This window comes from Saccoglossus kowalevskii, chromosome 10 (genome assembly GCF_978046115.1).
Source record: "Saccoglossus kowalevskii chromosome 10, keSacKowa6.1, whole genome shotgun sequence".
NCBI classification, from domain to species: Eukaryota; Metazoa; Hemichordata; class Enteropneusta; family Harrimaniidae; genus Saccoglossus; species Saccoglossus kowalevskii.
The window spans coordinates 24,850,199-24,994,377 of NC_140650.1; the positions used below are offsets into that span (position 1 = coordinate 24,850,199).

The 144,179-nt window shown below is 33.9% G+C and overlaps 1 protein-coding gene across 1 annotated transcript; it reads left to right on the top strand.

Moving 5' to 3' along the window:
* The first annotated feature begins 29,805 nt into the window (after positions 1-29,805).
* On the top strand, positions 29,806-112,072 carry LOC102805119 (RNA-binding protein 41-like). The gene is made up of 8 exons (XM_006815405.3): positions 29,806-29,889; positions 33,208-33,266; positions 43,419-43,595; positions 48,378-48,579; positions 87,923-88,139; positions 99,454-99,905; positions 107,788-107,935; positions 111,117-112,072. Exons 2-8 carry the CDS (start codon positions 33,226-33,228, stop codon positions 111,206-111,208), a joined length of 1,329 nt encoding a protein of 442 aa, XP_006815468.1. The 5' UTR covers positions 29,806-29,889; positions 33,208-33,225; the 3' UTR covers positions 111,209-112,072.
* The last annotated feature ends 32,107 nt before the right edge of the window (positions 112,073-144,179 follow it).

The following is a 144,179-nucleotide window of genomic DNA, read 5'->3' on the forward strand; positions in this document are numbered from 1 at the left end:
TGCATGTACAGTGGTGCGCGTCGTAGCAACGTGGAACGTCTTGTGACGTAGCTCCGCCTCGAGGATACGCTTACAACTATTAAGCTCTTTGTACAAATTACTGGCGAATAAAATAGCTGATTACATTTTACACCTTGCCCATGTCTACGAATTTACATTTTTTATTTATTTAAATTTTATTATTACGAAAATAAAAACATATGATTACAGCTTACGAAAATAACCCTTGCCGACCCTCTACAAGAGAACTGTTTTCTATTCACACACGCATAAAATAATTAATTGCGTTAGTCGCAGAATACAGATGCAGACATATATCTTTTCAAAAGCTTGATGAATGGCGATTCTAAAAATAATTACTTTTTGTAATAATCGGATTAAGTGACAATCAATTTTGTTACAAAAAGTTGTGTTAGATTTCTAGCGAATGCCAGACGGTCTGATATTTATTTTTTTGATGTGCGCCCTCATGAGGCTATGACTTAGAAGGTCATTTCTTCAATCATTCCGTCGTCAGGTCACCCAGTAATTCTGACCAATATTGACATATTTTGCACGGTGCGTACAAGTATTAGGTACAAGTAAATCGTGATAGTACTGGTAAGTCATTAATAGTGAGTTTTTCATTCGCGGGGATTCCAAATGTGAAGTTATTTTCATATTGTGATGATTTTGACGTGTGTACGTCTGCAGTTGAAACCATTGGCGCCCCAAAATTCAACTGTAGTCCCTCGACTGTTCGGATTCTAGGGCCATATTTTGACGCGACGTCATGCTTATTACATAAAATCGCCATTCTTACGATCCTTGTGTCGCGAAACCACGGTTTATATTATAGTCCAAGGCCCAGCTGATCATAAAATACTCTACTCTAACACTTCTGACATGAGGGCGTAATTTACCGACCAAAGCATCGGTCCAGGGAAAAAAAGTATTCACGTTTCTGCAAGTAAGCTTAAAGTCAATAGGACCAATGAAATACATGATTTGTTATCAAGCAAAATTGATAAATCAATTTTATTCACTGATATCCATGATATTTTTATCAATGTATGGTTTCCCCAATACTAGCAAACTCAACAGGATTAAAGAGAAAAGTATCAAGAGTTCCGTAAAGATTAGAACTAAAGGTAGTTTGCTAACATTGAAAGGTTCATCAGATCACAACATAATAATAATAATAATGGTATATTTATTAATATCAAATTTTGTAGCTTTTGAATGAGCAAATTGCCGTTGATTTACACATACAGTTGAATGATTACCGACCAGAAAAAGGTTTGACATTGTACCATAATGACAAATTTACTCCCTTCCTACTGTACAAAAAAAAAAAAAAAAAAAACATACTTCCTTGATTGAAATTTTTACTGCTTGTTAAGTATAAAAAGTGGTATGAATCTGTATCTAGCTTTCCTACACTTAACCTGACAGTGTGGCAGGGTTTGTCCTCAGCGGATACGGTGATCTAACCAGTGCGAGAAGTGGAGTGATTTTGGCAGTGATTTGGCAAATTATTGACACAAATCGCATTCTATGTAATTCAAGACAGCAGTGAAATATATTTGTCACAAATTATATTTTTTTCTGTTGGCGTCTGTTTGTGAATTAGTTATAGTTGACCTGTTTTCTCAATGTTAATATTAGAGGGCCAGACATGTGGTGTGTATTCATTAAGTGGTCTGATGTTACCAACATAGACAGTAATAATGTCATAGATAGTTATATAATATTGACTAAGTGACCATAACGTATATAGACATCAATTAACCTTTGCAAAGAATGTTATGGATATGTGATTCCATTTCAAATTCAAATGGGTGGATCAATCAAGGAACTTCAATAGATCTCGTCCAAAGCATGATTATGCATCTAAAAAAAGCACAAATGGGCTCTAAGAGAGTAACGTACAGCAAAGTTCACTTTTATGAAATGACACCTAAAATTATGTTTTTTCATGTTGTTGTTGGTACACAACTGATCAATGTCTATGACAGTGCCTCGCAAAGGTCATGTGATCAACATATTTTCAGTGAGGCTACAAGGAGTAGGAAAGAGTGTTGTTGATCATAACCAAGAACAGTAAAGATTTTAAACGCATCCCCTGGGGGACACTTGCATAAATTGGAGCCCAGTCTGGCAGATCTTCACAGTATCACACACACGGCTGTGGTCAGTCAGAAAATTAAATCCAAGTGAGGTTCAAATCTTACTAATTAACTTACCTGTGAAATTGATTGCTTTTGAAAAATTCTATAGTTATACAACAGTAGTTGTGTTACCTTTATCACAATATTTATCAGAAAGTAGAGTAGAAGACATACCCAGTCAGCTGCAATACTGCATGTGATCTAATGTTGCATGGTGCAATGTCATGCAGTAACTACCTTGTAACAAACAGGTAGCGACTTTTAGAAATGTATCTACTGTTTACACTGCATTGGTATAATACCTCAATTATGTACACAAAGCATTTACAGTTGCTGTAGGACTTCACACAATGGGGTACTTAATTCATATGCAATTTCACGTATAGTTTTAGATGGAACACCATCAGGAAGACATAATTTACCTGGTTTAGTCCTCTTCAGTTTAACATGTCTGTAGCAAGAAAGGTCGGTTAGGAGTGGGTAGAACTAGACATAGTAATGAGTAGACAAGTGGTTGTCTTTGCATGGTCATTTCACAAAAATACTGGCAAATTGCATTCCCACATTAACTTAAAGAATGTAATGGAGAGATACCAGGTATATTGATTATATGACTGGATTGCGTCTTTGATGACATCAGTTTTATGTATTTATACCAAGATGATGGATTGTCCTTATTTAGGCTCAGGATTCAATCACTGTGAAATTATATGCTTGGCTTTATTAATTGTTTGGATTATTATATTGTTTGGGTTACTGTGAAATAAAACTTGGTGTTTACAAATCATGGGTTTAACTTCTGGTGTCATTCATAGCTTGTCTTGGAAATGAACCCCAACTGACTTTGTTGTGAAGAAATGTCTTAATTCATCTTGTAGGGTGGTTATAAAGGGTGTCATACTTTTTTTAGGTGTGGTGTTCACTTCTTATACTTGAGACCATGAGTGATTTGTTATTCATCTACCAAATGAGCTGGAGTCACGAATAGATTTTACTTTATGCCTGATTGTAGTATTTTGATGATGTTGTAGTGGAGACTAACTGATTGAACTATGGTCACTTTGACTGAAAGGTAATATCACACTGACATAGTGAGGTAGGTTTGTCATAATATTGTCCAATATTGCATTGTTCCTAGCTGGCAAGTTCACCAATTGACATAGGGAGGAAGTTGTAGATCAAATCGTTTTTTGTTTTCTGTGAATTGGTGAATACATAGCAACAACACACTGATGAACTGATATTTATTGTTCTTGTCAAAAATAAAATAAAAATTATAAAACACCCAACCAAAATCCAGTGGCTGGGTATTAATTTGAGGTAATCATGGTTAAAGTCAAAAGTTAAAGTTGCACATCTTCGACAGGACCTGGTTGACACAGGGATAGCTTATTAAGATGGTAGAAAAATTGTCACATGACCATGTCACATGACCCTGTCACATGATTCCAAACATATGGTTTCTGTGACAAAAATGTGCTATATGTTGACCAGCACGCTTGCTCCTACAAATTTCAGGTTATTCTGCAAATTTCAGCTGTTTTTAAAGTTTTATTGCTGTCACTCATGGTTTTAGACATTTTGATAAGGTTTTGCATTTTAGTCATCACATGACACTAATATGTAAACAATATTTTCAAGTTATGTATACATGGAAGTATCCTGGCTTTCAAAAAATATATGCTCAATGAAGCTTTCAAATAAAACAATTATCAAAGTATTCTCCATTTGAAAAATGTATTACATGATACTCCCTATTTTAAGGAAATAAAAATATTATAAAAAAAATGATATACAGCTTTTGTGGTCTCAAATCTGAAAATTGTTCTGTGCTTGAATGCATTATATGCTTAACAGATTTTAAATAAATACATATTGTCACAGGATTGAGGAATTTCTAAAATCAACAGCAATTAAAAAAATTAAAATTGAAATTAGAGGGCATTTTAATTTTCGAAAGCAATATATTTTACATTGTTTTGTATACATTGGATAAGACCCATATTGAACGTGGTATGGTGTGACGATCGCTTTCCTCTAACAAATGTAGGTCTGGTTGACTTATCAAATATTTTTGTTGCAAATCAGAAATTTTGGTCACCATGGCAAAACTTAGTGGCCAGCTGTTTTAATGAACTTTTGACTGCGCACACATGGAATGTTGATGGTAAACATCAGTGCATGCACTCGCCTTGTGTGGTGTTGCTGTCTATCATGTTCAGTGGTGTACCTAACTCAGTTAGTGCGAAAATGAAGTTTTTCATGTGCCTTTTCTTTTTGAGAAATATTTAAAAAAAATTAAAGTAGTAGATGGGAAAAGTACTGATATATCCATCCACCCATTGCTTGAGTGAATGTGTGCCCTCTAGTGGCGAACAATATCAATACTTTTGATGTGTGAACTTTTCACACAGTTACTGGATTAAATAAAGTTGCTATAAATAGTTACAGAAATCCATCCCAGCTTGGCTTAAGATGACCATAAAATATACAATTACAGGGAATTTGAGCTTGGCGTGAAATTAATATACATAAACTCACATATACATTTACGTATACCTGTGTAGTCATAGCAACTACATCCACACTATGTAACTGCGTTGTATGCATGTTAATTAAATGCCTTGTATCTTGATATTAAATTGCATAATGATTTTGGCTCTTGTTGAGAATCAGGGAATTGTGACTGTAATAATATCTGGGGGCAGCATAGTCTGTTCTCTTAACACATGCCTGTTGATGATGCCAATTTTTCCAATTAATTTCGACAATCCTTGGGGGCTTTCAGGCGGCTAAGTGTTAAGGCATGATGGAATCCCTGTGAGTGCATCTTAGTTTGAAAGAGTTAGGGTGTTCTTGCTACATTCAATCCTTGGGCATGTGATGTACACAGGGTTTTCATTAGATTTTAGTGCAGCCTGGTCAAGTAGAGGGAGAAACTGTCATTCATTTGAATTACTATTAATTCAAAATGAATGAAGTAGCCCGGCATTTTGGTTGGTCATGGACGTCTAATGAAAAGCTTGTGTGTGGTAGAGTAAGTGCAGGAGATCATTTTATTAAATACTGTGTATCTTTGCCTTGACTCCTGGACCAGTGTCTGTAAAATATAGGAGAAGAAAATCAATCTTTGCAGTAAGAACTGTCAAATACCAGTAAATGATTCTGTTAAATGAATTATTCTTCACATTGTCACTGGGATCATTTCTATTGAGCTAGGGAGTCTGATAGCTTGTGTACTTGCATTATTCAATTGAGCTAGAGTCTGATAGCTTAATGTACTTGCATTATTTCAATTGACCTAGGGAGTATATTAGCTTATGTACTTGCATATTTCAATTGACCTAGGGAGTCTGGAAACTTATGTACTGCATTATATCAATTGACCTAGGGAGTCTGATACATTATGTACTTGCATTATTTCAATTGACCTAGGGAGTCTGGTAGCTTATGTACTTGTATTATTTCAATTGATCTAGGGAGTCTGATAGCATATGTACCAGTGTCAGCTCAATCAGTCTACTAGGGAGTCAGATACATACTAGAATCATTTCAATTAGCTGCAGAGTCGGATATCATTATATCATTTCAAATCTGTATATCATTTCAAAATATCATTTGCAGGTATTTGTAAACATATAAATATTAAACTTATATTCAGTCAGAGATTTTATTTTTAAACACACACCCTTTTTAAATAATCTCATGACATGTCGGGTATGACGATCATCTGGAATATTCAATGATTTTTTTGTTTCAGTCTAATGCTTCCACATAAAGGTGGAGTGAGGTCAAGAACGTATGACGGATGATGATGAATACTAGAAACAATATTTTCTAAAATACAGAAGAAAAATAAATAAGAGCAGGGATTTTTTTAAACAAGGGAACAGGGGCCCCTCGCCCCAGGGAGCAGATCCTCTGGCAGCCATAAAATTCTGATTGACCCGGGATCACATGTGGCAACATTCTTCAATTGTGACCTGTCTGATAGTAATTTTGGCCCCAAGGAAGCCATAGAATGCTCCATTTTAACTTAAAATGCTAGTGCACACAAACCTAAAAATCGCATTTGTTGTAGATGTATATGGAATCATCAAAATATTACTTATTTTGACCATAGATATTCCTGTAATATACATAAGTGCTTCTAGTAGAGCACATGTGGTACGTAGAAAAGTTTGAAACAGTACTGACAACAAATTAAAATCACTGCTAACAAAAAAAAATTATCCATATATACGAAACATTTATAAATTAATACCGCAGAGGACTGAAGTATGTATATTGCTAAACTGAATGAGTTTATTAAAATTTAATACTTTATTTCGGCTTCTTTATAAATATCGAGCTTGTGAATCTCCTTAAAATAAGCTAATGTATATTAAAATAAATGTTTACAAATAGGCTTGCATATTAAGAGCTTGGATGTGTTCATATCAATACAAGTTAAGGTGCGAGGGCAATGCCTGTGTAGTTACAGTACATATATTTTATGAATGTGGCTTACTTGAAGTTTAAGCTTTTCTGAAGTTAATTATGTCTGTGTATTAAGGAATGAAAAGTCTTTATTAAAAAAACGGCTTTAGTGGCACATTTCAATTAACTGTTAAATGTTTGATAGTATTATTAAAATATGAATAATAAAATATGAGCAAAAACAAACATAAAATTGACATTGCTATTCGGTAAATCCTTTATCGCGAACGTCGCTAAGTATAGTCTACATTCTAGTATGAAAAAAAAATGAAATTCATCGTTGACGATGAAGGGTGGCAGGTGTCTTAGATCGACATGCCGTTTTTCCCTTGTGACAAGTCTGGTGGGAAACAACACAGAGCATGCCGACATTCTTTTAGCACAGAGTGCAGTAATGATGTTGAATCTCTAGTGACCGCAATTTGACCTTGCCAAATCTGTTCGTGGTATTTTGTTACATGTTATCATATTTTATTCTTTAATGTAACCCGACTTTATCACTTAGATTTATGCACTGCTGCCCTCTTGTGTTATGTCAGAGAAAAAAAAAGCTTGTTTCAAACCTAATGTTTCATTTAATCAATACTTTCGCTGTTGGGTTCCACTGAATATTACGTAGGAAGTTTTATTGATATTCGCTAAATGATAAGTTTACATCTCATAGTGATGAAAGTATTAGTGTGCATATTGTCCCAGCGTATAAAATTCAAAATTCTATTGAAACCCTCTATAGGTTGGCCTGTCAATGCCTATTAATAGGTCACAATAGCGAGGGGAGTTCAACTGCCAAGGGACTTCTTTAGTGTTATGTATTTATAGTTACATATTTCTCTGCGTGAGGTGAAATGACACCGCTTTTTGTTTTGCCTTTCAGAATGGTGTCTTGGAATTTTTTCATACATGCATATCTGTTTTTGTGATATGCACTTACAATACATACATACACATCAACATTTTATTCCTTGTGTTGTATTATTTTCACTTCCTGGCTATAATTTGCCTCCCTGTACAGCATTAAATAATATTAATAATGTAATATAGCTTCATATTTATAACTGCAATAATTACTGTAACCTTCAGGCATAGAGTGGGGTCTATAATTTCTGTTAGCTTTAGCACGTCAATTGGTTAGAATAATGTTTTAAAGCTTTCTAGTAATAGAAAAGTCAAATGTATCTTCATATTTTCAATGATTATTTTTGAAAGATGATTATTCAGAAACAAGTGAAATAGGATCCCCTTGAAAATTAACTGGAGGAATTAAAAAACATAATAATGTGGGAAATACAATTTGATATTAGATGTGTATCGTAGCACTGCTCTGTACAAATATGTTAATTTTTTATGTAATTATTCTATTTATAAAGTCATTTCAACTGAAAATGCAGCTGTTTAATGAGGTTTCATCACAGTGTGTTTTTTTTCCTCAAATAAAATTATCATTCTTTGACGATAGTACCCGGTAATACTAATAATAAAAAATTAAGATCTTGATATTAAATATTTTGCAATTTCCAGAGCTGTTGATAAATTCGTTTTCCTCACATAACTCAATTCAATCATCATAATAGTATATATCACTAGGTGGGTTTCAAGGAATTTATGTCTGTTTTGGCTTTCATTTGGGATTTGGGGTTTACATTTTTTTCTATGTATTTTTTATTTCATAATTTCTTTGTTAATTTTGGACAAAATGAACATAATCTTCTATTGCTGAAAGCTCTTGGTCAACATTTATGAAAAAATATGCTGTTTTTTTCTTCACGAAAAGTGACAAAACTTGTTATCTTTTTTTTTATATTCCATTAAAATTCAACATTAAAAAGCAGATACATACAAAATAAGGCACGCCAATAAAAAGGAAGGAATTCTCTGTTTCAAACTGGTTTTCGAAAATATAACTGGTGAGGCATTTTTTTTTTCCTAAAATATATTTGCACACAAATTTTGCAGGTTTCATCATTTTGTCAACAGAGGGCAATATGCATCGGCGAAGTAAGTGAAAAAAAAAAAAGAGTTTGGCTCACACTTTTTTTGTGGTGTGCATGCTGACCCAAATTTTTTTTTATGAAATATGCATTAAATAAATAAATTCTAATAATAATAATAATAAATTCTATGCAATTCATGTAATGGAGAAAAAATAAATGGCACAGTGTTGATACTGTGTCACCCTCCAAAAATATGCCACCATTTGTAGAATCAAAATAAACAGCTATTTCTGTATCTAGAAACATTAATATAGCCTTTGGGCATGGTATCTAAGTCGTGCATTCAAATTAATTTTTATATCCTCTTGTTTCACACTACATTTAACAGTGCATGTTGTTGCATGTTATTCCTAGTATTGTTCCTGATACCCGCTAACATGATTTTTTTATGACAGGTATTTTTTTTTTATTTTTTTTTCTCATCTGCCGCTCCACACGATCTGAATGACAATCTGTTTAAACCTTTTCAGAGCTGAATAATAAAGTCCGGATATAGCAACAAAAAAAATAATATACCATAAAAATTGACCGTCCTTAGGTTTAACGATGATAATAATAATCCCTGGCTTATTCATGCAGGAAATATACGTATAAATTGTAGTGATTGAAGCTCGATATACTATGTTAGATTCTTGTCTACGCCTCAATGATTTCCCTATTAAATATATGTTATCAGTTGCTATTATCATGTCAGTTGTGCCGTGCAGTGATCATGCACTACCTGTACTTGAATTTGATTTGAAATGTTCAGTTGTTAGGTTTAAGCGCCTCCATCACTGACTCATTGTCAATATTTATATTTTTATCAATGAATTTCACCATGAATGAATTTTCTCAAATTTGTTCATTTCATTGACAATATCTGCAATTTGCTATTTTTTTATGTTATTAGTTGCTTATCATGTTATCCGTGTAGTGATCACACTGTACATGTACTTGAATTTGATACAGGATGTTGGGTTGTTCGGTTTAACCTTTTGACTCTTTGAGTGCCAAAGTCTAGGATTGCCGGTATTACCTATCAGAAATAGAACCTGAATCATTTTTGTCTATATTTTATTTTCAAAAATTATGATTCAGACCAGTTACCAATTGGAAATTATGCCGATTTGGTCCGGAATTAACAAATATGGTATCGCAAAATATACAGAAATGTGAAACAAATTTGTAGTAACAATTTGGCGCGAAAAAATGTAGCTGACTCAAAGTGTCAAGCTCCTGTCTCACTTTACAATTGATTGCCAACTTTTAGATTTTTTCACCCTAATTCTCAAAATTAAAGCCCAATTTTGATAATATTTTTGTTATATTCTGATTTATATAAGTTCTTTAAAACCATAGTAGTGTTTTTTGATCACTATAAAAGTTACCTCTCAGAATTGTAATGAAAATTGTTTTCTTTTCTTGTTAAAAATATACACATATACATGTATGTGCAGACAGTCTTAATAGCATATATGTAACTTAATTAACACCTAAGTTGGCTATCAACTGAATTTTCCTTTTCATAAAAACTTTAATTTTAACTCGTTCTTTATCGGTAATATTTACTTACAATTGTATATTACCACTATGAGAAAATTTAAATAGATTATTCTGCACGATTTAGATATGGTGGTTTTGAAAGCTAGTCGTAAGCAAGCTTGTTGTAGACAAGCTAAATGTTAATTTACACTCAAACTGTATGTCTTGCAGCTTCAACCTTTTCACCACTATAGTTCCCTCTTTTTCATCAAAAACTCACAAAATAATCCTGTTTATAATCTGTACTTTCCTTCAGAAATTAGGACAAAAATAGCCACATTTTCCGAATACAAACTGAAAATTGACTGAAATTTTGTATGTTGGCTTCAAAATTAGGGTTCATTTTCAGAAATATTGAAGAATATAAGAAAAAAGTGCAGACAAATTTGGGCAAGAAAATCTGGTGGTGAAATGGTTAATTTGAATGCTATCAGATTTATTCACTTTTAGTATTATTTACTTGTTCTGAACTGTTGACCAGGTTGCATTCAGCTGTGGGTCTTATTAGCAGTTGTTGTTCAGACTATGTGTGCATGCCATGTGTCATAATAAGTGTAGTCTCCATTATAATAATAATAACAGTCCAGAGTTAGTTTATATACATGTACATTGTGTTCATAGACTGCTGCTGCTGTTGTAGCAACAAAAACACTGTATGCTTCATTACTCTCTGGCTAGAAGTTGTTTTGTCAGAGGAATATGCAGACCGGTACCATGCATCAACATGTTAATTTTTTATGAGCAATGACAGGAAAAAAACACATTTTGTATTTCCTCTGGATCCTAAATGTTTTTTCTCTGTTTCATCACATAATTGTATCATGGGAAATAGAGAAGCTAAACAAATAACTTGTATGACAGATTTCACCGATTATTATCTTTTCAGAAACCTTTTCCAGCAAAAAAAAAGATAAGCGTTCTGTATTGTGAATCGGGGAATGTATGAATCGGATAGATGTGCTGTATTTCAATAAGGCATTGAGATATGTGTATTAAAGCATGCATGGTAAATATGGTAGCTGTTATTTTTATTCCATTGTATATGCTGGTAGTTTTAGTTTCAATATTTTGTCATACTATGTATAATTGTTGACTAGACTCACATGAATGATCAATCTGCACTATGTTTTCTTTCCAAAAGAACATGTGTTTCAAATGTTATATACAAAATGTTCTATTAGGTGTACTCTAAAATACTTTATTTTTCGCTTTGAATTCAGTGAAAAAAAAAATCCAGCCAATATACCCTTTTTCCTATATTCTACATTCAACTCATCAAGAATCATTAAAAATAAACTTCATTCAAAGCACCCGAAAGATCTTTTCAGTGAAAATTAATTCCAGCTAATATAAAGTATTTTACAGTACAATGTATGTGCAGGTCGGTCAATAATCTGAAGTAAAACATGTTTGCTCTATTAGAATCACATCTTCAATAGAAGAGCATATACTGTAAAATATTTTATTTTCGCTTGAAATTATTTTTCGCTGTTTTTGCTAAAGGAATGATTCACTGAAAATAAAATCCAGCAAATATACTTTTTCTCCTATATTTTACATTCAACTCATCAAAAATCAATGAAAATAAATTCCATACAAAACACCCAAAAAATCTTTTCAGTGAAAATTAATTCCAGCTAAAATAAAGTATTTTACAGTATACAACAAATTGGAACATTAATTAAAAATATAACACATAGACACACCTCTGTGGTTAAAGCATGTAAGCTTTTAATAGAACAAATATGGTACCAGTATGTGTACAGATATCGAATATTCAGCCAATGAGTTCCAAGTTTACACATAATATATTGATTGAAAGAAAGGTTGATCAATGGTGTGGTGAATTTTCAGTTTATATGTATCCTTCTATAATACTGACTGAAATATCTAGAACTTTTACGACATTTCATGATAATTGCATCTAGCTTGAACTTCAAAGAGGCATCAAAGGCTAGCAGTCACCAATTAAGATTCTTTACTGGTTTGCCTTGATGCCTCTCAAAATATACGACTTGTGTTTCTAGATTCTTTATTTGCACACAAATTTGAATGCACACTGGTGCCAATGACTAATGCTATTTTGTTGAAGTCGGTTAAATTGGCTGAAAGTAACTGCATTCTCTAGCTATTCTGACTCATTTTCACTTTATTCACGAATACCCGGTATATTGCCATCTCTTCAAATAAATCATTCTATGAATTGCTATTTTGAATTCCACTTCACTTGCGTGATATTTGATTATATTTAAATGTTCAAACTTGGTTGCAATGGCAACATTGAGTAAAATGCACATCCTATGAATCCTTAAAGGATAAACCTAATGGATGTATAAGGAACAAAGACGGCGTATATTATACACTAATCTTAATGAGAATGCTTCAAATCAAAGTTTGAACATAAAATCGTGTGTGTTTTGTTAATTTCATACCGCCCTAGGATGATCTGAACACTCTCAAAATCTAATGTCTGGAAGCGCACAGTAATCTACATATACAGTTATTTGCTGGGAAATTCTTACCCAGATATATGACGAATACCATAAATGTTTTATTATATGAATATGTTTAAAGAAATAAGTGACATAATATTCCTTAAAATTTGTTTAAATTCTTGAATATTTCATAACTTTGATAAATTAAAAAAAAAGAGACATTCTAACTGTAATCAAGACAATCAATTAAAATGTTTGATAGAATATATCATGTGTCATGTAGCATTTCAAATATTTAAATTTTATTCACTTTTCTTTTTCAATTTATTGATCTATTGATTTATTGATCTTTCCTATCACTATAACTAGCTGACTTTCTGCAACTTTGACATTTGCTGTGTGTTATTTGAATTAACTCTCCTCCTTAGACTATTGATTATGCTCCATTGATCCACAATAATTTGCACCTCTGTTTCAAGACTCCTTGTTAAATGAGAACTTCAAATCCCACAATGGACTCTAAATCAATACTCTATTAAATGTTGCATATCCAGGGCACTTGTTAATTATGAGCGAATTTAGTTGACTTGAATAACAAGGATTTACAAAGCTATAATATAGTGTTGATTAAGGTTTACCAGGCTTGAACTTTGCAGGAGGTCACCGTAACCCTGACCAAATTAACCTATAGGGAGTTAGGAAAGGAATTACACTACTGAGCAATGTTACTTTAAGCATGTGTGCTATGAATGCATTATGGGATACAAGTTTTATTTTGATATAATGAAAAATTATAACTTTGGAAACTAATTCAATGAAAATTAATAACAATACCATATTTGCTCTATTTCTTGTGTATGCGCTTACATAAATTACCGAGGTCAAATTTGATTCTATTGGAGATGCGTTTCTAATAAAGCATATTTGATATTAGGATTCAGATCGGTAAAAGTATAATCTTAATTTCTATGTTCTATGTCACTGAGCAAACCTCATAATTTTTTTTTGCTGTGCAAACCTTGTTAACATGCACTCAATAACATGTACACTATATGTAAAAATAAATTTTGCTTAATTAAACGGCATTAATTGCAGGTGAAGTTCAGATACCTTTTCAAGGTTTAAACAACTTTAGTGATTGATAAGATAATTCGTTCATTAACTGTTAAGAAAACAGAACTTAAATTGTAATCTTTTAATTAAAGTGGTGAACAAATTATTGAATTTATTAATTTTTTTTCAGAAAAGAGATACATGCTTCTAAAAAAATGTCCAATGTTAATATTGTGTCCATAAACTCCAGATGTAGCAACATCTAAACAATCTGAGGAAAAAAAACACTCTCAATATTCCTTCCTACACTTTAACCTTTTCACCACCAGAATTTCTCGTCAAACTATTTCAGCACTTTTTTTTATATTCTTAAATATTTCTGGAAATGAACCCTAATTTTGGAGCCACCAGACAAAATTTGGGTAGAATTTCAGTTTTTACTAAAAAAAATTTGATAATCTTTGTCCCAATCTTCTGAAGGAAAGTGCAGAACTGGGGTTGTAAGGGTTAATGTAAGATTTTGCATGAAAATTTGTTAACTACTTGGACATAATTTCTCATTTGCCCATGTTGGTTTTTTGTTCATATTTACAAATTTGGAAAATATTAAAAATACTATTTTGGGAAAGATGACTAAAGTTGACTCTTAGGTCATCAGTAATGTTATACATGTACCTATATATTGCACATATATATCTATAAACAATGACCAAGAAATAGACCTGCACTTCAAAATTAGAATCATGTTCATGCCGCAAATAGAATATCTTTTCTATATATGTATCCCGTGTCATTCACATGGTAGCTTACACTACATAGAACTGATCAAATTGTCAATCAGAATCATTAGTGTTTGTAGCATACTGTAAAATACTTTATTTTCGCTATTTTTGCTGATCATGTTCATGCCGCAAATAGAATATCTTTTCTATATTTGTATCCCATGTCATTCACATGGTAGCTTACACTACATAGAACTGATCAAATTGTCAATCAGAATCATTAGTGTTTGTAGCATACTGTAAAATACTTTATTTTCGCTATTTTTGCTGAAGGAATGATTCAGCCAAAAAGTTTTTTCACCGAATATTAATTCCAGCTGAAATAACGTATTTTACAGAATAAAAAAAATACAAATGGGTCAAACTAATTAAATTCTAAATGTATATATATTTTATCAAGGATTTATAAGATGAAGTTATGCAGTAAGCAGTTTGTGATATATGATAAAGATTTTGTGCGAAATGAAGTTATGTGGTTCACACAACAAAGCATGTAGCATTTTGCATTTTTAAATACAGCGATAATCTCGCTCATTTTTCTTCACGCAATCTAACCTTTGCAGGCATCCACTGGTTAGAAATATGTTCGATTCACACGAGATATTCACTGCATATCACCGAACGTGGATATCAAAGTTGAATACCGTTATTTTATAAATCCTTGTTTCATAACTGGGTGACCTAGAAATCAAAATATCAGTCGAGGCACTGATTACAAATACTAATTTGGTAATCATCGAAAATTGATTACAAATTCTGCTTCCCCGATAGCCTCATTAATATTTTCAATAACCTTTTAGTAGTGAAATGACGTAATACACTTTAATAATGCAGAATTTACTTAATAGCAACATAATGTATATTCATATGTGTAATATGTTAATTCATCCATATTTTGAGTCAGAATTAGAAGACATTCGTTGGAATATACAGTTTGTAAATCATGTACATGCTATTTCAGAAACTTTAAATGGAAGTATTTTAAACACTATACTGTGCATTATGCATTGTCGTGTCAATTATTGAAGTCTACTTTTGTCATTAACATACAACCATATATCATATATATAAAACATTTAATCAAAAGTTAACAAATATAATACGTATCTGGAACATTTATTGTTAAATACCAAAGGATTTTAATAAAGTTGATGCATTGTTAATCATGAGGTTTAATTTGAACATCTGTTTGCCATTTCCAGTCACTGCAAAACCATTTATTTTCATGTTTCTGATGTTTTGAGAATTTCCAATGGGTTCATGAATTTGGCAGAGAGAGTATAATTTCTATTGTTAATATTCTACATGTTCACATGGATTTAATATTAGCGAATTTTACTTTAAATTAGTGGATTTAAAAACCAGCAAATAATTACTGAATATTAGACTGTGCACATTTACTGGTAGCTATTGTGATTTTTTTTAGATTTAGAGCGCCCTCAAACAGTCGTTTTGAGAGAGCCCTTCAAAATTTGTCAAATGTCGTGATTAGAGCAATATGTAATCAACATTGAAATGTGCAGGGCTGTTTCATACTATAGCTATTATCCTATGTTGGTAAGTTAAGACCAGTAATGAATTTTCTCCTCCAAGCTTGTAATACTGGTAGCCACTGACAACAGCTGTTAATAATATAATACCCCTGACTGTGCGAAATACAAACTTTTTGAGAATAAATTGATATTTTGATTGGTGAATGAAATTTGTCAAATCTAACACTCTGGGATACATATGCAGCTGTGAAAATCAACATATTGGGTTCACTTTGGCTCACCTAAAGAGGTCATCTAAGGTCAGGGTTTGTTTATATAGAAAACGTGGGAAATCCAACTTTATATCATCATATCATTCATATGTCTGGAATAGGCACTGAAATTATTGTGTTCTTTTACCAGCAGCAGAAATCTGTCCCTACATAGATGTTTGCATGGTCAGGGACCATAAGATAGCTAGCTTATCATTATGTACAGTGTTCTCACTAGGATTAAATATGTGGAGCAGACTTGTTCCATCAGTTTAGAAAGTACAAGTCAGACAATTACCCATCCATGTGAGAATTTTTTTCCAGTAGGTAAGCAGGAATTTACAGTCAATTGTCATTTGTCTCATGAGAGTAAAAATCCAGGGGGACAAAAATTAAAAAAACCATGAGGCAACTTCTTGCGTCAGGTGAGAACAGTGTATATGCAATTATTCTTAGTACCAAAATGGGGAAAAAAATCTGTTATCCAGTGTTCCTAATTTGGCAATTTTTCACCTCATCTCTAGTGATATTAATCTGTTTAAAAATATTGGGCAAATGTACTTTTGAAGTAGTGAAAATATTAAACCCATTTCAATAAAATGAGGACCCATACTGTGTCCGCTAGATAAATTTAAATAAACATGTTACAACTAATTCATATTTGAAGTTTTTTTTTTTATGTGACCTACAAAAGATGCAGACTAAATAGAAAATCAGAAAAAATCACCATACAAAGTCAATTAACAGCAAATAGCTTATAATTAATTTATGTGAAGGTACATTGCAACAAAGGAAATGTCCAAGTTTCTTATTATGTTTTCTCTGGCTATGGTTAATAATAGGCCACCTAAGCTTGGCTGTACAAAAGGAATGTTAGTGGCTTGACCCACATATTCCTTGGTAATATAGTATTCCAGTGAAATACCTGTTGGATAATGGCATCATGCCTCAGCAAACTAGGTATATGTCTCTGTTAAGATAGACCAGCATGTAATCTATTCAACTGGAAAGTGTGTCAATGAATATAGTAATGGTAATTCAGTTACTGAATTCGTCAATCAATATGTACATGTATGTATAAAGTATGTTTAAATATGTGAAGTCTTGAGATCTTTTTATGCTAGATGACATGCATATCATATTAATTAACCTTTTCGCCACCAGACTTTCTCACTCAAATTTTTTTTGCATTTTTTCTTATATTCTTCAATACATATCATTCTGTATTTCTGGAAATGAATCCTAATTTTGGTGCCAACACAATAATTATAATTATAAATAATTATAATTATAAATTATAAACAGGATTGTTTTGTGAATTTGTGATGAAACTGGTGTGTAAATTCAGATGTTGAAGTGGACAATTTGAGCAGGCAATGACAATTTTAACCACAACTGTGTTACTGTAATTGTTACGAGTTTCTTGGTGATTTGTTATGAATCCCAAGGACTATACTACATGTTTCTTGCCCAAACAAAGACATATTTTACTAATTAAAACTAATAAATAAGATTGGTATTTTTGTTTTTGTTTACCTACATGTTGTATCTTCATGAGTAATTGATCACATTACATAATTTCAAACAAATGCTATTTCAAAAGCGTGTGAATTTGTGTAGCTTTATCCTTTTAAATCCCTGTTCAGAAAATGTGGACTTATGTTTTCACCTCTGTGCGTGCATCTATGCGTGTGTCTTCCACTCTTTCTCAGACACCCTTGGACCGATTATCTCAAACTTCACTAATATACCATACATCTTTGAATACACATGCATGTTCATTCATTTCATGAGCACTTCAAGTCGCTGAATAGCGGCTATTTTAATTTTAAAAAATAATCAAAATAAAGCATTACTGGACCACCAGAACTGGATACCAGTCATTGTATTGACAGTTTATGGGACCTTGATGAACATCTCAGATTAAAAATGGCCGGCTGGTTTCCATTTTGTTTTAGGGAATGTAGTTCTGAAGCCATATATCTCTGAATTCTCGATCTGATTGTTTATATTAAAAATTTATATATATCCTAAACTTGAGAACTCACAGGGACTATGAAATGCAATTACCGCATTTATTTAAAAGATCGCCCTGGGCGATGTTTAGGATAATGGGTCATAACCCTAACCCTAACTCTAACTGGTATTAGTGAAACAACTGTTTTCATGCTTACACACAGCATTAACACAGATTGGTTTTCTCATACAGTAGTTCGATCTACACTTGTTACCATGTCACAGTGTTATTTTTTGGTAGATTTGTGAAATTCTTGCTTAACCTGTTATGTGTTATGGTATTTAAATCGTCATTCTGATGATATTTCATTTTTTTTATTGCTATATTAATTGCAATTGCTCTGACGCCAAATGAGTTGGCCTTGGTATTTTTCATTATCTCCTGATATTTCTATAATTCCAATGCAAATTTTATTAATTTTGGCGTACTTGAAAATGCATAACTTTGAAGTTTTGTCATGTTTTAAGGAAATTTCTGAAATTTTGGAAATTTATTTCCCGTGCTTGCTATTTTAAAGTACAATGGGGGTATCAAGCCAAAAGCCTTTGAATTTATAAATCTTTGATGTATTTTAATTGACTGACCGACCAACCACCCTCCTCCTTTCCCTAACTCCAATCCCTCCCTCCCTCAGATTTTATTCGATAATCTACAAACTTTGAAATCATATCAATCACTTTAGAATGACAAACAAGTTTTAATTTTGTTTGACAATAAGTACACGTGCAATTAACATATATAAATTTGGTTGTTCAGGATTACCTCAAAGTTGAGTTTGTGCTGTTTACTTGACTCTATAGCTGTGTTCACTGGCTTGTTTCATAGCAGCTTGCACAGAGTCTATAGAAATACATGACCGGTACAGTGGTTGCATGCCCAAGCAACATATATAGATCATTCTGCCCCAAGAACACATTACAATTGCTCTCTGAATTAGTCACTCAAAGAGGAAAAATCTTGTGCTTACTGATTAGATAGATGTAATAGAAGGTAAAACTGGTGCTCTTGGGCATTTTTGTAACCTGCTATCAAATCTTAGCCTTATAGCTAGTATTTGAATGTTTTATGTAACATGCTGAAGTATTATGTAATGCAAACCACAGTGTTTACATGTATATCTACATGTATATCCTCACAGATTCAGATACAATCACAAGTGTGATAAACTCATAACAACCAATCTCGGTTGCGATATCCACCTTGAATTCATCACTTTCATGGGATATCAGTCTGCAAATTGTTCACAAATCCCGGCATGCCCACATGTTGTGAATTGTGATTGCTCACAGTGAGCGTTAGTTCGTAATTCATTTGCGATAGCTTAGGCTGTCACAACATTTACTGTACTGGCTCACCATTTGGTGTTCCCTCATGCAATAGGGATTTGTTTTGTGAATTACTCTGACCTTCAGTAATTCAGATCAACGATGAAACCCAACTTGCATATTTCTCATGAATTCTTGCTCTCTACCGGTACACATTTTTAAGATCAAATATCTCATCCACTAGACCTGAAATACAAGAATACAACTTTCTCTTTCATGCAGACTCCTCTCTCCACTCCGAGGAGGTAAAGTAAGATAACGATCTTTAGACGCGTACACCAAAGCAGTCAGCAACTTAGCTGGCAATGTTGCTGTTTTGGTGTTCGGAACAATATGGTGGTGACAGTAAATGAATAAATACAAAAAAAAACTAATTTACAAAAAAAAAAAAAAAATAATGAATGTGACCGCAACATTGAATGGTTGATAAATATAGCATGCTGCTAAATTGAATATGCTAATTTCCCGAACAATGGATGACAGTGTACATGTATGTTTTCCCTATGTGCTATATTAATGATAGTTGGCACAGAGTCAAAAGTGTTATTGCTCTTTTCTTTGTGATGTATATTGGAATAAATTTACATGGTTAATAAGCAAAAACGAGACAACATTGTATGGAGAGGACCGAAAGACCACAAAATAATAGGAAGGAATCCAGACTAGCATCATGCATAAGATGTCCACATTTCATCCTCATCTATGAGAATTATGACTGAACATGCCACCGTGAATTGTAAAAAGTATGTTATCACACATAATGTTTCCGTTGTTATCGATACTAGACAACATGGTCAGTTATGAGTTTAAATGTATCATGTTTTGTTGGGTACAAATAGAATGTACAATTTATTTCCTTAAAGACTTTCATTAACCATTTTTATCAAGATTTGTAGTGTATAAACTTTTAATGAGTATCTGAAGTTAGTCGGCCCTTGGGCATTGTAAAATCCCACAGTCTCCACAATGATCATAGCTAGCCCGCCGATGCCTACAGCAATCAGACTTTCTGAGTTGCATGGATATAAGGTCATACAGATATTAAGCTGAAAATGAATATTTTATGTATACTGGCTCTTCTCTTTACACAATACCCTCCCCACAGCACAATTCACGTACAAGTTTTTCATTACTAGCACAGTGCATGCGTTTATATACAAAGACTTACGTATGTCTATGGCCAAAATAAGTCTTATTTTAATGATCCTGGACAAGCTTATAATAAATGCAATTTATTTTCAGCTAATATGTGAACTTACATGCATGCTGGAAATGCACTTCTGACAGAGCAAATAATGTATTTATAAATTAATTGCTGGTGTTACCCGTCATAACTAATTCAGGACTTCGCCATTGTATCGAGTTCTATGATTTAGGTTATTGAAAAAGAAGTCATTATGTTCATGGATTATATAAAAGTACAGAGAAAAGATGCAGTCATGAGCATGAAATATGTAATATGACAACTATCCATCAAGATTGTAGTATCATATTTGTTCTATTAGTTACACACATATTCTAATATGAATGACAGAGTTGTCTATGATTATATTCAGTAATATTTTGATAATTTAGAAAACTATAAATGCAATGTCTGATAACATCCTAAATGCCATGCAGCATTCCTCAAACTTTGAAAATGTTGCTGAAACTGTGACCATCTTTGACATGGTGGTACATGTACATCGATCCCATGGCTATAATGGCTAGTCCTACATGCAAACAGTGGCAGCAGCACAGGGGAGGGGGAGGGGGTTTGGGTCAGAGGGGGGGGGGGGTCCCAAATCAAGCTGAAACCCTTTGTGCCAGCAAACTTTGCTTCTCAAAATGCAGGAAATAGCATTCCAGAGGATCAACATTTCAAGGTCGCAAGAGGTTGGTGAGCAGATCTCACCTCCCTCATGCTTAATTTCGTGTCGCCGCCTCTGATGCAAACAAGTGTGAGTACAAATAAATATATGTCACAATGCTCAATTTATGAACATTCATAACTTTGAGTTATTATTTTGTAAATTTCTATCAGTCCAGACAGGCCTAAATCGCCCTAGGGGATGGTTGTCTGTAACACAGTCTGGACACAACATTTTATTTCATCAAGTGTGTACAGAAAAAATATTAAAACAGGTATGGCCAACAGAACAGCAATTTCGGAGTGAGATTAAGATAAAGAAAGTTGTTCCAGGTTTTCTGAAATCCAAAGTGGCCACTGGATCGACCATGGAACCAATCATGGCAAGCTTTTATTAATCAAAGAGTTCTGATATACATGAACCAAATTTCAGATAAATTGATTCAGTACTGTATAATATCTGTATTATAGAAGCGTCATCCCTAATAGAAGTGGCACCCAATCTTTTTGCACAATAAAGAACCAAAAATTCTTCATTTCTCATATGTGTAGATGCTCTAATAGAAGCCGCATTCCCTCTGTTACATGGTATCGTTTTAATAGAAGCTGCAGCTTCTAATACAGATTTTACAGTAGTTCTTAAGAAATTTATTTTCAAGTAGTGTATGATTTTTTTTTATGAATCCAAACATGTAACCATGCAAACATAATTACAGTAATATGACATACCAGTAAATTACCACAGTCACTTGTACCATGAAGATGCAAACTCTTGACTGACTTTGCCTTGGACGTTTCAACCACTCAATTTGAGGATTCCACTGGGAATTGCTTGATATTTTCCCATTTCTGTTACCGGTATGTTTTAATCCCAATGGGTAGGGATTTTGAAAAACATGTATATTTGATGTTGCCAAGTCATCGGTGGTTTGGCTCCAAGATTCTGCATATTTTTTAAGTAAAAATAAAAAGATTAAAATACTTCTGCAAAAATAGTGAAGTAATACATGTAGTATGTTTCCTAACTTGCGTTATTTCTTTATACACAGGGGCGGAATATATTTCTATGGTTGATATTCAGTATTTATCTTCATCCAATGGCATACAGCATAATTCAGATCAAATGATTTGAGTAGTTTTCGAGTTATTGATTTTTAAGCATTTTATGCCATTTTTGTATTATGAATCCAATATGGCAGCCAAACAATGGTACTGATTCCAATATAGCAGCCATCAATGGGTTTGATTCCAATATGGCAGCCAAGCAATTGCACTGATTCCAATATAAGTAACCTAAGAATGGCACTGATTTCAATATGGCAGATAAACAATGAGACTGATTCCAATATGGTAGCCAAACAATGGGACTGACTTCAATATGACACCCACACTATGGGACTGATTCCAATATGGCAGCCAAACAATGGGACTGATCCAATATGGCAGCCAGACAAAGGGACTGATTCCAATATGGCAGCCAAACAAAGGGGCTGACTTTAATATGACAGCCAAACAATGGGACTGATTTCAATATGGCAGCCAAACAAGGAATTGATTTCAATATGGCATCCAAACAATTTGACTGATTCCAATGTTGCAGCTAAACAATTGGACTGATTCTAATATGGCAGCCAAAAAATGGGACTGATTCCAATATGGCAGCCATCAATGGGACTGATTTCAAAATGGCAGCCAAACAATGGGACTGATTCCAATATGGTAACCAAACAATGGGACTGATTCCAATATGGCAGCCAAACAGTGGAACTGATTTCAATATGGCAGCCGAACAATGGGACTGATTCCAATATGGTACATAAACAATGGGACTGATGCCAATATGGCAGCCAAACAATGAGACTGATTCCAATATGGTAACCAAACAATGGGACTGATTCCAATATGGCAGCCAAACAATGGAACTGATTTCAATATGGCAGCCAAACTATAGCACTGATACCAATATGGCAGCCAAACAATGGAACTGATTTTTCAATATGGCAGCCAAACAATGGGACTGATTCCAATATGGTAACAAAACAATGGGACTGATTCCAATATGGCAGCCAAACAATGGGACTGATTTCAATATGACAGCCAAACAATGGCACTGATTCCAATATGGTAACCAAACAATGGAACTGATTTCACTATGGCACTGATTCCAATATGGCAGCCAAACAATAGAACTGATTTCAATATGGCAGCCAAACAATGGGACTGATTCCAATAGGGTAACAAAACAATGGGACTGATTCCAATATGACAGCCAAAACAATGGCACTGATTCCAATATGGTAACCAAACAATGGGACTGTTTTCAATATGGTAACCAAACAATTGAACTGATTCCAATATGGCAGCCAAACTATGGCACAGATTCCAATATGGTAACCAAACAATGGGACTGATTCCAATATGGCAGCCAAAAAATGGGACTGATTCCAATATGGCAGCCATCAATGGGACTGATTTCAAAATGGCAGTCAAACAATGGGACTGATTCCAATATGGTAACAAAACAATGGGACTGATTCCAATATGGCAGCCAAAAAATGGGACTGATTCCAATATGGCAGCCATCAATGGGACTGATTTCAAAATGGCAGTCAAACAATGGGACTGATTCCAATATGGTAACAAAACAATGGGACTGATTCCAATATGGCAGCCAAACAATGGGACTGATTTCAACATTGCAGCCAAACAATGGCACTGATTCCAATATGGTAACCAAACAATGTGACTGATTCCAATATGGCAGCCAAACAATGGGACTGATTTCAATATGGCAGCCAAACTATGTCACTGATTCCAATATGGTAACCAAACAATGGGACTGATTCTAATATGGCAGCCAAACAATGGGACTGATTTCAATATGGCACTGATTTCAATATGACAGCCAAACAATGGGACTGATTCCAATATGGTAACAAAACAATGGGGCTGATTCCAATATGGCAGCCAAACAATAGGACTGATTTCAATATGGCAGCCAAACAATGGCACTGGTTCCAATATGGTAACCAAACAATGTGACTGATTCCAATATGGTAACCAAACAATGGGATTGTTTCCAATATGGTAACCAAACAATGGCACTGATTCTAATATGGCAGCAAAACAATGGCACTGATTCCAATATGGTAACCAAACAATGGGATTGTTTCCAATATGGTAACCAAACAATGGGACTGATTCCAATATGGCAGCCAAACAAAGGCACTGATTTCAATATGGCAGCCAAACTATGGCACTGATTCCAATATGGCAGCCAAACAATGGAACTGATTTCAATATGGCAGCAAAACAATGGCACTGATTCCAATATGGTAACCAAACAATGGGACTGTTTCCAATATGGTAACCAAACAATGGGACTGTTTCCAATATGGTAACCAAACAATTGAACTGATTCCAATAATTTTTTTTCCAGAAGAAGTGGGGCTTTTCATACATCATACATAATAAATTTAAGTATTGAATTCCTGATGACGACATACCACATGATTAAATTGTGATGGGCTTACACATACTAGATTAATGCTATACCAAAAATATTCCATTTTTACTCAGCATTATTTAATCACCTTTCCATCATCACATTTTGTGTAAAGTACTGTAAACACATTTATTTTTCACTGGGTTTTAATGTATAAGTGAAATACTATATACAAATTTACTATGTAAATATGTAAAATTATAATTACCATTTTTGCTCCATTAGAAGGGCATCTCCAATAGTAGTTTGTTAGACTGAATATTCAAATAGAAACGCCTAATTCATATTAGCACTACTATATATGGTAAACAACTTATTAATTCACTGGTTAATTAGTGAATATGTTGAAAATATCAAAGTGCAATTAAATAGTAGTGAATGTTAAGTGCTTTTACAATATATTCGAGTGCGCCATTGCTGTGCGTTCTAGTGTTTTGTAATTAAAGCTGTTTGATAGCAGTGTAAACTTGACTCAAAACCAGCTGCATGTATGTTTGATGGTAATCTTGATAAGCGCATAGATAACTAATAATTAACCTCCTTGGGGAAATAGTGATATGTATCGTAATGTTATAAAATTAATTGTACAGGTGTTTTTAAATCAAGTTGTCACTCTAGGGATATATTACGACTATTATCTATGTTGTACACGATGCAGGTATGTGCTTGCTATTTTCTCAGCCCTTAAATTATGTTTGACCTCAGTCAATCACATTGTATTCTCGGCGCAATGGTGTTTTCTCGCCATTATGAACTTTTGTCACCTCTCTTCAAGTATCGACCCATTCAAACACTATGTATGCATCCATAAAAAGTAGCGATCAATTCCAAAAGCAATATTATATCCAATAACCTTATTTTAGTCATTGCGTGTGTAAGCGGGAGTCACACTCTATTTTGAGAGACGTATTTTCACTTATTTCAGGAACAAATTTATAGCAGCGAACTGCATATAGGAGGACCTTAAAATATACATTATTACATGCAGATACAATGTACATGTACCTGCACATGGGTCTAATCTATTTCTAGAATGTAGATATTGTATGCCGTGCCTAATGAGAAATTAACCAGCACTGGAACAACAATGTAATTTGTCTGACTTAATTGTTGAGAAAGTGGCATATGTCGTAATTTGTCATTAGTGACTTGATAAGTGAAAGCCCAGTGGGTTTCAGTTGCTATTACTTGTAATATTCATTAAAACTTTTGCATTTAAAAATTCACTATAGTCAATTAATTATTAATTATGAGCATGATTACAATCTTTTTACTTTAAGCTTTTCCCAGTCAAATAAATTAAATTATTAATAAGGACTATGTCATTTATAATGATTTGTGTTATATATATTTAACACTACGATTTCTGACATTTTATTCATTGAGGTGTACTGACTGTTGATTATCATGGATCAGGAGAATTTCATTGGCAGTTACTAAGTTGATCACTACAGCGTCTGTATAGAAGGCACACAGGAAATTGGCAGTGGTAATGTCAGGAAATAGAATGTACATTCACACTAATAGTCTCTGACATATCTTTTACTTGAACTTTTAGCCACAATGGGAAATTAATACTATTATTTGTCCTAATAATATATTAACAAGATTTTTCAAAGACCGTATTAGCACATCAACTAAACAATACATTTATTGTATTAGCCATTATTCTACTATAAAGGATTTTGTCATTTATGTAAGCATGTATGCTAGTACTAACAGACTTAATGTTGAGTGGGAAGGAAATTAATGGCGGAAATAATACATGTATATGACTGAAGTTGTCAACTGTCTCTGCACCTGTAACCTGTGAAAGAAATGCTTGATTATATTTAATAAGATATGGTTATTGTTAATAATATATAATTTACCAGGCTGGAAACCACCAGTTTGTTCATGATCAGTTTTCGTTATTACATGCAAGACCCAATGGTATGCACACATACATGTATATGCACATTAATCTGTCTATTGTTGTTGTTGTTGTTGTTGTAAATTTAAATCACTCTTCTTCAAGTCAACATGTCATATTATAAGCATACAGTGTATATCATTCAAATATGACATAAATATCAAATTCTGTGGATTTAATGTTGCACAGTGTTTTGTATCACAATTACCGGTAGTTTCAAAATGTCAGGTGTTTGGTTTTCTTTTGGTTTGCCTTACCTTAAACTTACTTGATTCTTGTTCTGGCCTCAGTTTTATCACCATGACAGCATATTCAAGTATCATTGCCCCTTAAATCTAAGCAACAAAATGCATGCATTCAAGGTGTATTGAAGAGCATGCAATTATTTAGTTTATCTGTATTGATATATTAGGCTTTTTACCCATACATCTCAACTAAACTGAAAATCCAGTGAATCCCCACACAAACCCCCCTGCTTCCACTCCCGCAAATTTTTTGCTGAGAGCTCTTTGCAATCAACATTTCAAATTTATATTACCATGCATGGTTCACATTTCTACCGTTTACCTGTACTGTTTAACATTGATTTAATGTTATAACCTTTGACCCTATAACTAAGACTAAATACTCATTGTTATGATAATGGAATCTTCCACTTAATAATAATAATAATAATAATAATAACTTTATTGCATCCTTAGAAATACAATGTTTCTATCAGTTAATAGCAATAAAGATTAGTTGTGATAACTACTACTACAAAAAGAAAGTTAGTTGTTAAAAAAAATAAAGCAAGTGTTACATATCAAATGGCATTTTTATTTCTTGATTGAAATGCATTATGAATATAGTTGCCAATCTTTTTTATTATTATATCATCTTTTGAAGTCATCAAGAAATTAAATTTCCTGGGTTTCTTGTGGAAATATAATGTCTTGTATGATTTATTGGCGTATTACTTTATATTGTGGACATTTCATAACAAAGTGCAGTTCATCTTCTATTTCATTCTGTGAACATTGTTTGCAAATTCTATTTTCAGTAGGTATTTTTGGTTGCATATGTCTCCCTTTTTCTATTGCTAAATTGTGATTAATAGTTCAAAATTTTGTCATTGAAATTCTTTGTTTCAAATTTAGCACATCCAAGTATTTTTCAAAATTATAGGAGTCTTTGAATTTTTCATAAGTTCTCAGCTTTGTTTTTTCAGTTATATTTTTTCTCCAGAAATTTATGTATTTTTGTTTGACAACTTTGCCAATTTGCTGTATATGTTTTGTTAACCAATCATTCTGTTGTTCTCGTGAAAAGTTCATGTTGTTCATCATTTTTTGTATTGAAGAGTAACATTGTAAATTGGATTTCTTTTGTTCAAGGTATGCTTGTTTTGTGATATTATTGTCTGGTAATTTACTGATACGAGTCCAGTATTTTATTAAATTGATCTGAATATCTACTAAGAGTGGGAATTCTCCTACTTCGGCTCTGCATGCAATGTTTGCCGCAAATTTGTTCAGTCCTAGTAGTTGTTTGTAAAAATTCAATTGTGTTTTTTCTGTTATTGTTTTGTCCCATTTGTTGTAATTTTGAATTTCATGGCCCCAGATTTCAGACCCGTACAATAATATTGGTTGAATACACCTTTTAAAAAGATGGATGAAAGTTCTACAATTTGTTTCTGGTGGTAGGAACTGTTTCAATGCATACATTGCTCTGGCTGCTTTATCTGCTAAATTTTGTTTGGCTTCAGTGTAGCAGCCATTTGACTTTATATTTATACCCAGGTAGTTGTACATATCTATACAGGTAATATTTTGTTCATAATAATAGAATTTTTCTGTCTTTTTCAGTGTTCCTCGTCTGAAAATAACAACTTTTGTTTTTGTCAGATTTACCTGAAGTTTCCATTTATGACAATAAACTTCTAAACTATTTAGTGCATTTTGTAGACTGTTTTTTGTTTCAGATATTAACACTAGATCATCTGCATAGAGTAGGGAACTAATTTTACAGTTATTCAATGTGACCGGATCTAATGATTCATCTTCTAGTAAATTATTCAAGTCATTAATAAACAAATTAAAAAGCATTGGGCTAATTTGAATTGAACCAATCCCAGTTCTGTATTGTGCTTTGAGAACATTATGCAAATATTCCATGTTACCACATTTAGGAGGGAGTAGTCTGTGTTTTGACTTCAATGTACTGGTGTCTTGGAATAGATGGGAACTCATGAATCTCTGGTTTGACTGTATGTCGAATGGAATTTTGTATTCTACACAACGCATCCCTAATACCCAGATTCTCACCCCGCCACAGAATTATACCTACTGGTAGTAATTATCTTCAAATTATAGTACTGTTGTTTCATTGAGCTTGTAACCATTATGACATAAATTCCAGCATAAATCACAGTCTAGTTCACAAATCATGGGCAAGGTGACCGATAGTTTTACTATGTTTTTCTATGAAATCTCCTTGACATTATTTTTACTCCCTTTTAATTTTTGCGTGTTCTCAAATGCTTCCAAATACAGATGTCAATGACAGTGACTTGTCAAATGTATTCTAAGCTTTCTGTGATTTTATATAGAGCACTATTATTGAAATGTCATAGTCATTGTGTGACGTCATGTAAAATATGGTATCTACCTTTGTGTATGTGGACATGACATGTGTAGAATATCATGTCTGTTTCCAATGTGTACTGCACAATGACTGCAGTGCATTAAATACTGAAAACTCTACTTTAGAGTCAGTGAAAATCATGAATTTTGTAGCAGCAAAAAATTCCCTGGGGTCATTAATTAAATTTTGTCCAGTAAATGCCAGAAAATCATCAAATTGCAAAATTTTCTTGCAGAGAAAATTAAATGATTTTCAGTCGCTTAATGTCTATTAAAATGTAAACAGCTTAGTTTGTTAATTTTTATTTACATCCCTTGTTTACAGACTGTTTAATTTATAACTTTTATTTTACTGTATTTTTTTTCAGATACCTACATGTAATTCCAAATACATTATCCGTTGAAATGAGAAAACGTCTTTAGGCTACGGCAGTCACTACCACCTAATGCATGGATAATTGCCACAGACAAGTCTAAATAATCATTTTATTTTGGGGTAAGTAGAATGTCATAACACACATTGCATAATATCATTCAGCTGGTCTTGCTGCTTGCTAACCAGAGTTAAGAGTAAACAAATAATTAATATATAATACATAAATAATTTTTTTTATACCTTGTAAATATGTCCAGGTTGTAGTAAGTATAAAAATTAATATTTTGAGTTTATATAACATACAAGTGACAATCGTTTCCACCTAGAAAGTATTTGTACCAGAACGTTCAGTGTTGCCCTTTTTCACCCCACAGGAGGTGGGGGAGGAGCAATCATTGTTCAGTAGCCCCATCGCTTATTAACTGCATTCTAAGGTCCTAATATCTTACTGTTAGTGGTGATGCGTTGCGTTGTCATTTGTTAATCAGAACCATGTTAGAAAAAGCTTTCTCTGAGGATCCAATCAGCTGAGAGTCATTGAAAGATGTCTAAAATGATTCACCCTGAATTTGGTCTGACAGTCAGGTGGGGACATCAGACCCCCCAAATGAGTAGTCAAATGGTGGGTATATGTGTCAGGAATCTGTCCAACCAATGTTGAAGGCTTCAGTGCTTGGGGCATGGTTGAGGTGGCCACTGGAAACTTGGAGGACAAGATCAAACCATTATTGTTTCAAGTACAACCAATATACCAGCTGTGTAAATTATAGGCCAGTGTTGGGATGTAGCAATGATAGCAGCAATGTGACAGAACTTCACAAATTTGATCATTTCTCAGTAGAACCATAGAACAACTGAATCTCTGACCCCCTTTAATTAGTCCCCATTCGGACGAAGTCTGAAAACGAGAACTTATAATTCGGTCTCCGTGCGTCTGTGCGTCCGTGCCTCTGTGTGTCCGTGCGTCCGTCCGGAGTAATATCTCAGAATCTTTTGGACCGATTCCGTTCATTCTTTGCATGTGCCTAGTACTTTATGTGGGACATATACACATGCAGTGGTTTAGCGATTCGATTAAAAATGGCCGACTGGCAGCCATCTTATTTTTTGAAAATGTTGTATTTTGGACATGCTTTATCAGGTTTCATTCAAACTTGGTACATAGATTAAACATGTTAGGATACATGTTCATGAAGATTTATTTCACAATTGGATCAAAGATGGCCGACTGGCAGCCATCTTGTTTTTTGAAAATGTCGTATTTTGAACATGCATTTAGTACATACATGTTAGGATACATGTGCCCGACCCCGACCATCCGTGAGTTCCTGAGTCTGTCCATCCGTCCATGGGTCCGTCCGTCCCTCAGTCTGTCCAGAGTCATATTTTAGAATCCTGTAGACCGATTCCATTCATTCTTTGCATGTGCCTAGTACCTTATGTGGGACATATGCACATGCAGTGTTTTAGCAATTCGTTTCAAAATGGCCGACTGGCAGCCATCTTGTTTTTTGAAAATGTTGTATTTTGGACATGCTTTGTCAGTTGTCATTCAAACTTGGTAGATTATACATGTTAGGATACATGTCCATGACGATTTATTTCGCAATTGGATCAAAGATGGTCGACTGGCAGGCATTTTGTTTTTGTTTTTTTTATGCGGTATCTTGGACATGCTTTGTCAGTTTTAATTCAAATTTGGCACATACATGTACTTTATACATGTTAGGATGCATGTCCATGACAATTTGTTTCAAAATCTGGTCAACGATGGCCGATAGACAGCCATCTGACTTTTTGGCCTTACTACTATATTTCCACAATTTATGTACCATTTTCATTCGTATTTGGCAAATACATCATACATATCAGTGTGTTTCATAATCAGATCAAAGGTGGCCGAATAACGGCTGTTTTTATTTTTGGCCATATTACTACTACACGGATCACATGTTTTGATGTAAATAAATAATCTGTTGTATACGCCACTTGGAACTCAAGTTTCAAGGACACGCTCGCGACAACCCCTCCGCTTTAATATGACGAGCACAAAGTAAACTTAATTTAACGGGGACTGTGTCATTTTCATTTGAAACTGAATTTAATCAGTGATAAATTTGGATTATTTAATTTGCTGCATGAGTGTCTTCTGGTTTAAATAAAAAATAAAGTTAAACCCTACCTGCATAGTATTTTGTTAGCAACTGTCACAGAAGCGTTTTTCTTCTAGTGTCAGTCTTTTGCATGGATTTCATCCCTGATATTTAGCAGAAATTCTATTGAGGAATCATTGTTTAGCATAGAGGGAATTGAAATTTAGTTTATTTGTGCATTATCTGCCACTGTATTTTTCTCATTTACTGCAAAATGGGGAAGGTCAATCTCTTGACCTAATCATGCGAAATAGAATAAATACAACTGTATAGATTCAGTAGAGAAACATATAATCTATTTATGCATTCACGAAATGCAAAATAGATAAGATCAACAAACATACATGTCCCTTGCGATATTTCTGAATATACTCTTGAGACACAGTATAAGACTGTAACAATTAGGTCTACTTGTGTATCCAAATATCAATTGAGGCGTACATGTTTTGAATTTGTAGTAAATTGCAGTAGAACCAGATTGCAGATTGCAAAAATCCCCCCAAAAAATAAATAAAAGCAGAGGTCATGTTAATGCTCATACATCCACAAATAAATGTCACTGATAGGTGAAGTATTTGAATGCAATTGAGAATCTTCCTTCCTGTAAGTGATTGCATTCAAATACTATTAATTTTCATTGCTTGGAATTGCGCAATGGTTTAATGGAGCATGTTAAGGACCAACTTTCACAGAATTAGCTGTAATTTTATAGCTTAATTTAGAACCCTTAGAATTTAGAAATTGTTTGAAAATGTTCACAATTTGTGAAAATGTATTTCTTGTTAAATTAAAGTTGGATCACACTATTGACAGTTTAGATTTTACAATGTGTACTGGGGTGGGGTAAAACATAATTACAACGAAAAATTTGAATTAATAATTGTTTATGCTGTAATATCTTTTATAATGATAATCTTGAAAAACTTTGTATTGTGCACGGATAGCACTCACAAGTAAAATGTAGTAATTTAATTGAGTTTTCCCCAGCTGTTAACATCACTGTTGAATTTAACACACTTATGTCATAGATCAAACAGCCCTGCACATATTCTGTATGTCTATTTGATGACCAACGATGTGTTAACATCTATGCCTTAACCTAAGGCTAATTGCTTCATGCATACCATCGATCAGAGGACCATGCTATGACCTGCACCTTATTTGTTGTGTTCCTCTGGCTTTTGACTGATGACTCTTTTCCTATACTTTCAAAGCATATGAAAACACTTGATCATGACAAACGTTACTACACCTTTTAATGCTACTGTTTTAATTTCCTCTCCAGGATGTGAACTAGGTCAGAATGGAACAAAGCACGTCTTATCGTAATACAGGAATCCCTTGGTGAGTGGATGTACCCGATGTTCTAGCTCTATATAGCAAATGTTATTTGATTCTATATGGATTTATAATTAAAAGCTTGGGCGCATTGTAGAGTGCAGCTTGCAAGCACGGTGGGAAATCTCTTTGGTCGTTATTTACCTGGAGATGTATTTCAAAAAACCAAGGTTGTATGAAGTTCGATCGCAGCCGATTCATCTTTCATACAATGACCATACAATGAATCATGTTCAGATTAATTTTGTCCATTTAACTAAACCCATGATTTTAATTGAATTCAGATTAAGAGCTTAGATGACATTGTTATCTTGTAATCGCTTTATTTGTTCATGGTTACTGCATTTGAACATGAATGTTCATCTATCAGGTCATCATTTTACTTGATTTTGCGGCCATCAATCACTCAACAAATATCATACTACCGGTATATCTTCATTTGAATCATAATTGAATTTCACATTGTGTCTTTCTCCACACCATAATATAGAAATTGAAATAAAAAAAAGTTATAGTTTAAGTTAAATTGCTGTGAAATGGTGATTCACCAATTGATCTCTTATCAGCATTTTGATTAAATCTTTCGGCTTTTCTCATCATCAGTCACAAACTCATTTTGGGCTGCTTATTCAGGGATTGAACTTTGGTTTTCTGAGGGCATCCAATTTCAAAGCCAAAATTGTTAACTTGAAATGATTGAAATTGTGAAAAAAACATTTGACTATATATGTTCAAGCGCATCAGGGCTTTCAATCTCAGTCAATTTCAATTCCTGCATATTGAAATATTATTTTACCTTCTTTTTTTTACACTATGGAAACCACAGATGTGCATTTTTCACATTGTATTATATAGATTGGTAGATAGATAAATATTTATTACTAACAGTCACTAATGTTGCTATAACACCAAGCCCAGCAAGCAGATTAGTCACTTTAATTTAAAAAGAAAACATTGTATATGTGAAAGCTGTTCCGCCTTATCCTCACATGTATAGCCCTATGGCAGACGAGTACAGGAAAATACTGTAAAATACTTTATTTTAGCCTGAATAAATTTTCACTGAAAAGGCTTTTTGTGTTTTGTATGGAATTTATTTTAACTGACTTTTGATGAATTGAATGTAGGATATAGGGAAAAAGGTATATTCGCTGGTTTTTAATTTCATAGAATTATCTCTTCAGTGAAAATAGCAAAAAGTTAATTCCAAGTAAAAATAAAGTATTTTACAGTAATTGTATACATATGTATTCACTGAATTATATCAAATCAATGTAATTCTATTGAAACATTTTGAATGCCAAAGTCAATATTCACAATATTAAACACATATTTTTCCCAAAATGTTGAACATGACTTGTTGACAACATAAAATTAGATTTATTTGGTTTAAAATTAACAAAGATATTCAATAAAATATACAGAAAAAAATTGCAGAATGTTGTGGTGTTGTAAAACTGTGACAGAAAAAAATGGTTGCATTCAAACATACACTTATTGTGAATGACTTATGACATAAATGGAAATAGTAGTGTCTTAGCCAGCTACCTGTCAGTATGACAGACAACATTTTATTATTTTTTTTTTTTTCTTGTCAAATATAATGCCAAAAATCATTTTTCAAATCACACTTTCTAAATCCTGGTTAACACCCAGGAAATGTGTCGCTAAAAGCCAGAACAAAAATTGTAATGTTTTTGGTCATCATTATGCATGTCAGTTTGGAAACATTTGTGTCACAGCTTTTTTTTTTATTTGGTTTCTTGCTTAGAATTTTAGAAATAAAAACATAAAAAAGTTTAATATATGTAATTGGTTTTCATGATAAATTTTAACAAAAGTACAACTTTTAGAATTCAAATAAAAAGCGTGATGATTTTTGAAATCAATATGTCCAGAAATGTAGGTTTTCACTCAAGTCACTGAGACGATAACATACAATAACAAAATGAAAATCATTAACTGGTATTATCTATGGCCTTGGATTAAGATATTTATTAAAAATATTAAATTTGAAATAAATTTTTTTTCTAAACTGCAAAAAACAAATAATGTACTATTTATCTGTAGCCCAATATGTATCGCTATCTTGAATCAGATCTCGAAAAAAGAATAAAATAAATATGATTTGCAACCCAGTATTATCAAGTCGTTAGTCTTATTATTATTATTATTATTAGTTTTATGATTTTGTTTCCAAAATGGTCACATGTTGGCTAAATTTAATCATATCACAGAATAAAATCAGATGCTTGTCTATCTCATGATTTGTACCAACTTTGACAAGTAATTGGTCTATGTATGCCAGAAAAAACGATTATAGTTTTTTGAGTATAGATGCACAATGGTATATATTGTAGCCTTATACATAAATATTTCTATCTCTCATTGGTTCTCATTGCGCATGCGCCAGATGGCCATAGCGTGTCATTGTTTACAAACAATTGTCTACCCATGAGCCTTTGTGTTTTTAGCATGTGTTGTTATCACTTGGGACAATTCCTACATGTGTGCAGGTGACAACTCTCCCGCTTTAAGTTGCACACTCATTCCTGTGTTTGTGTAAGCAAACTCCAATCATAAGAATCTATATACTTGTTTGGTATTAATTACTTCTACAAAAATCAATCATTGATTCAGTATGCAAAATATGAAAAAAAATCAAAGAGCTCCACCTAGTGGCCAAAGAGAGTGAGTAAAACATATTACCATGAATTACAGGCTAAAAATCAAACTACAATAGAATAAATTGAGTTTTCGGAATACACGGATATCAACAACTTCAGCTTTGAAACCTATTTCCATGGAAACAAGTCTTAAAATAAACTAGTATTATTTTGTAAATTACTTGAAGCAATCTTATCTGTATGTTGAATAAATGCGTGTTTCTGAGTATGGTAGTCATGTTTAGTTTTATCTCCATATTAGACATATTGTATTGTATTCTATTCTATTCTAATAAATAAGTAAAATAAAAAATAAAATAAATTCTATCTATGAAAAAAAACAAAATTTTGACTTTTCAGATTTTGAAAATGTGGTTTTTAATCTTCACAAATAAAATCAGCAAATGCATTCTCGTAATATATATTGTAAACTGCTGAAAAAGACATTAATCCCTAAGCAGATGTTGCACTGTTATTGAATGTAACACTTGACATGAATGTTTTCATATTCAGCATATTGCATGAAAGAGAACATTCTTTTAGTAAATTAGTGATAATGAGAACTGGAAATACTTGATGTATTTATTGCAAAGTTAAAGTGCACTATGTCAAGTTCATTGTGTTCACCTGTGACATGTACAGCATGTGTCAAATATGTTTGGTTATACTAATGTGAAATTTGAACGTGAATCTGCATGTCGACTGGAGCGCATTAATACGTATACTGCAATATGTCTTTTGTCCTCAAACTTTGTTAGAATTTATTGGGAAGTGTTCAACAACTTCCACTAGCACAGTTGAGTGAATTGATTAGTTTTGGGACAAAATTAAAGCAATTCAGTTTTGAGAAAGAAATGTTTAGACAGCACTACAAAATACTGATTCCGTTACTGAAATTCAATTTAGGTTCCTTCATTATATCTCAAAATGAAAATCCAAATTGATGTGTACTTCCTGTATCTCCTTGCCTCGCTGTTTATTTTTATCTGCATAACTCGGCCCTAAAGGTACATGTAGTTGGTCACAATTAAAGTTGCACTCAGGGCGCATTCATTTGGATGATAGAACTATTGTTTAATGGTCCGTATTAGAGCAAATTGTTGGGGGGAAAAAAATGAGGATTTGCCAGGATTCTTCTATGTTTTGAATTGCTTCAACCAGAAGCAAATCTTTGTGAGTCTACGTGTGTTTGATCACTTTTCAAAAGTCCAGGCGAATGAAATTCAAGCACAAATCTAATGGTAACATTTAGAAGTTAATTGTATAGAGCGACTCACGAAATTCAGACTATCAAATATGTCACATAAAATGTTCGAAGCACCAATGAACTGATAGAAATGCTTTAAAAGTGTGATTTTAAAACAAATGGAAGAAAAAGGTTTAGTTTTGTAAACATTCTTGAAAGAATAAAATAAAGATAAATTTATCTGCACTTTTTAAATGCTTTTAAAAATTGGGGGGGGGGGGGGTCACCATATTCTTTTCCAACAATATTATTATTGATGACACAGTGATAGTGGCCATTTTAAAACTTTTTTGTCATTGGTTTTAATGTTCTAAGTTAAATACATAAACCTGTGTATTTTTAGACCCAGGGATTCATAGTTTGATTTAAATTGTCTGAGGCTTTCAGTCCATCCAATCGTCCATGTGTGCATCTGAAGTTGTATACAAACATACCTTGACGAATTCATTTAATGTACTGCTATATCTTACACATACTTAAAGGGTGGTCTTTGCACCGCATCTTGTTCGATATGAGACTCATAGTGACGTATACAACACATGTGCTGGGCTAGCTATGACCACTGTCCTTTAACGTGTCTGATATATATGCTTGTGTGATGATTTCAGGATTGGGTCAAGGATGGCTGACGTAAACAATTCATCTCAAACATGTGGGTCATGGCATACTGAATGAATGATATTGTCATCTGATCAAAGATGTCCAACTGCTGACCATTTTATTTGCAAAAAAAACACTAATTTAAAAATCCTGTATACAGAACCTGGTCTTGTGTAGGTGTTTGTCAGTTTGCTTCAAACTTGATGAAAGGATTACCATATATGTCACTTTGATTTGTAAAATCTACTCAAGATGTCAGACCTGTGGCCATTTTGTTTATTAAATGCTATTTCAGATTTATCTTGTACATGCTTTGAGCAATTTGCTTCTAACTTTATATACAGACAATACATCATGGCAAACATATATGTACAATGTATGCACATCCAATAATCTTGTCACTAAATCAATGATTAGCTGACTGCTGAACATTTTAGTTGTAAACAAAATCAGGTTTTTTTGACATGTTTGAAACCAAAACAGGATGCATAATATTGTTGTCAATTTTTGATATATTGACAAATTATTTCCTACGTTTTAAATGAGATGGTATTTTTCCATAGGGATGCAGTGGGAATTCTTTGACGTCATCTATATTCTATATGCGCAGTAGATGCCAAAATTCATTGACAAATAATATGTATTACCGATTATTGTTTTTTATATATTTTATATTTTACTCATTTATAACAAACACAATTCTTTCTAAATGCTTTTAATATGGTCTTTAACATTAAGTGAACAATGAGGACTATTGCAAAATATTTCATTTCAATATTTTTGAATAGTTTCGATTAAGACCCTTATTAGCCAATGGGAAATTATAACTTTGGTTCAAAATTAACAGTTTAATAAGAGTTTAGAGATAAATAAAAATGGGCAAAATGATGTTTCGAAATTTAGATGAAAAAGTGAAGTGAAGAGTTAAAGACAGTATATGATGTATACTTGCTGCTCCAAGATGTTTGTGTGTGTCAATTCCATGCTTGATTAAAATTTTTAAAAATGAAAGAAATGAAAGAAATGAATGCCTTCATGAAAGATTATAGGTGGTATCATAATATTTTTCAAATAATACTGAAGCAGAAATTTTGTCAGTTCTCTATATTTTTTTTGTAGGGAGGTGTTGTTAGTCCCCGTTCGGACGGAGTCCGAAAACGGGGACTTATGTTTTGCCCTGTGTGCGTCCGTGCGTCCGTGCGTCCGTGCGTCCGTGCGTCCGTGATCACCTGTATCTCGAACATGCATGGACCGATTATGTTCAAACTTCACTCATACATCACACATTATATGGGACATATGCACATGCATTTTTTTCATGATCCGATTAACGATAGCCGAATAGCGGCCATTTTAAGGCCGAAAATGCATCAAAATGGCACATTTTCACCATTCCGGACCCGGATCTCAGTTATGCATGGACGGATTTCGTTCAAATTTGGTACATACATTAAACATAATAGGACCTTGATGCACGTCATTTTTTTTTTCGGATCAAGTTCGAAATGGCCGACTGGCGGCCATTTTGTTTTAAAGAATTCAGTTCTGGATCCGTATCTGAGACATGTCTGGATTGATCAAGTTCAAACTTCACACACACAAGGTACATCATGTCACAAATATGTATGTGCATTTGTTTCATGATCCCATTAACGATAGCCAAATGGCGGCCGCTTTAAGGCCGAAAATGCATTGAAATCGCACATTTTCACCATTCCGAACCCAGATCTCAGTTATGCATGGACGGATTTCATTCAAATTTGGTACATACATTAAACATAATAGGACCTTGATGCACGTCATTTTTTTTTCAGATCAAGTTCGAAATGGCCGACTGGCGGCCATTTTGTTTTAAAGAATTCAGTTCTGGATCCGTATCCGAGACATGTCTGGATTGATCAAGTTCAAACTTCACACACACAAGGTACATCATGTCACAAATATGTATGTGCATTTGTTTCATGATCCCATTAACGATAGCCAAATGGCGGCCGCTTTAAGGCCGAAAATGCATTGAAATCGCACATTTTCACCATTCCGAACCCGGATCTCAGTTATGCATGGACGGATTTTGTTCAAATTCGGTACTTACATTAAACATAATAGGACCTTGATGCACGTCATTTTTTTTTTCGGATCAAGTTCGAAATGGCCGACTGGCGGCCATTTTCTTAAAGAATTCAGTTCTGGATCCGTATCCAAGACATGTCTGGATTGATCAAGTTCAAACTTCACACACACATGGTGCATCATGTCACAAATAGATATGTGCATTTGTTTCATGATCCGCTTAACAATAGCTGAATGATGGCCATTTTAAGACCGAAAATGCATTAAAATCACGTATTTTCACAATTCCGGAACCAGATCTCAGTCATGCATGGATGGATTTTGTTCAGATTTAGTACAATGTGTTGTACATATGCAGGTGCATTTCGGTCATGATCTGCTTTGGATGTATATGTCACTCAAATATGAACGGAACGGGGACGTGTCATTGACAATGACTTGTTATAAATAGTTTACTCATACATAAACAAAAAAAATATATGTTTCCTAACACCAGTGGATTTTCGATTTTTGGCCATATATATGGCTACCATTTTGGTCATAACAATATTATTGTTAAAATCCCCCGTTTGATAATGTCCACAACTGGTTCTCGGAGAAGACTGAGTTGATTTCCCTGACACTTGATATGATGACGATTTAATATACACTAGGTTGCACAAGCATGTTTTTTTTTTGTTTTTTTCAAATCCCAAGTGTAGAATTTTAACCTTTACAAATGCTTTGCGGGGAATTTGAAATATTAACTATCCACAAGATAAACAAACTTAAGTTATTTTTAGTAAAATATTACTGTAACAGCAATTTAATACAAAACCAGCCTACAGGGTTGCGTTTTTGTCGTATTTATTATTAATCTATGTATTATTTTTTATTCATTGGAAATATCAATATCACATTATGTACCTGCATGATTGAAGACATTCAGTATTTAAATGACATTGTACTTTTCAAGTTAAATATAAGGCTTGTGGATGAGATGTACATTTCATCTTAAGAAACTTATTTTTAAATATGTCTGTGTACACCTTTTCAAATAATTATTGAAATTTTACCTAAGCACACCCAAATGCCAGAAGCATTATAAAGTGCAACCATGTTTGATTGTCTTGGATAATCATGTTCTTACAGCGGTTAATCAGAGCAGGTTCCAGCATAATTTGTCACCATGGTTAATTCGACTTGAGTTTCAACCATGTTTAAACATGTTTGACATTAAATGATTGTTCCGGCAACCAGAATTATAACTACATGTATGATGTTATGATCATGTTTGTACATGGTTACCTTTATTGTCTGTCTACTAGTGGTGCACCACATATTATTTTATTAGTTCATATTTCATACAGTGTCTTTTTTTGTAATATTTGTATGTGAGATATAATACTTGTTCCTCATTCAAAGACAGTTTTATAATACAAAAATTGAAAGAATTTGATGAAGGCTTATAATCATTTCACTGTGTGAATTCCACAATCTTGTTTATACATTTATAGCCGAAATGACACAGCTTGTCATTAACAAACTGGTTACCGGGATAATAACAAAATCAATGTTGAAATGTTCCTATCATTTCTGTGCATTTCATTTGACTTATTAACCAAGCTGAATTCCATTGTACAGACAACTTTTTTTTTCATAATTCTATTCCAAATTTTATTTTATTCTGGTAGTATTTCTTACAAAAGCTAGGATGGATATTCTTAACTTTAAAGGACAGTAGTCATCGTGCCGCACATGTGCGACATTTGTTTTGATAAACATTGAATTTCCCACAATCCAATGTGCTCTTATATGTTTTTAACCAGGCAAATTATCACTGGTGACTCCTTCAATACCTACCAATCACCAGAAAAGAATTATCTAGTGAAAGCTTGGTAACGTCTCAGTTTGTACTCGTTGGTCTGCGCAACAAAGTTGCCATGTTTGTTTATATGAGATCTTGCAACCACTGCCCTTTATTAACTTAATTGTTCACTTTCTTGTTTGTACATGTATAACCAAAATGACACAAGCTTGTCAATAAGCTGGTTAGAATAAGCAATTAATTTTGAAATGTTCCTTAACATTTCCATGCATTCCATGTAAATGGAATAAATTTAGCTGTTGAAAGCGTTGAGTTGACCCAACAGAGCTGATTTCTATTGTAGAAATTATTCATCTGTCATTTGTTTGACATATTCACTATTTTATAACTTCTTTGTGATTCAAAATTCCTTTCATGCAGGTTATTTTTCTGACAAATACTCTTTAATAACTTTTTATTCACATTTTTATGATCTAACTGCTTTGTCTGCAAAGCCCAGGATGGGGGCAGGGTGATTCAAATTGGTTAAATTTACTTGGCAATATTACAATAATATCACTCTTATTTGGTATTCACAAATAAGGTAAAATTACTGCACATTTGAAGGCATATGCTGACAGTTGTATAATAATTAATTCATAATAATAAGTCATAGAGCTTATAAAATATGTAAGGCTACAAGAATTATTTTAATTATTCTGAAATTTTTATTAAATTTATAATTTTCTTGAACACTGAACTTTTCTTTCATTTTTTTCTGAAAAAAAAAAATCTGTGATGCGCACATTTTCAACTGACTAGCATGATGACCCAGAAACACATTTTTTTTTGCCTCAGCATAATAATGTATACTCCCGGTAATACAATTTTATCAGAAAATAAAATAAATTCAAGAAATGCACTACAGTACTATGTTATTGAATATGTTGAGTATCTCAAAAGATAGCTTCAAGTGATGAGTATAGGATAAGGAATAGACGATTATAAGTGCACCTCATAAAGAGATAATAAATAATCATTGAATATTATGTTAATTACAAATAATGAAAATTTCTAAATAGGTTGTGCGATGGTGGTACAAATCAGATAAGATAAACATTTTTAGAATCCACTTTTCTGGAATAAAAATTTTCATTGGATGTATAATATAAGGTTATGTTATTCATTGCCTTTATTGGAACATAATGAAACTATAGGTACCTTGCCTTGTCTTTTCTTGTCACTGTTTACACATTATAAGTGAATGTCATCCAAAGATTTGTTGCTTTATGACATGATACTATTACAGTTACTTGCTATTTTGTTGCAGTGTCTGATGTAAACAAAGGAAATAGTTCAGTTGTGGCATAAATACATGTATGACAGACATTTTTCAAATGAGGAAGACATTCGTAAGCATCTGTAACATTGTATTTTCCGGATGGATGATTTTATTGTTTTCGCTGGTAGATGTACATTACTGTAAAATACTTCAATGGAATTAATTTTCACTATTTTCGCTGGCGGAAAGATTCAGTGAAAATAAAATCCAGTGAATATGCATTTTTTCCTATATTTTACATTCAACTTGTCAAACATCCGTGAAAATAAATTCCATAGAAAACACTTGAAGTCTGTTCAGCGAAAATTAATTCCAGCTAAAATAAAGTATTCTACAGTAATAATTGTTTATGAACATTGTCAATATTCCCCACTCTTATCGTGAGATAGTTAATTTCTTTTTCGCTATCTCAGACTTACTACACATGTATTTCCATTTTACTTGATAGTGGTGACAGTCGTAAATACAGAAGTCGTGGAGTTACACGTACATCAGAGGATCCATATACACCATACGATGATCAAGCATTGGATTCTGCACCAAGTGATTCTGTCGTCACGGCAACTGATAGGCAGCTCAAGAGGCTTTTGGATAAACAAATGGACACCAATGTTTCTATAGAAGGGTAGGTAATCTATTTGCTTCTGCAAAAATGTTATTCACTTCACAGTCAGCTGGCGCACACGTGATAATAAAATAAATATGATATTTACTACATGGGGGCCGCCATCTTGTATGACACATAAAACTAAATAAGAGACAAGTTGTGAAACGCGTTTTTCAGATTCCTACAAATCAGGACAAAAATACCAATCTTTCACAAAAATACGGTCCATTGGGGTTATATTAAGCCAACCGATAACAAAATTCAGCCTAATTCGTCTTTTTTGTGTGGAAAAATCCCTTGCATACAAACACCTAATTCCGCGAAGAACCTGGAACACTAAGCCGGGGTATTTGAAACTAAAAATTTGCATTCCAGCTCAGCGGTATTTTGGTATTTTTGTCCTGATTTGTAGGAATCTGAAAAACGCGTTTCACAACTTGTCTCTTATTTAGTTTTATGCGTCATTCAAGATGGCGGCCCCCATGTAGTAAATATCGTATTTATTTTATTATCACGTGTGCGCCAGCTGACTGTGATTCACTTCACCTGCAAGATATCAGTTTTAATAATTACTTTGGATGCTATATTTAACTCTTTATTAATGCATTTCAAACTTATTCTGTAAAATGTATATGTGATTGCTCTACAATTAAGAAATATTAGTGAAAAATCTCATCTCATAAACAACTGCAGCTGCAAAAGTTGTTGGGAATAATTCTCATATTCACTTAATATATAATTACATGTACCTAAAGTTGCACTGTGAAAGCATAATTTGTAGAGCTTTATTATGTGATATCAATTATGTAACATATTTTGATATATTTGGAATTTGCGTGCATTTCCTGAATAAACAAGGATTTGCCAGAATTGGAATTATTTCTATTTATTTCTAAGTAGTTAAGAACAAAATCAATTCTGTGAATCCACATGTTTTGCAACTTGTTTCAAAGGTGTTGGCAGATGAAATTTGAACAAGCAATTTGGAAGCTGAAGCATTTGGACACTCTGGTAGGCATTGAAATTTGAAAGTTTAATGTATATTTTTTTTCCCTCAATACGCACATATTCACACTGTCAAATAATGTCAAATTCCAAGACCCCAATAAAGCTCTATAAATGTTGTATGTGAAAATGTAAAGAGACATGATGTATTATTGCCCTTCTGTTTTCTGGTTCGTCTGTACTTACATGTGCTTGTGAGCACTAAGCATTAAAAATGCAATATGTGGCTGTATGTGTTAAACAGATGGCTTACTGTCTGTACTAGCACTTTATCGTCACACATAAAACCCTCACATACACATACAGATAATTTGGTTTTGTCAAATTTTGTATCAAGTAGTTTGCCGGAACACCAGGCTTTCAGTAACCTTTCTAAAAAACTGATTGCTATGTATTTTTGTGAGCATTATTTACATTCAAAATTATAACATACATCTGTGACGCTTTGAGTGCATTGCTGGCAATTAGCTGTTCTGATAATCAGCAGAATATTTACCTTATAGTGATATCTCTTTGAAAATAATCTTTCAGTCATTGTTTCTTTATTTTGAAAGCAATTAATTTGAAAAGTTATTCGGTCTGATTTTATCACATCTCTTTGATAACGGTACTGTCGCATCATTTGTAAGTCTCTGTTCGTATGAATTATGGAAACTGAGATTTAAATATAGATTGCGTAATGTGTATGTTTTCATTGTGTGTGAATTCTCTTTTATTTTGGACAAACTTGCATCAATCACATTCTATCTACACACTTGTATATCAAGTATACGGTATGCAGTTATTTTAGGATCTGATTGAGATGTTGAATTGACTGGCAGGCATTTATGTTTTAAAAAATGCATAACAATTTATCATTTCTACCATTTCAACTCAATAATACAAATTGATCTCAGGCATGCAATTATTGATTTCCATTAAATGGCCAACATTTGTTTTACAAAATGCTGCATCATTATATCTGACATGCCTGGACTGCAGATGGTTTTGAAAAAGATTAGTCATAAAAATGGGATGAAATTTATCTGTCGGCATTGAGTTATGTTCCTGTCTTCATGCAGTGCACGTAAAATTCACAGGATCCTTGTGGAAATGAGCAGCACAGATTACCACAGCACAGCTAGATCTTTCTCTCGGGAGAATGGTGTTGCCATAACAGAATACTCTACAAAATGCATACTATATGTATAACATGTGATTGCTTGAATGTATATTTGTATAATCATGTAAATTTGTATATGGTCGTCAACATCAATAACAGAAAGAGCTTCTATCTTACTTTCAACTACGATCATGCTATCTGCAGAATTCATTTATCTAGTTATCTCCAACATTTAATGCTAATGGTCTTTTATTAATCTTTTGTTGTATCTTAATTGATACATTTAGTGTATATGTAGCGCTATTACAAAGCGAGATTCATATTACGATATGATGACACTTTGAGTTAAAGTTGATCATAACAGTGTCATCAAAGTAGTTGGAGATTTATAATACTTAGTGAAGAGATTACTTGTTTTACAAGGTCATACATATATGCTAACAACAAAATTGGGGTCACAGACCACATTTTTTCAGATAAATGTGTTATTACTTTATGCTGATTATAGAGGTGACACAAGGGGGGACTCTACAGTGAAAAAGTATAAACAAGACATACACAATAAATTATGATGTTTTCTTTCTTTTTTGAGACCTGATATAATGAATGATTATTGTGTCCCAAAACAATTATAAATGGTGGTTAAAGATCATTTTACTAATACATGAACATTGAAAATGTTCACTAGAACCACCCATGAAATTGTATGGATCAACCTTATGTGTAGTAATTCACATTATAACCAAAGTACTTCATACAGTACATATTAAGGAAACAAACTACCCATCAGCAGTGAGCAGCAGTGATGATGTTGTTGTCGTCACTGCTAACTTTATGTCGTGATTCCAAATAATCTATGAGTCTTCATATCTGTGAACAGATGCTATTTGGATGTGACTCGTGTATATTATTGTTGAGTTATACACAATTGGGAGTCTTTACAATTACCCTGTATGCATTTATGTGTGTGTATATATTTTCCCTGGATATCTTGATATATAGATGCTCTAAGACATTGGACAGACCTGATCAATTTATGGTTAAAATCTGTTCATATTAATTAGTACCTAATTTGCGTTACTCATAACGTTTAAAATTTTTGCATGATTATCTCAATAGTATTAATTATCACATTTCGATGTAGAATATCTGTGATGCTGCACAGACATGATTAGTTTTATTATAAAATGTGCATATTAATTACCTTTTTTGCATACTAATTAATGTGTTTTTAGTTTCCATTGTTATCTCAAGTACTAATCATCTTATTTCAATGCTATAAGACAATTTAACAACTTAATTAGATTTGGGTTAAAATATATACATAATACTTACCCAATTTGCATAATAATTGCCGTTCATTTTTAGCTCTGCTGTCGAATTTGTCGAGCGAAGCTTATTATATGAGTGATTGTCTGTCGTCCATGTCAATGTTTTACTTTTTCGACTTCTTCTTCAAAACTGCAAGCCTGAATGATTTGATACTTGGTGTATATGTTCCTTGGGTAGACCTCTCTTAGATTTGTTCATTTCATGATAATATCTTCAATTCTCTAATTTTTGTGAATGTATTTGTAATTTTTGGTAAAAAGTGATATTTTCGACTTCTTGTTAAAAACCGCGAGTCCAATTGCTTTGATAGTATACATATTGCTCATTTCGTAATTTATCATCACATTCTTATGAAACTTGGTACAATTATAACATAGGTTCTTAGGGACAATGCACATACCTGATTAGTTTTGTGTTGGGTTCAGTGTATATTAATTATCTAATTTGAATAAGTATCCAATTTTTTCATCTATATCTCAAAAAATAATTATTTGATCTCAATAATATTTTATATACAAGTTGGGACAAGTTTTGGATTAGTATCGAATTGTAAAATCGAGCATACTGATTACCAAATTTGCATAATATTCATAATAGTCACATTTTATTGTTATTTTATTAGATGCTCTAGGGTAATCCACAGATGTGATTAGTTTAATGTTTAAAACCATGCATATTGATTGTCTAATTTTTATTAGCTAATATCTGATATCTCAAAAAATCTTATTGAAATTGGACTTATAAACCATTATTAGTCACCAAAATTCTAGTTTTAAAGGATAAGTGATTTCAAATATGCCTCCATTACTCTCAGGATACTTTTCTTTCTAAGACTTCTTTGATTGTTTTTTAGCATGTCCATAATAAAGTGAAGGGAAAGTCATGATAGTAGTTGCAGAAAAGTCTGTTGTCTGCCATCAACATCATCATAAACTTTTCTTGTGAGCACAATAACTCCAATAATATTGGGCCAATTGTTATCAAACTTATATATATGTATAATCCGTAAATATAAGTTTACCTGAAAGTGTGTAAATTTGAGTTGATCTTTTTCTTAAAGTATATCTAGTGTCATTGGGTAGCATTTTTCAATTAATTTTTGAACCAAATAGACAAAATTTCACATTGCCAACATGTCTTGATCAAAATTGAATAATTATGTTCAAACTTTATATATACATCATACATTGTGCATGTGTGTATTCGTTTGACATTCAGATTCAAGATGGCTGAATGGTGGCCATTTTGATGTTAAAAATTGGATGGGTTTAATTTGGTGAATGGTGACAAAAGTTCACTTTGGTTCTCAAAACATGGTCATTTAAAGGAAGTTTACAATTTGGGCTATGAAATTGTTACAGGCAATTAGCACAAAAGAAGCAGTTTACTGAAAGTTTAACATTCAAGCCATTTATAGAAAGGGCTGCTGGGCAGCTCAGTCTGGACGAATTCGCTAAGCTGCAGGAGGAAGAAGATGAGTTGGAAGAATTGAGACAATGTGGTCTGTCAGAAGAGGAAATACACCTTTATTTGCACCATGAAGGGAAGCATTTCACTGGGATGGTAAGTTCACATTAATGTTTGTTTTCATCATGAGATAGAATAGTAGGTGTAGTGCTTAATTGTTGCATTGGACTCATGATTTAAATCCTACCTGGTTAAGATCCTCAAGTACTTTTGCTTGACTGGGCCATGCTGATGCTGGGATAGCACATTGAAAATGCCATCATGTCATCATGGTAGAAAGACCATAGTTTTGATAACTTCAATTTTCTCATAATCTTGTGATCTTGAAAATGGCTAGACTGATTAATAATATATTTCTTTCTCATTATACATCTCAAACAACAGAGCTATCCTCGGGGGCGGAGCTACGTCACAAGACGTTCCACGTTGCTAAGACGCGCACCACTGTACCATGCATTTCTATGGGCTCTGTGCGTGCTGCTGTGGAACGCCAGTCGAGCCGGTGAAAATTCGAGAAAACAATACAAACTCAACTTTGAAGTAATCCCGAACAATCAAATTTATATATGTTACACACATAGGGCTAATCTTGTTGCACTGTTCAGAGGAGTCTCAACAATCACCCCAAAGTACCGTTTTCTGCGAGTTTTGGGCCTTTGTTTTCACCGCCGCGGGTTGCCAGGCGGTGAAAATGCCCGGATGTCCGCCCCCGAGGATATCAGCTGACAAGCTATTTGTTTTTAAAACCCATATTTAAAAATCATTTTCAACAAAAAGTAGGCTGATGTACACCATGAAGGTTTTTAAATTTTTTGAATTCAAGTATATTCATGAAGACAAATTTCAAAACAGACATTTTGCCTTCTTGGGTTTATACACTCATAGTGAAAGTTAAAATTGTTCCTTGATTCACTTAATTTGCAAAAATATGTCCCTCACATAATTTTACAGTTTTTTTTGTTTGATTTGTGAGTCAGATTTGATTACTCACAATCACTTTATTGGAATCAGTGGTACAGATGGTCTGAACTGCATGTTTACATTTAACTTCACACACACATCATAAATCATGTCAAACATATGTACACGTACCTACAATTATTGAACAATCCAATTCTAGATGGCTGAATGGTGGCTGTTAAATATTGGAAATATCAAAATCAACCATTTCTGCCATCCCAGTACTGGATGTCAGTTGTGTGTGAAGAGTTTGTCAAACTTTGTATAAACATTGAATGTAATAAGACCATATTTGATGCACATCATTTTGTTTTTCAGATTTGATTCAAAAAGGCCAACTGGTGGCCATTTTGTTTTAACAATCAAATGCAGCTCTAGAGCCATATATCGGACCTGCCTTGTCTGATCATGTTCAAATTTATGCATCATACATAATGTCACATATATGCAAATGGATTTATCTGACAATTCAAGATAGCTGAATGGCAACCATTTATAATGTTCAAATTCGAATCACGGTCATGTATGGATACAAACATTGAACTACTATATCACAATGCACATTTGTTTGTTTTTATGCAGATTTAGTTTAAACTTGGATATGTACATTCAGCTTTATGGGACTTTAATGTATATAATTTTGTTTGTCAGATCGGACAAAAAATGGACATCTGGTGGTCATTTTGTTGATGAAATCTCTGACTGTGTGTGTTCAGACTTTATGTATTTCTCAGGGATTAGGTATTTCAATTACTTGTGTTTTACTGATTCTTATTCAAAATGGCTGATTGGTGGCCACTATGTTTCAATGAATACTGTTCCTGAGCCATATATATATATATATATATATATATATATATATATATCTAACATGCCTAGACAGATAACAGTATACATCATGCCACACATAATAACCTGCATTCATTTCAAGTTCCGATTCAAAATGGCTGACTTGTTTTGAGTTTTCTTTACAACTGATAGGGGCTTCACTGACTTATTTTATAATCTAATCAAATGACCCCTAAACAGGCTTTTACCAATATAATAAGATTACCCTGAGTAAGAATATTTTCTAATTTTATGTTTCATTTATCACTTTTTCATTCTCCACCCAAGTGGTTAATAATTCCTTTATGAACTCGTTTCATGCATGCGTGGGCACATTCCATTATACTGTATTTGTTCTATTAGAAGCCTTTCCCTATGAAAGGTGCGTGTGAGACAAAATCTTATTATATATATTTTTTCTTTGAAGTTCATCAATAATACACTTACATGTCAGTGTTTTTATATGTCATATGTACATACAGTGTAATATATAGAAGAGAACCACACATAAGACCCCTTAGCATGTCATACTCCAGTCATCATAGTATGGCCATTTGTGCTAGGGGGTATTGTAATAGTGAAAAAGTTATGGGTGTCTTTCTTGATGTAATTGAGCTTATTATAGCTCCTTTCCTGAATTATATTATGATGTAGAATTTTCACTTATACAAGGTAATGGTGTCTCTATGAAGTGGCAGCCACATTTTATGTTATTTATGTGAGGCACCATCCTAATATTCAAGTTAATGCAGTCTCTTTGAGTGGCAGGTAGATTTTGCATTATGCAACAAATTGGCTATTAATAGTGCAAAATCTCATGTGATGAAATCCGGGTTAAAAATCATAGCAGGGTTAATCATTAAGTGCATTATATATTGTATAACGTTGCATTCAAAAGTAATTATTACATGCTAACTTAGCTATTCTTTAAAAAAGGTGCAATTAATGTTGTCTTGACACTTTGTGGCTGCTCATCCATTAGAATAGGTCATATAATGTAATATTACTATTGTGCACTATTGGTTTATTACCGGACCTTTTTGTGAGTGTAAAACTCAATTAGTATTTTACGTTTCTCGTACAATGTAAATATACCCATCATCTATCAGTACACTAACTGGATTTGAAAGCTATGCTTTCAGTGATATTCAATATCTATCAGGATCCCTGAAGGTTTACCAGTGTTTTCATATATTTCACTTTGTAGGCTAATCACGCTCACTGTATATGCTATGTTACTATTATATGCACTCACATAAATGCCATGGGTGTGTCTTTGGTCAAAATTATGATATATTTTTAGTCCCCCAAAACAGGGACTTATGTGTTGACCTCCGTGTGTCTGTGCATGCGTGCGTGCGTCTGTGCGTGCGTCCGGACCTGTATCTTAGAAATGCCTGGACCAATCACAATCAAACTTCACACAAACATCATACATGATATTATACATATGGACGTCAATTTGTTTCACGATCTGATTCAAGATGGCCAAATGGTGGCCATTTTTGTGCTAAAAATCATCAAAATCAAGCATTTTTTGACCGTGTATGGATGGATTATTTTCAAAATTGGTATATATGTTAGACATTCTAGGACCTTGATGCACATTATTTTGATTCACAATCTGATTCAAGATGGCCGAATGGCAGCCATTTTTGTCCTAAAAAATCATAAAAATCAATCATTTCTCGGCTGTTTACAGATGGATTTTTTTCAAATTGGTATATAAATTAGACATTATAGGACCTTGATGCAAATAATTTTGTTTTTCAGATAAGATTCAACATGGCCGACTGGCGGCCATTTTGTATTAATAAATGTGGTTCTTGTGCCATATGTCTGACTTGCTTTCACTGATTATGTTCAAATTTTAAATATTCATTATACATCATGTCATAGATAGACAGATATATTGGTTTGACGATCCTATTCAAAATGGCCAAATGGTGGCCTTTTTTGTGCTAAACAATCATCATATATCAAGCATTGCTGGTACTTGTGGATGGGTTTTGTTCAAACTTGGTACATATATTAGACATTACAGGTTCCTGATGCACATCATTTATTTTTCAGATCGGATTCAAAATGGCTGTCTGGCGGCCATTTTGTTTTAATGAATGGGTTTCTAGACCCATATCTCCGACTTGTTTTGACTGATAATATTTTCAAATTTTAAATATTCATTATACATCATGTCATAGATAAACAGATATATTGGTTTGACTATCCTATTCAAAATGGCCGAATGGTGGTAATTTTTGTGCTAAAAAATCATCAAATATCAAGCATTTATGGGTGGATTTCGTTCAAACTTGGTACATACATTGGACATTACGGGTTCCTGATGCTCGTCATTTTATTTTTCAGATTGGATTCAAAATGGCTGACTGGCTGCCATTTTGTTGTAATGATTGGGCTTCTGGAGCCATATCTCTTAAATGCTTTGACTGATTATATTTAAATTGTATATATTCGTTATACATCACGTTATATATATACATGTATTCAAAATGGCTGATTTTAAATGCTGTTCCAGAGCAATTTCTCTCAATATGGGCAAGTACTTGTTTGACGATCAGATACAAATGTCAATCATTTTAATGTTAAAAAAATCATATTCCTGACATGGTTATATTCAAGCTATATTACTATAAACAAAACTATATATCTTAAATTTGATTACTAACGGGGACTGTGCCATGCATGGCTTGTTTAAGTTGTTTTAATATATCGTTCTTGTGGATGAAAAAGAATTTTAAAATTATATAGTGATATCTGGAGATTTGAATAGTTTATATCAAATATCTGTTTGAATCCCAGAAGGTTTACCATTTTGTTTATATATATATCACTTCATAGGCCAATAACCCTTACCATATTTGCTATGTTAGTAAGGTATACACTTACATAAATGAGATAGGTGTGTCTTTGTTCAAAATAAGACTTATTTTAATGATCCAGTACACATTGAATGCATTGTTTGTGTGCATTTCTAGGTGGTGATATATTATGTTACTTGTAGTTCTACTTAAAAAAGTTGATTTTAAAATTATTTAGCTATAACAGAATTGTTGAATTTCTGTTGAGATTTTGATTAATGCTTTCCATATATTATTTATTTTATTCCAATATCATACAATTATACCAATCACACAATAGTGTGACTCTTGTGCGTGAAACACACAGTGGGAGACTTTGGGGTTAACTGCTAGTCAGATTTCAATGATAAAAATAAAGGATAAACATCTGTGCATAATAATTACCTAATTTGCATAATGACTATTCAATTTACGGTTTTTCCACTTTTATCTCAAATACTAATCATCACATTTCAATGAAACTTGGTAAATAAACATTTTAGAGACAATGCACAGACCTGATTAGATTTGGTTTAAAATCTGTGCATAGTAATTACCTTATATGCATAATTAGTCAATTTTCCGCTTTTACATTTATATCTCAACTACTAATTACTGGTATCCCATTTCAATGCACGAAACTTCTCAGTTTTGAGGTTAAAATTTGTTCATACTAATTGCCTAATTTGCATAATAAATTATAATATTTTGGGTTTGCCATCAGATTTTGAAGTTCTAAACACATTTCAATGAAAGTTGGTACATAATTTTGAATTGATATACATAATATAATTGCTTAATTTGCGTGATAATTATCCAATTTTCTACCTATATCTCATAAAGCAATTATTGTATTTCAATAAGATTTGGTATCTAAGTGTCTATAGGAACAATGCTAAAAACCTGATTAGTTTCGGATTGAAATTCGAGCATGAACTGCCTAATTTGGATGATATACATAATCATTACATTTTCATAAATTTAAATGTTCATAGATGCCCAGGGGTAATCCAAAGACGTGATTAGTTTAATGTTGAAAAAAATGCATATTGATTATATAATTTGAACATGTTGTAGAGGTGCTCTGAAATAAATTAGACTGTAAACCACAGATGTACAATAACATTTTGGTTTGTACTATTTTATATTATGTGGATCAGAGCAGTAGCAGACAAATATTAGTTGCCAAGCTTTTTGTTTGAAAGGCAAATCTTATATTTTAAATTAGTTTTTAATCTGCCTCCAATACACATGAGAGTTCCTTCATAGCTTTCTTTGTTTGTTTGTTGTTCCCCAAAACACCCAAAAATGTCATAAACTTTTTCTCAGGCATGCCTCGTTCAATTACATTCAAACTTGGTATAAGCTCTACCTGTCACTCAAAGAAACTCAAATATAAGGATGGCATCTCACAATCTATACTTTAAGTAACATAAAATGTGGCTGTCACTGCATAGAGACACCATTATCTTGTATAAGTAATAATTCTGCATCATAATATAACATGAGTTAATAGCAATGCAAGTGAGTTTGTGATTTAATTCAAACTGGTTGACCTGGCAGCCATATAGTTTTATTTTCGCATGTCCTTAACCATTTCTCAGACATGCTTGAACTAATTTTGGCATGACCAACACACATGATGCTTTGTTTTGTTATTTGATTCAAAATGTCCAACTGGTTTATGTGTGGATTCATACAATTATGCCATTGCAAGTAATATTTTCAACATGCTGAATATACTCACCTCTCCTAACATTTTTTTTTGTTTGTTTGAAATATATATTTCAAAATAAACTTATTTGCAAGGTCAAATTACAAGGTCAGTTGATTGTTATACTTTCTAAAACACTCACCCAATAATTTTAACATATATTCATGTAAATTATCAGTATATACATTCAAAGTTACATATACACTTATTATTATGTGCATAATACTACACAGATTATTGTGATCACGTTGAAAAATTATGAAATCAATTGGTTATGTCGCATGTCTAAAAAAATCATACCACTGAAGCTAGTTTGAACTTGACAGAAACAAGGTCATCATCGAATCACCATATCAAACGTAATTTTTATGTTATACTCACTAAAGGCTATATGAATATACTTTAAGAGAGTCTTCTAAATTCAACTTCGGGGCTCTGGAGGAACAAAATGTCTCATGAATTGTACAAAACTCGAAGCCATTATGATGCTTACAGAAGTCTGTGAGAGGTTTTTCTGTGGATAATATAAAGTGGGAATGTAATTTAAGACAAATCAAATTAGCAAATTTGGGTAAACTGGTTCAAAATAGTTTAAATTAGTCGGAAAATTTGACAAATGGGAATGACTGAGAGGGCTTCTTTATGTACAGACATGTACAAAATCATTAATTTTGTTCTTGCATCCCTCAATTGAACAATTTGACATTTATGCCCATTATAAGATATGGTAGATTGCAGTTAAGTAGAGCTATTATCAATAATTGTACTATCAGTGGTTTTATGTTCCTGCTTTCATAATACTGCTACTGCATTATTCTATTCTTACTCATATTTCTTATACAGTCAATCTTTATTTTAATGGTACAACTCCAACTGTCCATGAATGAATTATTACTCATTTCATTCAAGGCTAAGGGTAGCTCACCAAATCAGTGGTTGATTTATTATTCTTAATTTTGGACCAATTTGGACAGCCTTACTGTAAACATCATTAGATTTATGTTAAAGGCGGTGTTCGTCGTGCAGCGTCATGTTCGATATGGGACTCGTAGCGACGTACACAATGCATGTAAAAATACATTGTTTTTTTACATGAAATTTGAACACACGCTACACAATGACCAACTCCCTTTAACAATCTGGTGCTAAAGAAATGTCTGATAAAGGCAAAATTGAAAATAAACCTATCCTACCTGGTTTTGCATGTTCATGTTATCCGAATCACATATTTTTAGCTCCGCTGTCGACTTTGTCGAGCGGAGCTTATCATATGAGTGATTGTTCGTCGTCGTCGTCGTCCGTGTCAATGTTTTACTTTTTCGACTTCTTCTTGAAAACTACAAGCCTGAATGCTTTGATACCGGTACTTGGTGTATATGTACCTTGGGTAGACCTCTCTTAGGTTTGTTCATTTCATGTTGATATCTTCAATTCTCTAATTTTGGTGAATATTTTTGTCATTTTTGGTAAAAAGTGATATTTTCGACTTCTTGTTAAAAACTGCAAGTGCAATTGCTTTGATATTACATATATAGGTACTACATGTGGACCTCTCTCAGATTTGTTCATTTTGTAATGATATCTTTAATTCTCTAATTTTGGTGAATATTTTTGTAATTTTTGGTAAAAAGTGATATTTTTGACTTCTTGTTAAAAACCAATAGTTCAATTGCTTTGATATTACATATTTAGATACTACATGTAGACCTTTCTCAGATGTGTTCATTTCGTGATGATATCTTCGATTCTATAATGTTGGTGAATATTTTTGTCATTTTTGGTAAAAAGTGATATTTTCGACTTCTTGTAAAAAACCTGAATAGTCTGATTGCTTTGATATTACATATATAGGTACTACATGTGGACCTCTCTCAGATTTGTTCATTTTGTGATGATATCTTCAATTCTCTAATTTTGGTGAATATTTTGGTCATTTTTGGTAGAAAGTGATATTTTCGACTTCTTGTTAAAAACTAAGTCCGATTGCTTTGATACTATACATATTGTTCATTTTCTAATGATGTCTTCAGTTCTTTAATTGAAATGTGCATTGCTAACAGCGGAGCTATCTCAGCCGATAGGCTGCTTGTTTTCTTCATAGAAATGCATTGTCACAAAAACTTTTTTTCATTTAAGGTAATTCACTACCATAAAACAGAAAAAAATTGATCACAATAAAACTGTTGATTCACATGCATGCAAGTCATTCGTATTTAAAGTTTGTACGGAGAAAGATGGATGTGTTTTCAAGAAAATAATAATGCAAAATAATCAGCTATTTTGGGACATTTTCCATAGTAAGTCATGTAAACACATTAATCTATGGATAACATATATACTAATTTAGAATTGTCCAATTTTTCACTAAAGTCATAAATAGCCCCCATAACACTATATATATATACATATTGAAATTTTGACAGTGCGAAATAGCGTCCACTGTCAGTCAGGGTCATGTATTTGACATGTGACCTGGCAGTTTTTGCCACATTGTTGGTTTTAACTATGCTATATTTCACTAAAATGTATCATCAGTGTTTTCTCATTGATGTTCGTGCGTGTTGCTGGGTAAATATGTTTTCATATTATCGGCCAGTTATGAAATCCGAGCAAAAACGAACAAATTACATTTTGTTCAATGTCAGACCATTCATATAGGTCTACATGTATGTAAGTGAACAAAAATCGTGCCCAAGCACTATCACCACTCCGTTAATTGTATATTACATCCGCTTGGTAGCACTTGTAGAAAATTTATTATGCAATATGTTACGCAATATACAGTATGTAGCAGGAAAGAGAAATTAACTTTAATTCTTATCATTTCCTGATAAATCCATCCCAGTTAATGGTTAAAAAGGTTTTTCAGAATCTGTATATAGAATTGCATGCTTTTAAATCTAAACTTGATGCATTTACGTATTGCATAATGTTACAGTGTTACAGTCTCTACCGGTAATTGAGTCAATGTAATTTGTAAAATGCAGTAGATACGTCAAATTTAAACAGTATTGCATGCCACACTTTTCAACTAGGTTTCACTGTTGTCAGGGTATTATAACTTCATCTTAGTACTTAAAATAGCTCTAACAGTATAGTCCTAACGTAACTTATCATTTAGCCAGTGTCAGCTTAACCTACTTTCAAAATCACCATCTGAATTGAGCAGAGTAATCTACCTATGTGTCATATTTAGTAAAGTACGTCAAAACTAATAGCTGACCCAGCTGAGATCCAGGTTTTAACATATGACAGTCTGCACCTATCTAGCCAGCCAGTGTGATAATCATTATAAGTGCACACAGGTAATACAAGACCAGTATATTTTTCCAATTCAATAACATTTATAATTAATAATTTAAATTAATATTTTTACCTATAGAAGAAGCTATCAAACTTAAGACACTGTAAAGTCGTGTTGTTTTGGGGCTCATTCTGTGTATATGTAATACCTCTTATGTTGATCAATACCTGTAGCCAATGAGAAATTACGTTCATTTGGCTCAAAACTAACTGAGAAATTGTAGAAAAAGTACCAAAAAATGCACAAAATGTTGCACAAAGATTTTGCTGGGAAACAATATGATTGTCAAAGGGTTAAGTTGGTAAAGATTAGTCAATGTTTTGTATTAAGCTGCACCTATGGGGAAAATATATTCTAAAGCAGGCAAATCTTTATGTATACTGTCAAATGTGGAAGTCATCATGATGCATTCTTGTGCAGGCTCTAAAGTGGATTCACACACAATCAAAGAAAGCTTAGAAAGAACTCCCATGTGCTGAGAGTATTGGAGACACATTAAATATAATTCGAAATTACTTAGCTGAAAACTAATTATGCAAATCAGAAAATTAATATGACCAGATTTGAGTGTAAAACTAATGAGGTCTGCGCAATGTAACAGAAAATCTATGTCTCCAAGTTTAATTGAAATGTGATTAGAACCAAAAAATTATGAATTATTATGCTTATTAGGGAATTAATATGAACAGATTTTTACCCCAAACTAATTAGGTTTGTACATTGTCCTAGAGCATCTTTATACTAAGTTTCATTGAAATGGAATAATTAGTACCGTGAAAACTCCAAAATTTCGACCCCTCTAAAAATTCGAACGCCTATTTATTTGCCGGGTTTCGGTGTTTTATTTACCTCCAAATTTTCGATTCCACTAAAAATTGCCGACTCATTCTTATTCGAAAATTGCGACCAGTTTTAGTTTTCCCACAAACGAAAAAAAAAACGATGTGAGCGTTCAAACGGGACCTTCCTCGAAGGCATGAATCCGGGTTTCTGATTGACTGAGAGATTTTTATTTTATTGGTAACGAAAATATATTCTAAATAAACGAAGTTTGAAATAAAAACGAACACAAAAATCTCGGCATGCTGCGTTTCTGAATTGTTGATTATTACTGTACTCAGTAGTGATTATAATAATGTACACAAAATAAATTTGTTGAATGGTTATGAAATACAAATAAAAGTCAACTTAGTTTCATCGTAAGCGAATGATTCCGGTCCCTGGGTCTCGTATAAACGTTTGATGCTGTAGGATATCCGCCATGTTCTCTTAGGTCAAATAGGTCAAATCGCTAATTAACCAATCAAAAAGCTGGATGATGCCAACGTGTTCAAATTACCATAGCTTATTTAAATATGTTAATGTTATTGAACGCAATGCGGAAGAGATTGGTGTTGTAGTACGATGTTTTGGCTTGGATTTTGATGCGAAAACGGCATGATTTTTTTTAAATAAAAAAATTAGTTGTTTTTAAAAAATAAACTGGTCATCTGAAGAATAATTTAACATTGTTCACAGTGATAACAGCTCATTCTCGAAAGGAAGCTTACCCGCTCACGCTAGGCTAGTCACGATAAAAATCATACACGTGTACTCTTGAATAGACAAACGTCAATGACTACGGTAAAACTTAGACTCTATTTTAGCCGGCAGGATTGATTGAAATGTCCGAAAAATGACGCCAAAATACACCTTAAAAGTCCCATTTTATTTTCTTAAATCCCATTTTATTTTTTAATCCAAGGGCGAATTTACGGCAGAATTTGGTCCCTCAAATAAGGGACACGTGAGCTTTGATTCTAACCGGATACATTGCACTGGGTCGGGGAGATCGTTTGCTAAACTTCCATGTATCTTTTGTCCAATGGGTACCTGTACTTCGAACATTGGCAAGTTTTTCTAGGTAGTGCGAGACAGCTTTATCTTTTGACCTATTAGTTTTGTGCTGACCTCTTCTCCGCGTCTTGATGTTTTGTTTTGCATGTCATAATACTCACTGATTGATGACTTTGTTTAGATTTTGAGTTACAACTCGGCCACGACCTTTGCTTTTACCGTGAAACATGAGGAAGTTTACGTCAATTGACGGACATTGCATTTTTTAAAAACTAATGAAGCACACTATCATCCCCATTTTTTCATTTGCTGATTTCTATTCTGAAAAATTCGACCGTCCGAAAATGTACCTTAATTTTGACTCTAAAAACACGTCACATATCTAACACCAATTATTTAAAACCGGTCGAAATTTTGGAGTTTTTACGGTACTTTAGATATCAGTGTGAAAGCTTAAAATTGGTTAATTATGCAAATTAGGTAATTAATATGTACAGATTTTAACCCGCAATTATTCAGGTCTGTCTATTGTCCTACAGCATCCATGTACATTCATTGATATGTGATGTATAGTACCTGAGATATCAGTGTGAAAGTTGGTTAATTATGCAAATTAGGTGATTAATATGCACAAATATTTACCGGAAACTAATTGGGTCTGCATAATTCTAGATTCATGGAAATGTGATGATTAGTACTTTAGATATCAGTAGAAAAGCTGAAAATTAATTATGCAAATTAGGTAATTAATATGCACAATTATTTACCCTAAAACTAATCAGGTCTCTGCATAGTCCTAAAGGATCTATGTACCAAGTTTCATTGAAATGCGATGATTAGTACTTGAGATACCCGTGGAAAAGCTGAAAATTAACTAATTATGCAAATTAGGTGATTAATATGCACAAATATTTATCGAAAACAATCAATCTCTGCATAGTCCTTGAGTATGTAAGTACCAAGTTTCATTGAAATGTAATGCTAACTACTTATATCAAATGCTGAAAATTAATTAATTATGCAAATTAGGTAATTAATATGTACTGATATTACCATAAAAACTATCAGGTCTGTGCAGTGTCGTATGACATCTATGTACCAAGTTTCATTGAAATGTGATGATTAGTACTTGAGATATCAGTGGAAAAACCGAAAATTGACTAATCATTATGCAAATTAGGTAATTAGTGTCCACGGATTATTACCAAAAACTAATCAAAACCTAGCATTAGTTCAGAGCATCTATGTACCAAGTTTCATCAAAATCCAATGAGTGGTTGTTTAGATATCAGTGGAACAGTCATGGAACCACTAAAAAATAGCTAATTATCATGCAAATTAGGTAATTAATATGCACGGATTTTTACCAAAAATTAATCAAATCTGCGCATATGTTCAGAGCATCTATGTACCAAGTTTCATCAAAATCCAATGAGTGGTTCTTTAGATATCAGTGGAACAGTCATAGAACAGCTAAAAATTAGCTAATTATCATGCAAATTAGGTAATTAACGAGCATGGATTTTTACCAAAACCTAATCAAATCTGCGCATTGGCCCAGAGCATCTATGCACCAAGTTTCATCAAAAACCGATGTATGGTTCTTGAGATAGCAGTGGAACAGTCGGACACACATACACACACACACACATACACACATACACACATACACACATACACACATACACACACACATACAGACACACTAACTGCAAAGACTCCCATTTTGTGCTTCGCACATGGGAGTCAAAAAACCTGGCTTGGTAAATTTAATACCAAGCAACTAATAAACTCAAGCTGTGCGGTTTCTAATATTACGGATTTGTAATCATTTAATATATCCAAAATAAATTGAGAGTTATTTTCGTCGTCCATCTGAGAATCCTTGCTACTAATATAATACAGAGCTGCATGTTGTCATTTCCAAGGTATACGCTTGCGATGTGAAACACACTGATTATTCAATAGCTGTCAATGCAACTAGATAATATACCCAATACACTTAATGAAGTATAAGCCGGCTGTTCATGTATAAACAACTAATTATTTCGTCTTAATCTGAAAAATGTTGTTAGAATTAAACACAATAAATGAATAAAGACACAATATTTGAGTATAATCGACATACATGACTCTTTGCTATTTTACTTTTAATACAGAAATTTCACTTAAGATATATATTGACAGACTTTCCGTCTGGCATGTATCAGAGTAATATCCGGATTGATCCTTCCATAGAATAAATGACATTCAGGCTTTTGATTGTCTGCTGAGAAATGGTCCTATCCAGAATAAGCAATTTACTTTAAATTTTTGTAATCTAGCAAGTAGCTAAGTTACGTGAGAGTGTCAAGATAAAGGTCATCCATGGTCAGAGCTGTCGTATTGCTGTGTTGTTAATTATAATAGCTGGATGTACTTATAGTCCAAGTATAGTCTTGCACTCGATGACAGATTACCTGTTATTGTAATATTGTTAACACTCCATTACTCATAAAATGGTTTATTTAATATAAACCTAGTTTATATATATTCATGTAGCCGTGAAATGCAAGAGCATCTTGATGATCCAGAATTGGTATATTGAAATGTCCCACCATTTAATAGAATTGAGGAATTATAAATAAGTATTAAGGAAGCAATGGGTAAAACAAGCAATAGTTTAATTGTGATTAAACCAGTAGCATGTAACTATGGCAATCTATATGCTTTCACAATACTGAGATATAGAAAATATAGAAGAATATAATCGTGTAGTTTTCATAGCAATATTTGTTACCATTGTTTATTCCATGTTTTTTCTTTTTTCTCTATTACTTCTCAAGATTATTATCTCAGAATTTGCATGCGCTTTTTACTTCTGAAGATAATCCCGCAAAATCTTCAGACACTTGAACATGTCAGTGATCTTTTAACAATAACTCAAAATCAGAGGCAGCCACTTGCATATAATTTAAGTATTCTGCATTTAGGAACTAAATCTTGGTTGTGCATATATTTAATTTAAACTTGGTACATTGCACATCATGTGACCTGGTTTTACAATTATCATCAAAATGGCCAATTAGCAGCCATCAAATTGTAAAGAACGTTGTTCCTAAGCTGTGAAATGCAGTAAAGATATGCTTTTTTAATTTGTGTGGAACTAAATGTTTGCATTCATCTCTTGTTAATATATATCAAGTGATATGCACTCTTATTTTATCTTATGTTGCAAGCAGATGATGATTGTTATTTCCTAACTTGATACAGTTCATGTAATACTAATTGAGAAATCTGCCTATTAATATTACAAATACCTGCTGCTTCTTTTTGTTCATTTAGCTCAAAAGTCATATTACGACCTAAATGTCATTAACACCAACCCTCTAACTGCTCTTACTTTTTGCTTGTGAAGTTCATTCTTGGCCACAACATTTCCCGTGATAAAACATTTAATACCTAATAGCTAACAAGTGTTACTCTGTTACCTTGTAATTCAAGTATATGACCATTTTTCAATAACCTCTTTTTATTAGCTCCACTGTTGACTTTGTCGAGCAGAGCTTATCATACGAGTGATTGTCAGTCGTCGTCTGTCGTCCGTGTCAATGTTTTACTTTTTCGACTTCTTCTTAAAAACTACTAGCCTAAATGCTTTGATATTGGTGTATATGTACCTTGGGTAGACCTCTCTTAGGTTTGTTCATTTCATGTTGATATCTTCAATTCTCTAATTTTGGCGAATATTTTTGTCATTTTTGGTAAAAAGTGATATTTTCGACTTCTTGCTAAAAACCGCAAGTCCAATTGCCTCGATATTACATATATAGGTACTACATGTGGACCTCTTTCAGATTTGTTCATTTTGTAATGATATCTTTAATTCTCTAATTTTGGTGAACATTGTCATTTTTGGTAAAAATTATATTTTCGACTTCTTGTTAAAAAACGCAAGTCCAATTGCTTTGATATTATACATATATGTACTACATGTGGACCTCTCTCAGATTTGTTCAATTTGTAATGATATCTTTAATTCTCTAAATTTAGTGAGTATGTTTGTCATTTTTGGTAAAAAGTGATATTTTCGACTTCTTGTTAAAAACCGCAAGTCCAATTGCTTTGATATTACATATATAGGTACTACATGTGGACCTCTTTCAGATTTGTTAATTTCGTGGTGATAATCTCAATTATCTAATTCTGATGTTTATTTTTGTTATTGTTGGTGAAAAGTGATATTTTTGGCATTTTCTTGTTGATACCATACGTATTGTTCATTTTCTAATGATATCTTCTGTTCTTTAATTGAAATGTACATTGCTAACAGCGGAGCTATCTCAGCCGACAGGCTGCTTGTGATAGATATTTGCTTTAAATTTACCTATAAAGATATGTAAACAAAATGGTAGATCCCTGCAGCATCAAACCCTGATTTACACTGAAATAAAGCACTTAAAACTTGCATCTTCATACAGTTAGATAATCACCAGTATATGTAAACATAAATAAATCAGTCCAGTTTGTGTCCATCCCCAATTCTTAGATGTTACTTATTAAGCTAGCCACTCAATGCGCAAGGCAGTAATAGTTATGCTATGTTTAATTTATTTGATGATAGCATTTACTGGGCAAATTAGTAAATATACCACATTAATTCTAGTTAGACACGTCCATCATCGGAAAAGCAACAGCTTATGATGATCTGATGAGACATACTGTTTGACTTTCTATGATTGCATGAGTAAAATGTGAAATTGTTGCCATTGCTGATATGATTTACATTAACCACCTACTGTTAATGTTTACAGAAATACAATGATAACTCACATTTGTTCATCATTATGAGTTAGGGTTCACGCAGTCCAATGTTACAGACAGCTTACTCTGCCTGAAAACCATTTAATTGAAAACGTCGGCAACGATAGTTTGGATCGACGTGCCTGGTTTTATTAAAAGAGAAGAAGACCTTGTTATGGCCTGCAGACATTATGCATAAAGACTATATTTGCTAATCATATGCAAACAAAGTACATGTAGGGTATTGCTTGAAACATCTCCCGGTTATTTTGGACTTTAACCATCATCACCCACTATAAACCATATTTATGACTCATAGCAGATTTTCATGTATTTACTACTTTCTAGATTTCATGTTGTCGTATTTCGTCCAGCTTCATCAGTGTATGAAAAATGACGCATCTATTTTTTTATGATCATCTTATCAACTTTGACAATGGCTACAATGAAAAAATAAGTATGTGTGGTACAAAACCCGAGTTGGCATAATAGATTTGACAATAAAACACATATTCAAGATGACCAATCAAACCCCTGCTTGCTAGCCATGTTCTGTTTATTTGGCCATAGATTTACCAAGAAACTATCATAGCAGTGTCTATTTCTGTTCTAACTTTGTTTGCGCTCATGTTTTCAAGGCATGTCCAATCACATTATCCATTTTACCAAGGTCAAATACGAGACATCTAGGTAAAATCGTTTATAATAATATAACAATCAGATAATTTTATCATTCTATTTTGAGAGATTCACAGTTTGATTGGTGCCATGAAAGGGCAAATGTGAATCTTTTTTTTCTGTGAAACACACTTCTGAAGATTCTTATTACTTTCAATGCAAGTCCTGACAAATTAATTAAACCACAGCATTATGATTGTATATTATAAATTCAATGATGATGACTTTGTACATTGATTTGATACAAATTCTATTGTTGCTGTTCTTTTCTATTTGGATAATGACACTGGCATTATCTGTATGGCATCAAAATTTGATTCCAATATATATAATCTGCAGCGACATCTGCATCACTTTTAAAGCCGATTTGTGTTCAGACAAAAAGATGTACCATTGATTTTCAGGACACTAGATCTAAAATACATGTAAGCAGATCACGATTTTCATTAAAAAGTGTGTGAACAGCAAACTTCAAAAGCTGCGAATAGAATGCTATCATGTTTAATACTGCTAAAGGCCAAAAAAAGATATTATTAATGTGCAAGAGGAGTATTTCAGTGAGCTCCAATCTACATGATGAATTGTCATCCAGCTTTACGTTTGCCTGATGTGTTTGATGTAAGAAACAACCCCCCTGCTGGATGTACCATGAATATATATATATACGAGCCATAGGCGAGTGCATATATTGAAAGAATTGTGGCATACCTAACTTCAGCAGTTATCTCATATCAACATAATTTCCCTTTTTACTAAAAAGAGTGCAAACAGCAAACTTTAAAAGCTGTGAATAGAATGCTATTTAATACTGCTAAAGGCCAAATATGGTACAATGTATTATTAATGTGCAAGTGGAGATGAGCTCTGAGATGCTTGATGAATTGTTTGAATTATGAATGGTTTTCTTTGATGTACAGTGTTCACAATATTTTAAAACTGTTATTAGTTTGCTTTTAAAGAAAATGTTTCCAGTTGCTTCATACATTTTTTAGCTTATTTTTTCGGTATAAACTGTTGAGTGGGTACAAAGGAAATATGATGCAAATATTTTCAATAAGGGCCAGTCAACAATTTTAATGTTAGTCTGGTGTTTAGTTTAAACACTAACCCTTCGCTGGGGGTGAGTAGAGCATAGCATATACACAAGAGCCACAGGCATGTGCATATACATATATGGGATGAATTGCACTTTTCAAGACTGTAAAAAGTTGCTGCAAACATCAGACAGGTGGAGAACAATGGAAAATCAGTCAATAGTCTGCTTAACGAGGAAGTCGACAGCATCACATACGAAGGTTGTTACAAATAGTAAATTAAACAAGCAGATCGACTGACGGCTGATATAGCTTTGCTGTTACAAGCAATCTGTACCACAGCATAAGAAAGAGGTGAATATCTACAGTTTTTCAGAAGCCATCCTACCCAGAGTACTTACGTTAATAACATTTTTTACTAAACTGATACTCACACTGAGGTGTTCTTCACTGCATAATGGGAAACAGTGGCAAGGCGCATTTGCAGAGTTCGATACTTATGTTTCATGTATATATATTATTGTGTATGTGGCTGTAATTTCGATTACCAAAAATGACAAAGATATTCTTAAAAATTATACGATCTTGAAATGAATAAATATGAGAGGTCCACCTTAGGTAGCTATATATTTAATATCAATTATGATTGTGGATTAAGAAGCCGAAAATATCACGTTTTACTAAAAATTACAAAAAAATGTTTATTTAGAGATGCATATATATTCAATATCAAAACAGTCAATTTTTTTACCAACACTGACAAAAATATTTGAATAATGTGAGTGTTTGTCTCACTCTTATATCTGCATTGAATGGATTTTTATGATTGGCAGCTAGAAAGAAGTCACAATGCCTACTCGCTCGTTGTTGTTAATGTTAAAAATCTGAAAAGCTTTGAAATTTTGATCAATCACCACTTAAGAATTTCAGACGTCACTCTTCATCATTCAATACTGATTCTGACTGCTTTGATTCTATCAGATGTCGACACCACATTTGTTGAAATCTGCAATGAAATGAAGAAGTTTCTTAGTTAGTGCAGAGCCTTTCATAATAATCTCTCCAGTCTATACCTTATCCAGTACAATTGAAAGCACCTATACCAATTTCTGTACCAACTTCCATGGATTTGTTTGCAGCTATTCGTGTTCTGGAGGAGATTATTATGTAAATGATGAGATCTTACAACATTACACCGATTGCTACAGTCTCTCATCTGCTATCCAGTTATATGATGAGGCAATTAAGAGTGCTCTGGAATTCTGTGTTGCATTGCTTCTGAAATTCTAAGTTGTATCACTTCTGGAATCAACTGTTGAAGCTACATCTTCAGAACTACTACTTACAGTGCTGATTAGTTATGAAATGCTCGGCCACCCGGCGTTCCTGGATGTTGGATGTTGCCATAGAATCATGTTAACTTTTGTGTCGAGGAATCTGTGTATGATGCAGTAAGTCTCACAACATTTCAACACCTGGGTGATGCCTGTAGAATTATGACCCCGGATCTAGATCATTTCAATATGGTTCACTACCCTTTGTTGACCAGCTTATGTTGACATTGCTCTTGCTCGCTCTGCTCTAAGATGGACTTGTGATCTCCAAAACTGTTTGATCGCAAGATGTTAGATTTCTTTTGTTGACTATCGGAAACACTTTAGGGAATCAGGCCTCTGCTAGTGAATGCTTATTAACCCATGGAAAGTTTACAAAAAGGAAAGTTTATGGGAATCAAAATTAAGGTATAAGCTGTTCTCATCATGTGCTGGTCCTGAGCCAAATGGTCATATTTTGTGAATTTGGTACATAATCGTTACCTGGCAGTAACAGTGATTGTTGTTGTACTATGTGATCACGTTGGACTTTCACCAGGGCTTTGGTGATATGTTAGCCTCGTGACTGAGACTTTGCTATGTGTGTCTACGTTTTCACCAGTAAATCACTATTATTTTAAGGCATTTTTGTTAAATGTTTATTCATCTTCTTGTTATGCAAGTTATTTTTTTGTTTTAATTAAATGTTGCAATGTACATATGATGTACACTTTGGTTTTTACATTATTGGTTGTTCAGTTCATTGGCTTCTGGTTCGGACTAATATCTATCTATATAGTGGTAGTAATTAATCCTTGACAACATAAACACAGCTTCACGTTATTTATCAGTCACTGTCAATTACAAATACCACCCACCTGCCCCCCTAGGCACCATTGGCAGTCTAGAAATTGGGTAGAACTGAATAATATAGTGATTTAGCTCATCGTACCCAGCATTACTTAGCAAACTTCCATAAAAAGTCTGTATTGAGACTAACAGTTGCATTTATTAAGCTTGTACATGTATGCATGAGGCAGTGATCAAATGTGCCATAAATCAGCTCCAAGCAGCCTATAATTTGCAAATGGTCTATTGATCAAAGGCTTATGAGGATTTTATTAGGTTCATGTTACAGGACCATATTCCTGTAATCATTAGGGATAGACATTGCTAACTCTTTTGGCACAGGAAGTCTCTGCAATTCAGCTTGCCTGAAGTAGCTGATGCAGGCATATCAGTCATTGTGTCCACATTGTAAAGATGTCTACATCTAGGAATTGTGCATGTAATATTTATTCAAACAAAACCAATAGCTGTTATTAATATGAATAAGTTTACTATAGGTTTTTTGGTTCAGTAAACACAATTATTACAAAACTAGCTTTCTTGTCCACTGTAATTTACTTCTTTACATTCACTGCGATTCAATCTATTGGTAAATAATATTATTCTGTGCTAACATCATTTTGACCCAATATATAAATGTGTATATGGCATGAGTCTGATTGTTATCTATTCTGCATAATTTTATAAAAAACACATGAATATATGTTATCATGTAATTGCACCATGAACATAATTGTGTTGTGTAGAATAAGTGGTGTCTGTAGGTGTGTGTGGATTTTTCAGCAACGATCAGGCTGAATTAACTTAGGCGGGGCATCACATAAAGTGGATTGCTATGGAACATTTCACAAATAGATTCAAATATATAGATTTGTACTCATTATATGAAGTTAAATATGCTAAATATAAAACTGCATATTGTCACATGTAGCTGCAATTACTGTTGAACATATGTGTATTGCTTTGTTTCATAATTTGATTAAATTTTCAATTTTTTTATGAATATTTTTAACAGCATGATGTTTAAAAGAAATAATTGAATTATTACATTATTGATGTATCGACACCACCCTTATAATATTCATTGGTACATGAAAGTATATGTTTCAGTTAGGCAGGAAAACTCATTTCTGAAACAACATTGACAAACAGTTGTAGAGTTGCATAGGGACATGCCCACCTAACACTCATCATCAATGTCTGGTAGTATAAACATGCTACAAATGAGTTAATGAGCAAGCAAAATAAATTTAAACAAGTTATTTTTTCTTAACTTGTTATCTTCATTCGCTTCTGAAATGGTCTCAACTATTTTGGCTTGAGGGGGAGGAATGGTCATGCGATCTTATTAATATGCTTGAACCAAATTCCAAGTAAGCTGATATATACATGCATTTTTAGCTCTGTTGTCTTTAAGTTTGATAGAGTGAAGCTGTTCAAGTATGTGATTGTTTATCATCCAGCTACAGTAATGATGTACACCTATCATTATCACTGATGCCATGGAGAGTAGGAAGTATACAGATAATATTTTATATTTTTCCAATGTACTTCATATATATTAGTTTTATTATTGTTTCTACTTTTAGATATTTTTATTGTTATATTTTGTTATTTTAGGTCATGTAACTTAGTTTATTTTTGTCTATCAAAAGATTTTTCATTAGCCTTTGAGGGAAATGTATTATATATTTGGTGCAGCTCCTAATTTACATAGTGAGCCCCTGTTACAAAAGGGAAGCAATAAATAATCTATACGATTTTTATTTTTTGCTACCAACAATTCTCTCAATAGGCATTCAGTATACCAAATTCACATGTTAATACTATGTTAAGTAAATCTATAATAATAGCGCAATAAAATACATCCAGAATACTCTATATGCTATATGGACAAAAACATATATTACATGACTAAAGCTTCAATTCTTGTAAATATTGTAATATTTTGAAAAATGTTTTTTGGCTTCTTTTTGAAAACAGCTAGCAGGTACTTATATCACAATTGGTGAATTTATGAAGATATTTTAGATCCAATTTCTTGTATACTATGGATCAGATGGCTACTTTTTTTAATTCTTTTAATCTACCAAAGCCAGAAAATAAATAATTTTGTGACATGTATCAATATACTAGTGGTAGCTCACTTCCAGAGACTCTCATAAAAATGAGTACTTTTGGCATAAAATTACCTATTTGATTGATGTTAAGAATTTTGTTTTGCTATTTAATCAATGGCTAACTGGTTAGCATTGGCTTCAAGCAAGTTGATCTCCTTGTAGCATCAAGGTCATTCACAATGTTAAAATAATTAAACTGATTAAAAACGGCGATGTTTGCCTTGTCACTGCAAAATGTAACTCGTTGAACTTAACCATTTTTCCTGCATTTGTGTAGCACATGTGTATTTTTAGAAATTGTATGTTTATTTTAAACGTAAGTTATTATTTACACTTTTGTACTATATATCTTGATCATGATCATTATGTCATTATGTTATTTTATTACGTTTATTATGTGAAAAGGTACAACACCCACCCGTTGTAATGCATTAAACGATTTTGTAAACATTCTCTAATTTGTTAATATTATTGGATCGGTGAAACGCACACAAATAATGGCGTTGAACCTTAAAGTGAGCAGGCATCGTTAATGCAACAATGAATTGTGATGTGCTACGCTGTCTATGCAACTCAAATCCAGTATAACTGCGGAGTGTTATGTAAATATTCATATTCATATTCACACTAGTTTGTGTACATTTACATGTATATATTTCGATATTTCGTGTAACCAGAATGAATATGAAGCAGTTTTAAATGTTTCAATGTTTTCAAAAAGAAAAAAAAAATATTTACATTGTATAACAATGATGTAATAAGTATGATAGGAACGATGACAGTGAACTCATCTAATACTGATTGATATATCTTGTACTGAATTTATGTTGCGTGCTGAACGTATTTAAACAAATATTAATAAAGCTAAAATTGAATTCACAATACAGTTCACATTACAAAATGCGTTACGTTCATCAAAATATACAATTTTAGAGATATCTAACACATTCTGTAATGTGATATGATCAAAAATCATAAAAAATGGATTTTTTGATAACCCATTTTCTAAAAATTTTTGAAACGAGCTAAAAATTTCACTGTCTTCCGTATCCAACATTGAACCTGACCTTGAACAAGGCACATGTACATTATCGTTGAACGTTAAATTAGTATTAATTTCCTAGAAAATAATGGATTAATGTACATTGTATGTTAACTATGTTCATAACTATGCTGAGGTATTTGTGATTAACTTTAATATAACTACATATAACTAACCGTGCTAATGGAATCGGGAAGTTGCAAATTATCTTGAAAATTCATTGTAAGCAATTTCCCGCCTTGTCCACATCAATTTCTTGTCATAGAAATAATTCTTAAGATAGTAATAGTAACAAAGATTTGTGCAAAGTAAGTTTTTATAATTAGCACGAATTACAGTAATTTACGTATGTTAAATATAACAAAACTGTACATGTACCTTGTTCACCAGTTCTCCAACAGTCTCTTATGGGCATATCCGTAATCATGATTAACTGTAAATCAGTCATGGTCACTATCTAGGGTCTAAAATCTATTCAGACTCTGGTACCTTGAAGACCATGGATAAACACGATCAAACATAGTGGATGAGATGTTTGTTTTTAACATTTATGGCCATAACTAGACATGATTAAACATAATGATGCTGTTAAAAGTGACCAAAAAGTACACAATTAAAGTAATTTTAAAAACAAACTATGGTCAAGGTGAACCATGATCAAACATTAATGAAGTAGGATTATGTGTAAAATAACAAGTCATTTGACCATGAAAGATTTTCTATAACAAGTTTGCTAATTTCGAGTTGATTCGGGAAAGTGGAAATAACATCCATAGATCTTTAGACAAAAGTCCATGAACACAAACAAATGACTGACAAAGATTGACACGACAATCCACACGAACAAAACAAAATAAACTGTACAAGCACACAGAAATTATTTGTAAAATAAACTACATGACCGCATGATTAACCGTGGTTGTTTGTCATATTCGAGATACATATTCATATTCATTATATTTACTTTATCAGTTATCACAGCATGATAATACTTTACATACAACAAATGTAGGTTTCTGTTCAGTTTGTATAGTTGATATGAATGATGAAATGATTATAATTCGCTCACCTGAACATGCTTTTTGTATATCATTATAACAAGTTACTTAAATTAATTGAACGTTGTACATGGCTTCTCTTTGTATAAATCATATCTGATCGCTTCTAATTAATCTGTGCGTATTAATTACCTAATTTAAATAATTAATTAGTTTTAGCATGTTCTGTGTACGCCTGTTTGTATAGACACATAATTAATAAGTGACATTCTGTGCATATTACATACTTGTTAATTCTCCTTGCAAAACAGTTTGCTAAAATGAACTGTAATGAATTAATTAGTTTAGTGGGCATTACTTAACACACGGGAGCACATTCGCTTAAAGTCTGTTTTTTTACAAATACAATTTTTTCTGCTTGTCTCGACATCAATTCATTTCTGCGGGACTGTTCATCAGTGTCACCATTTCATGCTGTAAACCTTTGAGGTAGTAGATAGCATGTTGCAGCTACAAAATAGCTTTCAGCGGCCTGGATTAACGTCTTAACACATACGCTGATGTTGTATCATAATATCAGTAATGGACTACCCATAGTGGCGTATGTGCTAGGTGTTCTATGCAAGATAGTGTGGTCGCCCACAGCTCTTGCACATACAGCTGTATCTCACATAGAATCGAAATTTCATTAAACAACCTGGAAAAAAAGTGTTGAATACATGTAAAAGATAATTGTTTTATATATGTATAAAATATCGTCAATACTAAAAAACAACGTGTAAGTATCCAAAACCTGTTTTCAGATCTAAAAAACCTTGTATCCAAAGTCTACCAGTTTAAGACAGTGTATATGACATATAATGGCCTTTCGAAAAACTCTACCTGGAGACATTTGATATAATCTTAGCTCCCTTAATGATATATAATCTTGAGAGTGCATTTCATATAGATAAGTAAAGATTACTTGCGCAGACATGGATAATAAAACTGCCTTAAGCATACTATTCTTTGGCATGTCTCAGGCTCTCAGTTTATATTTTTATTACCTCAACGGGCCATTGCCCGAGAAAATATTTCTGGCATAATGAAGCATTAAAACATAATTGAAAAAAAAAAAAACATTTTTATGGTATGTGTAATGTTATGATTGATTGTTCATTTATTTATTTATGTCTGTCCTATTCGACAAAGTTATTGTCTCCGCTGGTTGGCATAATTATTTCTAAAGACAGTCTTGCTTGTGCAGGTTTAATGAATACTTACTGTGCGTAGTTGCATATAAAATAGCTTATTTGTCCGAGTTTTGGTTTGTGCATTACCAATTGTACTTTTGAAAATAGTGTATGTGGTGAGAATCACGTCTACCTGCAGTTGTGAGCCGCCTTTGCCATGATCATGAGTTCAAATTCCCTGTCTAGTGCTGTAATGTATGCAATTGATTTGTCTATTATGTAACGAGTTGTAGTTTTAATCAACTAAGGAGATGCAGCATTTGAGATTAGGCTTATATTATTTACTTGATGCTTCAACGGAGAAGGTATCGCGTTGTAATAAATTAGTACTGACCACGCTTCTGTCAACTGCTTTATACAACGTATTATTGTCTTGATGACCGAAACATGTCAGTTCTCCAGCGAGGAAATATTTAGGGCTTGTAACAAGGAGGGTCGGGCTTTTGCTCTGTTAGAACGTATCTATAATAGAAGTCGATTCCAAAGCCAACAACGTGTAAACAATTGAAATATTGTCCGTAGATGCACGTCTATCATTTACATAAGCACATGCGCCTCTATTTGCGAGAAATTTGTATATCATTTTTTTGTGTTTGCTTTATGATGTTGTTTTCTGAAAATCACACTGCTCCATGCCAGCTTTTAGATGCGTTGTATGTATAATAACTGCCACTTCAAATCATACATGAAAGTAATCCACATTAGTTCTTTTTGTTCGACATTTGATATGATTTGAAAGGTGTGACTGCATAAATCTATAATTTGTTCATATAATTGCAGCAGCAGGAGTTGTAAGATATACAGCGCCCACTCAATGTGATATAATCAATTGCTGTCACGTTTTAAATGGCTGGCGTTTGATTTCACTGTTTTGATATTTTGAGCACAAGGAGAAGAACCCTTAACAGGCTAAAAACTGTCTCGCTGTGAGCCCCTCACACTGTGATCAAAATTTGCGGTGAAATAAATTCAACATAATTATTGGGTTGTTAAGTTCAAAATTTAGCACTGAAACAATGAGTTTACTTCTTTTATGGATCTTATGTAGCGGGGTGATTTAGCAAAAAGTACTATACTTTGAAGTACATAGGTGGTAAACAGATATACTGCCTTTCTGTTGAATGTCTTAGTTTGTGTGATACAAGTATCTGATGTTAAATATACAATGCATAACCTTGCAAGCACTTTCACTGAAACCTGACTGTATGATTGACTGTGTGATTGAACATTTTTATAATGTAATGATTGGACCAGGTTTTGAAAGTTGAGAACGAAATACAGTTGGTCTGTTTGTTCCTGTTATTACGCTCTCTTCAATTGTTTCTGTCGATTTTGCTCAGGCTGTGTACTTTGTGACCACTGCTTACAAGGAAAAAATCCTTCTTCACATGTGTATCTGCACAAGGAAAGGGATGAGTATTTTGGATGAGTAAATATATATGTGTAATACAACTTTAGGTTATCATAGTACATATAAGATACAAATCAACTACTATGTCTTACTCATTTCATTGACTGCAAGAACTAATTCTTGTAAGCTCAAGCTGAATACCATAACATTGTATCATTGTCAGGTATTTTACAGATCGATTATCATGGTTATAAAATATTCCCCTATTGATAACCTACTAAAGAAAATTGGTTTATTGAACATTTTCAAATATTTTATATTTTATTAGAAATCTGTTAATATAAGGTTAAATCAGCCAGTTTGAGTAACATACGTAACTATGTCGTACTTCATTAAATTGTGATGAATAATATATTACACTTTACTTTGTGATGAGCGAGTGTTTACTCAATACACATGCACTCTTGCTACATATAATGACTTAATTCTTATATTGCTTCGAGCAATGACATGGACAGGAGTATTTATAAGTACGAGGAAGTGAAACCAACCCACAGGCTAAAGTCATTGCATACCAATGAGCGTGTGTTAAGCTTTTGTATGTACATACTGATTTGTGAAATTTAGCTTCTTATAATGGAGCCATCAACGTTGAAATCGAAGGCTGTCGTTGTATGGGAAACACAGAAAAAAGGTTGACTAATGGATGCTTGTGATGAAGGGGTGGGGTCTACACTGACAAATAAAAATAAGCCTGCAGGTAAATTAAAATACGTGATTGATTAAGCATCATCATCTTGGGGGGGGGGGGGGGGGTGAAGTGAAGGGAAAACAAATTTGCACAATTTTCTCTGACTTCATCATCAGAATCTAATTATGTTTTTTTTTCTTCATAAAATTAATAAGCTATATGTATTTTCAAAAATATATAATTTGTTATCAACTCTTGAAACTCAGCCACTGCATGTGTTTTTATATGAACAGGAAATAAACTGATTGAGAAAAGTACCCCTACCAATTCAGTTTATTGTTATGGTTGTCATGGTAATAGGCTGAATGGATTTCATAAATACTGATTATTTAATATGGGTATGGTAACAGGGTAATGTACCTTATGAGTGTTGATAATGAAGGTCATAGGAGAACATTTATTGAGTGGGTAATAACAAAGAAATTTATTCTATGAACACTGGTTGCTTTACTTGAGTTGTTAGCATGTGTGTATGTGCATATAAGTAGTTAATTGGCAGATCAAATATGCATTCATTAAGGAGTGTTTCTCTCATTCCTTGTCTTCTTTGCTTAAGCAAATTGAAGATTCATGCCTATCACCACCGCCACCACACTCCGTATTTCATTGTATTGACCCTTATTTGGTCAATGACATGTCCAGGATTCTTTTAGTACGTATATATGCCATCTGTCTCTAACTAAATTAATTATGACGTAATGTAATTGTATTTTGCAGTGATGGAGAGATCAGAATAAAATACTAGCTATTTTTGTTTCTTTTTAGCAGCAAAAAGGAAACAAAATATTGACATGTCGACAGTCAATGACTCTTCAATGTTTTCAGGATCTCCAACATTTACATTTTCTTCTTTTTAATAAACTGGTGATATATATGATGAACCGCTTGCTAGCATTGCAGCCTCATCTGTCTATTTACCTAAGGTTTTAAGTATTCTGTTTCTAGGTATATTGATCACTATGAATATACATTTTAGAAGTATGAAATAAATAATATACAAATTTTCGTTGGTTAAACTATGTCAAAAGTAGGCAATACAGAAAGCCGGAAAGTAGTTTATTACAAAACACGAACATTCATTACTAGCCATTTGTTTGATGATGGCTACATCCCAGGTTATCCTGTACTTTCTGCAAGTATCAATTCTGTGACTTTAGGTTTGTAACATTCAATAAGGCGTGCCTTCTCATTTATGGGGTAGGTGGATCGTAATTATTTTGTACAAAAATGTGTTTATTTAAAAGGAACATTCATTTGAAATGAAATACTAAACCGTTTATTCGTAAATAACCAAAAGATGTTGTTATTTTCTTTGTTATTCACAACCCACATTACTACCGAAGTACATATTAAATGGGCCACCCAAGACAAAAAGTTATTTTCAAATTTGATTAAGGCATTTATGCAATGGGAATTATGCCCATAATTAACAACGAAATTATAGTAAAATTAAAAACAAATATGCAAAATATTGCAGCAGCATTTGTTAGGAGGTTAAAATTGTTGTTATGGAAATAAACGGGCATGGAATAATAATGAACTGTTTTTTTGTCGGGAAACGTTTATACTGACATACACTGTTGCATTTTATGAGTAATTCAGATAGATATTCAGATAGATCGGGTTGGCGAAAGCTTTTAATATTGATTACACTGTATTTAATGTACTATTTGTGCATATCAATTAAGGAGCAACATTTATCATTAAGACACCCAATTACTTTACAGAGTGTTTGACCTCAAGTGACAATATTATTTTCCAGTGTGTTTTAGTAAACTTGTACTTTATCTCACTGCTGTCTGAGGGTATACAGAAAAAAGATTCCCGCTCAAAGACGTGTTTTCCTTAACTATTCAGTCGTTACTATACTGCGTTATTTGATGTTAAATGGAACATTTGTTAGATTGTTTAAGCTGATTTCTGTTCCCTTGATTGACATTTACATATCCGAGCTCTGAGTTCAGTTTTCACGACTTTATTCCCCTACATTTTTGTTGCATCTATAAAAATGTAAATTTTCGTTTTAAAAATAGAAACAATTATAATATAATACAAAAATTTAAACATACAATTAAAAATAAAATAAAAAAGATTTCTATATAAAGTTGAGATGAAAATCCGTTATTTGAATATAATAACTGTATATCACTGAAAATAAAACTTTAATGTTTTCATATCATCTTACTCTTACATCTTACTCTTTAACTAAATCATCATCAAATGTACTACTACATTGTTTATACAGTGAGTAAAAGATGTTTTATACGAGTTTATGGCGTTAAAGTTGTTCAATGTCTATATATAGTTACTTTCATACTATATAATCTGAGCAATTACGTTTATTTTGGCGTCTGTACATCTGTTATCAAAGGTTTCAACCCAGTGATTTCAGAGTAGTAACCCATAATGGAATGGTGATTGCTGGACATGTGCCAGATTCTACACGCCCCCCTCCCTAACTAATCTAACATGCTCAAAACATTGCCAAATCATCTGTTTCATTAAATTTTACTCAACTCCAGATTGTTGACGTCATGCCATTGCCACTCCAATTGTTCATGCTGATAAAGTATACATATCATTCATATGCATATTAAATTAGATACCCATTTACCTGGCAAGCATTTGTAGTTGTCTTAGACAAATTCATATTCCCTTAAGTGTGTACTTAGGGTTAATTTAATTTTTTCCATAATGACTGGTTTCCCTCAAGTTGCTTAAAGGCAAAGGTCACATAATATAATCTGTACAAGGCAATTTCAAGTCTTACTGTTATCTTTAACCAGAATAATTGTATTCTATATTTAATTACTTTCAAATGCCGTATTGCCGTAAATACTCTTTCGATCTTGTGTTATTTTATTTCTCATCACATGACAATGATTTCGTTAAATAGTGTAAATAATATCTTGTCTTACTGATGTACATCGCCAAATTACAAAAAAAGGCATTCTTATAATTACTTCCCCAAATGTCGTGCTTTCCTTGTCACAATAAACCTGTTTCAAACTAACGTTAAAAAAACTGTTGTTTATAGATTCATAAATTTGTCGACTACAAATCAATATCTCGGTCAATATTATATAATTCTATATCAGTTGTCAACAAATCATATGTCAATTTAGCAATAAAGAGATTGCAATATATAGCATTCTATTTATGCACTGGTGCATGTGTATATGCATCAATGCAAGAGCGGTAATATTTATAGCAAGGAAATTGCATGTCACATTGCACCTTCAATTTTTGTTTTTACCTTATTTATTGGCGCTCCAATCCTGCAACACTGGTAAGTATACTAATTGTTATGGCATAAGTATGGCATGGGAGATATCTGTCTGTCAGCGCGTTGCTGACTTCAACCCCTCCTCGAGCATAACTTAATAACTCAAAGTAATCAAACTTTAAATACATAATGGGAGATAATCAAATCTGAATTAGATCGAAGTGGGCAGGTCATCCATCCATACATACATACTTGATTAAATACAGCATTAGACAACTTTGGGTAATTACCGATAATTCAATAAATACTCCTTTCAATACCTACATTTTATGTATATTCAAAGTAGCAATTGACAGTAATTACTGATATCCTAATAATTAGATAGGCTGTAATAGCTGGAATGTGCGTTATTTTAACCAGTTATTCAAATACAATAACTAAAGATCCGTGAACAGTTATCCTACTGTTATCCTAATGTGATGGTAAATATCTATTGCATGGGAAATATACAATGTTTGTCTGATGTACAACAAGACCTCCAAATCAAAGAAGGTAATGGATGTAGTATTCATACGAGAACAAATTAAGGCATCGTTATTTGTGAACAAACCTTTCTTTTCTGAAAGATAAAATGAAATGAGAATGCCAAATTGAGCCAAATGCAACTGTCACGTTGATAGCTTATGGCTACGAAATTTTTCATTTTATCTAGTATTTGCTTCTTGTCTGGAGATTCCCTCATAAATCATGCATACGTCAAGATACATAATTTAATGGATGTCATTTGTTATCAATTTGACATTAAATCTTCACAACTTAGGGATTTCACTTTACACAATCGTAGACTGCTTTTCAACTGCTTCACCTGATCTTGAGATCCAATTGCAATGAATGTGTCATGCTAGCATTTGGTTAACATGCGTTCTCTAACTATACAATTTGCAGCTTAATGTATTATCAATGGATGGTTTATGACCATAGATGTTAAAAGCCATTTGGATTGACTACAGGTGTGTTTCTGCACCATGATCTAGGTTCGCCCCTATTGAATACCACTGATGAACTGTATTTGTTTACACCAGCACTGCAATAGGTTGATTTGGTGCAAAATGTTAAACCCATCTTATTAAGTCCCAGCTCTAACTGCTGCAGATCCACCATCGTATGCATGGCGTTTTCAGACTGTATTGATCTTTTGCAGCTAATGTCACCCATGTCATCATATAAGCAAGTTCAGCGATGAAAGTCTGAATTTCTGCCACCCGAATCGCTGTTATTCTTTAAACCATATTTATCAATATATCTGTGACATCTCTCGTCTGATTTCAAATCACAAGTGGTTCTATGTTATCAATGAGTCTTGTTGCCGAGGTGAGGAGCGTCACTGTATAGTGTAATATATATTCTGTCCTGGCTATATAACGAAAATTCACTCATCATTCACATCCTTGAGAGTGGACATTCCATCCACATGGAACAAGAGTATCCTGATATGTAAACTTTTTATCCAAGCAACAATTTACATAACAATTGCGTAGTCTACTGATATATTAAGAAGCATATATATTTGAACAATATAAGCATAGTTTAGCTAGTGAACGAACATATTACTTTGAACTAATTTACATCCTTGGGTTTCCCCTGTACAAAGGCAGAAGTAGAAAAACATCAAAAATGGCTTTCCACCTCATCTCGTCCTTAGGGTCATCATGCATTGCGAATGCATGTGGTGCCTCAGTGATTCACTGAGATTCTCTTTGTACTTGTATGTTTGATTAACAATTTCTTGTAACTGAATGTTTTTTTTTATTACAGTTATTAGTATGAGATAATTTGTGTTTTTTTACATTAACACTGATTGAAAACATGTACATGTATACACTTCATTATTCAGCAATTCTTATAAATCTCTACACTATTTACCACCCAAATTCTACGTGAAAAATGTATACAGGTTGCCGTCACACGCAGTTGCATGCATTTTTTCACATATAATCCATCCTTTTCATCTTGACCGTATCATCATAGATGAAGACCGAGGTATATGAGATTTTTGTGTTCGTAGTTGCAACAGTTTTTATTCAATTTGTCGACCAAGTTAGATTTGGTAAGTCGTTAAATTTCACCTAAAATTTCTTCATCTTGTTGTTACAATAAATAACTCAAACATTCCGACTCAAAATGCATTATGCATCATCATAAAATTTACAATACAATATACAATTTCTGAATCTGCGTTAGGGCAAGCTTTGATGAATTGTTACCTGGAAGTTGTAAATGCTATTCTTTGGCCGTTTGCATCCCATTCATATAAATACATGTATAATTATCAGTCACCTGCATACATTGCTATAGAGGCGTACTAACATAATTTCATAACTATTTTATTTCTGCTGCTCTACCCTACTTCAATTATTATATAAATTAGTAGTGTTGTGTTTTTGATTTTATCATCCCATTGATATAAATACATGTATATATCATCAGTCACCTGCATACATTGCTATGGAGGCGTACTAACATAATTTCATTACTATTTTATTTCTGCTGCTCTACACTACTTCGATTATTATATAAATTAGTAGTGTTGTGTTTTTTATTTTTTTTTATTTTTTTTTTCTATATGGGCTTTGAATACAGTAAAAACAATTAACAGTAGCAACAGAGTCAAATTGTTGAATCAAATTGATAGAGTCCGGAAATATATAACGAGCAGCTACAGTTGTCAAGACATGAAAAAGATTACTGTACCATATGCAGGCTTATTCATTCATTAGGCTATACTCTCCATTGGTAACAAATCATAAACCCCTGAGGTTCTTCTTAGATGCTTTGGAATTATATTCTCGTATGTTTCACTTATAATTGCTCGAAAGATTGCGCCACATGCTATCAAGATGCAATTGCTGGTTATGAGAAAGTAGAACGTATGTGGAATATGTGTCAGAATGATGCATGTAAGTGTTGTGTATTGTATTTAACGTAAATAGGCACAGTTCGTGAATTGCAATCTTCAAGGTGAAGCATTGTAATAGCTGCAGCAACCTTATAAAAAATTGCACTCGATATAATGAATTGCAGTATTACAGTATATGAGTGTAGAGCATCGAAATGTGAATAGCTGCAGCAACATCATAGCGTACAGTAGTATCGAATAGCTTTATGAACGTCATAAAGCATTGCAACAACAGCCTCGTAGAGCATTGTTCTATTGTAATAGCTGCAACAAACTTGTGCTTTGCAATATGCTACTGTCTGAAACAACACTAGACAGGGTAGTTTGAAAATGAAGCTTTGGTCTGCATACATATATAAACTTGGTTATGTAACTATTTTGTTGGTCACACATTATTTATCATTTTCGATCAACAGATGGAAATTGGTTTACATTTGATAGACATTGATGTAAAATAATGTGTCCAAGCAATTTCATTTCGCTTTGATCATAAAGGGTTGTTTAGCATGTCAAATTCCAATTGCCAGGGTACAGTTTGGGTTGGTTAAATATGGAGAGAATTAGAAAGTAATAGATGGCACAGGTGCAGTAGCAAATTTCAAATCACACTAAATACAATCTAAGCATAATACAGAGCCAAACCCCACAATGCGGGTATAGTAAACAGGAAATTTAGGGCCAGATTAAGCCAATCTTCTACTGAGTGGTGAAATATATTATCTCTGTGTAAAGAGTAGTATAATTGGGCATCTACCACTGGACTTGTACACAAAAGTATGTTTTACAATACAACTGCTAGGATGAATATGGATCCCGAAATATATATATATATATATGTCACTCATCCATAATGAATAGCAGTTTATACATACAGTGCATCCTCGTAAATGAGTTTCACTTCCTGGTTTTCATGATTATCTTTCAAAGGCGGAGAATAAAATGTACAGTAATAAAAGGGGTAGCTCCCATATACTATATGGCATATATACTGCTAAAATATATATATGTTGTTTAAAATGGGATTGAACTCATAAATACATCATTCAAACTTCACTCTAAAACGTATTACCATAAATGCTAATTATGATTAAATCACCGAAAGCTTTCTACCCTTTCTATATAAGGTCAAAAACTGACTTTCATAGATAAGCATAACGTTGGGAAATAGGAGATTAACTCTTGTTATTGATTAAAGTTGTTGATTGACTGTTTGCTTCTGAGTTTGGAAATAATTCATTCAACATATACAGGTGAAGGCCAGATTTGTCCGAAAACTAGTCAGACGTTTAATGGTACATTTACGGAGAAAACAGATTAAGTGGTACATTTCATGATTTACGGGGAACAAGATAAATTGTATACTTCAAGATATACAATCAAGACTAGTACATGAAGAGAATGGGCTAAACATAACATTTAAAGATACATGGAAAACGCACTAAACAGTACATTTCATGATATCAATATTGATAAAAAGTGCGGAGCTGCAGTGATGAACTGACATTGGCGAGAATTCAAAATACTGTTATATATATTTTTAAATCTACCATATAACGTCTATATTTAAATATATAAATCTGTAAATGCTAAATTTACATTTTTTTTAACGAACACTAACAACAAAAGTTAATAGTACAATCTCTAGTTTTCTATTTTCTAACTTCATGCTAAATTGTTGATCTAAGAAAGTGAGTATTTGGCCTTATTAACATGGATTGGTGAAAGGTTTGATAATTATAATCATCGTTTTTGGTAATGCGTACTGAAGGTCAAAATTGATCATATATAGGTAATTGTGACCGAGATGAAGCTTATAAAAATAACCTTTTAATGCTAATTTGTTGACCTAAGAAAGGGAGCACAATTTGTTGACCTAAGAAAGGGAGCATTCGGCCTAATTTAAATGAGTTGTTGAAATCTTTTGGAGATTTAATAACTATAATCAGCGTTTTTAGCAATGGATACATAAAAAAGTTCGTCATCATATATATGTAATTGTTGTGACTGAAATGATGCTTATAACATTTACTCTTGTAATCCACAAGAGTGGGCACCACGACATGTCTATATAATCTTTTACATAACATTGCATTATCCTGACAACACATTAACATGTCACAGAATTGTATCCAGATTTCCCAGATTAGGATTAAATAAGACTAACTGTTATGGCTTTACTCCTATACAAGTGTAATACAATCAACATTTTACAACTTTCTAAAAAGAGCATACACTTAACCCTGAAGAAATAATACAGACAATGTATTATTAACTGATCGATTTAAGCAATTTGTATGCAATCATAAAGGACAGCATCTCATCGCCACTACCATTGCCCACACGACCAAAACAACTACATCCACCACTGCAATCAAAATCCACAGTCTGATAGTAATTTTAAATTTCTACCTGACTGCAAGATTGACAGATTTACATTCTATAAGCATTTCCATCTAGTTCTTAAAAGTTAGAGAATTGAATCCTAATCTACGCGTGTCTAATGGACAAAGTCACTAAATTCCATAAGCTGCAGCACTAAGCACTTTTCATCTGCTATTTAGAACTACAAATATATATTACTTGGTATAATATTACAAATGCATGCAGTAGGTGATATTAAAATCCATAACCATGCAGATGTTTTTATTGGAACTTCACGAATGAATCGGATGACAATTAAGCTCTCAACTAGCATATGTCGAGTGAAATGATCCTGCAAAATAGAGTATGTAGTCGTGTTTATCCCAATCTTGTTATTTCTAAATAATGTTTCAATATGTTCAGGGACGAGTAATTTGGGCATGTCAGTCTGTGTCCATCTTTCTGTCTTATGACAGTTTGCTCATTATTCATGTATTTTGATTATTCATTTTGCATGTGATTACTGGCAAACAAAGATCAAACTTGTGATCAAAGGCATCTCGCCACTGCAGGCGGATGTGATTCTCATCAAGACACAGTAACTGTTCTAAGAAGAACTGTTCCAAATGGAGTGTAATGAGCATGGTCCCACTGTGACTAGTTGTTAATGTGTAAACCGAATCCCCGATATATAATATATAGCTACACATATATGTGTTAAGTATGCATGGTCCAATATTAACCCTATGCAGTTAGGATTATTGACCCCAGGGATAATCTCAGAGACAATCAGCGTGTCAAATTAATGTAATTACAGGCAAATTAAGTTACGTACATTACAACACAAACTAAACACAAGATTCGTATTAACGACAAACCACTACTGCAGACATGGTCTTCATCACGCCCTCAGTCCATGTTCATAGAAGACAGGTTCAAAATGGAATTCAATGAGAACAGTCCCACAGTGGCTAGTTGTTAATGCACAAGCTAAGTCTTTGACATGTACTCACAGTGTATAGTATATAACTACACACATATAATCCAAGTATTCATGATACATTATGAACTTTATACAGTTAAGACTAATTCACCCTTTTACCCGCTCTCACTTGTATTTGTTAACATATTAAACACAACTCATTTTCAACACTGGGCTGATTCCATTAAGATTATCGTTGTAAGTTTATTGACATTTTTGGTGTTGGTTGGTTTTGGTTTTTGGTATTTTAGTGATTTTTGTTCAACTCAGGTTTTCAGTAAATATCTTCTGAGCAAATTCTGTCTGTATTTTGTGAAAACTGGGTAGGCTATGAGGTATCGAGTTTTAACTTACTCACTTGGTTTTGAATTTATTCAATGCATCTTGAATATAAGTTTGATGGGACAATTTTAATTTTGAATGTTCGTAGTGTCTCGATTATGCCCTTCAATCTTGGGATTTTTATGTGTGGCCCTAATATACGTAAATGACCTTAATATAAATCTAAATCTTGCATAAAATGTATGCAAGATTTAGATGTATATTAAGGTTGATTATATTCACTTTCTGTCACTTTTCTTCTACTGCACAGTTTCACAATTCAATTATCGGCCCTTAACCAAATTGCTAAATTCATTAGTTTAATCGATATTATGTTCAAAAAGGAAAGTTTAAATTATATTGTGTCATTTAAATAGCTGTGTGAAATGTTAACCGTGCTTATTGCAACACCAGTCTTGTACTGTGTTATAAGCAGTCCTAAGGGCATTCTTTGAGTGTATCAGCGGTCTATTCAAACACAACAGCTTGATTACTTTAGAAACAGCCTGTCAAAATAAGTGCACATTTCATAATGCAATGACATATTTCAATATAACTGAACTGAGGGCTTTTTGTACTTGAAACCTTTTATAATATTCCATTTCTTTTCTGTTTATACAGTTAATTATTATATGTGCTAGCTAAGGTTTGTTATTATAATTCACTGACAGCTCCCAGCTTGATCACTCCACTATTGGCCATACTTAATCAGACATGTAGACTGTTCTTTCAAGTCGTATCTCCTCTCATTGTGCTTAATGCATGCTGTAAGTGTTAGATGCTTTGATGATCATTGGAAAGGGTTCACTAGCATCCCTGTACTGTGCTGACTGTATTTTAAATCCTTACGTCTGCCTACACGGCAGATGGAATTAGAGTAGTGGTTGCAAAATTGTTAACCTTATTCTCACTAATTTACTCTTTATATTGCCGAATGGGTAAAATAATATTCAAATGCCACATTGTTGAAATAAGAAGAAGCGTTTTAGATTTATTATATCGCTATATAGTACAGCTAACCGAATAGATGGATTTGCAAATGTATCGCATTCTGTCGCCAATTTATCTCCTTCTAATATAACATATTCTTATCACGCGTTTTAATACACCATTGTGACACTGCGTTTCAACTAGACTGGGTCAGCCATAGTGATTTTATTTTTTACTAGATCATCTCATAGAAAAATGACCTCAAAGACATTGACAATCATAGACGTTATGCGGCGATACTTATGTTTTCCCAGAGCACGTTTACATCTCCAGTCTAGTGGTTAAAATTCATGATTAAAAAATATATGATGCAAGAGAAATGAAACAACTGCTTGACCCGGATGCAATGCAAAACGAAAATGATAAATGCGCGACACGAATATGGTACGCGGTGAATGCTCCACTTCCACAGATACCTGCGATTGCGAAAATAATGACGGTTGCTCTACAGTCGTACTATAGGTCATGTTACGTTTTGTCACAAAGAAGATTGTTACGCTGATTTATCTGCTGTACTGTTGTCATCGAATCGTCGACCATTACTTGTATCATTTGTTTTTATCATTCACTCAGCGTTAAGTTGCATTTGTAACTACTGTAGACTATATCCCAGATAGATTGTATCGTATTTATTCTCTACAGATTCCGAGTGGGGCGTTTATTTTATCATCTTATTTCGAGATGGTATCTCTTTTTGAGACTCATACCGTGCTATTTAAAATTTATATTTGCTATTCACTTTTCGTAGGTGATGTGCGGTCTCAGACTATCATTTTAGAATATGTAATTTTCTATTATGAATATGTTTGCTGTTATATAAGCACAAATTATGCCGTGGAATATTTATTTACTTGTTTAAAATCGACCGACATTGGCGAAATTAATAATGATGAAATATTAGACTCCAGATTCAAATTTAGTGATTACATTATAGTTCCTTTTTTTAATTGCAGCCAACGAAAAAAAGAAAGTCCAGTATGGATCCCCTGGCGTACAAAAATAAAGTGAAGGAGATAAAACGGAGAATAGAATTGCGGAAAACAGTGTTATCCGCTAAGCAACCTGAAACTTTTTTGCATGTGAAATCAATGAGCCGACATGAGATGGAAATAGAAAGATCTCTTTATCACGGAACTGATAAAGCCGAATCATTGAATCATCTAATTGCAAGTAAGGAGTTCGTTCTAAGTTTGCATTCAACCATTTCATTTAATGGCATATACCTGACTTCATTGCCAAATTGTTATGTTTCACGTCATTTTAAAGTATATGATGCATATAATATAATATAGATTAGCACATGCAATCCAGTCATTGAAAGATAAACTGTCTATTGATGTGGACCATTACTTAGCTCAATGTAGCCACAAGAGTTTTGAAGAACATGGACGCGCGACTGTGGTACTTTCTTTAATGTATTGTCTCTCATTCAATTCAGAAATAGTTTATAAAACACATGCCATATTTACACAGTTTTCTATATCTTAATTTGAAAATGTATAAATCAATGCTTGACGTAACAGATTTAACTATAATATAATATAATGTTTTAAGAGTTGTAGTCGCTGGTGGTAGTGGGAGCATTTGAATTATACGTGCAATGCATTTTATACACGACATATGACCCATATCGAACACGACGCATTGCAACGAACACCGACCTATAGCATCAAGGGTGTTAAAATGTGTAACTGCAAATGGTATGATCCTGCATAACTTTGGCAAAATAACTATTATGTCACATGCATGTGTAGCATAATTCAATAGTGAAAGATACACATTTTGTAGATGATTTTAATGGCATAACCGTTAGCCCATGCAATGCTACAAGTTCTTTCAGAATCATCTTTGAGTTCAGAGGTTGTGAGTGTTCACATCTTTGAACACAAATAAGCCGTCACGATATGCATTCACAGTTGTCAGGCAATATTAGAGTTGATCTCTATATCAATATCTAAAGTTTTTGTTTCTGACGAAATCGGGGTCTATTATTTTGGGTTTCGCCGCTTCCCAGGGACCATGTCTCAGATATACATTGTCAAAAAGGGTGTTATTTATATTTGTTCTTCAGCTGCCCACTCAAGACCGCCATGGATCCTGGTATAGCAAAATGAGGTGGGTGTGGGTGTGCAGCATAATAACACTTGCTGTTTTTGTCTATTGTGTCTTACTTATCGAATATCGAATAATGCCCGCTCTGACAAGCCGCGGATCCAGGGCTAGCTTTGACTGACCTTATTCACAAACACACAAATACCGTGTATGATGACTTACATGTGTATGTTGATGTTTTTTAATCACTTGATCAAGTATTATTGACTGGTGATCATTTTGGTCACCAAGTTTATCAACTTTTTGTACTTGATGAACGCGTCCGGAACCGCTCCATTCATTTTTATATCATGATATAAAACCACGAGATCTCAGTGTGTAAATTTATCCGTAACAGAGATTGCATATACGACTGAAATGTTGTAACATGGTGGTGCATAATCATGCATCTACTAACTGCGTTACAGGTGCTTGTCATTTTAACGTCTCTTTCTCTGAGATGGCTTGTCTAATTTTGATCAATCTCAGTATTAACTACGTTCGTCAGCGATCCAACCAAATATGCTTGGTCCATTACTGTAACAGTACATTACTAGTACCGACTGATCACATGACGATATAAGCAGAAGAATTACACTAATATATTACACACAGAACGAGGACTGTGCATTGTCAACGCTTATTTACTATTATAGTATAGTTTGTGTTGTAGGTTCCCTCTGAAACATTATTTTAGTACATATACAATGTAGGATATCTCTGACAGACAACAACAACAGACGTCTCGGGAATCCCTGATTCTGTCGTGAACACGAGCTTAGTAATGGAATATAAAACTTGGCTATTGTACAATAGCCATTGTGCAATTATAATATACAATAGTTGTAATTAATACACTACTTCAACATCGCTATAATTACATTATACACTACCAGTATGTTTTACTTCCACACACACCGGTGGCCATTTGTCATGGTTTCCATGTCAGTTTTTCTGGAATACAATGAGTGTTTCAGTTCAGTTAAATATTACACCAGCATCGATGTTTTTGCCGAATAGCTAGTCGATTTCAATGTAAAATTGTTAAATCGCCATTTTGACATATCCTGAGCTGTTTCTCAGAGATGATGGAATAGCACTGCCCGCTATTTATCATCGTTAATGAATGTCAAGGTATATGGCAGGAAAATGTCTGTCCTCCTACTTGTCGTTGTCTCTATTGTAAAACTTGTTCTTGTGGTTACAATAACTCAAACAGTTTCTATCAATTTTCTTTCAAGCTTAAAAAACATGTTTAGGGTCTAGGGCAAGTTCAACTTTTGGTATGTATATTTTTTAAAGTTAGTGGTAAAATTTAACTTATAATTGCTTATAATTGCCTTCTTGTGGTTTCAATGGTAATTTTCATTTCCAAATTTTGGAATTTTATCAATAATTATCAAATGTCACCAAGTTTAATGTTGGTGTAACTAGAAAATGCAATTTTCAAAATATAGAGTAAAATGTGGCTGAAATGTATCTGTCTATTAGAAAAGTGGGACACGTAGTATTATTCGAGGAACATGAATAACGATTTCTATAACACAATAAAAATGCGCAATGTTTCGATATTTTAATGCATCGTTCCAGGATTTCTATACTGGCTTTTGCCATGCATTACAAAAATCGTATATTGTTATCCATCCATCCACTCATTTGTTATTTAATCTAGATTCTCAATGGAAAAGCTTGTAATATTCACGTTATATTAAAAAAAGCGATGCATTTGCATAGCAAACACGTGTATTTGTGTCCATAAATATCTCCTGTCGTACACCTTGCCAGACGTCATCTTTGTTATGCAATGTACCAAGCTTGCGCGAGATCCAGTGACTACCGCGTTTTTGTGGTCCGGGTGATTAGCACAACTCTCTAAATTAAAATGACGGCGATAACTACAATTGTCTTCAGCCAGTGTATTTTTTTGGCTACTGCTCTGTAAGTTCTGAGATTACATTGACTGCTTTTTATTATTATACAAGGTTCTATAAGAATATATTTTCCTTTAACAGGTTGAAATATTATTTTTGAACATGTAAAAACGATATTGTGACAGCTATTGCCGCTCTAAGACACGTACATGTATGCTCCGTTCAGAGTTACCCAAACGCACACACTTCGTGGGTACCCCAGGAAATTCAGTTTTGCAGCACTCGGCCTGACTTCCCGTCTATTGATAACTGCACCTAAATAAATACATCAGCGTTTCAGTAAAGTTACTAGTACGGCTTATACTTGTGTTCAAATGTTGATTGATCATGCTTGAACAAACATTGATTTGACTTTGTTATTGGGCATCGATTGAAAGTGCATCAAATGATTGCTGGTTTATGTAATGCATGTTGACTTAATGGGTCTTCAAATTAACACAGTCACATCCATCAAGCCTTTATGGCCTTTTTAAGCTAAGGGTAATTTTTATCCCACTAGTGTAGCTATTACTAGCAGATGTGCCCACATACCTAGTATCCAAATACATAATCAAATATCGAGTATCGAGACAGACACACAAATTATCTAGTGTCCAGAGACCATCTAATACTCTGTATACAGGCAGAAAAACCAGTATCCATACATAAAATCCTATATTTAGTATAGAGACAGAAAATCCAGTATTCAAAACAGAGAATTGCAATTGAATATCCATTATTGACATATCCAGACAGGAAATAAAATTATCAGTGGAGATTGGTGACTGGCACATAAATTGATTAGATACTTACGCAGAAACCCACTTTTATATACGAGAGCCTTAAATTTATTTTGATGACTCGTGCACCTGAATGTACTTATATTTGTGTGTGTGTGTTTTTCTAACATCATTCTTTACCCCAAGCTGTGTGCTAACAATTGTGAAGCGCTAAAAACAACAAACTTGTAATTGAGTTACAATTAGCACTTCACAGTGCACTTGACACAGAAATATGTACAGATGTTGCCAAGCAATTAAATTTCACAGTTGGATGCAGCGTTTTATACTTGAATAGAATTCATCAATTGCCACTTGAACCATATATATACATGCCTTAGGTTTCCCTTCACAGTAATCAAATTAGACTTTCTTGTTAAACTACCATCTATGTATTGACGGACTATTCGCCACTTAGTCATTACTAACACCATAAATAAGTGACAATCTACAGACATCTGAATTGAAAGCCAATATTGGCATTTACCATGTTTGGAATCTTCGTGGACATATGCAAATTCGACATTCATAAAAAAAACATCTGTGTTTGCCTTCGTGAATACACGTCAAGAAGGAACGAATGAGTTTATTCCATATGTATGAATGTCTGAAATTTTTATTTTCGATTATTTTGCAATTTATATTCAGGCAAGGACCATTAGAATTGCTCATTTGGGTGAACACATCTAATGATTTAGGGGATTGTGTAAAAACAAACTTTGTGATTCTATAAAAATCAGCATTGTCCGAATTAGATGTAGTTATGAAGTTGTAAGTTATTTTCTACAGAAAACTGATGTGATTTATTACAACAATAATGATTCCCCCATATCGTCATATTGGATTCTCGTCATCCAATATAGCGCTGTCGGGGTTTACATTATTGTTTAAATAATACAAAATACTTACTGGTGAGTCATTGGTTACTGATTTTAGTGTGATTTATTACATCTGATAATAGCAACACGATTCCACCAACAAAGATAAAGTACATGATTCACACTTTGCCTTTGACTTTGTTTATATGGTTAAACCCTTGTTGATAGCAAATGATTGCAATGACGCTTTAGTTCATGTAGGTGCCCCGCAGTTTATTTTTGGATGCATCCACGTTCTGTGGGTGGTAACCATTGTTACCTGGTCAATAGTGCCATGACTCTGAAGCCGTTAACTAAATTGATATTTTGATCACTTCCACTTGGCTGTTATGACAAGAATATTGTTAAATAGGTCACTTTGACTGATGGAATGTTGCTAAGGTAGGAAGACCTATTCACGTAGGTAGCACATATAACATGTCTGCACAAACCAGTCGTTTATGAATCCATTAAACAACTCAACAGTAACACATGATACTCAACCACCGAGAGATACCTGGATGTTTTGATTTAAAGTCTGTATAAAGTCATGGCTTACATGAGTTGCGAGGTAAAAATGCAGTTCCGAAACGAGATCTCAAGCGTGCATGCATAAATTCGTTCAAACATGACATCCAACATTCAACTGTTAACATTGTGACTATAACAAAAGTATAATCATCTTATCATTAATTAATACTTTGCAGCAAACTTTAAAAAAAGGGAAACTTTATTTTAAAAGTAACTTATACAATTCACTCGTACATCATATTGTAAAATGCTGTCACCGGTATCCCCAGGGCAAAAAACTAAATTTCATTGTACACTGAACAAAATTAACTGTCATACTTTGTGAATTACCTGGTTTTCCAAATCGCTATGCAGATGCAATAATCTATTATGTAGACTCATTTTACAGATATTATTCAATCATAATTTCGCACCAGCAGCATTGTGACAGCTACAACAATTGATGAATATGATTGAATGTGTTGTTTGTACACGAATGATAGCATGTTGAAATGTGCTACAATGACTCCTAGAATTTCCCTTGTGGTTAATTTGAATGGACCAGTAATGTATATTACTTGACTTAAATGCAATAACAGTATGCGCTTCCCATTTCCATTCCCAAGCTGTATCAATTGGAGATAACAGCTGCCAGTCTACAAAGAAAGCATCTTGACAATTCAATTCTATATTGTTAGCAGATACAGAAATTGTAATGCAATCATTGAGTCATTTTGACATACTCTAGGTTAATTATCTCCGGGCGCCACATGCTCCCAATGTCGCTGCACACAACCTATTGCTGTCGCCGATAGACGCAAGAAAAAAAACCTACTTGTTCTACTAGAATGTATCGATTTTAATGTATTACCTTGTAAGACGCATCATCAAATTCCACATATCTGATAACGCGATTTTTTTATTTAAAATTTGACATGACATCTAGGATATGAAGAAAATGTACACATCTGCAAAAGTATGCTTACTAATTGTTGTACCGCTGAGACTGTTATGCCATTAAGTTTTATAACCGGCATTAACGTAATTACATTGCAAGTATATTCATTTCATGGTCAGTGTGCGACTTAATTTATGTTAATTTTAGAATTGACTAAATTAATTGAGTTTGCTAATGAAACAAATTAGTGTGTTAATAATTATTCAAAGTAGTTTTCTCTTAGTTACCGTATATTACATGTTGCAGCGCAAACCTAACTAGTCGACCACAATTACTCGTTTGAACGTCGCATTGACGTGTTTTAAAGTCATATACATGCGTTCGCACGAAATACGGATGTCTTCCTTATTTGCAAAATGATTTCGTCTCATAAAAGTGAATAAAGTCATAACAAATAATAGAAAGATATTCCATACGAAGTTTCTTGGTGTGCCACGTTCTTTTGCGTAAACGTTTGTGTGCAACTGCAATATTTTGGTGTAGTTATTGTAACCATTTTTTAAACCATGATGCATCAAATATGTTCACACATTACTAGTTTAGACACTACTGTTCATATACTGTGACGTAGACTAGTTCTTTGAAAATCGACGAATGAATTGCGACGATCGTATTGTTCGTTTACTTGCATTGAGTCACAAAAAAATGTTTTTTCAATTGTCAATTTCTAATTTCTGTCCTACTATTTAATTAGCAATGTTATTTAATGTTAATGTTGTTTTGAAATTCGCCAATCAAAAACGTAGTTATAGTATAAGCCTAATACCCAGAATTTATTCATTTTGCAATAAATTGTATTCCGGGGCAATATAAGGATATTGACTTCAAAAAGTTGGGGGTCACGAGTTTTTTTATTCATTGTATTTTAGTGGATAATTGTAATTTTGTGAGTAGTATAACGCTTTTACCATATGTTCCTATTATGCCATGTATTAAATTGTAGGCTGGTTTCATAGGCTGAAAAAAATATTTTAATGACGGTGTACTTTTTGTTGTTTTTTGGCGTGGGGATTTGTACGTGGGTGTGAACCTTCGAATTCCAAGAAACTATATATATAAGGAATTACCGCAGTTGTCTGTCCTCTAGCATAGTTGATATGACGCAGCAATAGTCGTAATCTCGCCTCAGAACTCAAATAATCACGAATGAACGAACCTCAACGATCCTCTTTGCTGGCTGTTATTCATTCCTAATCAAAATTATGGCTGCAGACAGGAACGATGTGTAACTCGATCGTATAGACCTCCGAATACTTGTTCTGGTATTCTGATAATAACCTCATTTTATCATTAATATAGGATTATGTATTATATTTAGCAGTAGTCTAATGTGTTTTCATAATTGGATTGTTAAGATTTTGGAATTTCATTAATACATTGAATAGATAATGCGGGAAAGAGGGAAAAAACAACAAATAATTTAATTTTGAACTTGAATTACTATTTTTTTAGTTTATGTTGAAATTTTACTGAAGAATATGACTTTGAGATATTTTTACTTCATCAAAATTGATCATCAAATTTGTATAGCACATTGTTGAGTGTGAAAATACCGTAAAAAATAGTTTCACTACGACGCTATGACTTTTGTTTGTCCAGTATTTACGTTCGATTTCACGCGGGATCTCGCAACTAATTTAGTGCATTGACATAAAGATCAATGTCTAGTACATTGATCTTTATCTTTATGTACATTAGTTTGAAACACCTTAGTAGTGTCACCGCGTTCCGTTCGATATGGGTTCCATACACGCCAATCTGATTAAAATAAGATCCTGGTTTTTTTGTATATATATTTTATTTTGATCTAGTATATATTTATTGTAGTTTTGGTAATTGTGAAAGTCAACAAGAATCAAATCTCGCGAAAGTAACAGCCAATCACAGCCCTCCTTTTATACAGACTGTCGGTTGCACTTTTCATACTTTTTTACGGACAATCTTCCTGCACATTATAATTTGCCCACTTGAATAAACAATTAATAGAAAATTACTATTATATGTTTTATTCACAGAAGAGATTCCACAGCATTTTACAATTTTTGTCATTACATTGAATATTTTTTTTTCATTTTCAACAAATGCGTACACTTCCTGATGCATCTTTGTCAGCCAACGTCGCTGCCAAGGTTCGTTTATATCGTCATCACTTCAAATTTATACCAAACACTGAGCATAATTATCTAGAATGGAACGAAAAATAAGTAAATCATGATGATTAGAACACTGTAAACAACTATAGTAAACAATGCAAACTGATTTTATATTGTATAACGGTCACTGGTACCGGCACAAGGCATAGACGCAGGATATTGGAGCAAACAATATTTCCTCATCAATTGCGATGTTTTCCAAATAAAAAATATTTTATTCCAGTTCAAATCAACTCAATTACTTTAATAAATGTACAAAGTGTTGATACATTGATACATGATACAATTTTGGTCCGATCGTCAACAAAACATCACCGGTCTGGAAAAAGATACCGGTGTTCGGTCGAACCGATGGAAAAAAAATCGTCACTCCGGAATAACTACGCAAAATAACGACCTAAACTGGAACCATTCAATCCACAATATAAACATGAAAATAAAAGATGACTTTCGTTGCATTTGACACTAATAAACTCACCGTTTGCATCGGTATAATCCGCCATTTTATTTGAGTGTGTTTGTGACCTAACTCTGACCGCTGACGTCATCAGGTGCGCTATATACAGAGGTCTGTGATTCGTTGACTAAAATCGTCGATAGTGGGTCTCGTTGAAATCTCGTTACATAGGCAGAGGCTCAGATGTATGTAGGGCGGAATTTAAAAAAAAATACAAATCAAAGTGAAATAATTAAATAAAAAGGTATTAATAACAAAAGTAATAAAAAATAACATAAAAATACGTTTATAGCCAAAATAATTGAAGCCCGTACACATTAGATTTTAGTCAGATTGCATACACATATACAATGGTGTGAAATAAACGATTTGAATGCGCGTTGCACGACGACCGTGTCGCTCTAAAAATACGCGATAGGTCAGCCAAACCGTTTGAATTGTGGATAATTTTGGGCAACATCTAACGTTCTTTTTTTTAAATCTAAAGATTGTTTAGTTTTGCTTAAACCTGTATTTACCCACGAATAAGTGTAATGTTCTCTACTGTATATTAAAATTGATTACAAGGTGTTTACGTAAAGCTACAAGCCAATGCCTTATACGCTGTACGATTCGACATAACATGCCATAGCTATTGCTTTTGTGGGATTCCCTGGTCGACACTTATCAAGATGTCGATAGTCGTCAACAGCGGACACCATATCTTTCACAATCGGTCAGGTCTATCAGCCATATCCCACGCTAAATAGACCCGTGTACAAACATATGTTTGCACTGTGCCATGGAAACGGCGTGCCTCTTTCATCAAACTAAAATGAATGACTAATTAGGGAGGGGTAAGATTTCATGCCAGCATTGAATGTGAGTACTGTCGTCATTTTATATTGGTAATATAACACCTCCAAATATTGCTTTGTGTTCATTTATTGTTGAATGGAGATTTATTAAAACTTTCGTCAATATGACAAATGTATAAAGCTTTATAGGATGGTTCGGAACACTGTGAAGCCATTATTAAGTATTGAGCTGATCGTAAAATACATTTTGAATGGTTCTCATCGTAGACTGTTTTGATTGGCTCTTGCTGCTGCAAATTGAACCCAACCCATAATCAACATTTGAACAAAATGTATTTTTGTTGCACATATAAATGATCTTAATTTGGAGATGGGATTAATGGCTTTTGTAAAAATTGCAATTAGCTTTATTTTCTATTCGACTAACCCAATTAGACAATCCGTTAAGTGAGCTTATAAATGTAAGCACCGTGCTACCGATAAACGGTTACCGTAACTAAATCTTGTCACCTGGTGAATGTGCAATGTCCATTAGTAACGACTAATTTAAGTAAGTACATGCAATTTAGAAGTTCAAACGACTTTCGGGGTTAATGAAAGTCGTGACGTCGACGTCGTCGTGACCTTCAGGAAAATATTGCAAAACGTGACAGGTAGCTAGTAAGATTGCTGGGCTACATGTTGGACATAAACTTTATCCCATATACATACACAATGTTACTCGTGCTAACTATCTATACAATTTCTGCAACAGTGTACTTTTTTAATTAATTTGTAATAATGTATTGACAAGCAAGACGACTACGATTATTGACCATTAGTTGAATTGAAAAGTGAAAGACACGGTGTTCCATTTCATTATCCATACATACAGTCCAATTTGCTATTGATGTTCTGTACTCCGTCTAGTTGGCATTCTTACAGACACACTACCGACTGGCGGTATGAATCATCATAATGTGCAATGTATACAGTATTTAACACAGTATGTCAGTCAAAAATGTAATCTACTTGGTAATGCGATTAAACTTGGATTTCATCTCGCTGGCAGTCACCTGCAAAGGAAATATGCGCATGCATCAAGATCAAGATGGTGGCAGCGATTTTAATGCTAACAATTCATCCGCATTGATCATTTCTGACATGCCATGTATGTACGTGCATGCATGGATCATTAAAATTTGGTACGTATATTAATTATAATGGTTTCTTGATGCATCTTTTTCCATAGATGTTTTTAAAAAAATGACTGTCGATCATTTTGTGTTAACGAATGCTGTTTCAGTGCCATATCCGAACGGACATGCCTGGACAAACTTATTCACATAAAATATACATATCTTACAAATATTGTCAGATGTGTATGCACACGCTCAAAATCAAATGAGCATATTTCATGCAAATTTGGTACGTACATTGAGCATGGCGGGATGTTGAATTTAAATTGTTGACTAACAGCAATTTTGTTTTAAAGAATACTGTTCCCCTTTCTTATCAATATTATGCCTTCACCAATCATAATCACAAATACAAAAACATAAACTGGCTCCTTTTTGCACAATGACTGTCTTTTTGAATGACTTTTATCTGTCGACATAACACCATGAAAGAGTCCACCCTATTCTTTCAGATGTCCGTTGTTTAGCTCATAAAAGATCGTTTTTAAAAACGTACCCAATGTTGGCTGTCATATATTTGTTTATGTTATATCGAACGCCGAGACGAAGGACCACAGTTATTATAAAAATTATGTCTCCTCTTATTCAACAAAATGACAAAAAAACAAAATGAAAAAATAATATGCACGTATACAGTTACTGTACTCGTAACTGTCTTAATAAATGAATTGATTTTGAAGATTTCCCAAATCGCTTCCTCAAATCCAACTGTGCCAACTCTATTTTTTCATTTGAGTATGAATCTGAATTATATTTGTGAGAAATTACATTAAATTTATGTACACATTTTACAGGAGAAATCCCCCGGGGATTAGAAGAAGATCCGATCAATAACCTTGACTGCATCGCACAGGAGTTATTTGGGAAAATAAAAAAGGTAAACGAGCACAAGACTAAATCATCACAAATTCCACATGCTGAGTGTACATTGGCCATAGCTGGGCCAGCCATTAAGGAAGATAAAGCAGCAATTTGTGGCTGTACATCACTACCAGTTGTCAGCTCATCTCAATATGGCAGTCAAGAGGCTATTCCTTCAGGTGTAAACGATGGAGATTTGTTGCTGACAAGTGCCGTGGACAGTATGACAGCTAAAGTTGAACACATGATCAATAACAAACCTGTCAAGATAAAAGGCGATATTGAAAGTATTCCAGAAGACCAAATTGTCAAAAACAGGCTGAGTTGTGAGGTGCTCAGGGGATTACCCAGATTTAAGGATTACGAACCCGGAAGCCCTAATAAGGTACAGTTAGTCATTTTAATGATTGTGTGAGTTATCTTTCGCCGTGGAAGTTCATAACGGCACTGATTGTAATATGATAACAAGCTTGACATAAGCATTTGTTAGAATACACAACCGTCACTAATGTTGATTAATAACATAGAATGAATTCGAACAGACCAGTTATTGGTATTTCCAGAAGAGTGAAATATCCATTCACCTATTAAGTGAACCACCGCAGTTATCTGAGCCGGTAAATGTGCATTCGGGTCACTTGAAAATACACCCAATAATAATAATGTCACAAGTAACTCATTTTGTTAGTGTATATCATTCAAATATCAATCTTTTTATTATGTGTCATTCTAAATCAAATTTTACACTTATTATCAAGCGAGAAATTAGTTGGTATAGTTACCTGCACAGACACTATGAATTACCTAGAATGCTACATTTTGGCTTGATGTGTGTGTTTGCTTGCTGTGGCAAGTCGCATTGCCGTGGTCGTATGAGTTTTGACTTGCTTGTTTGTTTCTATTTTTGTATCAAGTGTGTAATTTGTATTTATGCTCATGCAAAGCATTTGAAGAATCAAGGATAAGAAACAAACCTTTGGACGAAAAGTAGCTTATTAAACCAATATCTGTAGTATGTCCTTCGGGTTGTTGTACAGGAAATACACGCAGAAACTGCTTCGCCTCCTCATTAATGCCAGTATTGTGCCTCATTGCATATATATTATATTATATGCTTTATTCGTTCAGGTAAACAAATCAATCACCATCAAATTGAATACATTCTTCAAATATATATGTATATTTGTGAATTAAACTCTTTTAACCAAATTAATCATAAATAGGGATTTAATCCCCCCCCCCCAATAATTGAACCTATTTATATCAGGTGCAGTGGCCGGTTACAATTCCATTCTACTTTCCAAAAGTTACAGTTGATGCGCCTTTTTGTAAATAGCATAATTGATTATTGGAAATTAGGTTTCTACTGATATTATAGTTTAAGTTGTTGAACTGAAATGTCAACTGTACATCAAACTGAACTATCGGATATAACGATATCCTATTGTATGGCAACATATTTTGTAGGAGCCAAACATTTCTATAATATAATAAGATAACATATATGTTTCACTATTTGTATATTAGTTTCAGAAATCAAGAAATTGAGACATTAAAAATTACCCAACAGTTGAAGCATGTTAGCCAGCAAATTTCAATATAATTTGTATCATTATTAATTTATTGGCTAAATGAAGGTTTGAATGGCCGATTTGCATCTAAATATATTGCATACATTAACAAATATAGTATTCTAAACACATGTCAATAGATAATTTCGGAAATTGTACACATAGTTAGGTTTCTGGAACATTACGCCATTCTAGCCAATGAAACATACGAGTAAAACAAATTGTGAAACAAGAATCGGGGTTTATTATGTCTTCCAATGCTCATAGCAGAAAACTTCATATGGGGACTATAACAATTATTCTATTGCATTAGTGGTCATTTGCTTTAGCCGGCGCCTCAGGCCATAGCAAACTGATATACATTTGTTATTACCTAATAAATTATTCAATGAAAAAACTAAATTTTTGATGACGTGAAATTGGTTTATTAGTTCCAAGAGATTATTCTTATTAGAGTGAATATCGTTGTGCAAAGTTATACAATTTTTAAATACACCTTAATTCCGGTATGTCTTAACTAATGGCTGTCAGACTTGTATATGTTTTCATTGTGCGGATTCCTAAAGACGTCTGCATCCGTCTTGCAACTAAGCTTCTAATTCTTATTGGTCATTAGTGTGCTGTTTGATATGAATTCGTTGTTTTTTTCATATGTAGACGAGAACAAAATGTAACGGCATCAAATGCTCAAGGGAAGCAATTATCTGAATGCTGAAAACATCCACAACATGTCCATGTTAGCCTTTGAAGTAGTCAACACTAGTTAGCTCAAATTTGCTCAGACAAAATACCCGGAAATGCGTGGTATACTTGGCAATTGTAATAACAGCACTGTCTGCAGCGTAGTACATTGAATGCATCAAGAATAATAGACACCTATTATCAAAGCATTTATTTTCAAACTGCCACTTAATGTCGCAATAACCATCACTAAATGATGCACTCTCGTGTCACATCACTGCAATTATTTCTTGAAGTATGAGGCGCTTTCAAGGTGAAATAATGTCATTGTTACGCGTGTTGCCTTGATGTACGTGATGTACGTGCACGGAAACAGATGTTGAGTCAATATTTGTCTCTTGTAACTCTCGGTGATTTATTAAACTGTTTGGGTTCCAATATATATTATCAATTATTAATAATGTTATAATGAACCAACTAGAGCAATTACTAATGGACCTTAGCATTCGTATTAATGTGAATTGACCAATCGTCGCACGATACTACATTTTGGTTAACCTCGGAATAGAAGATATTGTGGGAATCAGTGACGTTATCGGAAGAAGGTGAAATACGCAATACACATTCTACGATGATTTAGAACACAAACTGACCTGAATCACAGTATTTTTTGACAGTTGTTTCTCACCTGCGCCGGTATATTTTTTTTAAAAAATGTACATTTGTTATTATTGGGGTCACTATATTTGTCTGCAGATTTGGGTTAGGAAGAAGTATATGTCGTCACAACATTCGATTTGTCTTCCTTGTAATCACTTAACTTGTGTTTAAGGTAGAGATGCAGTTTACCTGACAGGTATTTTAATTAGTTAATTAGGAAACCAAGACGACCTCCCTTGCCCACAAAACTATTTATTTTCGGAAAGCATATTGTATGATTTTTTAAAATTTTGTTAGTATTTTTTTTCATGAACACTGTAGTTTGAAATATGCATAAAAATATGCTTTTTTGGTCAAAAGTGATTTAAAAAAAATAGCTTCTAAACCATGCTTCTGTTTCCTGTGAAAATTGATTTATGGGTACATTTGTTTACTATGAAGAAAGTGCCGTCTTCAAAACTGTCTACCAGTTGTCAATTTTGCAGGGCAGCACCGCACCCGAACCCGGAAATCGAAGGCAAATCGGGATGGTCTCGTCTCGTCACGTAATTTCTTACCTTGTTCTTGACCGCAGTACGCTTGGCTATGAACTTCCACATACCCACGCTTCTGGGAATAGTGCATCGTGGGCAATACTTTATTGATTGAGGTGAAACAAACATGGTTGCCGTAATGCCTGTTCGACTACATCGCTCGTGTTTCTCTTTCTGTCTTAGAGTTCTCTGTTTTCTTTGATTTTGTTTATTTCAATTAAACAGCGATTTGGCTGTGACCATGCATTTAGTCATTGTCGACTGTTTTTCTCGAATTGGTTGATTGTCATAGCAACATACGCTAAGTACAATTAAACGACTAGTCCGGAGTTGAACAGTAGTCATTTCTAACATGATTATTTAAGTTAGTTTAATTCCTTCAGTTAAAAATTGAGTTTCCAAAATAAATAAATAATACGTACCCTCATGTCTACTTCAAGTTTTCATTAAAACAAAGTCAAAGTCTTTGAATTTGCTTTTCTGTCTGTTCGCCAATCCATTGCTCCAAAACACACCTTTAAAACTCTTATTTTCCCAGCATCGAGATGGCTCTGCCAACTCTTGTTTCACCATGTTTCTTTCTGATTATTTATGTACAGCCTTGCTAAATCTTGCTAAGCATTCAAAAGAGAGAATGTTTGCACCTGTTATCTATATTTTCAAATCGTTTTTTGAGTATGTTCCACTGTTCACAATTCTGCAAAATTTTAACAGTCTATAGCCAAGAATGTTTGGATAATAAAAAGCAAAAAACAAAATTTCACTTCCAAGTGCCCACAAACCTGCATCTCTACCTTAAATAAGATACCTTGAACAACTTTGAATTGCAGTGTAATCAAGCTCAACAAAATTGTCTAAGATTATTCGATTGATGTAATGGGCCAGTATATTTGCAATATAAAAAAGTGTTGTGAATATCTTAAATGTAACGTTCTAATGTGTACCATAAATAACTTTTATATCATACATATTATAACCATGACACATGGAGCTCGATTTGCTTGCTATGTTACTGACATTTGATACCTGACATCTATTATTTTTGTCCATGCACTTTGCAGTTGTTTGTTGTTTTGTACTTGTAGGGTGTTGTATTTGTATTGTGAAATTATCAATTGGGTATCGATATCGATTCGCTTTGAAGTTATTTCCACTTTTTTTTATTTTATGTCTTTAGGCCCTTATATATGTCTGCCACTAATTGACCATGATTATGATTATTCTCAGTCTAACCATGTGATTATCCAACATGTTATTACGAGTTTTGAAAGACCACTCCGTCTCATCAGAAGGACATGTGCTCTATAGCGTACGAGGTACACGTCAAACAAAATATGTCATTGATGCGTCTGTTCGCTACTTGCGGGGCTCGACGTTTGTTTTGTAAATCGGCGCACAAAAATACAATTATAAACATTTTTCTTGTTTTGTTTCGTACCAAAACAGTGTATCTTGACGTCAACGCAAGTTGGGGTTTTCCCTTGCGAATATATTTTAATGATGTTATTAATGTTACGCTTGGGCATTTAGCACCGGATATAATATCTCTCTGTGGCAAACAAGCATATTTGGGTAGATAATCTAATATGGTAATGTTCCCCTTGAGAGGTCTTATATCCGCTACCAAAATCCCTCACCTGCTGTTGATCACATCTAATTGTGTTCATCAGCTGTTTGTTCGTCATTTTTGCTTTGTATTTTGTGACGTGCGTTTATGCAAACTAGATTGATATTTTTTTACTACGTATGGTGTTACGTCATTGCACTATACATTATGTCATTGTTTTTATCTTTTTCAACCCTTGCATTCATTTCATGGTTGAAAATGTTGTTATGAATATTACAGTCATTAATTTGGTACAGCTAACATTAAGGTTTACGAGTAAAATGTGCTGGTGTTTGAATCGGGGGTGATAGTCCGTCTGTCTGTTGTGCCATCTGTGAATGCTCAGATTAAAAGTTGTTATTTCTGAATAAATATTTAAAAGTCTTTAAATGGAACATGAACCGCAATGAATAGTTATGCGTGCCGGAACCTGATTTTTTTTTAAATCTGACAAACCATGACATGCAACGAAGTTCGGATATACCATGTTTAAAGTTAAAGATGCAGTAGAAACGAATATAAATTAGGAAAAAAGGGTCGAAATGCATAAACAAAAACACGATAGGCAGGTGTGCCTCGCAAACAGATCCTTAAGGTGAATGCTCCACATCGAATTGTGATTAATTAAAAATGACACATCAGTCGATAAATTTCGCGTGCGATTCGGTGCACGTGACGACGGCCCAATATCTTGAGCACCTTTACCTACATAAATGCTTATATGTTTGCCAAAAACTTCTGACTCGTATAGCGTGCGTATACCGTAATTATGCATTTGGCGTATGGCACGTACTTCTTCATACGTCAAAGGCTACAATTAAAATATATCAGATAATGCAAATTAATTACAATATAATTGTGCTTACTGTAATATTTTTTTTTATTTCTTTTTTTTTTCTATTTTGAAAATGAACAAATTCTATTGAATGTATCATGATGTAGTAACATATATCTCATCGATTGTAAATTGATAAATATTGCTTAACTCCGTGCAATCAATATATTGGTTGAATTCGCTTACATAACGCTTGACATTCCCCACTGTAAGCTCAAATGTAGTTATTTTTTTTTTAAATCAGGTATTAAAATAGTGGCTCAACATGTATAATCTTTCCGGATTAAGCATCTACCCACTGTATTTACCCTAGATATATATATATATATACCCTATATACAAATGTCATATGTAATTAATAACGTGTTCTACCTTAGGCTAAGATGAGTAGTCTTCTTCAAGCTTCTTAAATGAAAATCACAGTGAAATTAACGTGATGCCCGATGGCGGGTGTTACGGTTTACATGTAGCAAAACACATATGCTTGATAGTAACCCCATCTCTGTCAAATTGAGTGATTTTTTAATAATTAAATTATTATTATATTTGTGATATCATATTTCCAGCAAGTCTTCAGATATTATGTTACTTTGATACACACAAATGTACTGAATGTGAGTACGGAATCGGCTTAATGACTATGTTTTTTTCAGTAAGGAGTTGCTTATGCATAATCACTGTTAATGCCACACAAGGTTGGTTGAACCCATAAATAAAACTATATGGTCATAAAATTACCAACAATTACCAAAACGCAAACAAGTATACAGTAAATTATTAACTGAACAATTAGTGTGATCCCACAACAATTGCTATTTTAAATGTTGATTTTCAAATCTGTTTCTAGAAAGCTTATGCACAACATACCTCGTATAGCAAAATGTATGCCCCAATTAGGCTCGGGGCAGTTATGTTATAGCTGTATTATACAGTGTAGTAGTATATCCATTTGAGTCGAATTCATTGTAAAGATTAGCTGTAAGTTAATGCCATGTGCGAAAAATATACTAGTGAATATTAGTTCCCGTCTGAAACGGGAATTCGTTTTTCTAGTTTGTGTCCGTCCGATGAAATGTTTTGGACATGTCCAGTCCGTTTTTGTTCACGTCCTATTGGCATACATATGTGCGTTAATTTGCTTAACGTTCCGTCGATTTTTGACCGACTGACTGCCATTTGTGAAGCCAAAACACAATAAATTTGCCCATGTAATCATTAAGCATGCCTTGGCCATTTTTGTTTGGTGTTGACATCACTCATGCTGGTCATTTTGTTTCCTGTTTTGATTTAGAATGGCCGAGTGGCGGCCATTTTTCGTCGTGTCTTCTATCCGATGCATTTTCACCGATTGTATTTTCACGTTATGATATACATGTTTTTGTACTGTATTTTCTTCCAAAAATTCAAATACAATTTTAACATGTCATCAAACATGTTTTCAAGCATAATTTGCTGTGTTCATTTTATTGAAACTTGGTCTGAACATACAACTTAATAAGTCACCAATGCACGAATTCAAAATGGCGGAATGCATCTGTTCTAGACCATTGTATTCTACATACATTATCGGATCGAAATCAAACTATACAACTACATTATACATCATGTAATTTGTTTCATGTTCTGATTCAAAGTGGCTGACTCATTTCAGCTTCGTTTACTATTTAACTAACGGGGACTCATGTAGTGTCATGACATGACTTCTTTTCAAATTATTCGCCAAAGGTGTATCGTGAGCGACTGTCACCATTAAAATACTCGTGTGGTCAATGACTCAGGTGATTTTAATCAGTATAAAATATGATAAGTTTCATTTGGGCAGATTGTATGGCTACAAATACGGCCTTCATGTCACTATTCACCTAAAACGCACTCGGTCATACTCACTGTATCGTTATTCACATGCCCTCGAGGCGTGTACTGTTACTCATTGTTCATAATGAAACATAAGCCCCCTCAGGATTAGAGCAGGTACTCAATTATCAGGTGGCTTAGACTTCTTTGGGTTCAGCGTTTTGTAACATTGTGTATTTCCCTATTTATATCGAAGGTATGCCTTAAAGTGGTGTTCCATAGTTATAAGTACAGACGTTCAGTTTGGGAAAGCGTAACGAGAACATGTTATTTCTTTTTGATGATCGATCTTTCACAGTACTTCACTACTTCTGTTTTGTATTTTCTTGGTGCTTGAACGTAGCCGGAGTGTTTTTATACGCAAAAGCAAGCATTTTATTCTGTGAAATTGCATTTTAACAAATAAATTCAGTCGATTTGTTATTGAATTAATTTAGTACACTCCTTAATGACCGCATACACTTTGTTCGTTATGTATATTAATTATCACAATTCACTTTTGTATTCGTGATTTTATGTCGTTATAGGTGCTATACGTTAAGAATCTTGCAAGTGGAGTGACTGAGTCTGACCTGGTTGCCTTATTTATCAGGTTCCAGAACACCGAGAGGTCACCTGTCCTATTTCGTCTATTAACTGGTCGAATGAAGGGCCAAGCATTCATTACATTTGACTGTAAGTAACTTTAATATCTAGAATTTAAAGACGGAAATAAGTAAAGCTTATCTTCACCTAGCATTGCAACTCATTATTATAGTTATCTCATACTTTGTTAGCTTTAAATTGAAATAGGCTTGCGAAACGTGAATTGTTTGAATCTCAAAGGCATTTTTAGACAGCACAATAGGTCATATCGTGGTGTTTACCTTGTATTTACTACCTAATTATTGCTCTCCTTGACGCATCATATATTACTACAGGTATAAATTGAGTTTATTTGCCAACAACACTGATGCCGTAATTATACGCTATAACCTTGAGATGTCTGATCCCAGTGAACATCACTCTGTGCTATTGTGTACATCTGAAATACGTCATAGTGTTATACTGAATGCAACGGGAATAGCGTATAGCCATGAAAGTATAATCAATCTCTTTGTGAATGTTACGCACACATGTTGCGGCGATAGCATCCAACTGATCAGGATGTATTCAACCTAACTAATTGTTAACTGTGATAATTATTATAGAGGCAAACCAAATCAAAATACTTTGACTGACAGATCGATTATATTCATTCTGCTAAGTAACAAATGTTTATGGGTTAAAGGTAGATTTGTTTCTCATATTGATTGTTGTTAGTTTGGCTAATCAAAGTTTTTGACGTCATGGCGATTATCCCGTTCTTTACTGAAACCTTATACGAGAAACACGAACATCAGATTCTATTTCAAAGGTTATCAAGAGTGATACATTAAATTTAATTTGTTTAAATGTTATTTAGGTAAATCATGCGAGGTTGTATTCATTTGACATATACTGTGGTCATATACATTCAACTCTAACATAATCGTAACAAAGGTTTCAGGTGAATGAATCATCGATTTATAATTATATGTAGTATATGATAATAGTATCATAAATGTTTCGAAAGTACCAACACGGATATGTCGTTTCTATGCCAACTATTCAGTTGTGTCAGCTGTATTGCTCGTTCAATCATCTCATTGGAACTTCAATTCAAGTAACATACCACGCCAGGATGTACTGTACGTCACGTATATAAGGTCAATATTTGTGCACAGTCAGCTTCATACACGTGATAATAAAATAAATGCGATTAATGCCGATATTTACTTTAATACGCCGTGAAACTAAATAAGAATATACTTGAGAAACGCGTTATCCAGATCCCTACAAATCAGAAATAAAATACCAATCTTCTCAGCCAAATGTTTCGTTTGGGCCAACCGCTATAAAAATTCGGCCGAATTAGCCGTTTTTGTGTGGAAAAATTCCTTGCATACGAACACCTAATTACACTAAGAACATAGAACACTTTCCCGGGGTATTTGAAACCGAAATTGTCATCTAACTGTAAGGCCGTCGCTGATTGGTTTCTCAGTTGGAATGACATTTTTTTGTTCAACCTAATTTGAGCTTGAGAACAATATGCGTAAGTGAGATGTGTGTTATTCTAAACCTCAAGAAAATTGAATTTCTATATATTTTGCATGTCTGCATGTTGTATTTACTAAAGCAACGAGCGCCAATTGCCAATTTGTGAGCACTCACCTTGTTTGTACAAGAGGCGGATATGGGACAAGAGGCACTTGGGACAAAACTGCCAAAGTAGACCGGTATATGTTATCATTTCCATCTCACAGAAAGCCGTTCTCCATAGCCTTATAGCGCCTGCTTCGTGGTTGGGTACATTATGTGCCATAATTTATACTTAATAGAGAGGTCGGCTAAGAGACATTTGATAAATTACCAATAATGTGATTAATTTTTAGGTCATCGGCCTTGAAATTCGCAGGCACACTTGTCATATCAGGGTCAAATTTTGTGTTAATATCATAACACCGTGCATTCTTTTGTAGTATACATGGTCTATATTTAGATTATGTCTGGTTGTTGCAAACAACTATCTAAATGCAAAGTTGTACCACTTAGCTAACAATACAAAAACATTTGTAAAATATTCCTAGTTGGAGGAGTGTCAAAGGTTCAGTATGTTTTAAATTCGTTAATGGTAGGTCATGTCAAGGACATCTTCGTCAGTAGTGAGTTAAAGCGGCACAATCGTCGCACCACCTCCTGTTCGATATGGGTTATATACGATGTATACAAAGGTTGAGAAATACATTATTTGTGTACACGAAATTCGAGCACGCCCTGCGCACTTTAATCGTGACTGGTTGCCTCGGTAACATATTCAATCAATTTTACACAGTAGCACTTTTCTTGAGATTAGAAAGTATTGAGCTCTCAATATAAGGCGCATTATCCTGGCTACAGTAAAATTCCGAATCCTCTTTACATTATTTGTGTAACCAACTTTCAAATACTGAAATGAAATATAGTGTTACTCTCCGGGCTGGTGTCAACACATTGGTGCTCTAAAACTATTTGAGAGAAATACGAAGAGTTAACACTCTCTGCATAGCTGTCAGTTGCAAATAGCACTGAGCTTCATGCTGATCATCTTTCATATAGGTATTGCTCAATGACACCCTACTTACACAGTTCTCAGTCCTAAGGGCGATATACTTGTCTATGTTGTAGTTAGCATGTGTGGAAGCCAATATGCTGTTACAGTATATATTGAAATCAGATATGTTATGCTATATATAATAAATATCTCAAAGACATTTATATTTCTAGTTAATAATAATTCATTTGTTCACCCAAATGCACACTGTCTCAACTTATTGAATTGTATGTTTGAGTACTAGTGACAATAAATGTTTATAAACATGCATAATACTGCTATATATGTGTATTGTTCCGAATCGATTCGCTCATATGTGTTGCAATACGGCGTATAACGTACGACTTACGTGATCCTTGTTCGTGTGCAATACATGTTATGGGGAATAATACACTATAAACGACGGCCTTTGTAAAGGAAGACATGACGATAACATCTCGTATTTATATGTATGTAGATATATTCATCGTCGTTTCTTTTTAGCTAAAACGTTAAATGTTTTGCTCTTATTCATAACCATGTGCGGATCTTGCGTTATTAAATGTGATAAACGATACCATATGTATTTAAATGGAAACATGTTTTGCTGCCGCAATGCATTCAGCTTTTTTTAATCTTCGTCATTGTAACATCTAGACACATTCTTAAGAAAGTGAAGGGATGATCTAAGCACACATCTCATTTTTTTATGCGGTCTCTTAGGTGTTGAATCAGCAGTGAAAGCACTACAGCTTATCAATGGATATCTGCTGAAAGGAAAACCAATTGTTATACAATATGGAAAGAAGCAATGATTTCTTCAGGGATGTCAGAAAAGGAAAATCTGATAAAGAATGCCTGTGGAATCGCCGCCTTGTTTTATACATAACGACACAGTTGCCCTGTGTTACTGTCTACCGTTCTTGGTTGAATATTACTTTTAATCAACGTCTAACTACTATATGCCGCCCACTCGCTAGGATTTACCAAACTTCCAAACCAGTATGTATGCGTGTGAATTCATTACACAGCAAAAGGTATTCAATAATTGATTCTTGTCAACGATAAACGCTCCTTATTGTCGTTTTCTTTGAAAACTAGTACCCAATATATATTTGAACTGTACAACGTTGAATGTCGAAATTCTCAATCATCGGTGAAGTTGCGTATTGTGATATGTAATATATCCATAATTATTTTTCACTTTTAAATTTTTTTACCGCTATTGAATTAAAGGATGGATATTGTGTCAATGCTTCTTTTTTCATGCTACACCATTTTCTAGTGCCATGTTTTCCCGAATGTTCTTAAAGTGTTAGATTTACACCAATGCATTTAGTTCTTGTCAATAAAACCCGAATTGTATTAGAATATTTTTGCTGTTGTAAAGGTTTTATGCTCTTAGCAAAGTTGCCAAATGCACTTAGTATTGATAATCATAAAATTCAGCTTGTGAACGTTATATCGATTATCGATGTTATGGATTGAGTGCGCCCTTTCAGATTAACGTATGTTTAGACGATAAACACCCTTGAGTGAACCCTCACGAATGCATACTGTAATTGATTGTGAGTCAACTTGTATCTGCTCTTGTATCTGTTCAATTATTTGTAGTAATTTTTCGTTTCATCTTCTGTATAACTAAATAAGATAACCCGTAATAAAAAAGTTGGAATGCATCGCTATGGTATCCCTAAATTCGCATTGAAAAATATTGTTTCATGTGTAATGACAAATATAGGATTCGCCCTGGGAATTTGTCTGGTGCAACTAATTTGACGTGATTATCAGGGTGAAGTTCAGTTAGGTAGGTAGGTTTTTTAGGGAGATTCGAACACAAATTTAAATTTAGGAAAGGAAATGACTGTTTAAACACTGTCAGAATCACGGTGTCATGATGCAGATCGAGTGTGTCGTTCTTCATAGATTTGCGTGAAAACCCAGCATGAATTTTCTGCTAATATGTGAAAATCGGATTACTTGTCCCAAATCCAACCAACGTTCATACTAGTGACTTGCATGCTAGAACGACATGCTATTTATCAAAATACAAATTGATATTATTTCAAAAATCGTCAATTGATTGGAATGCTTCAGTGAATTAGCTGTCTCCATGGAACCTTATACTGCTAGCACCATGAATGTGCGAAGTACATTCTTTGTGCGTCTATCTATTGTGTCCCTGGGAATGTGTGAGTAATGATTCAGATGTTCTGAAAGCACCTATGATGAAAGATTTATTCCCGCTACACATGCGATACAATATACATCAATCTATCTTTTATTTTTCCCCTTAATATGACATTGTTGTTTGGCATGTATTATGCCTGGCCCACCGAATGATATATGTAATGATGGTCCTGCCATGTTGACATTATGTAGCTCATGTTTTGTGTCGTATATTGCTAGGTTTTGCATACTGTTATTATTAATAACATATTCAAATACAAAACAATTTTGGTGTGTACTGTTGTTATAGTATTCATTCGTATTACAATATGGCCTGGTTACACAGCAATTGACTCAACTTGTTGGATATGAGGTGTTTTTCATTCAACAATTGGGTTGCCAGAAATCCTCACCATTCGCCTAATTGGTTCAGGACTCAAAGTAACATATTCAACTGAAATACTTGTATCAGCAGATATGTTCTGACGTCACTAACTGATCTCCCCCATAGGCAACGCTGTGTCTATGTGGTATTGTAGCAAAAACAGGTGACACAAAGCTGTCAGTGTGTCATCTGCTTACGCCACGCTCTTGATCTAGCTGATACCTAGTACGTTTGTACTACGCTTAACTAAATTACGCAGAGATGTATTTTGAAATACATGCATATCACTCGTGATGGAAGTTGGGACATGTTTTAAATAAAATAATACAGTCGTACACTGGTCAAATTTGAAAATATGTGGATTTCGATACGTCGGAATTTCTAAATGAATTTTAAATTTGAATGTATGGTATGACTTTAGCTTATTCTTTTATCTCGTGTGTCTACGACCATAATAAAAATATTCGTTTCCTACTTGCAAATTATGTAATTTTTCCTGTTCACAATTGTATTCACACATGAAGCAATGTGTTTTGACTGCCCCAATTTCATGTAAAGCCATTGCCAAACAAAATATCTTTAATGTACCTTGCAGTATCTGCAGGTCATCTAGATACAAAATATGTCTTAACTAGACCTGTCATAGAAAGTTCTAAAATACGGTACAAAGCACAAATGTTTTTTGATGAATTGCTTGATCGGCATGGAGCATTTATTTTGCCATTTTATTGTATATTAAACTGCCAGCCTTTTTTAATTTCTATATTCCGGGACGCTTAACAAGGCAGTCCTGGACTTTTTATAAGCCTGGTGGCAGAATTGAATTCCCAAAACAATGTCTTTTTTTTTTAACCATATTTCACCCACATTTCCTGATTTGTGTATGTTGACATATCATATATGTTTCAAGCACGATTCCAGAATAGCTTGTTTTAAACTCTTCTATGTTGATTATGTCAATAAAAACACTTTTTGCATATTTTATGCTATTTTTTACAAACAGCTCCCCCTTTTATTTCGGATAGTAATACTATATTGTACTATGTTCTGCATAAATGATAATTTTAGTTTTCTCACAATAGACAATCAACCTCCAGTATTGTTCATCTTTGTCAAATAATATTATCAAACCTGGTAATGTACCGTATACAATGATTGTATAATCTGCGTTTATAGAACAATATAAGTTGTAATCTAAAAACACCCTGCATTGGGATACGATTTATTTGAATTTCTAAATAATTTAATAAATCCTACAAATAGCAATGTGCTTAAATTACCACCAATCAATTGCGTATTTGTAAAACCATGTGCGAGTAATGTACATCATAATACATACTTCTCATCAAACTTATCTTCTTGTACGTGAACCTTGATTTTATAAGCTTTGTAAATAGGTCACTCTATTCACATAATCCAATGTTGCACTGTTATGTTGTTTAATGTCTGGGAAAAAGTAAAGACCAGGTTGAAATTCCTTTCAAACATTCTAAACTGGCCTCATGGTAAAAGCATCGATTTTAATTTGTTTTCCCAAAACTCAATTTATTAATTGCATCACATATATTTAATTTGTACATATATCTTGGTGTCTAGCGTCTATGTAATAACAATACACCCCGCGTATAGGCAACATGCAGTATATAATAAGAGAAAGTGACACATAATGTACAGTATTTGTTTAGCCTGAACGTTCGAATTATGTCTGTATTGTCCATCGAAAGTTGCAAAATCAACAATGTGTTTACATATCACCCAGCGACATTTGATCGGATGTCCAATTGACCTTATATTTTTTCGAACATGTTTCCCTTTATAATGCAGTCCCAAAATGTATATCCTTTTATGTATCGTACACATACAAGACAATCATTAAATAAAGGCAAGTCTATTTTCCCCGATGAATATTGCTTCAATGAAGTTGGAAAGCATGAAAAGCATAAGTGAAGTACGATGCGCTCACTCATGTGTCATTTGAAATGTATACTTTGAGCTATGCGTGTATACCTCTGTTGCGATCAAGTATCACATGTGTGTATGTAGTGCCTTGCTTTAAGTAAATATACAACATTTGGGTAATTATGTAGTCTTGGTCCTCCGGGACGGGAGAATACTACATGTTAATCCGTTGGATGTTTCTTTGAAAAGTTAAACTGTAAGATTGAGAGAAATTATTGAGTATGGTTGGTTCGGCTAGCATTCAGGGAACATAATCCACGCTATCCGGTGTTGATGTTCCTTCCCCTCATAACAATCTCTACCCACCCAAGAGGAACGTAAACGTTCAAATACATTTAAGCTAGAAACGTTGGTGTTTTAATAGAGTACAACTTACCCATGGTACAGTAGGGGCAGGACATCTGTACGACATCTTACGTTCAGCTAGAGGAATGAATTTTAGTCTGGCTATATTTAAGTATTAGCAGTATTCAAGGATTGGTTTGTTGTCTCATAGGTTCTCGTTTGAATTACTGCGTATCTTGTTCAGTAGATTTACTGAACACAAACAAGCATGATATGGATTTCTATCGAAATAACACATCTAAATCATTCGCAGAAATAAAACTCCCACTTGAAACTGCCTGCCGCATTTATTTCCTTGATATAGTTTGTGCTATTCCCTCCGTTGTACTCTCAAAACATGTCTATTGGTCTTGGGCACTGGTTATACCTTTCAAGTGTCTCCTACGGATGACATGCTTTCGACGATTATCCGCCATCGAAGTATATCAATCAACTGCGACTACAGTGACTTTTTGCAGCAGATAATATACCAAACCAAGGTTTCAGAGGGTTACGTGTAATTGTAGGTTAGCTGCGTATATTAATTGTTTTTTTCTCAATTACCCAGTATTGCAGTGAAGCATGAATGACATCATAGTGACTCTGACTCTATTCACAAACATAATCCTCACTCACTCACTTCGTTTTTGGACAGTTCTTGATACTAGCCAACGAAAATAAGAATTTGACCAACAGTACGATCATAATCACGGTAAATTCTGTGTAACTATTGTTTCATTTAACCCTGTAATTTAATCAATAGTCATATTATTTAGTATACATTAGTGATACTTGTATCTATGTATTTCCTGCAATAAATAAAAACACTGATAATTAAAGTAATCGTATATTTTAGTGAAGAAAGTGTATTCCCTACTATATTTCTGTCATTTTATTTTGTTTTGTTTTTTTACTTCTGTAATGATATTCCTAATTCTCCTTTTTAGTAAATTCTGTTTTTAAATATATATTCCAGGTTACCTGTTTCGCAATAACGCAATCTAGATACTATTTTTGTTCAGCTGTCGTGCATATAAGGAAGGAAACTTGTCATATAACTGAAGTGATATAATGCATATCAACGTATATGAGACATTATCGAACTATTCGTTTATCCAAACATCTAATGGCTGCTTCTCAGCTCAAAATTTCTCTCCCACGAGATGCAACTGCAATTATAGAAGCGTACACCAACTCATTCAGTGTAATACATGCAGCAATAGCGCAATGCGATTTCGGGTGATTATCCTAATGACTATACATTGTGACCCCTGACTGTTGTGAAATCTTTCTGGAGACCCTAGTTAAGCTAATATTAATACTCTCGTAAACTGTATAGTTATTACAATGACATGGTTCAGCTCCTAGCTTTTTTATTAATATATATACAACAGCAAAATCATTTCCGCCTCTTTTTTCACTTGGTGTATTCATTTAACAAGATAAACCCAAAAATACACTGGTTCTAGGATGGTCTGTATTAAATCGCTTAGCTTAGGAGAATAATTACTGCAAAGTAAAAGCTAACCTGAATGTGGTGCCCTGTAGAATTGGCTCAACATTTTGTTTGTCCTGTTTTCACCTGGAATAGAAATACTTTCCCCTTTGTTACCACTAAGCATGCGCCGATGGAGATAATAATTGACTCTGATTGAAAGCTTAGTTTTTCTGAGTTCATGATCACATTATGACCAATCAGCGCACTGGTTTAAGCAAGCAGGAATAATACGTTCACGCAGGTGATGACTGCTCATCCAACTAGAGGCTGGATAAATGAGAGGGGATATATGTCATGGATGACTTTCTTCAAAGGATGCGTTGCGGGTAAGAAGGTGTAAAGTGTAATCGAATTGAAAAATCGGTACTCTAATTGGCCCCATTTACTGTTCTAGCTGCTAGACATGAAGCTGATTAGATGAACCCGCTATTTCTAGTTTAAATCATAAATCGCAGCTGACTAAAGTATCAAATAACATTTGATGCAAACTGTAGAAAACTAGTCGAAAAAATTGATAACATATTCGTTCTATTCCGCAAATTACAGACCCTCAATCTGTATTTGAGACACTGCGTAACTCATTGTGTTTCACACATAACTCGTTTCATTTTACTGATGTTCTGTAACTGACGTCCAGGGACATACAGAGAGCTACAATGTTTGAAACCTGTTGTTGAGACCAAAAGTTGGTTTATTATTGCGTCTCCCCTTCAAGATGGCGACCTGAAAAACATTAATTACAAGAAAACTGGTTTATATATTGTTTCCAACCACCAAACGGAGGAAATTTGCCTGTAGACCAACTTTAAAATCCAGTTTAGTTCTGGAAGGAATCTTGTCGTTTGCAAACATCATATTTGTTGTCAAAAACTTTTGCAATCTCTGTGTCAAATATGACTCTGGCAAGTGGTACCTTGTTGATCAATCATATCAAAGATATGATGCTGCCAAGTCTCTGCTGAATAAACGGCAAAACGAATTACTAAAAATGTTAAGTATAGAATGAGAACCGTCTCTTCATCATGTTTTACATTAAGTCACCCTGAGAGTCAATCTGCGATCATTTCAAGGTCTCTCGACTTCAGTAAAATGTGATGGGTCTATATCATCTCGCCATTAAAGTTTTTCTGAAGACTTCTAGGAAGTTTCAATCGTGTCTACCTAGAGTTCAGGATAGACACACACTCGATGCATCCCAACAGAAAACGCCACGACAAAATCAGAAATCGCTCCACACACCTGGCTGCATAGTCCTTGACAACACTGTTATATTTACTTCTGTTGCATACTAAATATCTTCCTTCAGCTCATACCTGTACAACAACTCCTTCCTTGAGGAGGAAGCATCTACTGGAGAGTAATTCCAACACAGAGCTGCCTAGAAATATTATCTCAGAAAACAAGATGAGTGTTGGGAATTCATTTGGTAGTGGATCATCCCTGATCACTTAGTCGGTTGGGATGCCTTTTATCCCACTTGTCTGGCTGTGTCAATTCTAACCAAGACATCCATCAGAGATGAAGCCTCACATATGATGAATCTTCATATGAATTCTGAGATGAAACATTGATCTCCAGACATAATGTATGAAACTGTATGTGATTCAGCTTGCCTGAAAACAATTAATTCAACGCCAAATAGTTCTATAAGGTGCAACAATGCCAAAATAAATGCAAAAGAGGGCCCAGTCACCACTTTTCAGCTCCCTGACAGTGTATACTTGGCGTGCACAGTCTTAGATATCCAAGTGCAAGAACTACAAAAGAATACATAAAACCATCACAAAGACGGATTTGGAGAAGGTTTGGTGGTACCAAAAACAGGTCCGAATTTAAATCCCATCTATCAGAGCTCAGTCTGGTTATACCAGAACCACTTAAGGGCATTGCCGAACTTGGTGTACACAGAACAAAATACATTCTTTCTATACCCTCTATGTCACAGCTAATTGATTTCCTCTACTATGTGGCTATAACAAATGGGAAAAACACCATCCACGGGGTCTAACATAAATACAGCAATTGAAACCGTTTTAGGAGTCTCTTCGAGACAATTAATCACTGATCATTATGTGGTAATTGCCTTTACAACTATTTAACTTCAAGCCAGGCTATCATATCGCCAAGACACGGTATCCTAATCCTGGTTTTAACATCAGTTACAGCAATGCTTCAGCATGTGAAATATGAACAGCAACATGTCGCATCACTTAGCTGATTGGTCAAGGAAGATATTTTCCCTATCCGTCTTGGCCTTTGGCAAAAGTCGCAAGCGTAATCCGTTTGCTGGCAAGCTGGCTAAATGCTAGTGTTCTCACCTTACTATTATGACTATTTGTGTCGTTATTATTACATTAATCATGAATTTGATTTTTCATAACAGTGACCAGGCATTCATGTAAGTGTGGTAAAATACGTACAACCCGTGACTTTCGGATAGTTGCTACATGTAAGATGTTGTGGGTGTTTGCACACATTGAACTCAATCCAATTTGCCCAATTATAACATATATAATGTACACATGACAGTAGAATCTGGAAAATGGCTAAAGACCAAAAGTTTATTTATTCCCACCAAATACGCACGTATTGCCCATATTATTGAGCCGTATAATATTACTAACTTCTAGTCCGATTATGGCTACGACCTTAGGCGGTAGGTAGAACTGATTATTTAATCAGCTCTTACTCAGAAGGCACTTAGCCTCTCCTAGTCAGCAGAGGGCGCACCTCGGGTAACATCGGGATTGAACAAGTCATTATTCAGAACATGACAGACGAATAATGGATGGCGAATAAACCCAATTTAACTAATTAGAACATATTTAATATACAAATCACGTTAGTATTCGGTCGCAATCTTTTATATTATTTGAAAGCTTACCTCAAACCGTCTCTGTGTTACCCAATAACACGTTTCCCAATTGGACTGTTATTTTTGAAATCTCTTCATTTGGGTGTTAGACACACTTTTCGTGCAATGAAGCATATAAAGGCAATTTAGACCAAGCCCCACGAGTAAGAAATTTCATTTAAGAATTCGGTCTATTAAATTGTCTGTATGCTATATTATTGTATGTCTATGACAAAGCTGTTACAATGAAACTGCGAAGACGAGCATTGGCTACTTGCTTTCGTGATTTCATAATTATGTCTTTATGAATACATTTGTATATTGAATATATCATTGCTATTATTGACGACACACACTCCGGCAAATTAAAACGTACAACGACGGATCACAACTGGCTGTATAATATGCCTGTATAGCGAAACAATGTTTGTAGCGGAATAATGTTTTTTAATACGCACGAGCTGGTTTTATTATTTGAACCATTGATTTCGAAAGATGATTTATTGACCATCGTAAATAAATGAACATATGTATATGTTTGCGGGATTTCAAACATTTGTGTTATTGAACTTGTTTTGATTCATATCTCGTACTCCTGTGACGTATATAATCTGCACCGTTCGCTATTTAGTTTAGACAATGCTTTTTTTTGCATGTTGCATTCTAACTGTGATAATTGTTCTCATTTATATTCGTTCTTGTAAATAACCAACTCGTAAATTTTTGATTTTTGAAAATGGCAAATCAGTGAGTAGTGTAATTCATTTATTCGTTCATTCTTTCATTCATTCAATCATTCATTCATTCATTCGGTCAATCATTCGGTCAATCATTCAGTCATTCGTTCATTTATACGAATTTGCATATAGCTTCACACTCACCGTCATAATAGACGCTATTAAAATATCCATTATTATCAGATGCATGCTATTTCATGCTCTGAATCCAATTTGCACCGGATGGCTCTGTCGCACTACTAATAAATACCGATAGATCGATTTTAGAAACACAAAGTGTAACATGTGTATTTATAGAATTAATTAGGGTTATATTATGTATTTAATAATTTTACATTTTAAAACCTGTGCATGTAGCTAACTAGCAGAACGAAATGCATAATGCATGGTTGACGTAGTAACTGAAGCGAACTCTTATGGGTCATTTGGCAGTTGAAGTCTACGTTACAACTGTTCATTGCCATTGCTGACATACGTGTATACGCCTCGCCCAGTCTCAAAATTTGTAATTCAAAATTTTCCACCATTGTAAAGTTTGCGTCTTATTGTTCAGCAATATGACATGCCAAAATATAGTTACGTTAGTCGAGAGCATATGTATCAAAGTCACTAATTGCAATACATTGTAATTAATTGATATATTAAACCTAATGTTTTATATGAAAAAAAATGAGTATCGAGGTGTAAACGTGTGTATCGTTTGAAATGGTGTGTGTCGTTCTTAATATTCGACATAATTTGGGCTGCTTTTATTTCATGATACATTGCTCGTGTGTGTGTGTGTATTCGTCCACAAGCAATGGTACACTCTAACTCTTATAGTACCCGTCTGAAGAATGAACAATAGCTACAGGTTATGAATCGTTGAGTTTCGCTTCCTCACCGGGATTGACAGTCTTGAAAGGGGCGGATATTTGTCACTCACTCCTATAGTATGGTGTTGTGTTACATCAACATGCTGCTTTTCGACCTTGCACCATTACCCATGAATATTTCCTATTATTCAAAACGGTGGTTCTCCACAGGTTATAATAATAACAACACTGATCTGATTGTAATTCACAATCAGTAGATATCCATACTTATTCAATATTAATATATCTGTACGTCCTCCAACTTCTCGTGTTGATTAATATATGTTCGTCGGGACATATCAATTTACTTGTACCCTAAAAATAGTATTACTTGTATATGTACATTATTATGACAAAAAAATTAAATGTTTATGTCTTGGATACAAAAAAAAATGCATTTTATTATATAGCACATGAGGGTCGTGCTTACAAATTGACTTTTAGTCTTTCTATGCTCAGAGTCAGTTTGAAATGAACAACCCTGTATACCTCAGCCTCGAAGCTCAGATAGTTGCATTGACGTACATCGTCCTCAAGCAGTAGATCAACATCCCCGTGTATAATTCCGTAGTTACCTTTGATGCTTCTCATTATCCGTATATGTATGTGAGTTTCAATGGTGAATCATACTGTTTAGCGAAGAGTTTGCGCAATGGTTCAGGCAGGATATATTGCCGCTTTGGGAATACATGTGGTACTGACTTTGACAAGTGAGCGGCTAGTCTATAAATATAGACATTCTTACCTTGCAAAATGAAGCCGAGACAGTGGGCGATTTCCTCTGCTATGATTGCTATTGCGGACGTTTTAGCCGCATGATTTGCCTCACTGTCGGCTCTTGGAATACTGATCAGTTCAGTTGATTCTAAGCATTTACAGTCGCAACTCTTACAAATATTTCCCTCTGTCACTTTCTTAGATAATATAAATCACCAGTCGGTAATTATATTCTTCCAAAAAAGTAACATTCATAGATACATTGAAGAGGTCTTCCACAAATAAATAATGCCAGTGACAAAATAAACTTTTGATATTTCTTAATGAAAAACTCATAACTAACATTTTTAAATGAAGGTTCAAACATTGAAAGTTTGATCCAATAATAGGCTACTACATGATTAGAAATCCCTACAATGAACGACATCTTTCTTCGTATTCTGTAGCTGTGCCACGCGTTTTCGGAATGACCTCAATATGATATCAAGCACAGTAATAACACTGATAATGCCAACGGGAACCTTACGACACAGCTCTTCAGTAATGATTTCAGTTTTTTCTAAGTACTGGTATTCTAAATTGTCTCTTTTCATTGTTGGCGTTATCATTTTCCAGTTTTGATATGTATAATATGTACAAATGTTATATGTCTTGGTTAACTATAAAATGTTTAATATAAATTATAATTAAATTAAGACCGATCGATTGAACATGCGAATACCAGAATGTTGGTGTGTGTGCATCCAACAGCTTTGTAAATACCATATGTATGAATAGAGTATATTTCTCTATTCCGGCAACCACGTGCTAATAGCTATTCCTTTTTACCGCTATGGGCTTCCAGACAGGTTTTACATAAGTCATATTGTGTTAGCTGTAATATTTAAACACGAGCCCCTTCATAGATTAACGCGTCTTCGCCGTTTTATTTGTATTTCTCTCAATATAATTTGAAAAAAAACCTGCAGTTATGTTTTTTTCACGGGCCCACTGTGCCATGTTTCTGTTAACACTTTAACACGTGGGGGAACCTTTATTGATCAACTATTTTTGATGAATTCACGCCAATTAGGATTGGAATTTGTATAACCGTGAAACATACTTCCCATTGTATAGCTTGACAGTTGTACTATTGAATATCTTTACCCGTTTCTATTCAATTATTTGTGCTGTACTCTATTCGAACTACAAATATGGATTGGTAATCCTTTCATTGTCAACCAATCCTATCGATATTTTCACCTTACATCGCTTGACGTCTACACTCTTTCATTACTAGCACGGGAATGGCGAATGTATGTTCCACACTCGTCAGCACACTCCACTACTCCCGATGTAAAATGGTTATTCGTGACGAGGGGCTGTCAAAGAATTAAAATATGTAGTGAAATATTTTTTTAAGGAGTGACAGGCTAAAAAGGAAACATTTTAAAAGCCAACGCCGTGACAAGACGTCAAACAGTTGCAATATAAAGCACAATGCTGTTTAAATGTAGCACCGAGGCATGAATCGCATTACTCTGTTAATAATTGGAATACGTGCATCCTGTAGACTTCGACGGTCGTTAACTCATATTTCGGATTCGTTTTAGGATAGTAACTCTATCATTAAAATGTTGCTAAACATGATGGTGGTAAACAGACTAATTGAAGAACAAATTACACCTTGCTATTCCATGAATTAAAGCACTACTTTTTTATTTATCTATATTGCATCCTGGAATATTGTACATATGCCTGTGTATTTTATCATGATTAAACAAAACACTTCATATTCATGGAATTATAATTTATTATAGTAGCGTTTATCAAATTTCTTACTCAATTATATATATATTTTCATGGCTTACTACCCAATCGTGACTGCACTCTGTTAATCTGACCGCCTGCTCACGTTTTACCTCGTAATGATTTTGTTCGTAGATCATGAATCTACAAACAATGTTATCACACAATCTTTACAAAGATGTTAGACCGGCTGTCAGTTTGTTGACAAAGATGTTCCCTGCTGTAACCACCACGTCATTTAAGTTTCATTCATCGACGAATATATTAGGCGCCATAGATGGCCACTTTTCGTTGTATATACATACATAGTAAGTCTGGGAATTAAAACTGGTCTTGTTAGCACGTTGCTGGCATTATAATTTAATAGAAACTGGTCACGATTTAATAAATTCGATTCTGCCACTAGATATAAGCAAGGTTAATTAGTTTGTTCGAAACTTCGTAATGTGCAACGCAAATTGCAAGTACCGTTCTTGTAATAATATTAGATTTACCCAATTATCAAAATAGTCCGCCAACCAATACATCTATCGGTATAATACATTCAAGCATATGGAACCACTTTCAGTACTGGAATAAATTAATAATATACTCCCAGGTTAATATTAAGAAAATAATATCATTCTGTAATAAAGGTGTTATTAAGATGGTAATAACACTTTGAATACGTATAAAATGCGTGATTTAAACTACACCGCCGCCTGTCAGTATGTGGAAACAATATCGAACGTGTCGCGAAGAATGCAGTGCTTTAATATTCTACTATAAATGAATGGATGGATTCCGTTCATTTTGTTTGATATTGCGATGGGTCATACTAATAATGAATCTTTTATTCGCATGAAAAAAAGGAATATGACTGTATGTGTGTTACATATTTGTCAATATCACTCAAGGGTTTTATTTTCTGTGCAGCTGCTGACGTCGTGACAAAGTGGTTTATTGGTAAACATTTTTTAGATGATATTGTATTCAATATATACATATATGCACTACTCCATCTGTTTTGCTCAAAAGGACTAGGAGTCTTTGAGTAGGATACATCAAGTAGATTCCATTGTGTATTTCGACTTGGTAAATGTGTTGAACAAATGTCAGCCTGGTGTAGGGAAAAATCAATGACCCAGGTTTTAGATTACTCTGACAATGTTCAATTTTTTTCTCCCATAATGCCATTTAGTAAATATTCCCAATGTAGTTTACATTATAGATTGTTTTCAGAAGTCCGGTATGCGTATGAAGGCTTGTATTAATTTAGTTTCTCGGCGTGGACTGTTATCGGCTACGTATAATATTTTTACGCTGAAAAAATCAGGACTACGCGGTAGAAATCAAATAAATGCCTGTCAGTTGTTTTACTAATTATTATAACACGATTATTTACGTATAAACTAGTGACCATGATACCAACTAACCATGATGAAGAAAAAAGGTAGTGTTGGCGACTTACTCATAGCACTCATGGCGACACATAGGTGTTATTTTACGGTGATCCTCTATCTCCTTCCCCTTGCCAAATGTATTACGTCATGCGAATTGTTATAGCCAAACACACTGGAGAATACAGGTACCAGTAACTGCGGTATTTGCTTTGATGTGATGTTTCTGGCGATTCGAATGTTTTTTTCGAACGTTCGAAATGCAAGACAAGCACATGTACAAAATCCCGATACTATGTTTAAATGGACACATTTTTCAAAAGAAAAAACATACCAAACTAATGAACACAACCGAGTGCGGGACGATGTGAACTCCAAGAGCTTATTGGGCGTATATATGAAAGCCATGTGTCGGGTTATCTACTAACATTGAGAATTATGTTGCAAATAATACGCTCGTTAATCCCACGGATGCATGCATTCCCGTCTTCAATTCTGTACCTTTAGGAGAAACTAATTTAATTAGTAGCGGCTTCTATGTTCAGCTGTGGTGTTGCCTAATTGTCCATGTGATACGAACAGGGTATGTAAGGTAGCATGCACGTGACACCTAGTTTCTAGTGTTAATGATACCTGGAGTAAATGCCAGCCAAATCGATAATGACCAATGCAGTTTTCACAATGCCTCTTAATATCAGACCATTTAAATTGTTTGAAATGCAATTTGTTTCCGTGTTGTGTTTCTTGCCGCGGCGTAGGCTCCCATTCGGCCATTATCCACGTGACACTGCTTGCTCATGCGCAGATCTAACAAGTCATCCCATTCCTTAATCCGACAACTGCCATTTCCCCCATGCTTCTCAATTTACTGAGATTTCTGGCAAATGAAGTAACAACCCCTAGTAACCAAATTCGAAACATTATTTTGACAAGATAACGGCTATATTGATGGATATCTCCATAACAATAGACCATTACATACTACTACATCGAAAGTGAAAATTCACTCAAATTGGCAATAATTTCAATCAAATGTCAAATTTGTTTACACTAATCAGGTTACATAAAATATATTAGTATAATTAAAATTGTTTTCTGGAGGTGATCGAGAAAGTTTTGACCTCCACGTGAAGTGACAGAATAATTTACAATCTTAAGCTACAAATGAAACGTTATGTTATAATGGAGAGTGTGCGAGTTATTAGTGAAAGATCAAACTGACCTACTTCAATATACATAGATTCAACTAGCTGATACCTCTATATTTGTCATACTCCCTGCCGTCATTTTTTCTAAACCTTTCCCATATTACTAAATATACACCTCGTTTATATAATCTCGCAATACTTTGACGTCAGAAGGCTTGTGATTACTAGGCATTACATGCGTCGCTGCTATTGTCGACTTTATGAATTTTTGTAACTCTACAAAGCCAAGACAATCAATATTTTTCTTTCGAAGCAATTTGGTTCGAGATGGAAAAGAAAATTGTAGAAACATACAAGATATCGCCTCAATATGCTGGCGGGAATGATTAGGCGTTTAACGGGTCTAATCTATATACATCTACTCTTTTACTGTCAATTATTAACGAGTGGTTTGTTTTTAGCGTAATTTATTTACCTCAACGCTAAGTGTCGACAGGTGTAAATCTAATAATCTGGTAATTTATTTTTGAGTTATCAGGATACTCCACGTACGTGTCGGCGTATATTGATTTAAACTTAATCGCCGACATGTTAGTCTTACTAAACTAGTAATTACCCGTTACTCACCGCGGTGAGTAGACGTATCAAAAGGCAGCGTTGAGCTACATCTCCTAATATGGAACACCTTTTGCCCATGGCGGGTATGATGATATTCTGTCGATTATCTCGTCTTCAATGGTTAATTGGTGTAAGTCTGTACCATTTAGTTATAATGTGAGCGATTTATCCTTTGCACGATGTTTTTTTTCAAATGACATGTGTTATCTTAATCGCAGGTGGTATCCGTTCAATGATACCAAACAGCCTATTTTACACTATCGTTTACTCGTATCCCTTCATTAACACGCACGTACGTACAACAATTAGATGTATAAATAATTTAATACGTTCCTAAAAAACTTAGCAATTGTATACATTTATGTTCATCGTGCAGTCGCTGCATAGAACACGGTAACGTAGTGTTAGTACATAGTACGTGTGAACAAGTTAAAAGTCCAAGTCACCTAGTAACTTCGAACATGATTCGAACATGTGAAGTGTGTACTCGTTTAAGTATTCACTATGCTATATCATGTTCGACCCCATTCTGGATACTATTCACTTAGTATATGCATACGAAAACTTTGCTATGTCACTCGTATGTTGGAATAAATGGAAAGATATATATTGACATGAATGACGTAGATGATAAAATATAATCAGCATAATAAAAGTCGTATTATGAAGTATTATCTTTTCCTCGCTGAGTTTGCTGATATCATCAACCGACTCGACCATTACGTGATATCGGTTGATAACTTGTTTTATCACATGTCAATGAGATAGGAAAATTGTCATTTTCCAAGTTTGCTAATCAGATGCTTATTAACGTGTCAATGGTTTCGATGATAAACACAATTTATGCTTTCTCAATTCCCACAGTCGTTGAGTATTTTACACGTGTTGTATTCCTATTAGACCTATGTTGTACATGACAAAGCGCGTCGACTATTACGCATTGACAAAGATTTGCAGTCAACATTAATTGTAGTTAACACCATTGCATGTACTAGTAATCGTTGTTAACCGGCGTGAAAAGTGTCACATTTCTTTGCCGTTTTCTCCGCATACTTTTTGAATATTCATTAAATGCTGACGTTTTGCGTGAATATCATGGTGTTACTGTACAAATCAGCAGTAATAATTTAAACCACTCTCGGACATGTGACCTATTTTGGTCGTGCATTTATTTTGTTAACTCAACACTTTTGACTCAATAGTTAGTAGTAAAAGACCGTTACAGACTTGCAAACAATTGACGGGGATCGCGGACACAAAGTCATGTTCATTTTATAGAGGATTAACATTCCGACGTGATACATTTTAGTGTGGGGAAGACTTCTTTATATCCCAGACGAGTCCTAGTACGAGGGCATTATTCAACCTAAAAAACACCGCCCAAACCATCTATAGATATATATCTCACCGGAGTAAGTGAGTCCTGTCAAATATTCTGCACAAAATTTGTAATGAATAAAAGACCATGTCCTTATTTCTAAATGGCCTATGCTATAAAAGTCTAAGGGCACGTATTACGTAATACGTGAATGCAGTGCAGATGTGAGTGAACGTTGGAATTTTGGATTTTGTAGTAATTGTTTGAACTTTGCATACAGAAATTGTGGCACGTACCCTATATGTACGGTCTGTATAATATTCATTATCTAACTCGAAAAAAATCATATAGGGAAGAAGCCAATATCCGACATAGTGTTCCAGACAGCTCAACAGACAGCGTGTTCGCCCGTTGTGTGAGATCCGATTTCAAACGCAGATTTGATGTTTTCCTCTTAGCATAGTAAATCTTGGTCAGTGTTTCATTTTAAATTTTACGTGATCTGTATTAAAGTCGTAGAACAATCCATGAGAACAAAGGTGTGTACAAGTCTTGGGACATTTAGAGTATCAAATCCTTAGACAAATTTACGAGAACAGGAAGATTTGACATGAGAAATTCAGTCAGACTCGGAAACATTCGGTGTATATACAATATTTCAATAAAGCATTCTGATTGGTCGATAACCACTATGTGAATTTCTTTTAGTTTTACGTTCCCATTATTAATACCCAACGTTACATACATGAATATAAATGCAGAATAGAAAGCCTGTCATCGCGTTAGGACATTGTCACCATACTTTAACCTACTGGATCATTTAACAGAGAAATTACGTCATTCCTAGTGATCAGTGAGTGGTAGGCCTTCACAAGTAGTGATGCGAATAGTTTGTCACGACGATTTCCCGAGTCAATGGCCTGTGTCATGAGCATGTTGTATCTCAGTGGTGGAACAAAACTGTCCGGAATGTTTGAACTCTGCTGGCAGCCACATCCTCCTCGATTTTTCACACACCATTCAAATACCAAGAAACAAGACACGTTCTTGTTTAATTGAATCATAATTCGCATGAGAAGAAGATATAGGAAGATTTCAACTAGTATTCTTACTGTGTAACTTTGTATCAGTAGCTATGAGGTCAATTAGTCTTGCACGAACACCATCATGTAATAAAATAAGACATGTGCTATGGAGGTCTGATAGCTGTGGTATGTCAAATCCACAAACTGTGGCTTATGTAATGGTCCTTGATGAGCCCGGGTAACAGAGAATCACACAACCGTCCCGCATACATTAGTTAACGTAACAAAATGACTATGCGTTTGTTGAACTTCACACCCTCGATCCTGTTTTTTTTATAACGACACATTTTCAAAATTTTGTATTTCAAGGTTGTTCGTCCTATATCGGTGTACAGCTCTGTTCTTTTCAATTCAATGTCCAATCCTTAGTCACATTTAGAAAGGTTATTCGCTGTGTTATCTCATAAAGATGTTATGAATAATAGTGGTATATACTCGATTGTACGTCATTTTTTTGTTAATTTACCAGACCCAACATACTAAAATTACACGTAGAGTCAAAGCCACAACTATTGAGTTACCTGCCGCATTGCGATGTAACGTAGTTTTGATATATATATTTATATAGTATATTTTAGTTTCTGTTTGTGTGTTTGCCCTCTAATATGTTTTGCGTGTCACTTTGTGCACAGTTATCGGCATAACCACTGCTAGTTCTTTCGATTCATGAAGAAGGGCACAACAATATAGTTAACATGTAATTAAAACAATACACCACAACACATTCCGTTTGTGAACGATTAGTATCGACTATAGCCCACCGCTCTCACACGCCCAGGACAATCCCACTTTTACAGTAGTAGTGGAACATTGTCTCGACAAACAAAGTGATATGTAGGAACGAGTCCCGAACATTAAACCATTTTTTTTTAAAAAAAAGAAAAACCCTGACCTTATCTTCTATTGCTAGTGGATGGAGAAGCCCTAATTACACTCCATTTCGCCGTAATTAGTGTCAACATTACAGTTGTTACGATCGATTGAAGTTTTTAAGTAACTTAATTCCATCACGTCCGTGTCACGTGATATTAAAAAGACAAGAAGAATGCCTGTCAGTTTGACTGTAAACTGAGAATCAAATTAGTCGACAAGCTGCCAATTCAAATAAAAAATGTTAAAGGCTACCCACGTTAAACACTCTCCCATTCAGAACCGATTTCCCTGCAAATGCAGCCACCTGTCCTGGTAGTCACCGACACCATGTATATTGCGTCACACTCGTCATGATAAACTAAATGCTATACCGCGTGTACATGCATAGTGATATGTGTAATTATAAAGCCTACTGCCTAATGTGTTTTTTTTTCCAAAAAGTCGCTTTCGACGGAAATTATTGAAGTGTGGTCAGTTCTAGTTATTATAAGCTGCCAGTGCACGAGCACTACGATTGCAGATGATGTATTGTTCCTAGCACCCAAACAATTCTATACAATGAGAAGAAATATGCAACATGATAGATATGAATGAAACAATACAAATCAAAACTATCCAAATAACATTTTTAATTTTTGTTATGTACATTTATGTGTGGACCATCATTCGTTGCCATGTCTTGTATTTATGTGGGTTATTTTTATTTTTTTAATCACTTAAAGGTTATCACCCTTTTCTTTCTATGTTGTCAACAGTCTGCTAGAAGGACTATCCTAATCTGTCTGTGAGACACGAGGAAGTAAGCGATTATTAGAAATCCACGCCACTCCCTTAGATATATGGCATTAATCTCCTACGAACCGGGTGGATTTTTTTCTTACATTTGCTGCAGATTTGAGTAAAGAAATGTCAATTGCAGATGTTGCAAAGATTGGTCAATCCGATATGCACGCACGTGATGTATTTCCCAATTTCACTGCCTCTGTCATCATTATCCACTGATTTAGATTCTTCGTTATATTTGCACGTGAACAATTACTGAAATGCGACTTTGTGTCTATATAAAAGTGTGTCACAATAAATGAGTATAAACTCTCGGTGAGCTCATATTTCTTTGGCATTAATTGATTTCTTTTTGGTGTAATATTTTTTAAAGCTATACAAAATCACCACTTCCACGTGCACGTGTACAAAGAGAGTGTACAGACAGAATATTTCTAAGTCACTATTATAATTGTGAAATAGCATGGGGGTATTGTATTTTGGAAATGAACCATCCCATGACAAATTCACAAACGTGACGCAAATACAAAATGTTGCATACAATATTTGTAAACCTTCATATGACAGCAATTGTATTTAGGGAAACTATAATGAATCTAAATGGTATTTTTTTGTTCCCCGATAAAAAATAAAATATTCTTAGTGTGAAAATCTGAAACTCTATTACTTTTTTCTTTCACGTCCTTTCTCACTGCTAACAAACGCGTTTCCTAGATTAAGCAGCCTGCTTTCAACGCAGATTGTCGCTATTCACTGTCTGTATTATCAAAGCGGGAGCAATCTTCACTTGTTACTCGCTGTAATTTCCCACCAGAAAGTTATTTTTGTTGCGACATTAATGGCGTCTAATTTGGTGGCAACAACCTTTCTTATACGGTTGAATACGTGCCTTAGATCGCCTATTTGCCAGATCACAGTAACCATTCAAAATTAAATTAAATCCGTAATTGCGCTATACATTGCGATAACTTGATTTTTTTTTTAGAAAGAGCGGCTAGATGGTATGATGGAGGGACGCATATTTACATTTTTATGTGGCCACATTACTATGTCGTATTGTGGGTGCTCTGTGTGTGTATTTACATATAGCTGTAATACATTTCATACCATGCTCGACAACAATTAATTTATTTTTTGTTGCTCCATTCTAAGGAGCTAACTTCTCTGTGTGCATATTTTACACAGATAACAAGAGACAGTCGTATGAACAAATATAAAATAAGATTCGTATAAAAATCTTTCGAAATTAATATGCATATTGATTTACTGTTTTAATATTTTACTTACGTGATATATGACACGGCAGAATATGCTAATTACTATTATAGTCGACCTGTCCTGATGTTTTAACTAAGAAATAACCTCACCTAAAATAATGTTCTTGAGTACCATTGACACTGCTGATCACCGGTTACAAATGCCATGTTTATACAGGTCAGCGGAACAGGGCAGAGAGAGAGAGAAGACTGTTAAAGGGCGGTAGCGTCGCACGGCGTTCTGTTCGATATGGGAATAATAGCAGCGTATACCACGCTAGTAATCTACATTTTTTGTTTTCATGAAATTAGAACACGCTTTGCGCGACGACCACCGCCCATAAAGTAGAGTAGAGTTAAAGTAAAAACAACTCGCGTGGGTGCCTCGTATTCAACGACGTCTCGGCAGCCATTTAAGAAGAACAATATTATTGTGATCGTGTCTTAGTGTTACCTAGGTTGGAATAGCTCGTTAATCATTTCCAAAAGTATATCTTTTTCTCGCTTAATGTGTAATAACCATGAAAGGCCCACAAAGCTTTTGTAATAAACCTAGTAGTGACGACGCCCATGTGCTGGTTATTATATCCGTATTTGTTTGGATTATAAAGAGAAACTGTGGTTATTGACCCGGGGTGAGGTGGTTACACGGAAAAAGCCTGGTATGGATGTGATACCGATACGTCTAGATTCCTACTAGACAGACGAAACTAAACAGGCAGCCAGCGCACGAAAAATTCTTTTACCGGTTATAGTTTATTTCGGCGTTCAGTGTACATGGTTTAAACAGAAAAAAAACGGACGTTCAGGGGTGATTTTTGTTCACAGATGATGAGCATAATCATATATAACTTTACATAAGTTACACAGTTGAGTCGAAGCATGTATACAAAGTTGAATTTCATACGTCGAAAAACATCCTGTCAAAAATCAAGTTTTTTCTCTGATTGGTCTGACTGTTGGGCTAATCGAAAACAATCTTGCTATGCATTCCGTCTATACCCGAGGATTACAGACATATGGAATTGCTAAAAAAAAAGCAGGCCAACACGCAGTCGAATTAGGCGCAGACATATCCTACTTTACGCTTGCGCAGATAGAGTGTTTATCGTACTCTTCGGATTTGGAGTCATTTCGGAATCAATTTATACGAACCGCTGTTAAAGTAATATGCGTAACCTCATGTGACCGCATATTAGCCAATCATAACACTAGAAAATGAACTCTATCTGCGGATCGTACCAACAAGTAATAGTCGAAATGTGTGCTAGGTAACATTCGCACATATACAACCCACACGTTATAACATCGAAACATGCGACAAATGTCACCTGTTTTCTACACGCCAAACAATATACCATATTTGTTTTATCTACATAATATGTCTCATAAGTAATATTTTAGCGAGAATACATTGAGGGTGATTAGGTATCCACTTTCGATTCAAATACTTTTCAGTCACGCCACATTTATTTTGTATCTGAGGTCGAACAAACGGATCTTTAATTAAGCGTACATTCACGAAATGTTGAAGTATTGAATACTGGTACCCAATTCGTATTAATAACATAGTACAATAACCGTTTACGCAGTGAGTAGAAGAATGTACTTGACTTTGGTTCTCAATTCAATTGACACTTTTATCCTCACTCGCACATTTTAATGTCACATTTACAAGCTGCCTAGTAATAGACTTAATTAAAAAAAAAGATCCTATCTACAATTCTTTTCTTAATCAGTGTGACATTCAATTGTAACGCCAATCGCCACGTCCTATTCTTACAACTGTGTACGACTTAATACAGATTGTACACAGCTTCTGTGCAATCATCAACAAATGCGCGAGTATTTTTTCACGCTGGCCGGTTGCATCACGTTCGCATTGCCACACATGTCGATGACCGAGTACTCCCTGCCTTGCCAACTCAACACAGCGAGTGATGTGGTTTATATCTCTATGGACTTTCAGATATAATTTCTTCTAAAAGTCTCTATAACCCCTACAATACCGTTATATAATGGCACATCTGGTGGGAGTGTAATCAAGGGACAACTGGGCAGCGCTTACTCACTGACAATCGATCAATGTGCTGTCATGATATGAAACTTAAATTGAACTGGACAGGTTTAAATATTTAGGCCATGGTTTGTCCTAGATATAAATTCTAGTTTACTGTATCATTACAGCACAGTAACCAACTGCGGTTATGACACCTGTGGAGTTACTCCATTAACGCACGCAATTCTCATATACAGTCCCGTTGAAGGTCACTTTAGCTCTCATGCAATTAAAATATTCAGGGTTTAGGTATGCATAGCTATGTATATCAGGTTATGTAACCACGTAGAATGTTTAAATGAAATGCATTACTGTTTGCTGGCACGTATCTTTCCCGTGTACGCCGTCGATTCAATTTGACAGACACACTTATCAGTTCCGTGCCTGTCCTCTAAATTATTTCTTCATTAAACTGAATTATTATAATTAACATTTATGTGTAATAGCCAATTGCTTTAAATGTGAATATTATTATGAAACACCTGATCTTATTATTATCTAATTCATAGACGGATGCAATTAAAAAAGGTTACTCAGATGTGACACGATGAAAAGTAATATATATGACAAAATATATTTCTCTATTAACATTGCTGTGTGTTAAACGAATCGTATATAAAACAATGTCCATATGATTATGTATATCGTCAAGCGCCTTCGCATGATATATCAATTTTCACAAAACCAATGGTACTAACTATAATTTCCAACACTATAATTCGTGGTGAAGTCACGCCAAGCTAACTAATAACAGAGATAACTACCGCAGATAATGTGAAAGTGGCATTAACTGATCAGGTATATTTAGGTTGCCTACACAAATTGTATTGCCGCAGCATCGACTGACTAAAATGAGGTAAAGTGGTTTTCTTTATATAAATTCCAAACCATACAAAGCTGGGATAATTACTCATCAGGGTGTATTTTTCATAAATTCACAGAGCCGAAGCGAGAATAACAACAGACAGTACAGCCTGCATAATTGGCCACCTGCATTGCAATTCCACTGACTGTGACACTCAATCAATAGTATTTCATGTTCTAACGCATGACATAACTTCCCCCCTTTGCACTATAAGACTATTTATTCGACTGCGTCATCAGGAATCCCCTTCCTGGGTTATGTATCACTCCAAATGCATTATTTACGATGCACACAATAATTTATTACTCTTCGCAATTACAATAATAAACTGAATTGCTTCAATGTGTTGAATATGTAGAACCACTTGACGACTACTACAATCACATATTACGCTTGATTATATCATGTTTGTCGTCACGGGCAATTGAAAGCACCGTGATTGTAATAGCCGTATATATCCAGCTGTGTGTATCTTTCAATGTTATGTAATTCTTGTTATGATAGAAGATTTAATAATGTATGCGGGCAATAAGATAACACAATAATAGACTTACTATAATTGATCTTTGTGGAACTTTTATTCGAAGTAACAAAACTTTATTTAACTAATTGTTAAAATAATTCAGTAAACGTATATTTGCTTTCTGATTTCAACATCTCATAACGGCTGTTCTATGCGTATGCAAAAGGTCGCGAAGCAAGCCATGCCTCTAGAGGTTCCTATGCACATTTCGTTGATGTTTATACATGTCTAAATTTAGTGATAGTTAGCACAAACATATTTATTTATTTATTTATTTATTTATTTATTTATTTATTTATTTATTTATTTATTTATTTATTTATTTATTTATTTATTTATTTATTTATTTATTTATTTATTTATTTATTTATTTATTTATTTATTTATTTATTTATTTATTTATTTATTTATTTATTTATTTATTTATTTATTTATTTATTTATTTATTTATTTATTTATTTATTTATTTATTCAATAGCAAACAATTGTGTACGATTAAATAAACAAATATCCCCATATATAATGTATAGCTTACTTAATAAAATACTACAACTTTAACTAACTTCTTATTACTACAACGTCATCTTGTTATTCTGGCACATTGAAATAATATATAATATACATTGTAATACGCAGCAGCCATCCATGAATCTCTGTTATCATCAACACACATATCTATATTGTCACGTATGGCGGCATTCTACCTTATAGTGAAATAGGTGTTCTTATATATTGCAGTGTAATGCTAAATTACCATACGGTTTGTATCCATTGAATAGCATAGCATAAGTTGATACATTCTATGAGTCATTCGACGACCTTAGTTAGAACTACCATCCGTTGATATGCCTCTAGAGAATGAAGCCTTTCTTTCTCGTTCTCTGTCTCTCTCAATCAGCTATTATGTTTTCCTAACACTGACGCATGTCTTTATAAGGCGATTACAATTTCCATTGTTATACGACTGGCATTTAAGTGTATGTATTGCACCACGTATTCCGCAGTATGAATTTCTAGTCAATTATAATTGCCAATTGTTCAGATTCTTTTAAATATACCAAGGTTGTATTGTTATGTATAGGTTCCGTATCGAATGTAACATTTGTTTTCATTAGTCTGTGAATATTTGACTTTAAAATATTCGTCTCCTTTTCAATTTGAAATATTGTTCGAGTAAAATAAAATTATTACGTGTTTTAGCGTGTGCTGTTTATTTTTAACCGTTCTGTAATAAATGTGGTCACTGTCACTAAGCTGTATCTTGTAGTTATCTTTCCGGAACTGGTGTCTGATACTGTTACATCCTGTTTATATTATCCGATACAAATAACATACGTCACTGATTTGTTTGACCATATGTCTTGCTTGAATTTAAAGTGTATAAAGTGTATCGTATGTGAAACAAAAATAATTGGTTGACATTGAAAATATCAAATGCAGCAATAATTGAAATTGTCCAAGAAATTCACCATGTCACGTTGTCTGAGATCACCTTGGCTAGAGTGCAAAAAAGAATATTCACTGTATCGAATACTTTGATGTATTAAACTTACCATTATATATATATATATATATATATATATATATATATATATATATATATATTCAATGAATGAGTAAAGCACATTCCCCTACTCATTGCGACCCGGTAATAATTTGCTAAACCGAAATTTGACAATGCAGTGTTTGAAATGGCACATCATGTATTTGTGTATATGTATAAAATGCTCCTAATGCTGTCCCAATAGTCGGAATGCACCATGCCAATCACGCCGATTAATCTATGATTCTTTTTATGAATCTGACAAAGGACATTTTATGAACAATTGTATACCCATATGTCTCATCTTCAACTATGTTAGTAACGTGATTGGAATAATGCACAGTGTTCTCAATAGCACATACTTAACATTATTGTCTATCGGGAATGAATCCGTTCATTAGACTAGCATCTTTGTATGGCACACAATTTCAGTCCGAGGGCGCTTCTGACGACTTAGGCGAGTCGTTATTTATTTCTCCTATGCTAGAAACTTGGTAAAATCAAAATATTGTATAGTTCGCGCCGCTACTTGTCGTGCAACTAATATATATTATACACACATGGCCCTTTTCCTAGTGTTCGTTCAAACTAAGTACTTGGCCAAATTGTTCAATAGTTGAATTCCAATAGGTCTCACTCCATTCACGTCCAAGACTTTGTGCCCACTATTCATTAAACCAACGTGATTTGATCTGCGAGCGTGAGTGTGGACATTTAGACATACTTACAAACGAGTGATTATACATGTGGAATTTATTAGCGGAATTGATCACATGACCAACTGTGACGTGAAAGCAACTTTGATTTAACTTAAATGTGTTCAACGCGTCATAACATGACATGCAATATAGCGTTGCTTACAATCGACCTCAAATCTGTATAACGAAAACGAAAACTCCGCTATAGAATAAACATGCTGAGCACATACTAATTTGAATAAACTAAGATAAAGCACTCCCCTTGTGACATGCGTCAACAAAAATCATTTTTACAAAGGGACTCAAAGTTTCGTTCGCGTGTCGCAACGCAGAGTTGTACGTGTGTGCACGTTAGGGGTTAGACGGAAGTCATACTCCACGCACCATTACGGCTTTAAACGTAAAACAAACCAACATCGGTGGTATCACCGACGATAATACTTAACTCGTATTGATGGTGTATAATAATAACAATGATGAACTCCCCGTAGTGATTTATTGGATTCGGAGTGGATTTTACGTTCGATAGTGAGCCTGCCTGTTGCCTCCGCATTATGTCACATACAATCCACTCCCCATCCAATACGGCACTGTGGGGTGTTTATTACTGTTATAATACAAGTGGTATTATACTATATCATTTCAGATTTTGAGCTGCGACTATTATTCACCTGTACACAATATGACAACCGTGTGACGCCAAGGTCAACTGCTCCACAGCATTTAAAATTTACATTCGGTGATCCATACTAATCTCTGACGATACCGCGGTATATTTGATATGAACATGTCCCGGCAATTTATTGATGCTCCTCTGATGATCGCCTAATATTCTCAGTTGAACGATGTTGAGTTCAATGCTAGGAGACTGTAATTCGCCTCAGTTAGTGTGCATTGAACATTGCCCCCAAATGACAAATTAATCTGTGTGTGGTTGTGAATGCAATAGATTTTAATCGCCTCCGATCGTTGTTAAGATCCAAATCGATTAGGAAATCATAGTACTCGCATTGTGCTGTTCCCATGTGTTGCCACACGAGATGTAATCGGCGTTTGTTGTACCGTATAACACAGACATTCAGTTTATGATGCGTAACTCGACTGTTAAATTTACATATTCAGATCATCAATGTTTCTCAATGAGTTGAAAGATGAAACAACGTTAACAGGACATGAGAATACGATATATAGCGGGAGACAAAGTATGATACAGCAGAACGCATTTTCTGTGAACGCAGGCGAGCTCCCTGTACTATACTGCGTCAAATACGCTCTGTTTTTTTTTTTATCATTTTTGTGTACGGGTTGTTATATGATAACTTTTATTGCATGTTTACTGATTTCCGTTTTGCGTGAGTATTTGAATGGACAATCGCATTACGTTATAATCCAGTCAAGTTGTATATACACGATATGCTGAAACATGAAGGCCTCAATGAGTTCAATCAAATGTTAAAATCATGTATAAAATGCAGTCACATGTACTGAATGGTATTTCAGAGCTACTTTTGTCGTCAAACATTTGAGTGCTTGTTCTGTCGTGTTCGCGTTGCATTTAATACCAACATTGCATAGTTAGATTCACTTTTCTCGTTGAATGCTTCTAAAAGGATCCCGACACAGATTACATGATACGATTTGTTAAGAATTGATGAAATGAACATTTAATTTTACCTGTTATAAAAATGCCACTGGACATATTTTAATATTTTGCAGTTAGTGCCTGTTCTGTATTTACATTCATGACTGTAATTTCGTCCATAAAATCTGTTCATGGCTTACGGTTCCTGTGAACCCTAACACAAAATGGTTAATCAGCAAAATATCGCTGATCACCAATGTACGTCAATGTAGTACACTCATTTACGTGTTTGGTACTTCATGACACTTCCATCAGCAAGTATATTGTCAGCCCTTCTAATTTCACTATTATTTACAAAATCAAGGTTCGAGCAAATGTTGAATTTTGATTAGTACTTGACTTGATCAATTTACTACAACTTTGACAATTCACGTTGTGTATTCACAGTTATCGTATTTCAAAAACGAGTGGGTGAGTGTTTTCGCACAAGTTTCATGCTGTGACCTATTTAATAGATCAGCTGTGCCTAAGTCCAGTGATCGCTTTGACCTTCAACTCTTATAATTCAGCACCATGTCATATGAACGCAATTAGCGCTTTCAGCTATTGTGATTCTATGGAAAAATAATGTGAAGTGTATTATATGGAATACATGTAAATATTCATATCATTCTTTACTGTGTTGACTGTTTGTATTCGTTTATTCAGATCAATGCGAGTAAAACGGCCAATTGATGACATACGGGATTCAGTGTAACATGGTATTTTTCTCCGGGTACGTTGTACAATCTGCGGTCACGTTCAAACTCATTAATATAATAATCAGATAAACCATCCTCCAAATATCAACATATGACGCCATTGCATGGCTGGTATTAAATGTTGTATTTGAAACAGCGCGAGATACTAAAGAAAGTTGAATTTGTTTGGCACAGTGTGATTGAACTCTGTGTATGGCGACCGAACGAGGCCACAAGTTAATGACGTAATCGAACAGAATATGAAGTAATCGAAGAGAATATTACGTGTACCAGAAAACTAAGTATGCTTTATTAAACACGTATCCCTAAATTTGGTTGTCAGATCTTGGAAATTTGTTAACGTCTAAACCATATGCAAAGCAAAGTCATAAAGAAATGATAACCCATGTAACGCAACAACCACTGTGTATTGGCAATGCATCGTGTACTGCATCACGGAGTTTATGAGTTATAAATGTGAACGGAAAATATACAAATCCACTCTCAAAGATAAAGAGCAGATTGTATACCATAATCTGCTTACTGGTGTAAAGTAAACAAGTGTGACTGTGAATATGTACACCATATGATATGATAATAATTATTAAACTGCGTGTCGAATTCATAAACAAAGACGGCACCCGCATTATTCGCTTGCATCTTTCATTCTCACGAGTTAACTGAGTAACGCGTACGCGTTGTTGTGGTATTTATAAAGAAAATGGGTAAGTTGATGCGCGATCCAACATCAAATCTTAATGAAAAGTTGGTATGAAATATCACTCGACTTACAGATAGCAATAAATGGAGGATGAGATGTTAGATAGTCGCACGGTGCTACGTTATATATGACCCAGGGCCACCAAGTGAGGTTTAACAGATGATAGGCATGCCGAAAAGCCGTGGGTGCCGAAAAACATCTTATAATGAAATATAATATCCCAATATTCATTGCATTACAATATATAGAGATTTCCAGGTGAATTCGCGATATGTTTTGTTGCTGGACATGTTTGTTTGCGTCTCAATTCGCGACTGTAATGCGCATTCTAGATTGTGCATTCATATTTCATGGTTTGAAATACACTTCATGGACTGGACAGATTCAAAAGAGTCTGTGGGCTCTGTCTAAATCCCTATATATTAACTAATTAGCATACTAATATTTTATTCATCTTGTGTATTCTGTATCAGAACAATAGTATGGCCAAATGTCTTGAAACTTGATACCCACATACTGCTTGTATAGGTGAATGTCTAATCAGTTTGGAATTTATTTTTGTGCATACTATTAAGATAATTTGCATATTACTACCAAAGTTTCCGTCGCGTTTTGTTTCATCACAACAGTACCCACATGGACTGACACTGCGTGCATGATTGTTGTTTGTGTAGCGTTACTTTATAATACTCTGTTTGTTCATTAATAAACCGGTTCTATCGCATTTTGTTTTATCTTAAAATGGATTGAAACTGTGTATCATAACAATACAAGAAAACATCCCTGGACTAGAAACAAATTTTTCGTTGGCGTGTTCTAAAAACAGTTTTGATTGAATTAATAGTTTTGAATTAATGGCATATTTAGCAATTAATTATGAGAGCGCTCAGTTGAGTTCGTGTATGGTGTGTATATGCAAACACCATCGTGTCATGATTCAAAATGCAGCAACATATATATTTTTATCAGTCTAAATATGATAACAATGGCTTATTGCAAAAACATAAAGTTCACTGGACTATAGAGAAAATAAAATATATATAAACAAAATTAATACAGTTATATTTTAATTTTCATTGCAAAATTATTATAAATAGCCAATTGATTTAAATAAATTGGATTTCTAGAACTTAAATTGTTCATATAAAGGAATTATACAGAATCACTCTGGTAGATGGCATACTATTAAGACATTATAATAAGGACATATAGCTACGAAACGATACTCATCTTCCATTACGAACGGTATACAATATTTACAAAACGTTGCTCAAGTCGCACACTTTTATGAAATCCCTTTCAACACACAGGTCATGAAAAGATGAGCAAAATCTTGAAAGTTCTATTCGGAATGGTCCGTTACGAAGACAGTTCAAATGTATTTCAGGTTCAAGCAACGACTTCAAATATTGATATGTACGAAGTTCTGGGTATGCTGAAATATTTTTATTTATATATAGATTTTTAAATTTGTTTTCGTATTTCTGTAAGGGATTAAATCATTCTCTCTGTTACTTAGTCTAAAGTTATGGGCAGATGATTAGATAAACTCGCATGAAATGCTAGAAAAAACACTGACAACTGAGAAGAGGTCTGAATACAAAATTACATAACCTGCCACGCTGACTCCATTATTTGCGTAACACCTATAATTACAATCTCTGTCCCTCGAGTACCACCTATGCATAATATGCAAATCGAGAAGCTTATACAATTCAATTAGCTGTCTCCCACATAAGTTGACCTTTTTGTGTTTGGGAATTCGGGGTAAATCAGAAACGTCAGTTTGATAGCCTGTTTACAAGAACTGATCATTATCGTGAATTATGTAATTCAATAGCAAGCCAGTACGTGCGTTAAAAACACCAGTAACAATTAGACAAAACTCATTTAAGTTGCTATGTGTATCTAACAACATTTCGTCTGAATTGTCAGTGCCAATTAAACATATCATGAGTGTTTAATTGGTGAATTGTCCGGAGAGACACAGATAGCACATGATATATACCTTTATCCAGACCAGATACCACAAGAGACAATTTTTGTTGCCTATTTTGTATTTTTGTCACGTGAAAGCAAAAAAAGTTTTTCCATATTAACCGAATACGTTTAACATTGAGCGTAGAAAACATGTACAGCCACTAATATAATTATTAAACTCATTCTCTGACCAAGTTTCATTTAAACATACAATAGGGTACTTATTTAGAGAGGAAATAGTATCAGCGTTTTTCGTATGTTTCTACAAACCCAGACAATTCACGTTAGTCACGACAAATTCTTTCAAGCACCACGGGTAATCTCGTCAAAAGTATACACTCTTCTACAAGACTGGGACTCTGATTTAACAACCACCTTATTGTAGTTGGGTCTTACCTTTATGAAATGGTTGTGATTTCTCGCCATATCTCGAGCAACTTATTGTGAATTATTCTCATTTTAAGAGAGAACTTTTCCTTTATACATAAGTCTATGTCTTTTAATTTTTACACATTACGTAGGACAGCATCTTTGTCTTTATAGAAAGTGAACCTTTCGATGATCAGACGAAGTTCACGGAACTATGGACTACCTGCACGCATTCAATATTATCTCTTTGGCAAAACCGACTTTCATCTTTATCAAATATTTCACGATCCGATCAAAACACATCCTATTCTTCTTGTATCTCTGTTGTCCTTACTTTTTTAATCTCAACCAGTTTCACTTTGCATTCTTTCAGTTCATCCACCAAGTTTTCAATTTTATAATTGCGATTGGCGTTGTAATGGATAGTTTCCTGAATAGAAATAAATAAATATTTCAATTTATTAAGTTTGCAATCTGACCTGCGAATATCTCGGTTTATTGATGTGTGTGTTTTTGTAACTAGTTTTGATTGCCGTATTGCATTTGTGAGTATGTGCCAATTGCGGGAAATACCTTCTTAACATTGAATTCTTCAACATTCCTCGAATTTCATTTGTTACGTTTGTATATTCCTACAGAAATTGTAGAATTGCATCACAACTGTAAATCTGAAATGAACAGTAAACCATGGGTTTGGCGAATTATCATTCCACCGTCTTGAAGGTTATGCCAACATTTTATAATCCGACGGGTGGCTTCACTGGTAAGAATTATTTCCATACAACGTTATCTGGACAAATATTCAATTCTGCGCAAGCGCTTTACTCAGAGCCGCGCACGTATGTAGCCAGCTATAACTAAGTCATAATCTTCATCCAGGTTCATAATGAGAGTAATCAAATTAAATTAAAACAACACAAATCGTGAGTTCAGAAGAATCAGGAACGATTACAGAAAATAT

What these genes read in the sequence shown, in the direction of transcription:
- LOC102805119 (XM_006815405.3), top strand. Translation starts at nt 33,226, where the DNA reads ATGGAACAAAGCACGTCTTATCGTAATACAGGAATCCCTTG. An exon ending in GGAAGCATTTCACTGGGATG is followed by an intron (nt 48,580 to 87,922) that starts GTAAGTTCACAT and finishes TTTTAATTGCAG; the next exon opens with CCAACGAAAAAAAGAAAGTC. An exon ending in ATTGAATCATCTAATTGCAA is followed by an intron (nt 88,140 to 99,453) that starts GTAAGGAGTTCG and finishes CACATTTTACAG; the next exon opens with GAGAAATCCCCCGGGGATTA.